This window comes from Lepidochelys kempii, chromosome 6 (assembly GCF_965140265.1).
Source record: "Lepidochelys kempii isolate rLepKem1 chromosome 6, rLepKem1.hap2, whole genome shotgun sequence".
Classification (NCBI taxonomy): domain Eukaryota; kingdom Metazoa; phylum Chordata; order Testudines; family Cheloniidae; genus Lepidochelys; species Lepidochelys kempii.
The window spans coordinates 27,022,823-27,167,001 of NC_133261.1; the positions used below are offsets into that span (position 1 = coordinate 27,022,823).

The window sequence follows — 144,179 nt, forward strand, 5'->3', positions numbered from 1 at the left end:
TTAGTCCACATAATACTGCTCCTATACAAGACAACTGAAATTAATTTTTCAATCTAGATTGAAACACTGTATCAAACACAGTAATATCTGAATATACATCACAGCCACTGCATTTGCGTCACCCAGTAACCAAACACACACAGAAGGACGCTGGAGGTCTGGAACTCTGCTGCCTTGGAAAACATAGGCAGAGACAGCAGGTTGCAGCTGGTTTACATTTAATAGGACAAGATGTGAGTGATGATTCCCTGTGCAAGAAACAAACAAGTCCATTTTGCCACATTGCCCCAGGCTCTGAGGGCTGCATTCAAATGCAGAGCTCCGGTACGAAACTGCAGAAAAACCTGAGTGTCTCTGGATTAAGTTTAGAAGTGTGTGCAACAAGAGTGATGTAGTGGTGGGAGTCTGCTATAGACCACCGGACCAGGGGGATGAGGTGGATGAGGCTTTCTTCCGGCAGCTCACGGAAGCTACTAGATCGCATGCCCTGATTCTCATGGGTGACTTTAATTTTCCTGATATCTGCTGGGAGAGCAATACAGCGGTGCATAGACAATCCAGGAAGTTTTTGGAAAGCGTAGGGGACAATTTCCTGGCGCAAGTGCTAGAGGAGCCAACTAGGGGGGGTGCTTTTCTTGACCTGCTGCTCACAAACCGGGTAGAATTAGTGGGGGAAGCAAAAGTGGATGGGAATCTGGGAGGCAGTGACCATGAGTTGGTTGAGTTCAGGATCCTGACGCAGGGAACAAAGGTAAGCAGCAGGATACGGACCCTGGACTTCAGGAAAGCAGACTTCGACTCCCTCAGGGAACGGATGGCCAGGATCCCCTGGGGGACTAACTTGAAGGGGAAAGGAGTCCAGGAGAGCTGGCTGTATTTCAAGGAATCCCTGTTGAGGTTACAGGGACAAACCATCCCGATGAGTCGAAAGAATAGTAAATATGGCAGGCGACCAACTTGGCTTAATGGTGAAATCCTAGCGGATCTTAAACATAAAAAAGAAGCTTACAAGAAGTGGAAGGTTGGACATATGACCAGGGAAGAGTATAAAAATATTGCTCGGGCATGTAGGAATGTTATCAGGAGGGCCAAATCGCACCTGGAGCTGCAGCTAGCCAGAGATGTCAAGAGTAACAAGAAGGGTTTCTTCAGGTATGTTGGCAACAAGAAGAAAGCCAAGGAATGTGTGGGCCCCTTACTGAATGAGGGAGGCAACCTAGTGACAGAGGATGTGGAAAAAGCTAATGTACTCAATGCTTTTTTTGCCTCTGTTTTCACTAACAAGGTCAGCTCCCAGACTGCTGCGCTGGGCATCACAAAATGCGGAAGAGATGGCCAGCCCTCTGTGGAGATAGAGGCGGTTAGGGACTATTTAGAAAAGCTGGACGTGCACAAGTCCATGGGGCCGGACGAGTTGCATCCGAGAGTGCTGAAGGAATTGGCGGCTGTGATTGCAGAGCCACTGGCCATTATCTTTGAAAACTCGTGGCGAACCGGGGAAGTCCCGGATGACTGGAAAAAGGCTAATGTAGTGCCAATCTTTAAAAAAGGGAAGAAGGAAGATCCTGGGAACTACAGGCCAGTCAGCCTCACCTCAGTCCCTGGAAAAATCATGGAGCAGGTCCTCAAAGAATCAATCCTGAAGCACTTGCATGAGAGGAAAGTGATCAGGAACAGCCAGCATGGATTCACCAAGGGAAGGTCATGCCTGACTAATCTAATCGCCTTTTATGATGAGATTACTGGTTCTGTGGATGAAGGGAAAGCAGTGGATGTATTGTTTCTTGACTTTAGCAAAGCTTTTGACACGGTCTCCCATAGTATTCTTGTCAGCAAGTTAAGGAAGTATGGGCTGGATGAATGCACTATAAGGTGGGTAGAAAGCTGGCTAAATTGTCGGGCTCAACGGGTAGTGATCAATGGCTCCATGTCTAGTTGGCAGCCGGTATCAAGTGGAGTGCCCCAGGGGTCGGTCCTGGGGCCGGTTTTATTCAATATCTTCATAAATGATCTGGAGGATGGTGTGGATTGCACTCTCAGCAAATTTGCGGATGATACTAAACTGGGAGGAGTGGTAGATACGCTGGAGGGGAGGGATAGGATACAGAAGGACCTAGACCAATTGGAAGATTGGGCCAAAAGGAATCTGATGAGGTTCAATAAGGATAAGTGCAGGGTCCTGCACTTAGGACGGAAGAACCCAATGCACAGCTACAGACTAGGGACCGAATGGCTAGGCAGCAGTTCTGCAGAAAAGGACCTAGGGGTGACAGTGGACGAGAAGCTGGATATGAGTCAGCAGTGTGCCCTTGTTGCCAAGAAGGCCAATGGCATTTTGGGATGTATAAGTAGGGGCATAGCGAGCAGATCGAGGGACGTGATCGTTCCCCTCTATTCGACATTGGTGAGGCCTCATCTGGAGTACTGTGTCCAGTTTTGGGCCCCACACTTCAAGAAGGATGTGGATAAATTGGAGAGAGTCCAGCGAAGGGCAACAAAAATGATTAGGGGACTGGAACACATGAGTTATGAGGAGAGGCTGAGGGAGCTGGGATTGTTTAGCCTGCAGAAGAGAAGAATGAGGGGGGATTTGATAGCTGCTTTCAACTACCTGAAAGGGGGTTCCAAAGAGGATGGCTCTAGACTGTTCTCAATGGTAGCAGATGACAGAACGAGGAGTAATGGTCTCAAGTTGCAGTGGGGGAGGTTTAGATTGGATATTAGGAAAAACTTTTTCACTAAGAGGGTGGTGAAACACTGGAATGCGTTACCTAGGGAGGTGGTAGAATCTCCTTCCTTAGAGGTTTTTAAGGTCAGGCTTGACAAAGCCCTGGCTGGGATGATTTAACTGGGAATTGGTCCTGCTTCGAGCAGGGGGTTGGACTAGATGACCTTCTGGGGTCCCTTCCAACCCTGATATTCTATGATTCTATGAAATGCCTGTAAGGCTGGACCTAAAGCAGGTGTTTTTCTTCAAGCCCCAGCTCCTGGAACCAGGAGAATCTCAACGTCCATTTAAATTAAAAGTAGGCGTCTCAGGCCCTGGCGGTTGCACAGCAAAGCGGCAAGGACCCCCCCCCCCCGGCTCAGTGTAGTCCATAGGCTCAGAAACCAGGGAGCCAAGGCGATTTTTAAGGCAACCTCGCGAGGTTTGGGGGTAGGGCTGACGGCTGATGTTTTTTGAAGGCTGGGGGCTGCCACCCAGGAACAGGGGTTGAAAAGCCCTGCTGTGGCTGGGGGCCAGGCACCCCTGTGGGATCCCACCTCGCCTACGTCCCTGGGGCTGGCTTGGGCCACGCGCCCCCTTCCCCAGCCCAGCCCAGCCCGACGGGCGCCCCTGGCGCGGAACGCTCGCGTGCCGCGAGGCCTCCCGGGCTGCAGGGGGCGATAGCGCCGCCTCCGCCTGCAGTGAGCCGGCCGGGGAGACTCTCCTGCGCCGGGCCCCGCTCGCCGCAGCGGCCCGGACGGACACTGGGCGCGGCCGCTGGGGGCCGCAGGGGGGAGGGGAACGCTGCGCGCGCGCGCGGCGGGGCCATGGCCAGCGGAAAGGTTCTGTGAGTAGCCGGCCCCGCCCCCCTCCGCCCGTTCACCCACGCGCGAAGGGTCCCGAGCCTGCCGCGTCAGGGCATCACCCGCCCCCCCTCCCACCGCGCGCGCTCGCCGCGAGCCCGGCCCCTGGCGCCTCGCGGCTCCCCTCCCGGCTAGGCCGTGTCGGCGGGGTAGGGAGGCCGCCTCCGCTCTGGGGGTAACCGTGCCGCCCCCGAGCCGCCTCCCCGCCCAGATTTCGCACAGCTCCCCCCCCCCCCCCAGGCCGAGCCCCCGCGCCTCCAGGGCAGCGCCGGAGCCCCGCAGGGCGGGCCCTACCCGTGTCTGGCTACCGCCGCGGGAGGGGAAGGGGGGGGGTTAGTCCAAGCCCTGGACCCCCCCTCCCCCAGCAACAGCGGCTCAGTTCCCTCCTCTCAGGGGCACTTCGGTCTTGTTCCCTGGATTTCTCCCTGGAGCTCTCCGTATTTTTGTGTCCTTCCCTCCCCTCGTTTCCCCCCCCCTTCTTCCCTCAGGCTGGTGCTGCCCCACTAACGCTGCCTCCTTCTGCGATTCCCGCCTGCCGTCCCTTCCCTTTTGCTGTCTCCTTCCTAAGCGGCCTACGAGCTTCTGGCTCGCAGGTTTGGTCCCTTCCCCTGTTGCAAGGACCTCTCCCAAACGATGCTGTGTACTGCTTTGGATGGTAGAGAAGAGTTGAATCCTGACACTCGTTTAAAGCCGTGTGTCTGGGCTTTAGAAATATCCTCATATGGTGCTGGTTAAGGGTTGCCGCCAAGCGCATGATTTATTCTTTATACATGCTGCTGCCTGTTTGTTTTTTTTAAACTAAAGTGCAAAAACATGTCTGTCTGGCAAAGGAATAAGCCAGTTTAAAATAAAATAGTGCTGTGGCTGAGGTTTATGTTCTTTGCTGTGTGTACAGTATGTGATTTCACTCGGGGAGTAAAACCATTAAAACCAAGATTTTTATAATACCACGAGTGTTTTATGAGTAACTTTGATGTTTTTCCCCCCCTTTAGCTACCCCCTGTACCAGCTGGGAAACCCCCAGCTGCGGATTTTCCGACCTAACTTCTTCATGACGCTGGTGAGGCCTGGTGTGCCACAGCCAGAAGACACTGTACAGTTCCGTGTCTCTATGCAGTAAGTGCAAGCAGAGAAACAGTAGATGAAAGGGTCATCTGCTTCTCAGTTTGAAAGCCTTCAGGGATAGCAATCTAAATAATGAGAAGAACAATATCTCTGGAAATGCAGTTAACTAGGCTTGAGGTCAGATTTTGTTGTTGTTAGTTACAGTAGACTTAGGTTGTAATTAGAATTTGTTAAATCTCCCATGTTGTGAAACTTCATGCCCACTGTTTGAGCAGATAAGTCCATTGCCTGGATGCCATGTGCAGTGAATGTTGCACGCATTGTTGCAAGCATGCTCCTTGAACTAGAAATAATATCTACAATATTGATAACATCTTTCATTGTGAAGCATCCAAAAGCCATTTGCCAACCAAAATGCATACTGTTATTGGAATTGTTTCACCAAATGCAGGCATCTCTGGAGTGAAACATAGCAACACTACATTGCAGTTTCAGACAGAATGTGTAGAATACCATATCTAACTGAAACTCAAGGGGAATTTTAGGTAGGACCTTTAAGCGAACACTCCTGCACCTATTTAAAGGACATAAGATCTTTAGTTATCACAAGTGTTCAGGAGCTGAGTTTTACATCTCACCCAAAATATGCCACGTCCAACAACAGTGTCTCTTTACAACATGCTTGGTAATAGTTCTGTACTGATTTGGAGGCAAGAAGTGACACCTGTTTAGTTATTGACAGTTTTCTCCACCATGTAGGTAATCTCGGAGTTCTCTCCTGCAAAGATTTAACTCACTTTGACCTTGCTTAGCATATGTGATCTGACAGGATCACAGCCTAAGGTGGCATGGCTGCAGATCCTGAAGCTTTTAACATATAGTGGTTGTGTAGTCCTGCATATGAATCCACTTGGCAAGTGATAGTTCTGTCTGCCAAGCCAAGGTTTTATACCCTAATTTTTTTTATATTTTCAAATTAAGAGTCCAACTTGATGTCTTTCCACAACTACTTCCCCTCACTCTAGAGAAAAACACACACTTCAAAAGATTCACTGTATGCACCACTACTTTTGGACCTCTGTTAGGCTGCTGCAGAACCTGTCTTGGATGACTGTACAGATAAAGAGGATCCTAAAGAATCTGTTCCTTTGATTTCAAGACATAATCCCTTTAATTGACACAAGGTCACAGGATCTTGTTCAGTGGGTTGCTAGCCAGCCAGTAGCTTTTTGGTGCCAATAGCTGTTGACCAGCAAGGAGAACAGAACTGTATTTGTTACATAACCCTGTCTTCACAATACTGATTGTCTGCCCATTGATACTTTGATATACCGAAACACTCTGTAGGAAAGGAATGTTGATTAGTGGTCAGAACAAGAGTTGGGAGTCTGGTTGAATGCACTATAAGGTGGGTAGAAAGTTGGCTAGATTGTCGGGCTCAACGGGTAGTGATCAATGGCTCCATGTCTAGTTGGCAGCCGGTGTCAAGTGGAGTGCCCCAGGGGTCGGTCCTGGGGCCGGTTTTGTTCAATATCTTCATAAATGATCTGGAGGATGGTACTAAACTGGGAGGAGTGGTAGATACGCTGGAGGGCAGGGATAGGATACAGAGGGACCTAGACAAATTGGAGGATTGGGCCAAAAGAAATCTGATGAGGTTCAATAAGGATAAGTGCAGGGTCCTGCACTTAGGACGGAAGAACCCAATGTACAACTACAGACTAGGGACCGAATGTCTAGGCAGCAGTTCTGCGGAAAAGGACCTAGGGGTGACAGTGGACGAGAAGCTGGATATGAGTCAACAGTGTGCCCTTGTTGCCAAGAAGGCCAATGGCATTTTGGGATGTATAAGTAGGGGCATAGTGAGGAGATCGAGGGACGTGATTGTCCCCCTCTATTCGACATTGGTGAGGCCTCATCTGGAGTACTGTGTCCAGTTTTGGGCCCCACACTACAAGAAGGATGTGGATAAATTGGAAAGAGTCCAGCGAAGGGCAACAAAAATGATTAGGGGTCTGGAACACATGACTTACGAGGAGAGGCTGAGGGAACTGGGATTGTTTAGTCTGCAGAAGAGAAGAATGAGGGGGGATTTGATAGCTGCTTTCAACTACCTGAGAGGTGGTTCCAGAGAGGATGGTTCTAGACTATCCTCAGTGGTAGAAGAGGACTGGACAAGGAGTAATGGTCTGAAGTTGCAGTGGGGGAGGTTTAGGTTGGATATTAGGAAAAACTTCTTCACTAGGAGGGTGGTGAAACACTGGAATGCGTTGCCTAGGGAGGTGGTGGAATCTCCTTCCTTAGAAGTTTTTAAGGTCAGGCTTGACAAAGCCCTGGCTGGGATGATTTAATTGGGGATTGGTCCTGCTTTTGAGCAGGGGGTTGGACTAGATGACCTCCTGGGGTCCCTTCCAACCCTGATATTCTATGATGCTATGGTGTTTAGGATTCTAGTCCCACCTTTTCCACTGATTTATTGTGACCCTGGACAAGTCACTAAAGCTCTTTTTGCCTCAGTTTTGACAACTATAATTTGGATTTAATCCTTGCCTTCCATACTGGGGTGTTGTGCGGCTTAACACTTTTAAAACACTTGAAGTTTATTTGAGGAAAGCTGCTATAGAAGAGCACCTGTTAGGTATATAATGATTTTTGACAGTGCGTCCCACTTAAAAATAAACATTTTTGGAGCAACAAGATTTCACTGGAAATCTATACAAATGGACAATAATAGTGACAGGCTTTGAGAGCAATAACTGTAAAATACTGCCTAAGGAATAGAGAAGCTGATTGTTGTATATAGTCGGCTTTGGGCACTGTGTCACAGTTGAGGTAACTTATATCAGGGACAACACTAGGCTCTGAGGCCGTAGCTTCTTAAGCATAAGCTTTCCCTAGCGCCTCTTTCATGTGTTAAGAAGACTCTCCATTTGTCCAAGGGAAGGGGCTTGGGAGAATGCATTGGTTGTAATGAGACCCTTCCTAGAGGCAGGGTGTTGCTCTGATATCCCACAGGGTGCAACCAGAACCACTGTGTCCCCTTCACTCTCCAGCCCAGAGTGCTTCTTACACTGCTTTGCTACTGAAAAACAGCCTCTCCAAGCTCTGCTCACACAGCCATTAACATGTAAAGGCACGCCCAACAAAGTTACAAGAACGCTCTATTAGCCACTCATGAACTATATAGAGGGTGACACCTGCAAATTCCCCAGCCTTGCACCCCAGAAAGGTGCATCTTGCACTGTCCAGCACACTACTGCACAGAGCAAGCTCATCAATAATTTGTCATTTTATCAAAGAAAATGATTATGCCTGTGCTTTTGTGAACCTGAGTGGAGATTCCCCAACCACTTTCAACGAAAGCACACTGGTTTAGATAAGACAATAAAACAAGTTTATTAATTATAGAAAGATAGATTTTAAGTCATTGTAAGCAGTTACATGGGGTACTGTGTGTCACATTGCTCATCCATTTGTTTTCAGTAACCCTTTTGTTCACCAGTCTGTCTGGACACAGCAAAGTCTACAAGTTTGTAGAGGATCCTACAGAGATTAGAGACTTCTACAAAGATAACAAAAGAGTTGTCCACTGGGGTAGAGAGAGTGAGCCCATCCACCCTCTTTGAATACAACTGGCGTTTGAGTTTTTTACTGTTAAGACTACATTGGATTAGATAGTTATTATTGCTGTGGCCTATGGTTGCTTATAGCACCATTGTGAACTATGTTGTTTGTATATTTGTGGCAGTCAAATTATCTTGGCCGAATGAACTTGTTGATATATTTGCTCTAAAGCATTGATAAGCCTATACATATTTTTTTTCTGTTTTGAATTTAGTTTAAACATTTATACTTTTCTTCTCTCCTCTCCAAAATATTTCGTCTTTGCACAGGATGACGAGAGTGGATGTTAAGAATTACCTTGAAAAAATATATAACGTGCCAGTGTCTGTTGTGAGGACCAGAATACAGTATGGTGAGTACAGAAGCTAAACTTCTTTTTGGGATGTTTAAAAAGTTTTTGTTTTTAATAAAGCTCCTCTTCAGCCTACACCTGTGTTTTTTAATCCCCAAGTGTTGATTCTCCAGTAAGGTATTTTGAGAGGGTGGTGTGGTGAAATTTCTCTCCCCCCTGCCACCGCATAGATCCCATCACTGTGGTGTAGAGATCTTCCTCTCCAATGTTGAAGATCGGCTGTGTCTTTATGGTCATCCAGTCCTGGGCTTTCCTAAACTCCTTTATTTGTGAACTTCAACTGGTCCCAGAGGAGACTGTCCTATTCTAGGGAAAGTAGAATTTGGTCTTCATATTTGTTCAATTCAGGACCTTTTCTTTTGTTCCTGAGCCAGAGGACCCCCTTTCCTTGGGATAAGGTAAAATAAGTATCTCTGTTTGCTCAGTCCTTACCTTCTACTATTATATTTCACATCACATAACCTTCACACAATTTGGCAAGATCAGCAACCTCTGTTTGGTAGGGACCCAAGATTGAAATAGCAGGAGGGATTCTGTTGGCTATAGGTTCTGTTAGACTTCTGAGGATAGCCCAGGACTGGAATAGCAGGAACTTGCAGGTGAAAAGTGAGATGCGATTACAGCTATATGATGGGGAAAGCTTGCACAGCACCTGCATACAACCTTCATGCGTCTGGTTTGTACTGTTGGATCCTCATTTTGCTGAGCATAAAATCTATCCCCTCTGAAGTTAGACACCTGCCAACCCCAACCTTCATTCTTATATAAAATTAGTTAAAACAAACAAAGTATTAAGAAATAGTTAAGGCCGAAAGTAGTTGAGTTTACCTAACAACCAGACACTATAATTGTCATGGTTGTGTCCTGGTCCCTAGACCCAAAAATCCATAATAGTCTGCTCTGATTAATGCCTGGATCTGACCTGGTGCCAAACAGCCCTTGGATTAGGGTACATAAAGGTGTCATAAAGCCTTTGCATCTGATGCCCCCTCCCTGGAGCTTTTATAATCATAGCTGGAATGCATTGGAAGAGTGATGCAGAGTAAGGGGCAGGATTTTTAACTGTCATCAGCTTCATTTTCAAGCAGTAAGTAAGTGAAATGTAACTTGTTCTGACTGACAGGTCAAATTGTGTTGGGTTGCTGGATGTTTTTCTTAGTCTGCATCTCGCATCTAGAGAAAAGGAACTGGTTGGATGTGTGTGTGAAGGCCAGCAGTGGGGAGGACATTTTAAAAAAAAAGTTTATATGAGAAACCTGAGGAGGAAGAGACAGGAGGGAAGTTAAAAATTCCTAGAGAAAACATGAAGAAATGTTTCTAAAATTCCTGAAAATAGATATGTATTTGTATGTGTAGGGGAGAAAAGTAGAGAGTAAATTAAAGGGAGAGCAAATGTTGTATTTTCAAATTTTTATTTTATAAATAACTTTATACTGACTTTATGCACATTTACTTCCAAACAACTTCTAAAAATATTCATGCCCAATTTGACAACCTCTCCACCCCAACTCCCCATAAATCCTAGCCTGGCTGGTGGAGATGGTGGTTGTGTGTGTATGTTGGGAGGAAGTGGAAGATAGACGAGCAGGCAGTGGGAAAGTGTCATTAGTTGGGGAGCTATAATGAAGCACAGCCACTATATTTTAGAAAATTAAAAATTGCTAAACTTTTTGGATTTTGTAATTTCTTTAAAAGCAGAAACAGTAAATTGCACTTGTGCACTAGCGCTACAGAGTGCCTACTTTAGATGGGGAGCTCCATGGAGCAGGGACACTGATCTTGTAGCCACTTAATAAATGAGTATTTTCTTCCTTGGGAGTACTGGTTCCCCATAGCTGTTGAAAGAGGAAAGATGAGCTAGTGGCTAGGATACTAGCGGAGATCTGGGTTCAATTTCCTGCTCCACCACAGGCTTCCTGTGTGACCTTCAGCAAGTGCGCCTCGGTTCCCAGTCTAAAATCGGGATAATAGTACCTACCAAAGGATAAATATGTTTTAATCATTGTGATGTGCCCAGATTCTATGGTAATAGTATAAATATGTAAGATAGAATTCTTCCTCACAAATGAATCAAAACTCAAATCAGACCTTTCTGTTGGGGGAGCCTGTGACTCTGGGAAAGTAAAAGTGAGTTTCTCTTCACTTGAACAGGTGCAAACAACAAAAGGAACCACAAGAACCAGAAAGTGAAGAAGCCAGATTACAAGGTTGCGTACGTGCAGCTGGTGAGTAAACATGTATGTGTGTTTGAAGTGAGGGTAGGGTCTGTTAATCAGCATAATTAGAAATAATGCTCAGTGAATTGTCCATTGTACTGTATATTTATGCAACTTCAGCCTTTCTTGTACTAATGGTGTCATTCCCTGCTACTTCTGCCACCCTTGAGACCTCATGATGAGGTTGTCTGAATGAAAAGAGTTTAGTTCAGAAACACCCAAACAAACCATTAGTTTTTAAATCCCTTTTTGTTTGAGGCCTGAATCTAAGGTCCAGGCCGGTAGCATTGAGTATCAATGTGTCAGTGAGTTTCATGCTGATCCTGTACTCTGCATGTTGAAAGGTTCACCATTTATGTGGCTGATTGCTGAAATGTCTACTAAGTTAAAGAATAAAGGTGGGGGTATTTTAATAAAACTCTTTGGATGTTGGAATGGTTGGAAGAGTTTAAGGCACTGCCCTTGGAGGGCTTTCAGTCATGTCTAACAAGTATGCTTTGTGGCTAAACTGGGTTATAAAATCTTGGTGTCCCAGTGGAGATGGAGCCCAGTATTTTGTATAACTGTGGTAGTTTTTTTGTTTTGTTTTTTTAACAACCCAAGCATATTATAGTTCAAATCCCTTCCTGGAATAACCTCTCTGATCTAAAACTTACACTCACAAAAACTACCTTAAAAGAACATTATTAAAATTGCCAAATCAAGCATTAGAAACTTAGGAAATGCCAGAATTACTATTGCCCATACAACTGTAATCCTACTCCCTTGTGCATCCATCCTGTGCATTGAATGAAGCAAGTGTTTTGTGGGAAAAATAGTATATGATCATGTAATTAAAGACTGGATCGTAATCTATGTGCACAGAAAACTGAATTAAGGTTGCATAGTCAACCATAAATCTGGCATTTCCTAATGTTCTGGTGCTTGACTTTGCAACCTTAAATGTTCTTTTAATGGTTTTTATATGTAATTTATTCATTTTTTTTAAAAAAGACCAAGATAAAAATAAATTCCGTTATGTACAACTGTGTAACAGCCCTCCTGGGGAGTGTATAGAGTTGACCCCCCGCTAGCTTACATGGAGGCAAAAACTCCAGGTCCTTGTCTCCACTAGGATTTTACAACGTGCAATAGCTATTGATGTAAAAACACACCTATTATTTTCAGTGAAGACATAGTTTGAGATACAGAGGAGATTTACTCTGAGAGAGGGTAGGCAGTGTTACTATATTGTCTATGCTTCTCAGGGCTTCCAGTGTGAGGAAGCGTCTCTAAGCCACAGTCAAGACTTAAAAGGAGCCTTGCGGGTGGAGGGGATTTAGGGGTGCATGGTTTCCTTGCATTTCCTGGCCAGGCTCCACTTTCTGGCCAATGCAGTCCCCTAAGAGAGACTTGGCAGCCACATTCTCTGCTTTTAGGAAGGATCAGCCAGATTGTAAACAGGCATAGATCTTCCGAAGATGTCTACACTGTAATTAGAAACAAAATTCTCCAGTGTTGTGGAATAGATTGCAGACTCAGAGCAGTATTGTGTGTGCTTACCTCAGGCCAAGCATCTGTACCTGGAGCAATCACAGACATCACATCTGTGAGGGGCAAGCGTTTAACAATGCCATACTTTATTATTCCATGATATGAGACAGCTTTGATGATTTATTTGCTCTTCACTGTGCTAGGCGCTGTACAAATGGAGCCCAGATGCATAGTTAGAGCTCCTGGACGCTCCTACGGTAGTACAAGTAAAGTACTAACACGAGGCACTACAAAGTGATGCAGTGAATCTTGAGCCAGGATATCATGTGTGTGTTCTGTTTCCCCTCACCTCTAGGTTTCCAGGCTCTTCCTGCCCTCTCCTATTTCTTTTGTGTGTGCTCTGCCTCCAGGCCCCCAGTACTCTTTACTTTCATGTCTTCCGCATGTATTTCTCCTCTTTGTGTCTTTCTTTTTTCTTTTTTAAATACTAATTCTGGTCTGTCTCTCGCTCTGCTCCCAGTTTTGTGTAAGTGTTGATTTTACAGCAGTGGACTAGAGTTCATGCCCCCACTGTCAATTCTGAAACTTGGTTTGTCTGCATTAGGCCCCATGGAGCCCATGGTTAAAATAGAACTCTACTCATAGTGTCGAAAAACCTCTGCTAAGCACTTCAAAATCCCTTTTTGATTAGAATCATGCTGCATCTGTAATAACTCCAACTAAGGTCAAACTAGTCAGTGTTTTTTGCTTCCCCATCATTTTTACCAGCTGTGTTTTCTGTAGTCCGGTTTCAAGTTAAAATGGTGTAAGAGTTAAGAAAATTGAAGAGGTCAGGAGTGTTTTGTGTTGGCCTTCTTATCAACCACTAGGTGGAAGCATTACTCTTCCTAGTGTGACTTCCTTCGCTAGCAAGTCTCTGGTTACCTGGATGAAATCAGATTCATTTTAAAGAGACTAGTCATGCTGGTCTACTTCGGAGAACAACAGCTTCCATAGCACCTGCACATACTAATGTACTGAAAGTGTTTTGAAGATGAACGGTACGTTATTAAGAATCATATACAGTATACCTGTTCAGTCTCTTTTAAATTCTATTTCTTGGGGATTTGGAATGGTTTTCTTTTTCCTCAGGCTCTAACTTGCCAAATAAATTGTCAGTCCAGTTGTTACTATTCTTCCATTAAAAATGACCTTAAATCGTCAAAGCTGTGGTCAAAAATGTCTCGAGTCACTCTAGAGCCTTGTTTCTTCTCTTCCCACCTTCCGGGGGGAAGGCTTTATGTTACAGATTCATAGTCCTTAGTATGGAATGCTGCTGCCTTTTAAGCTGTTTTATTTTTCATAAAAGCCAAGTTATTTATCTTTGCAAAGAAGCTGCTGCAAATGTGGTTTAGCTTTTTTCTCTGCTTTAATGAAAAACGAACTGGTAAATGCTAGCTCTGATGAAGGTATGGATGCCATAAAAAGTCAGTCAGAGACTTTATGGCCATGTCAACATTGGGGAAACTTTAAAAAAAAATATTCTTACCAGTGTTATCACTAGTTCTGCTGAGCAAGTGGAGCAGAAGTGTAGACAAGGCTCTGAAATCCAGATCTGTTTTTACCTCCATTTTAATTATACCTGCTTAGAGAAAGTCTAATGGAAATGGTAGTAAAAAGAAGAGCAGTCTTGTCTACATTGGGCTAGTACCTGTTCAGCTGTACAAGGGATGGCACCAGTGGGAATTTTTTTGTAAATATTCCTACATATATCTTGGCCTCAGTGCCTTACAAGTACGTGTTTAGCAGTTCACATGTCACTTTAAAAATGCTCCCATCCAAAGATGACAGCAGTTTGTAGGGTTTCTCACTGTATTTGAGGAATATTGGAGAAAGTAAGATTCCCCATATGCTGCTATGTTACAGAAAGGATTTTAAAGTTAAGTCTCCTATTCTGCTTGGCCCTACTCTTTATTTTAATACCAGATATTATTATAAGACACAAGGACAGTCATTCAAATATATTAGGTTATAAAACTGAGCTGCCTTTGCTGCTGGCCCACGTCCCACACTGTAGGAGTCCAGCATATTTTAGATGATGACATTATAAACATCACTCTATCCTAATTCTGAAGGACAGTAGTAAGCGTCTTAATTATCCAAATAATCAAAAGAGCTTTCAGCTGTTGGCAAACTCAACATTTGTTGCATTATTCCTATAGAACAGTTTCTGTGCTGCCCTTCCATTTCTAAATTTGTGAAATAAATGGAAGGTCAGAGCAAGTATAACTAGCTTGTGCTGGACAAGCCTATTAGCTGGATATTTCCGGCATGAGGCTCAGTGGTGAAAAGGTTAACAATGTTAACACTTAACTTTAAAGGCCTAATTATGATCACTTAGCAGCCCATTAAGCTGAATGGAGGCAATTTGTACCTCTTGGTGTGATATTTCTCTCTGAAGACAACCTTTATTTCCACCCTGAAAATGATCTTCCTAACCAGAAGAGCTAGAAATGTAAACTAAAAATAGACTTAGCACTTATTATAGCATTTTAATCTTCAAAGGTTTTAGCAACATTTCATGAATTAATCCTTACAATAGCCATTATGTAAATGAATTTTATACTAGGGTAAACTGAAACAGAAGGATTAGATTTGGGGAATTAATTTCTTCCTTTTTTTATGTAAACAATGGACCATGCACCTCTCTTGCATATAAATTTATAATTTGTAGAAAACAATTACATCTGTGAGAAGACCCATATCCTTGCAATACCTAGATTTTTAGCACCGACATGTTTTACTATCCCAACAACAATAAAATATATTTATAAAGCCCCCTTCATTCAGTGATCTCAAAGCACTTTTTAGACACAAAATCTCACCGCACCCTTGTGAGCTGGGCATTATCTTCAATATACAAAAGGAGCAGTTTGGAGCCCTGTGTGGTTAAGTGGTTTACAGAAGGTCACACAGCAAACCATTGTGAGTACTAGGAACAGAATGCCAGAAACATGCCTTCCAGTTGCATGTTGTAACAGTCAGCATTCCATCACGTGGGAACTTAGAGGTGAAGTTGTGGCCCTATTGAAGTCAATGGTGATTTTGCTTTTGATGGGTCAGGATTTCCCTTATGAATCTTTTTATCATATGGCTGCCAATTGTTTACTCTATTAGTTTAAAAAATGATCAACTTGTATATTTTATTTACAAACAATACACCTAATGCCTTCGGTATACTGAATTTAAATATGTCTGAATGTACGCTTTGCCCTTTACATAAACTGATGCCTCCTGATAAATTTTAAGTTTTGAAAAAGTCCAGAAATAGGCTTTTGAAAATTAGCTACCGAGCATGCACAATAGCTATTTTTCATGCAGCTTTCATCACTCTAGAGTCTCACAGTGTGGTATTACAGCATAGTATTGTTAGGATTTATAAACCTTCACTTGCAGGGTGTAATGTCTTGGCTGTTGGAAATCATGTCTGGCTGCCAGCCAAAATCAGAATTTCTTTACAAAACAAGAGCTGGAAAGAGCCAACTTATCTACCCTGATTTTATTTATTAAAAAGCTCCAGATACAGATAGACTTAATCTGCTCAATATTTTACTTTCACCAGCCTTGAAATGGGAACTCTGAGCACTTTGATAAAAGGATGAAAGGTTTGTCTGGTTCCACTGTAGCCTCTGTGCATAACTCTGTATTCTCTTTTTGTAATGCTTAGTGAATCACAATGGATATCACTAACATGCTGCAGGGACTATTTTCCTTCATTCTCCAATAATGGAAGCATATTGGTATTGGAAACATACCAAAATGGCTGTGCTACATCAGGAGATCACTCCTTTCCACATTATTATCAGTAAAACTCGTGCTTAGGTCCTGCCTACATGTTGGCTTGAATTGTTTTCAGATCAATTCTGCTGAAATGGTTTAATCCCCAGTGTGAATGAGGCTTTAGGGCTGACCTGGTCTGTGTCAGGGGATTTCGTTACAACATGTTTGTCCCTTGTTTTTGTTAAAGCATATTAATATTGTGCAGCGTAGATAGGATCTTAGCCACATGCCTGAAGTCTACTAAAGTCTCGGACAGCCATGGGCTGTAAGAGTGCTCACAGCTGGTCAAGTCTGTGTATTTTCTAAGGGAATGGTGTAGCTACTTTCATGGTACTTACAGCAAAGGAGCTTCAATACTCCATGGTTTCAGCACTGTTTAGGAGTACTAATGAGACCCAATTCTATACTATGAGATGGAGCTGTGCTTTAATTGTTGTAGGACAGCTGCGCTGTACCCAGTCTCCTGTTTGTTTTTGTAGTGTAGATAGCCTCTTAGGAACCCCAGGAAGTGTATGCTACAGAAACAACCCGGGAATCTCATTGCACTAGTTGAACTTGTGGTAGGTTCAAGCATGGATAAGCTCAACTGGGGCAAATTTGCAACTTCCTTGTCTACGTTTGTGGTTTAGATCAGCTCTCACTTGTAAATTGCCATGCAGTGTATAAGGCTAAATAAAAAAAAATAATACAAGGACAGCTGTGTCAAGTGATATGATTACTGTTCTCCTCAGACCCAGTTACATCACATTTTCAGTTCTAAAATGAAATGTAGATGGGAACACAACAGTGTTCTGGAAGCAGAGTTGAGCCTTGATGCCAGCCTGGTATGATATGTGATTAAGCTCCCATCTAGAGCTGTGTTGTAACTGGATCTCTGATGTGGTTGTGTTTGTAGTGTAGATGGGCCTTTACCCATCTTTTTACAAATGCACTCGAATTTGCAAAACCAATTTCAGTTTATAGACTGGCAATAAATGCATATAAAAACCCTGAGAAATGTGCATTTATTTGTCAAATAGTTTTAAAACAGCCCCAGTGTTATTTTTATAACAGCTCTCTCTCTGCCATATTATTGTGTGTGTGTGTTTAATTATGCAGCGTTTCATACTGAAGTGAATGGACAGGGCTTGCATTGTTGATTTAAAGAGGTTGCGATTGGTACAAACAATACTCAGAAACAGAGATAATGTCAATGGGATAGAACGTTATCACAGAATAATGGTTTCCTGCTGTTAGATAAAAGCTAGAGGCCAAGTGATGTTTATTTTCCATCCAAGCGGGAAACATTGATCCTGTGACGGTGATATACTACAACAGCTTGTCTGTTAGGCGGAATGATTGATATAGGTTTAATCACTTTATCTCATGAACGTTGTTGGTATATTACAGTTTTTTTCCACTGTACTGTTGTTTAACATTCTATTCTTTGTTTCAACTGGTGAGAGACCCCTGCCATCCACTATCCTGTACGACCTCCCATTGTGACTATTGCTGAAACTGAACTGTAGCACTTCTTGCCATGATAGCTAGACATATTAAGTATAACATTTATATTATAAATTAACCAGCCATAAACACAGACCATTACCTAAGTGCTAAACAAAATAAATGGTCTTTACATGGTTCACTGAAGTTGGGACTTTGGCAGAACTGCTCCCTGCCAGTAGCCTTGATCTTATCTTAGGAGCTAATACAAACACCTCTTAGTTGATGCACTGTGGTATAATATAAGAGATGGATCTCAGATAGTCATCTCCTGAGCATTCATGCCTTGAAGATAGTTGCCAACACCTGGATTTGCACATAGAAGAGAATAGGAAACCAGTGCAGAGTATGCGCTGTTGGTGTGTGTAGGGCCCTGTCCGGCTTGGGAGATGGGAAGTAGCATTCTTCACCAGCTGAAGCTTCTGGGGAGGTCTTCAGATGTAGCTGTAAGTATGTACATCACAGCTACTTCAGAGAGAAGTTGGAATGTGTATCTTACCATTTGTTCTCTCTCTTTAGGGTCAGGGACAAACCTTTCAGTTCCCAAACTTATTTCCAGAGAAAGAAGAAACCCCAGAACCTGGCTCTGTTGAAGACATCCAGAAGCAATTTATGGAGAACGAGAGACAGAGGCAGACAGCTGACCCCAGGCGAGGAGGAGTCACCGACTGGTTTGGACTTTGATGGAACAAGGCAGCTGCCTTTCTTTATGCCTTTCTGATGGATTTTAATCAGCAGAACCTGCGTCTTTCTCTCCCTATGACATAGGGTTTATTTCGAGCAGCCTATCTGTGCATAACTGTGACAAAACGGCACAAAAGAGAAATAAAAATAAAAAGACAGCATTTCAGATCTTTCTTATAAAGGCTCTGGACCTCATAAATACAGACTCACTGGCAGTTCTCGTTGGCTGGATGAGTGTGTCACCCATCCCCTCCCACTTAGAGCCCTGCAACTTGACCTAAATCAACGGAACCTAACTACAAGGGTCAGGTTTGAGGCAGGTCAGAAAACAACCCAACCCTCTTGGGGTCAGGTCAGGTCGTCTCTGATGACCTTCTCCCGCCTGTGAGGTTGGTGTGGCAGCTGCTTTATGCCCCACTGCTGGTGGCTGTTGCCATCTCACTGCACTCTGTACGTGCTGCAGAGAGAGTGTGCTGATGAGGGGCAGTGCCTCTCTCTCCGCCATAGTGCAGTGGTGGCTGGCAGGAACGGGGCATGCAGCCACTACTGTGCCAACCCCATGGGCAGGAGGCAGGGGCAGCAGTGATTCAAGTTTGGGGTGAAAGATTCAGGGTTAGGTTGGAAAATGACTAAACCCTCTCAGGCTCGGGTCGGGTGGGCTTGGGTCCAGTTCAGGTATAGGTCGGGCTTAAATTTAAAGGCCTAAGCAGACCTCTACTCCCACTCTCCTTACCCACTGCCTCCTGCAGGTCATTTGAGTACCAGTATCAGAAATGTCACTGTCCAATGTTAATTGTAGTGTGCATTGAATAGATTGTATAAAGAATGAGCTGGGTGGATGTTATACTGATGGGGCAATATAACATGGACTGGCTGCTCTAGCTAACCAGTGGATTGGTTACATGGGCTTCAGAGCACCAGTTTCCATCCTTGTAAAGTAGACTAATGCTTTGATCACAGGATACTATGCTGTAGTTACTTCCAGTGACTTTTTCTGCTTGGGGATGTAGCTGTGATCTAATTTCAGTACACCTTAATGTTTAATACATTCTGGTGTTGTGGGGCTTTTAATGTTGGAGAAGGAGGCTACACAAGATGGATACACATCTATATACACATTTATATAGTCCACAAAGGTTTTCAGGAACTAGTGAATATGATTCTCCCTGAATGCTGATACATGACATAAGTAGTTGATTCTTAGGACAAGTGCACACTGGAAACTTCTGCTGGCATAACAATGTCAGATAGGAGGAGGATTTTTTTTATGAGATAGCTATTCTGGCACAAGCCCTAGGGAAGGTGTGGTTACACTGACATAAAATGCTTTTGCCAACATAGTTTATTTTCGCTCACAGATCCGGTGTAAACTATGCTGGCACAAAGCACTTTCTTGCTGCTATAGCTGCATCTATGATAAGAGGGTCTGCCAGCTGTTATACCAGCAAAGTGCTTCTAGTATAGGGCCGCTGTGTTCAGATTCTTCCATTGTCTTGTGTTCATGCCTTTTCTCTTTGCTATGGTGAGGACGTATCCTTTCCTTCTCTCCTCTTCGCCAGGTAATGTGCTCTGCTTGTATGTCAAAAGGGAGGCTGCTTTTCAGCAGCTAGAGTAACTGTACTACTGAGGCCTTTGGAAAGGAAGCTGTGCCGCCCTCAGCACTCTCTCGTTTCTCTCGGTTGGCCACTAGACATACAAATCTCCTCCTTTCCATCATGTGAGAGATCAAACTTTCAGCTCAAGTTTCTCCTGCTGTTGAGTTCTGCCACTTGAAGCTCTTGGCTGTGCAATGAATGAACTCCCTCCTTCAACACCCTTCTCCCTCTACCCAGGCACTCTCCTTTGACTGTCTCTGTGCAGACTGGACAGCTAGCAAGATGTTTACAAGGAGACAGCTGTTCACCAGAGAAGCCATCCAAATAAGATTTTATGCACTCCGTCCTGTTCATTAGCTGCCTGTCCCCTGCATGACAGTCTGATTCCTGTGGTTGGTTCCTTACAACACCAGTGAATACCCCACCCCCTCCTTGTACAACATCCAAGAAAGAGATTTAGAGTGCATCATGATCTGCCAGCCGATGCTTAAACAGAGAGATGCTCTTGGAGGGGGGAAACGAGAAGGGAGATGTACTTGTGGCACCTTAGAGACTAACCAATTTATTTATTGGTTACTCTCTAAGGTGCCACAAGTACTCCTTTTTGCGAATACAGACTAACACGGCTGTTACTCTGAGAAGGGAGGTGTTATCATGGAATTGCTAACAGAGCTACTGTAGTAGACGTGGAAAAATACTAGGTCCATCTGAATTAGTTTTTATGGCCAGCATATGTGACAAACCCAGCAGTGCCGAAGATCTCTAATGACACCTGAAACCTTGTGTAAGTCAGGAGATGGCCTACAATTTTAGAATAGAGTGGCTGAATTTCCAGACCAGTTTGGTTTAAAGGGGCTATGCTCAGACTAGCATAACCCCAGTCTTAGACTGTAAGCACTTGTGTGAGGGACTGTCTTTTATTGTGTGTTTGTACAGCTCCCAGCACAATGTGGACCCGATCCTGTTGGGGGTATCCAGTTGCTACTGCAGCATGAATGCTAAATAATACATGTGGAAGCCAGCTGGTGTACTGAGCTAGGGATCTGCCGATCTGCCTCCTCCTGTACCATGGGTTTGGGAGAGCTGGAGCGGAGCCACCCCCATGCTGCCAGCTGGCTTTGGGGAAGCCGGCTGGTGTTCTTTACTACCTCTTTCCTCGTCACTGGTCAACCAGCATTAACCAAAGAGCCGAGCAGCTCTTCACTGTGAAGAGTATAGTATAGTCATAGGAAGGTATGACTCAGCTTCGGTTAACTGGGGTTGTTCTTTGTCTATAAGAGCTAGACATAATAGCAACAGGTACCTGGCTTAGCCATGATACTCTAACCTTCAGCCTTTCTGCCCTGCCCAATTCCTAGTTCTCCGAGTAGGTCAGGGCAGGATAGGCCCGCAATGCAAGTTAGAGTAGCCTGAGGATGGCTTGCCTGAGGATGACTTGCACCAGCAGTAACAGCCCAGGATGACGATAGTATGCTGCAGTCCAGAGCATACCCGATGCTGGGGGATTTGCTGTGGTGGCCCCTTGCCACCCAGGGGTTCCCCTGTGTAAGAAGACTCCCTATCTGGCTGTTTAAGCCAACTTTTTGCCCCTTTTGCACTGCAGGGCTGGCACAAATGGGAAGGAATAGGGGCCAGGATCTGGTGCTATGAGTCTGTATAAAATTGGCCCTTGCACATTGTGGCAGATACCCAGCAGCTAAACCCCACAAAGGAGAATTTTCCAATCCGAGTGAAGATAAAGTTAATAAAATACTGAGTGAAAATCTCACAGAAATGTTATTTTACAGATTAGAAAATAGATTCAGACCTGCCCGGGGTGCATAGCACGTTGGTGGCAGAACTGGGAATAGAACTGAGAACTATCTGACTCTTGGTCCCATGTTGAGGTCACAAACCATGCTTGCCTCAGTGCACCCCAATGTCCCATAGTATGCCAAATGGTCAGCAATGGTTTCTGGGAGGTCAGATACTGCCCTGTTGCTGGGAGGTCGACAGCTGTCTCTGATAGGCCAGAAGGGCAGCAGCTGTACCTGAGAGGGCCAGTACTGATTGTAGAAGTAAATAATTTCTCCATGGAGTGAACTGATTACTTGATAGAAGAGGTGCCTGAAAAAGGCAACATCATAACATTCTGGTATGACGCACAGAGCCATACTTGGCACAGAGAGCTCTGCAGCTGCTGGCCTCCCTGACACATAGCGGAGATGCAGAATGGTTCCTTTCCCCTCTTGTCATGTACAGACCCCAGAATGGCGTAACATGTTGGAATGCAGAGTGAATGTGCGAGGGATGGGGCATGTCAATTCAATTGAGTGAGGGATTCTGTTTAGTTGCTGAGAGAGATGATCAGCTTCTTGTGAAAATACAAATGCAAACAATAGATCACCTTCCCGTTGCCATTTATTTTACCCTGAATTACAAACCACCACAACCTGTAAAATAACTTCCTTAGTCATACAGCTTTAAAATAGCTTTGTACTATTACTCTCCTGCTTGCTCAAAAGCTTTGTGTGAAAAGCTAATGAGTGGTTGGCCCTTGGGTGAGACAGGATTACACAGTTCTCACTTGAAATGAAAAAGCACAGCCTAGAGTAACCATTTTGGCACGCTTAGAACAGAGAGACAATTGAAATATCCCACACAGTTCAGCCTTTGGTTCACATTCCATTGTCCTGTGCTGCCTTTTTAACTTATCAAGCTATATAGTAAGGGAGATGCATTGAGGGAAAAGGCTGAGCAAAATAATGGTGTAAGAATAAAAGTAAATATTACTTTGCATTGCTGTGGTCTGTCCCATCAAAGCATTTTACAATTAATTAAGCTTTGCAAAACCCCTATGGCACAGGCCAGTATTATCCCTGCTTTACAGCTGAGGAAGCCAAGTCATTGAGGGAATGTCTACGCTGCAGCAGGAAGCATGCCTCTCATACTGGGTAGACACATGTGCTACCTGTGCTCAAGCTAGCGCACTAAAAATACCAGCGTGGATGTTGTGGCACAGGTGGCAGCTTGGGCTAGGACCTGGGCTTGTTCTTGGATGGGTAGCTCATGTTGCCACCTGGGCCACAATGTCCACACTGCTGTTTTTAGCATGCTAGCTCAAACAGAGCTAGTGCGTTCCTGTCTACTGGGCTGGGAAGCTTGCTCCCAGCTGCAGTGTAGACATACCCAGAGGGGTTTAGTGACTTGCTTATGCAATAGGTGGCATAACTGGGCACAGAACTCAGAGCTTCTGGTTCTCAGGCCCGTGACCATTAGTCTGTGCTCCCAGTGGCAGAAAAGATGTGTGGAACTATCTGTCCCTGAGATCTGGGTAACACCAATATTTTTGAATGAATGAAACTGAGGAAAATGTTTGCTTATATTCATCCAGGATGATTGTTGCGGGAGCTTTGCCATTGTCTGGGAGCCACATGATCTGCAGAGGGTTTTTTCCCCCAGTCGTTTCCGAAGATGTAGCTATTGAGGAGAAAGTTGTTTTACAGACTGGAATTTCTCTATTGCTTTTTCAGCTGGGGCAGAGGAAATAACCTCCAGTGGGTAGTAAGGGCTGGTACAACAGGTCTGCTTTGTAAGTGAAAAAGGGCAGCGTCTATAGACATACCATGGTATTGCTTTAGGGTGTGGGAGCTAAAAAAACTAAGGTCCTGACCATCCTGCCTTCTCCTGAAACAGTTTTCAAAGACTGACCATAAACCATTTAAAAATAGTTGGCTGAAAATGGTTTTGCCCCATCTACATTAGCTGACACTCCCATATTTATAGAGTTTAAGCCCTGAAGGGACTATTATGATTATCTAATCTGCCCTCCTGTGTAATATGCCATAGTTTTCATCTAGTAAGTCCTACATGGAACCCAAAAACTTGTGGTGGAATGTATCTGGATCAAGCAAACTGGATCAAACTTCCCTAAATAGGCAGTGCTTGAGCAACTGGAAATTAAGTAAGTGGAGTAGTACTGTCTTACTCACTTTTGACTTGATCTTAAAGAGGCTTAGGGTTAGAAAATTGAGCACTGATATTCATTATCAAGGGTTGGTAAAGAGGAAGGATAATTTTATTAAAAAAATTTTCTTTAAATCCAAAGGTTTTAGAGTAAACAGTGAGACACCCTGACTAACTGGGGCATTCCCTGTAGAATGATTTATGTCTATTTAGACAGCATACAGCTCCTTGTGTATATTATAGCTTATCAAAATGAGTGCTGCTACATTGAAGACTGTTACGAACACACCCATCTTCTAGAGTTTACAAGGTATCCTATAATAATTCAATGCATTGCCTGAGAATTCGGTGCACTAGGTCTTGGCCCAAAAGCAATTGTTTTCATTACAAAACACGACTCTGGTTACCAATCACTGCTCCTCCTTTTCTGCCTTTAGCTGTTCTTAAATCCTAAGAGTTCAAAACAATCACTAGTTATTTAGGGCAGCGTTTTCAAAAGCCATTTTTGAGGCACTAAGTCTCACTGAAAGTCAATGAATTACATGAATGATCCAAAGTCTGGAAAACCTGCCTTCTTACAGTGAGAGACTAAGGCCACGTCTACACTATAACATTAAGTTGACCTAACTTTTGTCAGCATACAGCCGCCATAGTAATTTCATCACTTGTGCATGTCTACACTTTGCTTCTCGTATCAGTGGTGCGTGTCCTTACCAGGAGCACTTGCATTGATTGTATTATCAGTGTGGGGCATTGTGGGACGGCTCCTGAAAGTCAGTAACAGTTGACACTGACACTGTGGACCAAACTATGTCGATCTTGACTCTATGCAGCTCGCAGAGGTGGAGTTATTAAGTCGGTGTAGGGGGGCAGTTACGTTGGCGGGAGGGAAATTTAAGCGTAGACACGTCCATAGTTAGGTCGATGTCAGCTGCCTTGCGTCAACCTTACTCTGTAGTGTAGACCAGATCAAAAGATGCTCAATCTATTTAATTCATCAAAGAGAAAGTTAAGAGGTGTTTTGATCACAGTCTGTATGTACCTATGTGGGGAGAAGGTTTCTGATAGCAGAGGGTTCTTTCATCTAGCAGAGACATAGTAAGAGCCAATGGCTGGAAGTTGAAGCTCGACAAATTCAGACTAGAAGTAACCTGTGTAGAGTAGGCAAGTATTATTCCCACTTTACAGCTAAGGGATTCTGACAAGGAGGGGGACAGATGCATTTCAGACCTGTGATCCTGTGCCTATATGTTAGAGTTGGGATAAATGACCTATTTGGTCATATAGTTGATCTCCACAAGTTGGGAGGGACTGCTTCTGCCTATGCTCAGGCACATGTACACATGGCAAGCCCAGTGAGGGGTGTGTCCCAACAGCTGCGGAAGACTGGTCATCATACCCAGTGACTCTAAACATCCTGTTTATCCCTGCAACAGGGAACAGTTGATGGAAAGATAAATACCAACAAATTCTGCGAGGAACAACATTCCCCCTCACTCCAAATTGGGCAAACAACCCTGAAAACAAGGCAAAATAAACATGTTGATGGAGACATAAGTATTTACACATAGTGCCTGTACTTAGGGAGGGGAGAGCATGTGTATGCATGCACCCATGTGGTGGTTGCAGAAGGGGTGATTGCAGTATATTCAGACTGCCAAAAAGCTTTTCATAGAATATCAGGGTGTGAAGGGACCTCAGGAGATCATCTAGTCCAACCCCCCGCTCAAAGCAGGACCAATCCCCAATTTTTGCCCCAGATCCGTAAATAGCCCCCTCAAGGATTGAACTCACAACCCTGGGTTTAGCAGGCCAATGCTCAAACCACTGAGCTATCTCTCTCCCCCCCCCCTTGCAGGGTCACCCTCAGGGCATGGCTCTTTTTTATTGAAAAATAAAACAGCCTGAAAAACCCCCGAATTGGCAGTGAGATCTTTTTGCTTTCCCCTCCGTTTGTTTGTTGTTCATTTGTCGCTACACAGGAGGTCTGTTTACTTTGTTAGAGAGAATGAGGGACTCAGGAGACACTGCTTTGCATGCGAAGCTTTTATGGAAGGGGCTAGGAGAAGAGGAAGTTAGCAACTTTCCAGTTCCTTTGAAACAGAGCTAAAAGATTCTGGGGGCTCTTTCTTCTGCTTGTTTGCTAAATATATATTGAGCCTGAGTCTGGTCTGTTTATGCAGACAGAACTGCCATTGACTTCATGGACTGGCCTGGGCCCACTGTCATTGCTCATGGATGCAATTTTCTATAAAGCTGGTGTGAAAAGCTTAAGAATTGTGTAGACTAGAAGCTGAGTTAAAGAACAGCTGCATCAGATTGCAGTCTTTTCCTGCTTGTGCGATCTTCCTGGTTTGCTTTCAACCCCCCCGTGTGCAGGCTAGTAACATCCCCTCCGCCCCCCCCCCCCAACACTGGCCCTGAAGCTACAGGTGAATTCATCTTTCCCTTCACTGATCAGCTCTTCACCAAAAGAAGCTAAATTCAGCATGTTCCATTGATTAAATGTTAAACCATCTTGTTGGACCTTCCTTTCGTCTCTTCTTGTGTGAGTGTTGTTGTAGCTGTGTTGGTCCCAGGATATTAGAGAGACAAGATGGATGAGGTAATATATTTTATCAGACCAACAGAAGTCCAATAAAAGATATTAACTCGCCCAACTTGTCTTCCTTTCTTCTGGCACCCAAAGAATTAGAATACAAGGACATAAGAATGGCCACACTGGGTCATACCAATCGTCCATCTAGCCCAGTATCCTGTCTTCCAACAGTGGTCAATGACAGATGCTTCAAAGGGAATGAACAGAACAGAGTAATTATCAAGTGATCCGTTCCGTTTCCAGATCCAGCATCTGGCAGTCAGAGGCTTAGGGATACCCAGAGCATGGGATTGCATCTCTGACCATCATAATAATAACTGATAGACCCATCCTTCATGAACTTATCTAGTTCTTTTTTGAACCCAGTTATAGTTTTGGCCTTCACAACATCCCCTGGCAATGAATTTCACACGTTGACTGTGTTGTGTGAAGAAGTACTTCCTTTGCTTGTTTTAAACCTGCAGCCTATTCATTTCGTTGGGTGCCCCCCTTCCCCCCCCCCCGGTTCTTGTGTTATGCTAAGGGGTAAATAACTCTTCCTCCACACGATTCATGATTTGATAGACCTCTATCATATCCCCACTTAGTCGTCTGTTTTCCAAGCGGAAGAGTCCCAGTGTTTTTAATCTCTCCTCAAATGGAAGCTGTTCTGTACCCTTAATCGTTTTTGTTGCCCTTCTCTGTACCTTTCCCATTTCTAATACAGTTTTTTTGTTTTCGTTTTTTTTGTGTTTTTTTGGAGGTGGGGTGACCAGAACTGAATTCTGAAGGTGGGTTTGGGGAGCAGATAAAATAGGCTAGGGGTAGGGATAATTTTTTTAGGTTAACAAATGGAGGTATCCCAAAAGGTGAACTCTTCAATTTGGCTGGCTTTATTTTGGGTCTAACATGGCTATACACATAATGCCTGTGGCTAACCACAGCAAGCTGGACATCAAAGGATTGGTTAACAAGTAGCCAGACAGTGAAGGAGAATGGCTACATAGGAACAACTGTGCAATTCAGCTGTAATAGGTCCCCGTTTTATGCTTCAAAGTGATGAACTGACCTGCCAGGTGCAGTTTCTCCATTTTCTGTGATTTTACAGCTTTCTACTAGGGGTGACGGAGAGTGGATGGACAGCCAGATCAGCCACAATCAGTGACCCTCTTTCCCTCCCTCCCCTCGCTCCCATTAGTTACGTACAGGTACATTCTTTGGTACAGTTATCTTCAGTGGTTTGTGGAAGACAGGAAAGTCTTAGAACTAAGGAGGGAGTTAGCTTCCTTTGCCTCCAGATTCCTTATTTTAACCAAAAGGAGAATAATACAGAAATATCATAATGCTACAGTATGCGTGTCGGGTGCACCCTCACTTGGGATCCTCAGTGCATCTCAAAAAGAAAATAGCAGAATTAGAGGGCGTGCGGAGACGTGCAATGAGAATGATTATGTACACGAAACATTTCTCATCGGAAGACTGGGATGGTTTGCCTTAGAAAGGCGATGAACAAGAGGAGGTTGTTCTTGTTTCTAATACAAGTATCCAGGGCCATTCAATGCAATTTAAAAAATGGCAAATTCAAAACTGTTAAAAGGAAATTAGTACTCTTTCATGCGATGCACAATTAGTCTTTGGAACTCATTGCCACAAGAAAATCTTGAGGCTAAGCGCTTAGCATGGTTCAAAAAAGGATGAGACAGTTGTATGGATCACAAGAATAATTAGAGTGATAATGGTAGATATTAAAACAACAAGAGTTCTGGGAGCAATATAAATCCTCATGCATCAGGTCATGAGCCAATCTCTAGCTATCAGGGTTTAGGAGGGAACTTTCTCTGGGTGCAGGTTATCCCCTCACTGCTGAGTGCAGGGTTTCTTGCACCTTCCTCTGAATCCGCTGGTACTGGCCACTGTTTAATGACAGGATACTGCTTAGATGGACCCCTGGTCTGAGCTAGTAGGCAATTCTGATGTTCCTAGTAGGGTATTAGAAGAGTGATCTTTCTAGTAATAATGACATCATTTCTAATAATTTGTTCCCAAACCCTTCAAGATTGGATACAAGCTTCTACATTCTGCCAGGTTATATGTTGTAAATATCATAACTTACATTGAAAGAAAGGATTCAGGAGAGCTGAATTAAATTTCCAGCTCTGCCACAGACTTCCTGTGTGACCTTGGACAAGTCACTTAATCTCTTTCTTTGTCTCAGTTCACCATCTGGTACATGGGGATAGCAATCCTTCCTTGCACCTACACTTTGCCCGCTTGACCTATTTAAATTGTAAGATTTTGGGGGCAGGGACAGCCTTTTGTACAGCGCCTAGCCCATTGTGGCCACCATCTAGGTTGGGGTTTTGATATACTATTGTAATACAATAATCATAATAATGGTGCACTGAGGATGAAGTCCTGTGTTCTTGGTCCTTGCTTCACCATTCTTTAAGATCAGTACTATATCCTGAACATCTTATCCATGGCAACATGCAGGTCAGCACTGGACTTCTCCGTAAAATAGCTGATCATTTTTCCTTTGTATTTTCTACTGCTTTTAATAGCAATAAACAACCTCTACATGGAGCATTTCTTGGCAGTTAATGACCAGCCGGGTGAAGGGCCCTTGTCTTGATTTCAGGCCTGTGGTGCAGATAGTGCAATAGGTCCCCAACTCCTCCAGCCGCTCATTAGCTGCCAGGAAATGCCTGAGACAGAGCTCATTAGTACATAAGTAATTCAAGGTTAACCAGCGCTAACTGACTAACTCCAACTGCTTAATGCCATTCTAGTAAGGGGCATATACTCCCACTCGCCTACGGTCATTTGTTTTCTGTTTAGATAGATGCTCTGTTTTTCTTGGCTTGCCAAGGGAAGTTATGAAGCGTTTTGCACTAGACTCGGACTCCAGCAGTTCTGCTATCAAAGAGATGTGATTTCTCTCTGTACTCAGAGTGGTACGCTAGAACACTGGTTAATGTATTTCCCTCACCCATCCAAGCACATATATCAAAGACAGCTCTTCCACGGCTGATGAAAAGCAGCCCAGGTCATCCAAAGGTGGTTTATGGCAACTAAGGCTATGTCTACACTACCGCGATTAAGTCGACCTATGCTACCCAACTCCAGCTACGTGAATAACCGTAGGTCGAGTTACATACCGTAGATCGAGTTACCACGGGGTCTACACTGTGGGGGGTCAATGGGAGAAAATCTCCTGTCGACTTACCTTACTCTTCTCGTTGGGGGTAGAGTACAGGGGTCGATTGGAGAGCGATCTGCAGTCGATTTGATAGGTCTTCATTAGATCTGCTAAATTGACTGCCAGTGGATGGATCTCAGAGCATTGATGCCAGCTGTAGTGTAGACCTGCCCACAATTGAAGCCACATTTGGAATTTTAACAGAACAGTGCCTTTGAATGTTTGCGGCCGCTTCACCCCAAATCACTACTGCAATCAAAAAATCATGAGCCAGGTCCCAGAAATCATGAGCTGGACTTAAAGATGAGATTTAATAAATACATAAATAAATAAAACGTGGGTTCTTTTTAATTTGCCTTCTGGTGTTTGAGCTTTTAGGGTTCACATTTTCAAACTTTTCTCTGCAACCAGAAGACCAAGAAACTTACTTTAAAAAAAAAAAAAAAAGGTAAGCTGAGATACTGATGAACTGAGGCTTTGAGGAAAAACACCAGATATCATCAGATTCTCAATAGGATCATGAGCGTTAGTAGCAGTGGGCCTCCTTTTGATCAGACTGCTCTTGAGAAGAGCTTTTCTGTGGGTCGGTAAAGCTGTCCGAAGTGGTGGCAGCTGGTAAGGATGGGTTATGTTGCTTCTCCTCTCTGGTTAATTCCCCATCTCCTTTCTCTTCTTGAACAATCAACCGCCAACAGCAAAATCCTTTGTGGCAGCAGTTTCCTTTCTTTTCTTCCATCTTTCCAGCAGCACAATGGAGAAAGCAGCAGGGTGGAGGTGGGGAGAAGGGAAGGGTTTCCAGTCCTGTTAGTACAGTGGCACCAAAGGGTACTGTCTGGGGAGGCCGAGGCTGTTTGCTCTAAGAGAGCTCGTTTCTCTATTGAAAGTATAGAGCAAGGCTGAGACCAGAGCCTGCTCACCGGCTGCCTTCTCAGGCCTCCTTGTGGTTGAAGAAAATTTGCCCCAAAGAGTTTGAGCAGCAGCCTCAGTGCAGAGCCACGCCCCAAACTCAGGAGCAGCAGCAGAGGCCCAAGCTGGGGAAGCTGAGGCAGAGGGAGTGAGGAGTGGGCCAGCCTGAGACTGCCAGAGAGCAGTAGGTAGGCTGATCTGTCAGAGGGGAAAGTGGGGGGGCAGAGCTTGTGGTCCAGGGAGGAGAATGGAGGGAGGAAAGGGGCAGCAGGCAGGGGAGCCTGTGACCTAACAAAGGAATGAGAGAGAGAGAGAGAGTCTGCTAGCTCACTTGGAGAGGAGCAGTGGGGATACAGCCGAGGAGATAATGGGTAGAAAGGTCACAGAATTTTTTAATGCGGGGGGAGAGAACAGCTCCAAATTCTGTGGATGGCTGAGTGATTTTATCTGGAAGGCCAGACATGATCTTGTGTCTGTGGGCTGTGTGTGTATCTAATCACCAGCCCTCCCATTTATTTTGCACACCACTTGTTAGAGGTCAGGATGTTTGAAGGTAATCTTAACCCCGCTACAATAAAGCAGAGGGGGATCTTCTGAAGGATCTCAGAAGGCAGGCACTGCATTCCCACACATGAGTGCACCCCAAAGCAGCAGCCATACAACACAGGGAAATGGCCTGTTTTACATTTGTATTTCATTCATCTCCCATATGGGATCATTTTCCCTTTTCTTTATTTTTTTTAATAGTGCTTTTCCTAGTCATAATAATCAAGTTGTTTTTTTGTTTTGTTTTGTTTTTTACACAGCTGGCTTTGATTGGTTTCAGTTCTGTAGATGCTACTTGCAACTAAGGCAAGGAGCAAAGGTTCTTTTAGTTTTGTGTGCGAGGCAGACGGGTGGTTTTTTTCAGAGAGGGGGCAGGCAAAGTTGACCTGGCCAGCAAACTCTTCGTTAAAGCCTCAGATCAGCCTTTTGTGTATCTGGGCTTGTTGGTCAAATTGTGGCTCGTGGGACAAATTCTCGTCCAAGTATCATGCCTGGAAAAAATAATACACCAGTGATTTTGCATGCTCCCCCACTTCCCCTTAGTTTATAGACATTGATTTTCAAAAGATATAAACAAGGGAAACAGTCTGACTACCTGTAGGCACCCTGTGTGCCCAGACTGTGGAAGCAGATGGCAAGAGTGCATCTGTGTTGTGGAATTGCAGAGATAATATGCAAGAGTAGAGGATGAATCAAATCTCTGTTTCTATATTTGTAACACTGGCATTAGTCCTCAAGAAGCAGCAATCCCAGGCAGTCACCTCTCTGCCATCAAACTGCATACTCTACATAATATAGCCACAGGATGATGCATAATTTACCTGTGGAACTCACTGTTACGAGCAACTGTTCAGGCCAAAATGTGCATATGAATAAAAACATCCACAGTTACACTAGCAGGGATTAAAAAAAAAAAAGTAAGGGAAACTAAGTGCCATGCTTCAGGGCATAAATCAAACATTAACTGCATGGGGATAGGAAGAAAATTCCCAGAAGGCCATGTAATTTTTCACTGTGGGGTTTCTTGTATGTTCCTCTGAAACAGCTGGTTCTAGTCACTGTCCAAACTGGGCTGATCTGCTCTGGCTAGTCTGACGTTCCAAGAATTATCCGGCAGGAAGAGACACAGTTATTGTGCAAGGCTGAAAGAAAGTAAATGTTTACAGGGACAATGCACAGTTCAGCTTGTTACATGTTCCTGTGCAATGAAAGAACAGAAATAAAAGCGTAATTAAAACAGGTCCCAAGTCTCAATGTGTATCTTGGCTTTCTGCTTAGCCTTGTTGGAAGGCTGCCTCTGCCTTTCTCAGACCCCAGGCTGAACAGGGACCACTGGGCCATTAGATCCAAGTCAATCTCTTTCCAATTTTTCAAATCACATTGTCTTTCTGAGAACTGCAAAATGCTTCCAGCAAACAGGTTTATAGCTTGTAATAGATTCAGATGCTTAACGTGGCCTCTGGCCTAGAGGCAAGAGCAGTGAGAATTTCACAGTCTCATCAGGAAAATCTTTATGTCATTTCCTAGCATTTCATTGGTAGGTGAATGATGGTTCGTTTGATTTTAAGGAGGAAAAGTGATTTTTTTAAAGGTGTCTTCCATGAATGGCATTGATTTGTTGTTGTAGCTGCAGTTAGACCCTAGAATGATAGGCACCTTTCAAATAACTGCAGGCTCTGTTGTCATAGCCCTTACTTGGCTGCACAGGGGGTTAAAAACAAGTAAAACTTCCTTGCTCTGCTGCTCAGATTGCAACTCTGGCCATAGTGGGGGAGAGCAGGGACCCCTAGCCAGGAAGAATAGCTGATGGCAAAGGGGTGGGTGCACAGGAGTGAATTAACATATCCCACCCCATGAGTAAGGGGAAGTAGGGAGAGAATTGTGACTCACAGAGTGGTGTTTGACGCACAGTGCCTCCTGGGGATACTCCTGGGTCTGTGTGCTTTGCTCAGGGCTGTGTTTACAGTTGCAACCTGGCCCTAACAGAGAGAACAAACATGTCACGTCAGGGAGCCTTGCTCTTGGCAAGGATGAGGCATCTTAAGGAATTGCTAGCCCACACAGCAAGCAGTTGTAGTTTGTAATCAGGAGGACCTCAATATGGCATCTAACCTCTGTGATTTCTAACCCACATTCCAGAGGCCTTGGCTCATCACTGACTCACAGAAAATAGCATCAGCAATTGAATCACCAACACCACTTCTCTAGTGGCCTCTCATTCGGGTACAGATGGTGTTTGTTTGTTTTATTATTTATTTTGATTTAAATAATAACTAAAAAAGATGCCTATTCAATAATCTACATGCCCTGACACACCCTTAATAATATAAGAAAATCCCAGGAGCATGAAAGTGATCAGTTCGACAGGAAGAGAGCAAGGCAGCCTTTTACAGCAACTCTTTTCCTCCCTTTCGTCACCATAGGAAGCATTCCCTCAGCCTTCTCCAAAAACCCAATCCACCAGATTTGATCTGTTGCTTAGCTTGTAAGGGCTAACAGGCGCTTGGCACAAAGTTGGTATGGCTTCAGGAGAGCAGGTGATGATTGTTTTTAAAGCATGATAACCCCCACCTCTCGTCTTTTATAGCTGAGTTGTCTGAAGCAGTGAGCGTGTTATGGAGAAGCAGTAGCTTTTCAATAGCTCACATTGAAAATTTCTTCCATATTGAAGTTCCCACTAACCTGGGCTTGGAAAAATTTGGTTTGGTTGGGCATTTCCTAGATTTACACTGAAGGCAAGTGACCATGCTTCTGCAAAGTCTGAAGAAAATGTGTCAATGTGTTTTAAGTCACAGGTCATTAAAAATGACTGTGATTTGAAAATTTGACATTTGCTTCATGTTTGTTTTCCTCTAGCTCAAAAACCCAAATGATTATTACCCCTTCAAACTTTTCAAGTAGTTAAATCTCCTTTATTACTTGTGTGCTGGCTGTAGTTGAAGAAAATATGATGTAACTAAGCAAATTATTAACAATTTTTGTTGTGGGTCATGTTGGGGTCCAGTCCAGCTTCCACCGAACTACAATAAATAGTAGTTCTGGGCCTGATCCTATTCTCATTGATGTCAGTGGGAAGGCTTTTTCTTTTATTTGCTGATAACTTCAGTGGGAGCTGGGTAGGGCAGTACATGTATGTGTGAGGATATTTCTCTAGCTGGGAGCTGACAGCTCCCATTGCTAGAGAGCGATCTCCCTTTTAATCTTTCTCAGGTAGTAGGGAGGGACCTGTGTTTGTGGAGCAACAAGAGCCAGGGTTCTAGTCCCGGGTCAAGTAGGTGTTGTTTTATTATGGAAAAATCATAGCCTTGCTCTAAAGTTGCAACCATGATCCTCATGATTTTGATTGACTTGTAAATTCTTATGCTTTCAAAATTCTTGGAGCTAATTCTCATTGACAATTAGAACATTCCCTGAAAAATGCTGATGCAATGAAGTACGTACTACGAGAGATTAAAAGATTTATTCAGTTGTTCCTTTTTAAAACTTTTGCAAGTGTCTAACATTTTATGTCCCTCTAACTGCCAACAAAATCATATTACACCACACAGTTTGCAACATTAGGCACATTTGGACACTGGCTCACGCAAGAGGGAGTTTTCACTAGCCAGAATTGTAAAAATAGCATAGAAATTGCCATGCTTTGAAAACTAGACCCAGTTCAGTGAAACAGTTGGATGTACTAACAGTTACTTTAGAAGGCCTGAAGCGCAGCTAGGCACAAAACCTTAATCTCTGAGGAGGTGGGAGACCCATGTCCTAGTCATTAGGCCACAGCACCTTTTGTACCTGTTGGTTCAAATTCCTCTATTTAGTTAGGCCATGTGTAAAAAGGGAATAATAATGTGTAACCACCGCTGTAAAGTGCTTTGAGGGCAGCGCATGGGAATGCATTATGTAAGTGGCGGTTACTAAGGAACAATGAGGCTCAAAAGTTTGATCATCATGGGTTACAGATTGGCTACAGAGTTAATAGAACTGGACTCTAGTCCTGCATCTGATACTTAATTTGCCATGATACTTTAGCACTTTTTGCCAACATTTGTTGGTTCACAGATTTTTAAGTTTAGAAGGAGCCAGAAGATCATCTTCTCTGATCCCCAGTATAACACAGGCTGTAGAATTTCATCCAGTTACTCCTGTAGTGACCCCAATAATTTACATTAGGAGTGAAGGTATGCTGTGCTGAAGATACTCAAGTTACTAAGCCATATTGTGAATGTGTGTATCTTGTCTGTTGTGCGCTGAATGAGGCTGGGTGCCACTGGAACCGTTATTAGCTTGGTTAGTGCCACAAACTCTTTAAATTTAATATGCTGGTGACCAACATATCCTGTTCCTTTAGAAAAACAAAATAAAACCTATGGGCGAGATTCTCAGCTGTGTAAATTGGTGTCATTCCTTTGTCGTCAATGGAAATTTGTTGATTTACAGTAGCTGAGAATCTGGCCCCATTTTTTTAAAAAAAAGGGAGCAGGGGATGGGAAAGGTTTCAGTAGCAATAGAAAAAAACCCCCACTACATCTTTTTGCAAGAAAGGAGGGATTCTGGTTTCCCATTATTAGAATGTATTACAGTGCCTTCCTCTTGAGAGAAACCTCCTCAAGATACCTAGATATAGCACATAATTCACCAGCATTAGAACATGAACTCGTATACCACCTACCCATGTCTTCCTGCTCGAGCCTATTCTAGCAACAAAAGAAAAATGCTAAGCCATTGCTATATAACCATTCAGTACTGTGGGGTAATCCAGCCACATTAAATTCAGGCAAACCAATGGTGCAGAAGCAATTGATAGAAAAGGGTGATGTTAGCCTTGTCGCATCCAATCTACATGGGGATACTTTTAAGTCATTGCAGCAATAATTTGGCTGCAGTTTTGGCCACACCTATAAATTAACTATAAAAATTGGCAGTGCCAGACATTTATTAGCCAATCAGTTTGGCCCCCGTGCAGTACCAGCTCTGGAGTCAACTAACTTTAATTTATTAAAAATTAAAAAAAAAATGGCCAGCATACCAGACCCACTGCATCAATATATGCCTATTGACCTTCCACTGGAAAAAGTATGGAGAACCCTTCAAAATAAATTGAAGCAGGATTCAAGGATCCCAGGGACAGTGGAACAAAATTGAGCATGATACAGAAAAAGCATTAATTGGGATCTCCTCTTTAACTAATTCACCAGGAGATTATTTTTTTGCATGACTTGGACCTTTACATTCCAAGTAGGCATTAGATAAACATCTGGGTATTGGAAATCTGGAGGATTCCTTAGCTCTCTGTCATATCTAATGAACCTGTTTAAAAAAAAAAAAAAGTGCACTTTTGATCCTACCAAATTGTTTATATTGGTGTCCACCAACCAAAAGCTTACTTTTAATGATTCATGGGAATATTGGTTCTGATGGGCCTTGTTGGCAGTGAAACATCGAATCGTACAGCACCAGAAATCACCTACATCTCCCAGCATACAGAACTGGATGTGAGTAACATGGGAGCTCTGGGAAGAATACAAGCAAAAGAAGGGAAGAGCTCTTCAATTTTGACGATAGTTGGGGCCAGATCCTCTGCCTGTAGTTAGTGTCAACGGAGCGCTGCTGATTTACACCGGCTGAGGAGCTGGCTTGATGTCTTTATTTTTAGAGTTGGCTGGTTGACCAAACTGTGGAGTGGCAATACATATCGGACGCTTTATCTGTGGATCTGGTGTAACAGTGCTAAAAACAGTTCAAGACTGATGTCATCATTGCATGTGGACAACTTTCTTGTTCTTCATGGTATTTCTTATTTCTGACCTGCTTTGTCTACAATATCATCTTTCTCTTTTTTCCTATGGCTTGTCTGATGTTTCTCTGGCTCTTTTTCTCCACCTGCTCTTACAATGCAAAAGGAATGTACAAATGTCAAACATTTGTAAAGTCTGATGAACTTGGTTGTCTTTTTTCTTACTTCACTGTAAACTCTATAGTGCTCTTTGTTTTCCTTTGTACAATAAAAATATTTAATTGGAAAAGAAATCTTATAAAAAACCTCGTCAGCCTAAAAACATGCATTCCCTTGATTTCTGGTTCTTATAAAGTCGTGTACATGCAGCCAGGGCATAAATGATGATGTATCTCTTTTGAAGAGGCAGATAAGATGGAAAACGGAGGAGTTTAGTTTCCCTCTGATGCACGTACAGAGAGGAGCTCAAGGTTACCAGTGATGTCATTCTTGTGTCTATGACCTACGGTTCCAGCTATTTTCTTTATTTTTAAGTAGACATACCATTTCATAATCTCAATAAAACAAGCTAGGGAGTGTGTTATGGAGTGATTACTTCATCTTTCTGTTGGCTGCAGTTACTGGAGTGTTGGCCATGTGCGTTAGATCACTCCAGTACAACTAGATTCATAACTATTGTATACAAAAACAGGTGTAATGACCCCCTAGACTGTTGGGCTGTAGGGACTGAAACTGGGACCTCCAGTTTGGCTCCAGATCCAAAAGCATGAGTCTACAAAGCTTGAGCTAAAAGACTAGCTATGTTAACTTGAAGGCAGTATCAGATTTATAAACGTCTTTATATGGTCCAGCTATTGTGGGGGAAAGAGGGGAGCGAGGCAGGGCAAAGAATCACTTGGCCATTGAGTTACATATACCCTTTAGCTAGGGAAGCTTGCCCTAAACATCAGAGGTTCACAGCAGTTTGAATCACCACTTCTAACAATACCTCTAGATGGGTTCCACAAGTGGGTTCTGAACTTCTGACCTCTGAGTCAGAGCACATGGGCTTCTACTGTTGAGCGACAGGGTATATTCTCACAAACCTTGTTATATGGTTCATCTGCAACAGAGGTAGTATGGGTTGAGATGACAAAGACACACTCTGGCCAGTGTGTTGTTGCACAAAAATGAATGCATCTGATGAAGTGAGCTGTTGCTCACGAAAGCTTATGCTCAAATAAATTGGTTAGTCTCTAAGGTGCCACAAGTACTCCTTTTCTGTTTGCGAATACAGACTAACACAGCTGCTACTCTGAAAAGAGTGACCTGTGGTTCCAACATCACATTCCATCTGATCCTATACGTTTTAGCATTTTGCTTGTGCTTCAGAATATACCACCCTTTTTTGAGTTACTTCAGAAAACACAGCACAATTTGCTGGAGATATAGAACATCACCCAACCCTGCTGTTATGGAAATCTAGCTCTTACCTTTTTGGCTTTTGCAAAAGAACACAGCCCAAAGCATCCCCAGTAACTTCCCAAGATGTCTAAGAAAATCAAATGACAGTAGTTTGCTGATGGTGGCTTTCTTTATTCCACTGAGAATATTATCACTGTCCATTTTCAAATGATGATAAAGGCCAGTGTTGTTACATAGTAGGTACCAGGATATCCTATGATGTGCGAAAACATCATGCCTTGTGCATGTCTTTCAAAGGAAGGAATCAATTGGATCTCATTTCAGTTTGTTATGGAAGAGGAACAGAAGTGTTTCTGAAGATTCAGAGATTGAGAAGGGCTGTATATTTGCAGCAGCAAGTACACCAAGTTCATTGAATCTGGAGATATATTGCCAACCAAATTACTTGGTACTGAAGCATGGCTTACTGGTCTGTGATTCTCAGATCACACCTGCCATCTTCTTTAAAAAAAAAACAGGTACAATCTCTGCTACCTTCCATCCCTCTTGTAAAGTAGCTGATTTTAGTGAGGTTGTTTATTTTTGTTAGCAGCTCAGCCACTTCATTTTTAAGCTCCTTCAGAGCTCATGGACGTAGACGATCTCGCTCTGGTGTCTTGTTGCTCTTTTTAGTTATCAGTTTGTTTCAGCACCTTTTCTTTGGACAACTCGATCCCTGACAGTACTTCATCCTTATTATGTGAAAACAAAAAGTATGGATCTCCCTAGCATCTTCTGTGGTGGATAATGCAAAGAAATTATTTAGACTCTCAGCATTGTCCTTATCTTGGTAGTCTAGCAGAATTGCCTGGTTCTTTTGCAGGCTTCTATGCTTCTGCTATACTTGCAGAATTTCTCAGTATTTGTTTTTATTGCTGTTTGTTCTTCAAAATCCCCGTTAGCCTTCCTACTTTCCTCCTTTCATATTTCCTGTCATAGTTTATATTCCTTTGTATTGGCTTTGGTAAGGCTGGATTTCCGATCTGAAAGACACCTCTTTATCTCAAAACAGAAAAAGCCTCTTCAACCTTTCCATTAGCCATACTGATTTACTTCTTGACTTCCTACCTCTCTTTTTGTTTAGGGTTAAGCATTCTTTTTGTGACCATCTTGGTATGGAGGCTTCCAACACATACCATAAATCTAAGAATTTATTTATTTTTTACTTTAAGCCCTTTATGACTTACTTCCTCAATGTTCTGAAATCCCCCTTTCTTAAACTTTGTGTCAACATGCTATTTTTTGGTCTCTTCCCTTTCTTAAGGATGTTGAACGTAATCATGGTGGCACAGATTGCATTAAGCTTGCATGCTATTTTGCCTTTAAAGAAGGGGTGCAACCTCTTTGTTATGTATGAAAAATAGTTTATCTTCCCCAAATTTACAGCACTTACTCTTTGAGTATAGAATAAATTTTCAGAGGTTTTCTAAATAAATCCGTTAATTTGTTTGAAAATGAAAATTAATTAAAAACTGTAGTTTTTAATAATTAAATTTATTTATAGTTAGACTTGCAGGGAGTAGCCATGATGGGAAAAATATGAAAATAATCTTCAAAAATCACTTTACTTTAATACAGGGCTGCAAATGCTAAAATGTCTTAATCCTACAGTTATTGCACAGCAGCACTGCAAGACAAAGTTAATGTTGTTTGGCCTTAACTGTGCAGTTCCATACCTAACCATTTTTGGATTTTTTTGAAGTTTAACCTTAACTCTGAATTTCCTGGGTATATAATGCTTAGGTTTATGATCATGACAACATCCATGTGATGTTTTTGACTTTTAAATAACTGTTATGTAGCCTCAACCTTAACACGATTTTTTTAAATGATTACAAAATTTCACACGTGAACACTGAACAAAAACCCCAGAGAGAATGCCCCCGTGAGATATTTCGAATGATGTGAAAATATGTGGGATCAACCTAAAATAAAATGAATTGTTTCCGCTTTTAAGGGCAGATTCACCAAAGCAGCGGAAAGGCTGTCCAGTTAAGCTGGGTTTACGGAGGCTTTGCGTCACTAAACTACACAAAACACCCAAACTGCTGGTGAATCTGCCCCTAAATGTGCAATTGACTTATTGGTTTAGAGGGCTGTTAGTGAGACTGGTGCTATGTGATGCTTGAGGAAGAGCCCAGTGCTTGAGTCCCAGTGTCTCTGTGCTTTAAGGGCTTTCCCAATGCCCCTGCCTGAGGTCCCGCAGCAGTATTGCATCAACGCACAGTCGAGCCAAAGCAGCAGTGGCACGGGGAGCCTTTAAAGCATGGATAGGCACACTCGCCTGTAGCAATGGAATCCTTTAAAAACAAGTGCAACAGGGTAGTCGGCTCCTTAAATGGGCCCAATGCGCCTGTTCCAGTCCAGGTGTGCCCTAGTTGGGTGTAATGAGGCGGGTGGGGGCTCCTGAGGGAGTTATAAATGAGGGACAGCCAAAAGGGAGTGCGGAACCCAGAGTCCAGAGCTGAGGAGTCTTAAGAAGTAGAGAGTTCAGAGGAAGAGCAGAGCTGGGCTGAGAGCTTCAGGGAGGGGAGCAGTGAGAGTTCTCTGGTTAACCACTGGAGCCAGATCAGCCTTGTGACAGCAGAAGGCAGGTGGGGGATCACCTACAAACTTCCCCAGGCCGGAGAGGGTTGAAGGCTGAAAGCAGCAGAGAGAGATGTTGGCTGTCTGTCTGAGCTCCTTCATAATTAAGGTTGAATTGAGTTTTGAAATGAAAGCACGGATTCAACCTCTGGTAATTATGAAAAATACAATGTATCCTACCCAAAATTACAGCAACCCTGTGAGTATCAAATTATTATTGTTATGTGAGAATTTATGAGTACATTTATGTATTAGTTTTGGAATTAAAATTAATGGGAATGTTAACATTTTTTGCATCCCGTGTTGACTTTTTTTGTTTTTTTGTGTGTGGCCCCTAATGATCTCAGTAACCGAATGATGTAGACGCTTGAAGCTTCCTTTGTAGTTAAAACTCACTGAAATCTTATGCATGAACATAGACTACATTTGAATAATTATTTTTTAGAATTAATGGTATTTTTTCCCATTATTCTTCATAACTAAACTTTCTTCTTCAGCAGAAACCAACTTTGCCCTTTAGTGACACCATGCAAAAAACATAGTTTTCATTATGGCATGTTAGTTGTTGTGGACCCAGATTAGACGGAACTGATTGTTAAAGATATATTAGATTTTTCCCTCCCTCTCCCTGCCCCGCCCCACCCCACCCCACCTCTAGGCATCAGTGGTGGGCAGAGTTAAGGTTATTTGAGTGCCTGAACTATGCACTTCCATATCTTAACGTTTTTGTATTTCTTTTAAGTTGAATCTTAAACCCTGAATTTCATGAGTTTATAACTCTTGGATTTGGGATAATTACAACAGTGCTATAATGTATTTTACCCAGATTACTGATATGCACTCTTAACCTTAACTCCATTTTAATGTGTTATTTTTTTTGTGTGGCTATTATATTGTGGTAACTAGTACTTAATGGCTTAACTGTAGTTATTTTGTGAACCAACTTATGTGAGATACTGAGGACAAAGTCGAGAGTAGCCTCCTCTCTTATACTCTGCAACTAGCTGTTCCAAGAAGCAATTGTTTAGAGATGCAGTTTCTTGATATCTTGAACCTTGCTCTGTTGTACCATTTGACCACTTTCTTATTCATAGCTCATTGAATTCAGTGATAAGACTCCCATTGACTGCAATGGGCTTTGGTTAAGTACCTATATGAAGGTAGCATTTTCATTTTGATTGCAGCTTTGGAAACTCCCTCCACTGAAAATAATGAAAAAAGGGAAGGGAGAGTCTTTATTTCCTAGGGCAGGCTCAACTGCTAATAACTCTTCATCTGACCCTCGTTCTAGGCTGAAGTTTGTGTGTAAAGACGTTGTGACCAACAGGGGGTGACTTCTGTTGGAACCTGGGAACACAAGTTAGTCTGTTCTATCCTCTACATTTCCCATGCAAAAATCCCCATTGTACACTTGAGTGTTGTACACACTATGGTGTGGTAGACAACATAAACTCCATGAAAACTATTTAGGGCTGTTTAATCAGTGAATATTTGTGGGCTTGATCCTAGAGCCGACCATACTGAAAAGTGAACTGTCAAGCTGGAGGGAGGTTACTAGAGGAGTTGCTCAGAGATCTTATTTAACATTTTTATTACTGACTTTGGCACAAAGAGTGGGAGTGTGTTAATAATATTTGCGGCTGACACAAAGTTAGGAGGTATTGCCAATACGTAGGAGGACCGGATTATCAAACAAGAAGATCTGGATGACCTTGTAAACTGGAGTAATAGAAATGGGATGAAATTTAATAGTGCAAAGTGCAAGGTCATGCATTTAGGGACTAACAACAAGAATTTTTGCTATAAACTGGGGATGTATTAGTTGGAAGTGACAGAGGAGGAGAAAGACCTCTGTGTATTGGTTGATCACAGGATGACTATGAGCCACCAATGTGAATCGGCTGTGAAAAAGGTTAATGCAGTCCTAGGATGCATCAGGTGAGGTATTTTCAGTGGACAGGAAAGTGTTAGTACCATTATACAAGGCACTGGAGAGACCTCATCTGGAATACTGTGTGCAATTCTTAAACATGGGAGGTGAGAAAGATGAATTCAAACTGGAACAGGTTCAGAGAAAGGCTACTAGGATGATCCAAGGAATGGAAAACCTACCTTATAAGAGGAGACTCAAAGAACTTGACTTGTTTAGCCTAACCAAAAGAAGGCTAAGGGGAGATATGATTGCTCTCTATAAATACCTCAGAGGGATAAATACCAGGGAGAGAGAGGAGTTATTTAAGTTAAGTGCCAATATAGATACAAGAACAAATGGATATAAACTGGCTTGAAATTAGGTGAAAGTTTCTAACCATCAGAGGAGTGAAGTTCTGTAACAGTCTTCCAAGGGGAGCAGTGGAAGCGAAAAATCTAACTGGCTTCAAGACTGGGCTTGGTAAGTTTATGGAGGGGATGGTATGATGGGAGTCGGACTGCCTACAATGGCATGTAGGCGATCTGTGACTGCTAGTAGCAAATATTTCCAATTGCTGGTGATGAGACACTAGATGGGGAGGGCTGTGAGTTAATACAGAGAATTCTTCCCCAGGTGTCTGCCTGGTGGGTCTTGCCCACATGCTCAGAGTCTAACTAACTAATTGTCATATTTTTGGTTGGGAAGGAATTCCCCTCCGGGTCAGCTTGGCAGAGACCCTGGTTTTTTTCCCCCTTCCTCTGCAGCATGGGGCATGGGTCATTTGCAGGTTTAAACTAATGCGTATGGCAGATTCTCTGTAACTCAAAGTCTTTATCATGATTTGAGGACTTCAGTAACTCAGCAAGAGGTTATGGGTCTATTACAGGAGTCGGGTTGTGGGGGGTCATGGGGGAGAGGGGGCTGAGGTTCTGTGGCCTGCAATGTGCAGGAGGTCAGACTAGATGATCATGATGGTCCTTTCTGACCTTAAAGTCTATGAATCTATTTGAACTAAGGCCCCTTTACACCATTGTGGCAGTGTAAAGGGGCTTTACGGTGAGTAGCCTTTGCCAGACTTGTGCAAAGGGGCCTTAATGTAAATGAAAATCAGGCTCTTGTCTTTTTTAAAATTCATTGTTTATTGTTATTTGTTGGTATTGTTGCACCTAGGATCCCCAGTCAGGGACCAGGACCCCATTGTGCTAGGTAATGTACAAACAGAACAAAAAGAGAGAGCCTGCCCCAAAGATACGTGTAAATGTAGGGTTCAATTGTAAACCCTAATGAAGAGTGTTTCCATCTGTTATTTCCCTGTCTTACTGCATCTCTTTCTTGCATTTACTCTTTTTAAAAAATTTATAATATTTTTTGTGATCTAGAGGGTTTTTCTTCTTAGAAGACAGCTTCCAGGATATACACTTTCCTAGACAAACAAAACTCTGCTTCAGATTAACACACGCATGAGAGAAAGAAAATTCTACTGAAGGAAAAAGCATACTTGGCTAGGTTCCCCTCCGCATTTTGAGATGTACAGTATTTTGTTATTCTTAGATGGTCTGTTATTGTCTTCCCCTTTTGCGCAATATTCCAGCAACCACGTGTGTGAGTTGCTTGTGCTGTATATTGAACTATATGCTAGTAGTCTGGCAGCATGATCTAGCGCAGGGGCGGGCAAACTTTTTGGCCTGAGGGCCACATCGGGTTTCGGAAATTGTATGGAGGGCCGGTTACGGGAGGCTGTGCCCCCGCACCGTATCTGCCCCCTGACGGCCCCCCCCGGGACTCCTACTCCATCCAACCCCCGTCCCCCGTTCCCTGACAGCCCCCCCCAGGACCCTGGCCCCATCCAGCCCCACCCCTGCTCCCTGTCCCCTGACCGCTCCCGGAACCCTTGCCCCTGACTGCCCCCCACCGCCCCATCCAACCCCCGCCCCTTCCTGACTGCCCTTCCGGGACCCCTGCCCCCATTCAACTCCCCCATACTCCGCCCTCTGACCGCCCCGACCCCATCCACACCCCTGCCCCCTGACCACCACCCCGAACTCCCCTGCTCTCTATCCAACCCCCTCTGCGCCCTGCCCCCTTACCGCGCAGCACAGAGCACCAGTAGCTGGCCGTGCTAAAGCAGTGCCACCCAGAGCGTTGCCCAGCAGCCCTGGTGTAGTGTCGTACATTCCTCTCAGTACCTGCTACCACTAGCACATTCCTATGTGGAGCAGTTTAATACACTACACCGGCAGCATGGTGCGCTGAGGCTGCGGGGGAAGGGGAACAGCGGGGGAGGGGCAGGGGGCGAGCCTCCCGGGCCTGGAGCTCAGGGACCAGGCAGGAGGGTCCAGCGGGCCGGATGTGGCCTGCGGGCCATAGTTTGCCCACCTCTGATCTAGCGGATAGCAGCAGCATGAGCACCAGGAGATCGGAGTTCTGTTCCAGGCTCTACCACTGACCTGCTGTGTGACCTTGAGCAAGTCACTTCATATCTGTTTAGACCAGTGGTCTCCAAAGTGGGGAGCACAAGACCATCCCAGGGGGTGCACGGCTCTGTCTTTGGCAGCGCACTGGCGGCCGCTCAGCTCTCCCCGCTCTGTCTTTGGCGACGTGCCGGCGGCAGCTCAGCTCTCCCCGCTCTGTCTTCGGCGACGTGCCGGCGGCAGCTCAGCTCTCCCCGCTCTGTCTTCGGCAGCGCGCCGGCGGCAGCTCAGCTCTCCCCGCTCTGTCTTCGGCGACGTGCCGGCGGCAGCTCTTCTTCTTCTTCTTCTTTTTTGCTTCCCTAGAGCTGGCCCTGGGCGTACACAATCCAAAAAGTTTGGAGACCCCTGGTTTAGACTATAAGCACTTTGGGGCAAGGACTGTACAGTCCTTAACACAATGGGTCCCTGGTCTTGACTGTGGCTTCTAGATGCTACTGTAATAGAAATAATAACATGGGAGAATATAAAGTTCTATAGATCAACTTTATTTACATTCATAATAATACTTCTCTTCGTACCTAGTTTTTGGTCTTCAGAATGTCGATCAGACGAGCTACTTCAGTAACGTAGCAGTCCCTATGTTAAAATAACGGGCCATGTCCTCAGCTCGTATAAAATCAGCTAATGCTCTATGGAAGCCAAGGGACGTTCACCGACTTACACTAAGGGCATGGTTACACTTGCAGATGTAGAGCACTGTGAGTTAAACCCGCTTTCATAGAGCGCATTAGGGAAAGCGCTGCAGTCTGTCCACACTGACAGCTGCAAGCACACTGGCGTGGCCACATTTGAGGCACTTGCAGAGGCATTGGGAGTGGTGCATTGTGGGCAGCTATCCCACAGAGCACCTCTTCCCAATCTGGCACTGTGGTTGTGGGAAGGGGGCGGGGGGTGCGGGACATTCTGGATCCCGTCCCAACGCCCTGTGATGCACTGATTCACATCCCAGCATTCCCTTTGCTTACGTCCACATTTGGTTCCATCTTTCAACGATTTTTGTACTGCATGCTCTGTCTTCCCTGTCAGTCTGCGGGAATGGAGCCCGAACTGCTGAGGAATATGCTGACAAGTCTCGCCAGCGCGTCACGTTTGGCAGTCGAATTATTCCTTAAGATCCAAAGTGACAGTGAGGACTCCGACGATGATATCGACTCGAGTAACGCAAACAGCACGAGTTTGCTTGTGGCATTCATGGGCATGCTCGCCAGCGTGGAACGCCGCTTTTGGGTTCGGGAAACAAGCACTCAGTGGTGGGATCACAACGTCATGCAAGTCTGGGATGAGAGCAGTGGCTGCAGAACTTTCGGATGAGGAAAGCCACTTTCATGGGACTGTGTGAGGAGCTCGTCCCCACCCTGCGGTGCAAGACACGAGATTGAGAGCTGCCCTGACTGTGGAGAAGCAGGTGGCTATTGCAATCTGGAAGCTGGCAACTCCAGACAGCTACCGATCGGTCGCTAACCAGTTTGGAGTGGGGAAGTCGACCGTTGGAATCGTGTTGATGCTCAGAAGAACCGTGACTCTGGGTAACATGCATGACATTGTGGCTGGCTTTGCACAAATGGGTTTCCCTAACTGCGGAGGGGTGATAGATGGGATGCATATTCCAATTCTGGCACCATTCCATCTAGCCTCCGAGTACGTTAATCAGAAGGGCTATTTCTCTATGGTTTTCCAGGTGCTTGTGGATCACCGTGGGCATTTCACTGACATTAACGCAGGCTGGCCCGGAAAGGTGCATGATGCACGCATCTTTCATAACTCTAGCCTATTCAGGAAGCTGCAAGCTGGGACTTTTTTTCCCAGACCAGAAGATCACCATAGGGGAAGTCAAAATGCCCACTGTGAGCCTTGGAGATCCCGCTTACTCTTTGATGCTGTGGCTCATGAAACCCTACACAGGAAGCCTTGACAGCAGCAAGGAGCGGTTCAACAACAGGCTGAGCCAGTGCAGAATGACTGTGGAGTGTGCTTTTGGCTGTTTAAAGGGTCACTGGCATTCTCTGTATGGGAAGCTGGGCCTGGCCAATAACAGCATCCCTGCGGTTATATCCACGTGCTGTACCCTCCATAACATTTGTGAAGGGAAAGGTGAAAGAGTCACCCAGGCATGGAACTCGGAGGTTCAACACTGGAGGCTGAATTTGAACAGCAAGAGAGCAGGGCTATTAGAGGGGCCCAGTGTGGGTGTTGGAGGCAGCGGGTGGCGGTAAGAACCCAGATGTTGGGGAAAGTGGTTTGGAGGTGACATGGTGGCACAAAGATGGAAAGAGTTTTGGGACAAGGGCTGCAGGAGGGGACGGGCACAGTAGTGCTCTGCCTGCATGGCTATGAGCGCCTGGATCGAGTCTGCTTGGCGCTCCATGATGCTTATCAGCTGCTCTGTGCTTTGGTGCCGGCGATCCGCATTCTGCTGGCAGACCCTCCTTTCACTCTCCCACCACTCCTCTGCGCTTTTTTATTTTCATTAGTTGAATGCTACATGACTTCATGCAGCGTGTCCTCTTTGCTTCTACGTGGCCTCTTCCTGATTCTTTGCAGCCTCTCGGCCGTTGATAACACGGAGGGCTGAGATCTCAAGATTGCATCTGTAAAGGCAAAATGCAACACTTAACAGAGGCAGCATTGTTCACACCAGACAGAGCAATGATTCCCCCGTACTCAAGGGCAAGCACAGTCTACCCAATAGCATAATTTGCCTGTCCCAAAGCGAGCGCACATAACCCACGGGAGCCCCAAAATGGTGAGTAAGCACAGGGTCAAGCCTGACTGATTGTTTCACAGCTGTGCTGGCCTCTGGGTTTCTGTGCTTTGGGGAGAGCCAACAGCAGCAGGCCACTGTACTGAACACTGTCCCCACATTTTCCACAGGAGTTCGTCCTGGAAGATATCTCGCTGCTGAGGGTGACCAGGGAAACAAGGGAGGGTCTTCTACTGCAATGCGGCTTCCGCCCTGGCCCATATGCAGCTTGCCTGTGTGCAGCAATGGTCTCCCTGCCCCTTATGGCACAGTGGCACAGACACGTTAGCCTGACTGGGACGAGGACCACAGTGGCTCTCCCAAAAAACCTGCGCAAGCGCATTGCCCAAGTTCTGGCTGAGACCTTTGAAGAGATCACTGAGGCCGATTACCGTGATGTGAGAGAGCACATCAATGCCCTGTTCCTCATCCAGGCATGCATGCTGCCCCAACCCTCCTCGCCCCAAGAGCCCGCACCGAATAACTTCCTTCCCAAAATAGAAGCCGCTTACCGGGAACCTCCTCTGGTGTTTGTCCTTCCCCAAGCACCGGTTGCCGCGACTGGCTACCTTCCTCCTGGCTTGAGCACAGCTCCTGGCTGCATGCATCTAGGGATGCCGTGGTGTCTTCCTCCGCTGGAGCACCTTCGCTCCTGCTTTGCTGCTGCTTCTCCTCCGCCTGCACTAGCCTCTGAGGTGTCCATGGTGGTACTCGGCATGGAGGTGGGGTCGCCCCCAAGTATCGCGTCCAGCTCTTTGTAGAAATGGCAGGTCGCGGGGGCAGCACCGGAACGGCGGTTTGCCTCGCGGGCTTTGCGGTAGGCATTCCGCAGCTCCTTCACTTTAACCCTGCACTGCAGTGCGTCCCGGTCATGGCCCCTTTCCAGCATGGCCCTTGATATCTTCCTGAAGGTATCGTAATTCCTGCGGCTGGAGCGCAGCTGGGACCGGACAGCTTCCTCCCGCCAAACACTGATGAGGACCAGCACCTCGCCATTGCTCCATACTGGGCATTGCCTGGCGCGTGGAGGCCTGGAAAGATTCTCTGAGAGCACTCCAAGCTTGGCTGAGCAAACAGGAAGGGGATTTTCAAAATTCCCAGAGAATTTAAAGGGCGGGTCTGACGGTTGGTCACCTGAGGGCGGGCAGTAGAGTTCAAAGTGATGACCAGAGTGGCTAGAACAGGCATTGTGGGACACTTCCGGAGGCCGATCAGAGCGCAGTAACAGACCAGGGCGTCCACACTGGTGCCGCAGCGCTCCAGCGGGGGTACATCAAACACTGTTCCACTCACCGAGGTGGAGTACCAGCAGTGCTGTAGCCACAGAGTCAGAGCGCTCTACGTGCCTTGCCAGTGTGGACGGGTAGTGAGCTAGGGCGCCCGGGGCTCCTTTAGTGCGTTGTAACTCGCAAGCATAGCCAAGCCCTAAGTGAGCATGTGATTAAATATTTACACATTCGATAAATCAGCAGCAGCAGATTTTTCATAGCGCTGGTTAAAATGTCACCTTTACATCCCTTATCAGATCATCATTGAAGTATAGGGCTGGAAGGGACCTCAGGAGGTCCTTAGTCCAGCATCCTGTGCTGAGGCAGGATCAAGTAAACCTAGACCATCCCTGGCAGGTGTTTGACCAACCTGTTCTTAAAAAGCTCCAAAGATGGGGATTCCACAAACTCCTTTTGCAGCCTGTTTAAGAACTAATAGGTATATAGCTTTCCCTAATATCTAACTTAAATCTACTTTGCTGCAGAGTAAGCCCACTAATTCTTGTTCTACCATCCGTGGACATGGAGAACAATTGGTCATCATCCTCTTTATAACAGCCCTTAACATATTGGAAGAAGACTATTATCATGAGCCCCCTTAGTCTTCTTTTCTCAAGACTACACATGCCCAGGTTCTTTTGTAACTTTTCCCCCTAGGTCCTTTTATCATTTTTGTTGGTCTCCTCTCTTCTCTCTCAAATTTGTCCACATCTTTCTTAAAGTGTAGCACCCAGAATTGAATCCAGTGCTCTAGCTGAGGCATCCTCAGTGCCAAGTAGAATGGGACAGTTACCTCCCGTGTCTTACAACATTCCTGTTAATGCACCCCAGACTGATGTTAGCCTTTTTTGCAGCTGCATCATTGTAATCCTAAGCACTCCTGTAGTCACATCTTACACACTACTGCAATGATATTTATCCAAAATATGCCTTGTAAGAAATAATTTAAAAACAAAAAGCACACTGGTCAATAATATCATTGTAAGATGCATGTGTTAACCTTATACGTGAAGTTATGAATTCCCTCTGTATAATGTTGCTAGAATAGGTTCAAGAAGATAGCCTAGCCTAGTTAGAGGTGAGAAACAGGTCTGTCCTGGACAAAGGAATATGGTTTATGTTAATTTACATATTAGCTGTAAACAAAGCTATCAAGCAACCTAGCAGAGCTTGAGCCTGAATTCAAGAGACAGAGAATTAACATGGCTCCTGTGCCTTGGAGAGACACTGGAGACTGAATCCTCAGGAGGCCTTCCTAACTTTGAGAACAAAGACCATATCTATCTGCTGCAGCGTGTCTGGTGAAGACGCTCTCTCCCGTCGGCATAATCCCCCCTCTCTCCCCCAGTGCGGCAGAATCTATGCTTCTCCCGCCAACATAGTGTGTACGTCTGTGTAACTTATGTCGCTCAGGGGGATGGTTCCCTCTTTTTGTAGAATTCCTTTGGGATGTTCAGGTAGTTAAGGAACTCCTGATGGAGCCATATTGGCCTCTTACTTTTCTTCGTATCTTTCATTTGCATTAGAAAAATTGGCAGATGTGCATTCAGTATGTCTCCTTGAGACACTGCCAGCTCTCCTGAACTCCTTTATCCTTTAGATTTTCTTCTCATGGGATCTTAGTTCTGAGTTAAACCCTTTTAAAAGTTATTATGCATCTGGCTCAATGATAAATATGCATGGTGATTAACAGACAAATAAGAGACCAGGAGTCAAATTCTTCACTACCTTATGCCTTGTGTGGTCACTTACACCAGTGTAAAGTAAGTGCAAAATGTGTGTAACACGCTACAAATCAGAATGTTAGCACTTTGCATTAGTGTAAAATACTACTCAAGGTGCAAGATGACAATGAATTGGACACCTCGGGCCAGATCCTTAATTGGTATAAATCTGAATTCAGTGGAGATACACTGACTTACACCAGCTGAGGATTTGGCTCCTGGCTTCAATTTAAGGGCCTGATTTTCTGCAGAGTTATGTTGATGGGTGTACTGACTCCTGTTTGGAGTCCCATTGGCTACTGGTGAGTCAATGCAAGCATGCCACAATAGTGGTAAAAGTTCTCACTCCGAAGAAGTCTTTCCCCACTGACTGCTGCCCAACTCTATATTTGCAAAGATCTCACTGGCCCTTCCCAGCCTCCTCTTCCTTGTTCAATCAGCCCCAAAAGAACTGGAGCAATTAGCAGATCACATTGACTAGTCAAGAAGGAAAATCTGTTATTTTTAAATCCAGTAAGTGCAAGAAAAAACAGCATGAGGTCTTCAGGTATTAGATCATTTCTATAGACCTACTTAAATGCATGGTGTTCTTCTAGTGAATGAGTGAAGACATCAATGCAATTGTGGTACAAGGTAACCACAGGTCCCTGCTTTCAGGGAATAAATAGTGGGAGGGTGTGTTTGCATATACAAGTTGTACTGATTTAAATCTACTGGATAAAGTGAAACAACCCCGTAGCGTGGATGCAGTTGTACCAGTATAACTTATTCTTGTCCAAGCATGAGAATAAGCTATTCTGGTATAAGGCATCTTTATACTGGTGTAATTGCATCCACATTGTAGATTATACTGGTGTAACTATATTAGTAAAAAAGAAAAACATTCTCCTAACTAACGTAGTTCTACAGGTACAATTGTCAAGTACAGACCAGGCCTCACTTAGGGTTTGTTGGTACACAAATTTGCACCAAGGTTTTTAAAATTGATTTAGTTAAACCACTGCAAATGACTATGTGGACACTTTAAAATCATTATAAACCTCATTTACATATAATCAATTAGGACTAGATTTAAACTAAACTGAAATCAGAGAGTCTATACATGGTTTTGCACTAGTTTAACTCAATCAGTTTAAAAGCTGATTTAAGTTAAATCAGTCCAACTTCTATGTGTTGACAAGGCCTGAGATCCAGTTGGAAAACAGGGGAGAATTGTTAATGTAAAAAAAAATTTGTTTGGAGGAAATTTCAAAGGTTTCTCATTAGCTGTGGTCTGACTGTTTATCTTTTCAGGAGATGACACTTCTCCTGCTGGGAATTCAAAAGGAGGAGAACTGGATTCTCTTTGGGGTGTGTGTGTGTGTGTGTGTGTGAGAGAGAGAGAGAGAGTTAAAAGAACAGCTGCAGTTTATTTGTCAGAGACATGAGGTTTTGCTTTCCTCACAGATGAGGAATACCAGATGGATCTTATAGTGGAGTTCTCCTGTTAAATGAGGACAGAGTAATCTAGTCAGGGGAGGTGACCGGTCTAGGTACGCCTGGAATGCTGGTGGAAGAGCCCTCTGCATGGAGGCTGCACAACTCCATCTGCTTTTATTTATTTATTCCTTTCATATTCAGTTTTTGTTGTTGTTGTCTTTGTCTGGACGGCCCTCTAGGCGTTTTGAGCATGGGCGGTGCCCCTTCCTCTTCATGCTGAGATGATTCTCTCCCTCCAACTGGGAGTGTAGAATGCTCCTTCTTGCACTTTGCGTATTGCAGCCTGCAGTGTTGAGTAACACCAGGGGTTGGTATGTCACCCATTCCCCAGGACACCAGCCACTGACACCCATTGAGTCTGGGGAGGGAGCCAAGTCCCAGACTCACATCCTGCTTGGCACTGCAATTTGGTGCTACCACACCTTCAGTATGGCTCCAGTTTGCTGCTGGATTTGTTTGTTTGCATTTTATCTTTATTTGCCTACCCCAAAGAAGACAAGTCACTTGAGGAAGCTGTTGAGTTTCTCCTGCTCCATTGTCACTGATTTGCTTGGGACTCTTTCCATTAACTTCAGTGGGAGTTGGATCTAGATCTCAGACCATTAAGACCATAGTCAGTACACTCCCAGTAACTATCTGCAGCAATCTACTCAATGCAGTACAGGGACAATGGGGAAGGATTGTGGTGTGGTAAGTGTGATACAGGCAGGCCAGGTGCCACCTCATGCCAAGGCCCCAAGGTCTCACTGAACGCTGACAAATGCATAGCGGGAAACCCGGGTGGCTCAACCTATGTGTTAGCTTTGTTAAGTTGATAAGAATGTGTTTAGTGTTTAGACTTGATAAAATGTTTGTAGGATGCTGCATGTATTGATCTCACTTATAACATCTGTAGCCCATGGTCTAAAATTATACTGTTTGCATGGTAAACCTCTGTAATTGTGTAACTCACCAAACAGGAAAGAAGCATTGATTTGTGTAAAATGCTTGTCCTGCACACAAGAAGGCCCACTGAAACCCAATGAGCCATTGTGAAACATCAAAGGACCAAGACTTTGTAGATTGCCCCCCACCCCCAATGAAGAGGTGATGGGCACTGACGCTTTGGGGGAAGGGAATAAAAATGCCTGACCCAAAGGAACTGCTGCTTGGAATTTGGAGAGGCCAATATTTCTAAGCATAAGCAAGGGATCCCCAAGGTGCTTAGTTTGGGTGAGCCCTAAAGGGCGTATAAAGCTTGTATATAGAGCAGCTGCTATCATGTTTCGGAATCTAAGACTATAACTTATTTGTGTGTGTATGTTTACCTGCTTTAACCTTGTAAATAACTCTCATTTCTTTTTCCTAGTTAATAAACCTTTAGTTAGTGTGTTACAAGAGTGGCTACAAGTGTTGTCTTTGGTGAGAGATCTAAGGTACAATTGACCTGGGGTAAGTAACTGGTCCTTTGAGACTGGGAATAATTTGAATATTGTTGTGATTTTTGCTGTAAGGGACCATCTATCACAAAGTCAGGTTTGCCTGGGTGCAAGATAGACTGGAGTACTGAAGGGGACTGTCTGTGACTCCGTGTTAAGACTGCTGTAGTGCTTGAGGAGTTCACACTTGGTACTTGGTTGATGAAATCTAATAATAGAACACACAACCAGTTTGGGGTTTGTGTCCTGGTTTATAACAGTTTCCCCTGAGGTTAGCACCCACATTCATGAGCCACTCTAGACAGCTTCACAGTAAGATCACAAATCCAAGAGCCAGAAAACCTGTGTTTGATTCCCAGCTATAACACAGCCTTGTTCTGTGACCTTGCGCTAGTCATGTAATCCCTCAGTGTCTCCCACATTGCCAGACAAAACACTAACATTGAGGTTTTCTGAAGTGGCTGGTGATTTGTCTGGATGCCTCAATATTTGGGTGCCCGACTTGAGACACCTGAAAGGGGCCAGGTTTCAAGAGAGTGGGTGCCCATCACTTTCTGAAAAACAGGCCCCTTTAAGGTGTCTCAGGTTGGGCACACGAAATCACTAGTCACTTCGAAAAGCTTGGCCTGGGTGTGTGTTCTTATGTGCATACACTGAACAAAACCCCATATTGTGAAGATAGACAGGAAGACAATTCGGGGGGTGGGGTGGGCAGGGGAGGCAATAGACCAGGTCCCAGTATCCACCGAATCCAGCCCCATTGCTGAGAGACAGAGAGGAGGACACAATAAAGAGTTTCAAATTGATTTTCACATGTGGCTTACCTTCAGTGGTGTGAGCTCATTAGGTGTCACAGTGGATGTAGGCATGTCACCCAGTAAGCAATTTAGAAACGGACCTTCATTTTTATGGAGTCTGCTGGCTTTTTGACAAGTGTCTGCAATGCTGAGATTGTGGGCTTCTCTGTGAACTGGAATGTTTAGCACAACTGTGGCATGGCCACCTGCCCACAGACCTGTAGTACAGATTTACTAGAGAGCCTAATCCTGCAAATCCTGTCAGGCACAGTGCTTGCATAGTGCTCAGTTAGGCTACTCAGGTAGTGTGACCCTAAGAACCTCTCAGTGTTCACTGGCAGTGGGCCCACTATACAGTGGCTCATATCAGGCCTGACACAGTCACTATCCCCAACACCCTGTTGTCATAACATGTATCAAAAAGGTGTTTGTGTAAGGTGTCAGATGTAAAGTGGTGACAACCTGCTTCTGAAAATTCATTGCCTGATTGTCTGGGTTGTGTATAAAGAATTATGTATTTGTGCTGGAAAAATATGGGCTTTAAATGTGTCTTGGAGGCAGTCCAGAAATCAAACCTGCCCTAGACACAGGAATGTGGATTCCCCTGTCTGACTGGCTTGATTACAGGCAATGACAGTGAAAGTCCATTTACATATACATTAAACAATCAAGCTAATAAGTGGGAGGAGGAAACGGTTTAGTAAGCACACCGGGGGACAGAGTCTGCACTCCCAGGGAGGCTTCCTGGAAGCATAGACAAAGGACTTCGGGTAATATAAGGAGAGCAACAACACATTTTAGTTCTCCTTTACTTCAGAGACAAAAGAGGCCAGAGTTTTTGGAATCTGTGAAAGGTGGATCCTTCAGCCAGGTAGGTTGAAGTCTCTGGAAACTGACTATAGGTAGGGCCCTACCAAAGTTTCGGCCATGGAAAACATGTAATGGATCGTGAAATCTGGTCTTTTGTGTGTTTTTACTCTATACAGATTTTATGGAGGAGGCAAGCATTTCTTAAATTGGGGGTCTTGATCCAAAAGGAATTTGCGGGGGAGGGAAGGGGGTGTCAAAAGGTTAGTTTAGGAGCGTCGTGGTATTGCCATCCTTACTTCTGCGCTGCCTTCAGAGCTGGGTGGTCGGAGAGCAGTGGCTGTTGGCCTGGCGCCCAGCTCTGAAGGCAGCGCCCTGCCAGCAGGAGTGCAGAAGTAAGGGTGGCAATACCAGACCATAGTATGCCACCCTTACTTCTGCGCTGCTGCATTCAGAGCTGCATGGTCAGAGAGTGGTAGCCGGTGACTGAGGGCCCAGTTCTGCAGGCAGCAGCTCAGAAGTAAGGGTGGCAATACCATACCAGGCCATCCTTACTTCTGTGCTGCTGCTGGCGGTGGCTCTGCCTTCAGAGCTGGGCTCCCGGCCTGCATCTGCCGCTCTCCAGCTGCCCAGCTCTGAAGGCAGTGCCACCATCAGCAGGAGTGCAGAAGTAAGGGTAGAAGTACTGCAATCCCCCCTACAATAACCTTGTGATCTCCCCTCCCCCCCTCTCACCTGCACACACAACTCCTTTTTGGGTCAGGATCCCTACAATTACAACACTGTGAAATTTCAGATTTAAATAGCTGAAATCATGAAATTTATTATTTTTAAAATCCTATGACCATGAAATTGACCAAAATGGACCATGAATTTGATAGGGCCCTAACTATAGGTGAGAAATCACCTGAGAGCAAGATTATAATCTGTTAAACTTTAGACACTAGAAAGCATGTTTTATTTTGTTTTCTTTGTAACCATATCAGTCTCCTTTTCTCTTGCTTAGTATCACTTAAATCTCTGTTCTTTATTAATAAACTTATTCTTGGTTTAGTACAAAACCATCTCAGTACTGTATATTAATGTGAAGTGTGATTTCAGCTAACCTGACAAGCTAGTGGGTACAGTGTCTCTTTGGAGGCAGTGAATTTGATAATTTCTGAGAGTGTCACAGTGAGATCTTAAAGTGCTACCCTATACACCGTTTCTCTTATCAGTGATGAGGAGTCAGTCTAAGGATGAGGATGCATGCACACACAGCCAGAAGCATAATTGATCCATGTAGCAGACCCTGTGTCTAATCAAGGTCCCACATACCCACTCCTGTCACAGTGCACAGATAATGTCTTCCACTGGTATTTTTGCTGATCAACAGATGTCTATGTTGTCAGCAGTTGTTCCATGAAAAGTGGCCATAGTTTGTCACCCTCCCTGTTGCGCGTGTCCTCTTTTGGTGCCACCCAGAGACACCTCTCAGACATGGAGTATATTCTGATGAACACGTGATTCCATGTTTTGTTTTGGGGTGAAATTCTTCCTTGCACTGGATACTGAAAATTTGGTTGGAATACACATTCTTGGCTTCATAATGGCGACCACCATATTTGCTTTTGTTTGCAGTATTGCAAAGGACTTTCATCACTGTTATCCAAAATTAGCAGTTCACTCAATACAGTGTGTCTATCTTGTCAGGCAGATAATAGACTTGTTCTGGAGACGGAGCAAAAGAGTTGCAGCCTGTTTCATAACCACCAGATCCGATTGTTGAGCTTTAAAGTAATCTGATTAACTCAGTAATTTGAAGTATTTTGGTGCAGTCTTTTTGTTGGTCTTTTCTATTGCTCTTAGGGATGGAAATCTTGCGCAAACCCATCTCTTGTTTGGCAAACAATTTATGCATAAACTGTCTCCTTCCAGCAGCTCAGTTGTGAGGCATCATCTGAGACCAGCCTGGGTACCATATTGCTGTTGAATCATGGATCTCACGTGGTGGGAAGATAGTAATGCTCACATCACAGCATCTTGGAGAAGAATGTTGACAGATGGTCTTTCCTATCACACCTTTATTCTGGCTTCAACACTGTTGTCTTTGTCACGCCAACCTTTGAGTCGACAGATGTATTTGTGGGATGGTTTGGCTGATGGTGTCCGTCTGTATGTTGAGAGCATATGTGTGGTTTTAGCACATTTGTTTTTATTCTTTAGTTGTTATTTGTATTACTGTGACACCAAAGAGCCCTGCTCATGGACCAAGATCCCACTGTGCGAGGCACTGTACAAATGCAGACTAACGACTAAAAAGGTGGCCCCTGTTGCAAGAAGCTTTCAATTTAAGTCCAAGATGAGAGACAACAGGTGGATACACATAACTGGGGGAGTCCAAGGAAACAATGAGACAATATTGCTCAGCATGATGGGCTGTAATCCCAGATCATGGATAAGGAGGTAGCTTTGTGAATGTTTGCAGGGAGCACCTCCCAAGCATGTGGGGCAGCATGGGAGGAAGCACTGAGGTGTTTATATGAAAATGTAAGAAGTGGGCAATGGAGGCTGGCATTGTGGGCCAGTCATGGGGGAGTGTCGACAGCTCAACAGAGAATGAGAGATGAATAGGGATGGTGGGTGGGGAGTAGGCCATGAAGGGCCTTGAAAGTGAAGACAAGCAGCTTACGTGTGATGTGACTGAGAAGGGAGAACCCATGGAGGGATACAAAGCGACAGCTAGTCCATGATGTCCACGTCATCATTTACCCTTTTGCAGATGTCCATGTGAATTCTTTGCTTGATGACGGACCTTACAGCTGGGCTGCACGGTCATTCTTCAGGTGACATAGTGCACATGGATGAAGATGGATATTCCTCAGTGCTGCACGGCACAGATGCTTGCATAGCTCTTTCTTTGGTTCTATGTATTCTGCGCTACCTGGGGCTATTCCTGTTTTCCATGGCTGTGATTTTTCTGAAAGGCCTGGCTGGGGTTCCTGGGCAGATTTTCATGTGAATGAAATACTGGCTTAAAAGTGACAGTATAAGTCCATTTACAAGCAGCAATGCAGTGTATAAAGGTGTGTGCACCGGGTCAGGAGAAGGGGCCCTATTACAGTGTGGAACACAGAATATAAATGGTACAATGGCAGCCCCTTATTACAGTGTGGAACTGTGGAACTCAATAACTAATAGTGGAGTAAAAAGCCTCTCTGTAGCACAGTGTATATAAATGGTGGAGGAGTGAGTCTCTCTTACAGTCTGGAATGCAGTGCATAAACAGTGGACCACAGATTTAGTGGCGAGCCCCTATGAACTGTTTAGTGGAAAGTGCTTATAACTGGTAGACACTTGGGGTCAGGGTAAGGCCCCTATTCCAATCAGGCATGCAATGTATGCGTGAAGGGAAGGTTCAGCCTGATATTTTAGATTTAGGTGCTGAAGGGAGAGCACCCAGTGTGCTGTATGGAATCGGGGTGCCCTTTGGAGAAAACCCTCTCTGCATTTCTAAAGCTGGGTGCTACACAGATTGGAATCACCCTCCTGGCTTTTGCAAAGCTGGGTGCTTTGCAGCAATCACCTTACTGGAATGTTATAAAGCTGGGTGCTACATCAATTGGAGATTTTGCTGTATTTTGGAGACACCCCCACCCCCACCCCCACCCCCCATTCGTGAAACATGTTGAGGGTGGGGTTAATGAGGAGTTGTTCTTTTGCATTCTCTTTCTTCAGGCCCTCAAATTTCCCTCCCTCCTCTGTTATCTGGATCAAGATACATGGAATTGCAGATCTTCTTAAACAGGAGGCATTTCTTAATCAAAACAACAACTACCAACAAACAAAAAGAAAAGGAGTACTTGTGGCACCTTAGAGACTAACAAATTTATTTGAGCTTAAGCTTTTGTGAGCTACAGCTCACTTCATCGGATGCATTCAGTGGAAAATACAGTGGGGAGATTTATATACATAGAGAACATGAAACAATGGGTGTTACCATACACACTGTAACCAGAGTGATCACTTAAGGTGAGCTATTACCAGCAGGAGAGCGGGGCGGGGGGGGGGGGGGAACCTTTTGTAGTGATAATCAAGGTGGGCCATTTCCAGCAGTTGACAAGAACATCTGAGGAACAGTGTGTGTGGGGGAAATAAACATGGGGAAATAGTTTTACTTTGTGTAATGACCCATCCACGCCCAGTCTCAATTCAATTCTATTCAAGCCTAAGTTAATTGTATCCAGTTTGCAAATTAATTCCAATTCAGCAGTCTCTCCTTGGAGTCTGTTTTTGAAGTTTTTTTTTTTTGAAGAATTGCCACTTTTAGGTCTGTAGTCGAGTGACCAGAGAGATTGAAGTGTTCTCCAACTGGTTTTTGAATGTTATAATTCTTGACATCTGATTTGTGTCCATTTATTCTTTTACATAGAGGCTGTCCAGTTTGACCAATGTACATGGCAGAGGGGCATTGCTGGCACATGATGGCATACATCACATTGGTAGATGTGCAGGTGAACGAGCCTCTGATAGTGTGGCTGATGTGATTAGGCCCTATGTATTTTCCACTGAATGCATCCGATGAAGTGAGCTGTAGCTCACGAAAGCTTATGCTCAAATAAATTTGTTAGTCTCTAAGGTGCCACAAGTCCTCCTTTTCTTTTTGCGAATACAGACTAACACGGCTGTTACTCTGAAACCTACCAACAAACAGACTTCCACTCAGCTCGGGTTCCAGCTCTAACTGTGTTGTTTACCAGAGACCATACCCTGTCTGGAACTCTATACAGCACACAGACATCTAATGCCTGAATAATGTAAAGCAGGTAGATATATAATTGTAGACTATAAACCAGGGTATTATAAGAACAGGGCCATGTGGGAAACAAACTATCTCTTTAACAGTGCAGGGGCTTCTTCTTCCTTCTCCCCTTCCCCTCCCCGCTTTATTCTCTATCCATCTCCAAGGCCCCAAACTATTTGATGAGGCTTGTCAGTGACCTTTGGCTCTGCTCTCCCACTAGACCACCACTGCCTCTACTGCTACCACCTGCAAAATGGCACCCGCTGGATGGTGCATTGGCCTTTTATGGGGTTGAGATCTTTCAAATGATTCTTGCAAAGTGTTCAGCCATTTTGATACCTATCCCTGCTCCTTTGCTGCCCGTTTGGGATCTTGCCTGGATCCAAAACCAATATGGAGGGGCCATATTCAGCATTCAAAACTCGGCAGTTCTCAGAGCCAGAGTTTTGGGTTGGGCCTCTCTCTAAATTTTATATACATAAACAGGAATAACTTCCTTGTAAGGACCCTCTCGAGCAGGTAATATTCCTGGCCATTGAAAGACAGATTTAATCATAATGGATCTCAGAGCCAAATAAAGCCGATAAGTATTTATGAAGGGATTAGAAAACAGCTCATTCCCCTGACTCACTTTGCTCTGGGAATCCCCATCATGTCAACTTTTTAATCCTGGCTTTGTTTTCCTCTTCTTCCCCACTCTCTTGAAGAGCCCTTTTGTCTCTAATTGCAACTATAAATAAATCACCATCACCAGAAGGAGTATTTTTCCAAGTCTACAACTCTACTGTCCAAGCCCATGAGTTTCCAGGAATTCACTTCATCTATTCAGAAGTGGGGACAAAGAAGTGAAAACTGTATTCAGTCTTTTTCCGTACCAGCTCCTGTCTCTGATCAATAACCTCCCTAATAGTGTTTCAGTCCTAGATCCAGACTACTCTGCTAGCTATAGCAGAGGTGAGCACATTGGCACTGCCTTTGTTGGTCTCGATAGGTGGTTTAAAAAACCTTCCTGTATCAAAACCAAGCTTCCTTGTAAGCATTTTCTAAAATCCAGGCATCTTTTTTTGATGCTTATATACTCAGCCAGCAAAAAATTGGGCAAGAGGGAGAGACCTGCAATTTTAAATCCCACTAAGGCAAACACTTTCCCCAAGACTGCCTGCATGTGAGCGCCCAGCACCCTCCTAACTTTGTAGTCTGTCATTTATGCGGGAAGAATTCAAAGCAAGACTCATAGGCAACACATCCCACTGATATTTTTAGACACATTCCTGTTACAGTGCATGTTGTCTGTCTGTCTGTCTATCTATCAGTGTAGTATTAGAGTGTCTCTCAATCTGTAATGTATTTATCCTCACCACACTCCTGTGAGGTAGGGAAGTGTTATCCCCATTTCACAGATGGGAACTGAGGCACAGCAAGATTGAATGACTTGGCCAAGCCACACAGAAAATCTGTAGCAGAGCCACACAGGACTTGAACCTATGTCTCCTCATTTCCTGGGAAGTACTCCAACACCTGGACTATCTTTTCTGTCTAGGAAGGTCATGTGACACTGGGTCACTACAGGAGTCAGCTGGCCTTGATTCACGTAATGACATTTTTCTCTGGAGAATTATACCTTCCTTAACAGTTCAAGAAGGTGTGTTTTTTTTTTTCCCTGTTAATGGCACAAGGCACAGTACTGGAGAAATTAAAGGCCTAGCAGATAGAGCACAAGAGTGGGCTGAGGAGAGCTTGGTTCTATTCTGCTGCATGACCTTCGATAAGTTGCTTCTTTTTGCCTCAAATCCCCCATCTGTCAAATGATGATAATGATACACATGCCTGGTCCACACACAGATTGAAGATTGTGTACCAGGATACCTGTATCAGTCAGGGGTGTGAATTCTTTGCTTCAGTCTTCATGGCTGAGATTCCCAAACCTGAGCCATCTTTTGTAGGTGACAAATCTGAGGAATTGTCACAGATTGAAGTGTCACTAGAGGAGGTTTTGGAATTAATTGAGAAACTTAACAGTAACAAGTCACCAGGACCAGATGGCATTCACCCAAGAATTCTGAAAGAACTCAAATGTGAAATTGCAGAACTATTAACTATGGTTTGGAACCTGTCCTTTAAATCAGCTACTGTACCCAATGACTGGAAGATAGCTAATGTAACGCAAATATTTAAGAAGGGCTCTAGAGGTGATCCTGGCAATTACAGACTGGTAAGTCTAACGTCAGTGCCGGGCAAATTAGTTGAAACAATAGTAAAGAATAAAATTGTCAGACACATAGAAGAACATAAATTGTTGCGCAGAAGTCAACATGGTTTGTGTAAAGGGAGATCATGTCTTACTAATCTATTAGAGTTCTTTGAGGGGGTCAACAAACATGTGGACAAGGCGGATCCAGTGGACATAGTGTACTTAGATTTCCAGAAAGCCTTTGACAAGATCTCTCACCAAAGGCTCTTATGTAAATTAAGTTGTCATGGGATAAGAGGGAAGATCCTTTCATGGATTGAGAACTAGTTAAAAGACAGGGAACAAAGGGTAGGAATAAATGGTAAATTTTCAGAATGGAGAGTGGTAACTAGTGGTGTTCCCCAAGGGTCAGTCCTAGGACCAATCCTATTCAACTTACTCATAAATGATCTGGAGACAGGGGTAAACAGTGAGGTGGCAAAGTTTGCGTATGATACTAAACTGCTCAAGATAGTTAAGACCAAAGGAGACTGTGACGAACTTGAAAAAGATCTCACAAAACTAAGTGATTGGGCAACAAAATGGCAAATGAAATTTAATGTGGATAAATGTAAAGTAATGCATATTGGAAAAAATAACCCCAACTATATATATTGTGACGGGGCAAGGCCAGATGGCTATAGAAAAGTAGTGGGAGATAGAAATATTAGCTCCAGGCTAAACAAATCCCTGGTACAGGGTTAAGTGAAATGGAAGCTGCTCCAGGTCAATTAAGACACCTGGGGCCAATTAAGAACTTTCCAGAAGGCAGGGAGAATGCTAGGTTGATTGGGACACCTGAAGCCAATCAGGGGCTGGCTGAAACTAGTTAAAAGCCTCCCAGTCAGTCAGGTGGGTGTGCATGTCAGGAGCTGTGAAAGGAAGTTGTGCTGTTGGAGAGGCTGAGTAGAACACACCATATCAGGCACAAGGAAGGAGGCCCTGAGGTAAGGGTGAAGTGGAGCTTGAGGAAGTGAGGGCTGCTGTGGGGGAAGTAGCCCAGGGAATTGTACGTGTCATGTTTCTAAAAGGTCAGCTACCATAGCTGATACTATTAGGGTCCCTGGGCTGGTGCCTGGAGTAGAGGGTGGGCCTGGGCTCCCCCCCCCTTTCCCCCTGATTAATCACTGAGACTGGGAGACAACAGAGACTGTGCAAGGAAGGATAACTTCTCCTCACCTCCCTCGCTGGCTTATGATGAAAATGGCTCAGTAGACTGACCCTTGTCTCTAGAGAGAGAAGGGTTATGGGGAAGGTCACAGTGAGCCTCTGAGGCTAGCAAAATTCTCTAGGAAACGCGGGACCCACAGAGGCAAGGACAGAGCTTTGTCACAATATATAATATGATGGGGGCTAATTTAGCTACAACAAATCAGGAGAAAGATCTTGGAGTCATTGTGGATAGTTCTCTGAAGACGTTCACACAGTGTGCAGCGGCAGTCAAAAAAGCAAATGGGATGTTAGGAATCATTAAAAAAGGGATAGAGAATAAGACAGAGAATATCTTATTGCCCTTATATAAATCCATGGTATTCCCACATCTTGAATACTGCATACAGATATGGTCCCCTCATCTCAAAAAAGATACACTGGTGTTGGAAAAGGTCCAGAAAAGGGCAACTAAAATGATTAGGGGTTTGGAATGGGTCCCATATGAGGAGAGATTAAAGAGGCTAGGACTTTTTAGCTTGGAAAAGAGGAGACTAAGGGGGGATATGATAGAGGTGTATCAAATCATGAGTGGTGTGGAGAAAGTGAATAAGGAAAAGTTATTTACTTGTTCCTGTAATATAAGAACTAGGGGCCACCAAATGAAATTAATGAGCAGCAGGTTTAAAACAAATAAAAGGAAGTTCTTCTTCACTCAGCGCACAGTCAACCTGTGGAACTCCTTGCCTGAGGAGGTTGTGAAGGCTAGGATGATAACAGGGTTTAAAAGAGAACTGGATAAATTCACGGAGGTTAAGTCCAATAATGGCTATTAGCCAGGATGGGTAAGGAATGGTGTCCCTAGCCTCTGTTGTCAGAGGGTGGAGATGGATGGCAGGAGAGACATCACTTGATCATTACCTGTTAGGTTCACTCCCTCTGGGGCACCTGGCATTGGCCACTGTCGGTAGACAGGATACTATGCTGGATGGACCTTTGGTCTGACCCAGTATGGCCGTTCTTATGTTCTGAGAGTGGATGCAGTTATACCACTTATAAAGGTGTTGTACAGGAAAGGGAATAAGCTATATAGCACCTTTATACTGGTGTAACTGCATTTGCACTGTATTGCTTTAACTATGTTGATATAACAAGTCCCTTTTTATATATAGTCAAGGCCTTATTTGCTTTGATAAAGGGCTTTGAGATCTGTGGATGAAAAGTGCCATTTAGGTGTCAAGTATTATTATTTGTTTCCCTAATTGTCAAGGGCCCATGTGTTATAGTGATGAATATCCACAAGAATAACTATCTCGTTCTTCAAAGATAATTAAAAACAATTAAATGGGATCTTTGATTCTCAATCATAGTGAGAATTTCTGTAAGTGCTCTACATTTTTCCAAAGTGCTCTACGAACAGGAACTAATTTAACCGCTTATTCAACATTAATGTAAGGCCTTTGTCACAGCTTCAATTTTCATTGCTGCCTAGGAGTTTTCCATTAATGGCAATCCCTAAGGTAGCTTTGAATTTGAATCTCAGCCTAAGATTTTATCTGCTTCCTATTTCATCCTCTTCACCTTAAGTCTTGGGGGGTGGGGGAGTCCTAATCCTGTTGAAGTCAATGAGGATTTTGCCACGGATTTTAACTAGGGCAGGATTTCACAGCTGATTCTCTCTTTTGTAACATCATAATTATTGTCTTTGCAGGCAAGAGCCGGTGCAGGGACATGGCCTGGTTAAAGGTCGGTAGAGGGGAATCAGGAGCACCTGCATTCTAATTCTGACTTGCTGTAGGGCTCAGGCAAGTCATGACATTTCACTAAGTCTTGGTTTCCATGCCTGTAATATAGGGCTAGCTGTAGTTACAATACTACTCAACCTTAATGCACTTTGAAGATGTAAATTGTTATGGGTAATTAATTCGGGCGCCACAAACACAGGGTTAGGATGTCTAGTTAGGAATAAGAAATGGGGCAGATGAACGCTTATGAAACAAAAATATTATTAACGATATGGCTGATGTTTTTGAACTGTATAGAGTCTTCTGTACACTGTCTCTCAGATCACGCATGCATTCCCTGAACAGCAGGTGGACGGCAAAGACAGTCCAGTTTCTATGTGTTCATATTTCCTTTATATAGTAGAAAGCTTTCCATTACTGACCCACATTCCTCTATCAACCCAAACTCTCGATGTGTATATTGTATTAATCCTATCTTTTTGTAACTAATCTGTGTGATACAGGCAACAGACACAAATAGGGTATAAAACATACTCAGGGAACTGGGACTAAAACCCTTACCCTTCAACCAGAAAAACATATGTAGCTACCACCAGAACTAATGGAGGACTCTCCAATGTTTTCAGTAGCAGGTCTCTCTCTTATTGTGTCTCTGGGCTTACCACAAGAGGGTGACATGGTTCACTCATTGTTATACACATAACTAGCACATGAGATGTGTCCGCTGTCATCTCTCATGTCTCATTTAGTGCCAAATCCTGAGAAACATCGAGCACCTATTTCCAGCTCCCATTGAATTCAGTGGAATATGCCCTTGCTCAGCGCCACCCAGGGTTGGTTCTATATTTTAAATTTAAGTCAGGGGCCTATTATATGTAGTTGTTTGTAAAGTGCCTTGCAGATCTGTGGGTCTTTAGTCTCATCCAACAAAGGATTTTGTCTGGGTCAGTTCTTAGAGTAAATTATATGGGAAGAAGGCTGCTGCAGTGTTTGTTGCAGAAGCAAATATACATGATAAAACAGATTATTATTGCAATTTAAAAAAAAAGTAAAAAGATTTTGCTAGGAAAAAATAAAGTTGATTGGAAAATGGAAATTATTTCCCATATTTTTTTTTGACCAGCTCTCAGAAAGGTCTTGTGCTTAAGGTGTTGACCTTGGACTAGAGGACTTGGGTTTCATTTCCAGCTCTGCCACAAACTTTTCCTGTGTGACCTTGAGTTAATTGTTAAGTCTCTCCTTGCCTCTGTTCCCCATCTATAAAGCAAGGACACTTCCTTGTAGGGAAATGCCCCACACTTTGGGAAATGCTATGTTAATGACTGCAAGGTGCTTGGATGCTGTGGTGATGCTCGGGCCATGTAAGTACCGAGGCAGGTAGGAAGCATCCTTGGGAATGAAGAATAAGGAAAAAGAAGTGCTAACCATATGTGACTTGTAAGAAGGAAAGATTTTCCGGAGCTCCTTGTCCCTCCATCCCCAGTGTTCCATGAAGCATCAGTAGCTCGTTGAAAGCAAAAGAACAGTGACCCAATGCAGAGTCAGTTGTTTTCTGAATTAGTCTCCATTTGCAGCAATTATCATCTTTCCTTTCTATCCAAATATTTCCCTCAGCCTGAGGCCCTGGCTAGTTTTAGGCAGCTCTGGCTGCACAGGGCAGAGCTCCTTTCTATATGAGAAATATATAGATGAAGTTCGGGCGCCTCTAATTCAGATTTCACTGTTAACCTCATTAAAACATTCCCTTTATTTATTTTAATTTTAGTTTCCCCTCCCTACCCTCCTTTTTCTAAACAACCACTTGTATTATTCTTTTAATTGCCTTTAGATTTCCCTTGTGTAACTTTTCTGGAGTCCGCATAGCCATCGGCAGAGTACACAGCACTCGGAGACTTCTACATGGTCTGTGGGCTCACTATTGACTCAAGTGCATGCTGTGAATGACTCAAAGGTCCATGGGTGGGAGAATGAAAGGGGAGGGGGAGAGAGAAAGAGGGAGACAAAAACATGTTGCTGTTATTGTGTGTCAGTGGTGCATCTTCTCTCAATGGCAAAGAAGAAAACAACAGAGAGAATGAGAAGGAAATAAACAAACCAGGGTGTCCCGCCAGGGTTGGGGGGCAGTTGCGTCCTCCTCATGGCTCCGTGAGCATGGGCCATAACACAGCATTGCACAGGCATGACTTCATCTGTTTCCATAAGATTTCTTTCTCCCTCTCCCTTTCTTTGGCCTGTAATTGAGAAACGTATGAGCTCACCTCCTAGGAGCGGGAAATGAGAACCGCAAGAGGAAACGAGCTGGAAAGTATACATCGGATTGGGGAAAAAAAACCATAGATTCGGTGGGGGAGGAGATGTATTGAAAAGAGAAGCGACGCCATGTGCTTTGCTGCATCCCTCACAGCTCCAGGGTCACGGCATCTTCAGGGATAATGCACGTGAATAGGTGACACTGGAATCTTGGCAACTCGGCTCTGAACCCTGCCTAACAGGGGAAACAGTCTTGGTCAGGTGATAGTTGGAGTGCGGTTCTTGAAGAAGTAGTGTGGATGACACATCAGCTCAAAAATCTCAGCAGGTGTCAAGTGGTGCCAGCTGAGGCTCTGGTCTGGATTTTCTTCTCTTCCTTTCCCTGCCACCCTGGTCAAACTATTCTGAAAAAATGTAGGTATCAGCCTCCCTCTTTCTATTTCGTGGTGCCTAGAGGCCATGGTCCCATTGTGCTAAGCACAGTACAGACATTTAACAAAGGGACAGTCCCTGCCCCATGGAGTTTACAATCTAAATACAAGACTGTAGACAACAGGTGGATACAATAAATGGATGGGGAACTTCAAGGAATCACTGAGGCGATGCTGGGCCATGTGATAGGCAGGGGTCACTGCGTACCAGGTACACAACCTTTGTCAAGGTTTCTGTAGGAGGATGATTGTCTGAGTATCCAGCATCCTCAAACCCCGATCATTGTCCCCCTGGGCATGAGCAGTGTGTGAAATCATCCTCTGCCTCCCATCTGTGTCTCTACCTCTCTCCCTATTCTCTTCTTTTCCTTTCCCTTCTTTTCAGTCCCTTATATCTTTTCCTTTTCCTGGCTGTCTTTTCTCTATCTTTATTTAAATTGAACACTAACTGATGGGGACTAGAAAGAAACTTCCCCTGTGGACAAGTTACTTTATAGTTGGCCACTTGCAGCTTCCTGAGAAGTAGTTGGCATTGGTCGATTTTGGAGACCTGATGATGGACTAGATCTGATCTGGTCTGGTCAAGTATAGAAATTCCTATGCTTCTCTTTTCTACATCTCCTTTCATTCTCTTCCAGTTCTTCACCTCTTTCAACTCTTGTTCCCTTCTCTCTTTCCCTGTCCCAAGCCTTTCTCCAATCTCCCCCTATTGTTTGTACTTATTTGGAGAGAACAGGACAGGTCTAACTTTGGTCTTAGATCAGATTTGGACCAAACGGCCTCTTCCTCAGCTGGTATGAATCAGTGTAGCTCCATTGAAGTCAACAATTTACTCTAGCCGACGATGTGGCCCATAATGTTCCAGTCCAACCCAAATCTGAATTACTCAAACAAGGCACCATAGAAAGAAAGAAAAGAGGAAAGCAAAATGCAAATTAAAACTGGCTTTCAACAAATGTCTCCAGAAGCCCTGGAGATTTCTGGATACAGGTGTACAGTGATGTAGCTCAGAAAGCAGAGAGCGCAGCCAGGGAGTGGGATGAATCTTGTTAGTTGATTGATTTATATTTGCAAAGTGTTTATATAAATTCTAAGAGTTGTTATTGTTACCTGGAGGAGTATGAGGTTTTTCTGAACTTCACAAATTAGTTTCTGGATTTATAAGTTTCAAAAAACTGGTTTGAATTAATGAACACCCCCACTCTTCATCATTTAGAACCTGATGTCCTTGTAATTTAAATTAATCTTTCCCTCCCCTCCAGGGTGAGCCAATTTTTTATTTTTAGAAACGATCTTCTAGCTAAAGGGAAGCCTGTGCTATGAATTAGGGCTAGAAATGCCACATTGGCACAAGGGGATGCCCCGTATATGTTATACTGTATTTATTTTTCCACTGGATTTTTTTCGCCTCTCCTCTTCTCTGCACCTTTTTTTCTACACTTTTTCCTACATGAAACACTAATCCAGTGACATTCAAACCCACAGTGTTTGAGTGGCCTCTAAATTAGGCAAAACAAGTTTGCCCAACCCTAGTGCAAACTGGGCTCATTTTCTAATTCATACACACTCCATTCATTGGTAGTCTGTTAGTCCTAATACAATATACTTCTGTCCTGGGCCCATCTCCTCATTGCTCTGGTGCCCCCTCTCATCCCCTACCTTAACCTCTTACACTCCTCTGACTCTTTCCCCTCATAACACAAACATGCTCTTGTCTCTTCCAGCTCAGCAACAGAAAACATCCTTGACTCCAGTTGCCTGTCCAGCTGCCACCCCCATATCCTTTTAATCTCTAAGCTCAGTGAATGTGCTGCTTACAAATGCTATCTGGTGTTCCTCTCTTCCAAGTCCATGCCAGACCATCTCCAACCTGGCTTCTGCCCCCTGCTCTCCACTGAAACTGCTCTCACCAAAGTCTCTAATGACCTCCTCAAATCTGAGAACCAGGACTACTTCTGCAAGTAATTGTCCCTATGGGTACTCCACTTCAGGTGTGTGCACACCCCTATGCCTCTGACTGGAGATTTTTGGTAGCAGTGTCCACATAGTCCACGTCTTCACGCTGTGTGTCCTCATGCTCTGATCTGAGGGCATGCCATCCCTCCAGTTCCTTCTCAACCATCTGAGGCCTGAGACGGAGTGCAGCTGTGTGGGCTTATGCTCTCCTCTGGCACTGAAGCACTGCAATACCAACAATACCATCAAGATCAGCTCCCCTCTTTGGACTTGAAGATTTCCATTCAGGGTTCCACCACCTACCCATTCAGACCCCCTCCCCCCCAGCCTTTTCTGAAAGAGGGTCATCAGGAAACAGGCACTTGCAAGTCCCTCAACAGCCTTCTGGGTACCACCTACTTGGGCAGGGAAGCCCTATCAATAAATAATGCCTTGCTAGAGCCAACCAGAAGAGCATGGCAAATGCCAGACACTGTTCCTCCCACTTGCAAATGGGTGGACAAGAAATATTTTGCACCCTCGAAAGGCACACAATACCTATTCCCCTGTCCTGTCCCAAATTCTTTCATGGTTGATGCTCTGAATGAAAGAAACAAACAGCATCATTCCTGGTCCACACCACACCAAAAAGAAATGTAAGTGCACAAAAGTTATTCCTTGGTCTCTTTACAATTCAGGGTAGCAAATTACCAAGCCCTGGTTGCTAAGTATGACTACACAAACTACAAGAAAGTCACTCATTTTGTTGAATATCTCCCACAAGAACAAAGACCAGTTCTAGGTACTCATCACTGAAGGACAACTAGGGGCCAAGGCCCCATCACAGGCAACTTTGGATGTGGCAGACACAGCCTCTTGGTCTATGACAACAACCATAGTAATGTGCCGCGTATCCTGCTTACAGTCCTCTGGAGTCCATAGAGAGATCCAGAACATAGTGGAGGATCTTCTATATGAGGGTCCCAAGCTATTCAGCAACACCATGGATGAATCCCTCCATTCCTTAAAGGGCTCCAGAGCAATTCTTCAGTCTTTGAGAATTTACACTTCTGCAACCAAAAGAAGATATAGCAGATCTTACAGCCCAAAGATCCAGCCTGGTCCGGTTTCTAACATATCACAGGGCTATAGAGCCACCTGGGAAAAGACCTAGATTCAAAGGAAAAGACCATTGATCTCCAAAGCTATAGTCATCCAGCCATCAACCTCTACAAAGCAGCCATTTTGGTTACTGGTCAATAGCTACAAGTCATTCTGTCATCTGGATCTTATGCTGCATCACCCTTCTATTTCCTACCTCTCCACCTTATGGGGATTGTCTTTCCCATTTCAAGCATTCATGGTAATGAATCACATAGAGCAGATGGGTGCTAGCAAGCATCACATCAGGATATGCCATTCACTTCAGCTCCATCCCTCCCCACTACTCTTCAGGGACCCATCTCATGAAGGTCTCCTAAGATAGGAAATAACTGGGTGTAGTAGAGCCAGCTTCCCCTCCCTATATGGGAAAAGGCGTCTGCTCCAGAGCCTTCCTGGTACCCAAGAAAAAAAGGGAGGTGGAGACTGATTTTGGACCTCAGCACACTTAACATATTCATCCAGACTCTTATGTTCAGGATGGCAACCTTAGCAGCAATTATATCATCTCTAGATCCAGGGGGTTGATTTATGACCCTCGATCTCTAGGATGCATACTTTTACATAGCACTGTGTCCAGCTCACAAGCACTTCCTGAGGTTCATGGTTGGTCACAAATATTATCAATAGTGGATACTTCCATTCAGCCTCTTGACTGTCTCAAGATGCTCCACAAAGGTCCTTTCAGTGGTGGCTGCCCAGCTGAGACAGCAGTGGCAGTCTTTCCCTGCCTACACAACTGGCTCCTGCTGTATACCTATCCTCCTATGCCACTGCTTCTCAAAGGACTGAAAAAGATGAAAAAAAGACAAATCCAAAATCAACCTACGCAAGAGGGGTCTGATTCCGAGACTTGATTTGCCTGCCACTTTGGCCACCTCTTCACCTGCCACTGACAACAAACTTGCTGGTTCAAGGGAAACTTTCCAGGAAAAATAGTTACCCCAATCTACCCACACTATATCTCAAGGCCTGGCTCTTGGATGACTCTCGGGCATAGGAAGGGATTGTTCATTTTCAAGTGCAGAACATAGGGATGAACAGGAAACCATCAGTGAGGAAGACTTACCTTCATAAATGAATGTGATTCTTCCACTGGTGCTCCCAGCGTGATTGTTTCCCTCTAAGCTTCACATAATACAGATTTTAAATTACCCATTAAATTTAAAGACTGTGGGTTTGTTGCTAAGTTCCTTTGAAGTCCATTTTGCAGCTGGTAGCTCTGGCACATCCATCCTACCCCAGGTTTTATCAGGGCAAAGTGACTCTTTGCCTCTATCTTTGTTTTCTCTCCCAGATCTCCTGTGATTTCTCCATGACATTCTATTACCCATATTCTACCCTAATCACACAACTCTTGGGAAGAAGCTAGTCTCCACACTCTGGATGTTGGAGGGACTAGCGTTCTACCTAGAAAGAATTTGACCATTCAAAACCTCTTCTAAGTTTTTCATCTCCTTCATAGGATGAGTGGAACCTCTATTTGTATCCCACGACTTTCCAAAGGGAAGTTGGGATGCTTTTTGTCCTCTCTAGAATGCACCCTCCCACTAAGGTGACTGCTCATTCCACTAGGGCCCACCTCTCTGAGTTGGCTCATGAATCTCCCCATCAAAGACAGCTGTAAAGCTGCCGCCTGGTTATCTGTTCACTGCTTTTCCCAGCACTATGCCACAGTGCAGGTCCGATGCAGCTTTTGAGACAGCTGTTCTCCAAACTGTACTAGACAGGACTCCTCATCACCCGACCCCTTAGTCTGGGCACTGCTTGGGAGTCACCTGAAGTCGAGCACCCATAAGGACAATTACTCAAAGAAGGATTGCTGATTACTTGGTACAGCAAGGTGAGTTCTTCAAAATATTTTGTCCTCATGGGTGCTCCACTATCTGGCTTCCTTCCCCTCTGCTTCGGAATGCCAGCATTAAGCCATATTTCACAAAGGAGAAGGAACTGGAGTGGCAGCAGTTCCACACTGAGGGTGTACAGAGCACAGGTGACGATCACATGGACACTGCTACCAAAAACCTCTGATCAAAGATGCACTGTCATGCATGCACCAGTAGTGTAGCACCTATAGGGTCAAAATATCTCAAAGAACTCAAGTTGCTGCCAAATCCTCAGCTGGTGTAAGTCAATGTAGCTCCATTGACTTCAATGCCAGTTTACCCTAGCTCAGGATATGGTCCCAGTGTGAAGAAGGAGGCTTGCATCAGAATTTGTTTGCTTGGCATTGTGACGGGGTGTGATGGGGTGGCATTGTGACTGGGCCAGTGGGTGCTGACCAATCACTGTGGACCCAGGAGACCATGACCCCTCACTCCTGCTGTGCATTCTCCAGCTGAAGGGACAGATAAAAAGGCAGTCCAGCTCAGTCAGGGCTGGTAGAGGAAGAGGAAGGGCATGTGCTACAGGCTTCCGCTGAGGAACTGTCAACTCTCCAGTCTGTAGGGACTGTGGACCCAGATTATGGTGCGGACAACTAATTGACCATGGAGACCTACTGGGATGCCAAGCTGCTGACAGCTGAGAAGATGCTCGAGATGGGCTTTTTGGTAGGAAATGATTCAGGGGATGTGTTAGCAGCTGATGTCTGGACCCTTTATAGGGAGTTTACTGGCTCCGTAGGGCCCTTGGTTGGAACCTGGTGGAGTAGGGTGGGCCCGCGTTCCCCTACTCTCTCCCCCCCTGCACTTGCCACTCGTTGTGGCTACCAGGGGCTCCTGCCATAGACAGAGTGTTTGCTCTGCCCTGTCCATAGGACCAGAGCCCCAAACTGAGTGCTCTGCTCCTCCTTAGGGACTACAGACTGATTGTTACTCTGCCCTGCCCATAGGGTCAGAGTCCCTCCCGCCCATTGCTACTGCCTGCCCCAGCCAGGAGGCTCAGGGGCCCTAGACTGAGTGTTTGCCTTGCTCTGCCCTGCCCGAGGGGTTACAGACTGCTTGGTTGCTCTGCCACTTCAGGGGTCCTGAGATACCCCAGTTGTGGTTGTTTGACCCAACAGAGAATCCCAACAACTGTGTGACGAGGTGGCTGAACCCCGCACTGGGCAAACAGGTGGCCCCGTTCGTCACGCCGAGCCCCTGTGACAGGCATTTTGGTTGGCTTTCCTTTTTATGACTTGTTTCTTACTGCCCTAACCACCACCCCATCCTGTTCACAACCCTGTCCATCTTGTCCTTGCAACTTGGTCACAAACACATGGCTTTTCAGACGAGCACTCCCTTTGCCTGTAAAAGGCGGGCTGTTTCTCCTCCCAACACACCTGCCTCTGTCCACTTCTTCCACCTCAATATTTTTTCCCTTTGGCTGGTTGCGTGCAAGTAGCTCTGCTTTCCTGCTGAGGTCAAGGAATTTCCATGTCGCACGCGGCGAGAGGGTTTCCCCGACATCTCTGCTTCAACCCAGGCACTGGTTCATTTAGAAACAGCTCGACTGCTCTTGGAAATGGGCCTGGGTGAAATAATATTATCTTTTCAAGGGCAGAAAAAAATGTTCTTTTATACAGTCGCGCACACACTCTTAAAAGAATTCCACAAAGCTCAGTCTGTTTCTCTCCTCCCACCTCCCAAAACACTGGAGAAATTCATCCATGGAGTCTGACGGCACTAGAGTATACAGCATTTACTGTGCTCCTTGGGATGCTGGCTGCAGTTGCCTTCCCTAAACAACACATGATTCTGTTGCTGTATCGTGTTGTAACTTGTGAGTATTGTAGTTTGGTAGTGCAGCTTGTATGCTGGGAGAGACACAGGGAAAGGAGTGCAGATGGGGTTTGGAGTAGGAGGCAAGTGGAGAGGAGTTGCCTTTCCTGGATGATTAATAAGCACAAAGAGGCAAGAAATCACTGCCAGTTTTACCCAACATGAGGATTTGGCCCTTGTTACTCCTCTTGCCCAGCAGCTGTTTGGGGGAAAGTCATCAAGGTTGATGTTCTGAAGGGACATAAGCTCATATTCAAAGGGAGCACACATTGGGACCTTTGCTTTGTGCCCTGTGGGGTCCCTCGTCTCACCAATGGTGAAAATGCTCTAGATGCACTCACTGATGGCACACGCACAGCTGTGGTGCTCTGAACATGCCTAGTGGGGAATGCACTTGTGAATATTTGCACAAAGATCTGTACAGAGACCCACCTATGCCATACAAATGTCCATTCACAGACACAAACTGAAACACACACACATGCACAAACAACCCCTAAGCACCTTTGACAGGACAGAACTGCACATACCGGTCCACAAACACACCTATTGCCATGCTCACAGACATATCCACTGTACAGTTTTGCCTTATGTTTGCCTTAATGTTTTCTGTGTATTCACAGTATCTGAACTTCTCTTTTTCCTTTGTATAGAAAATACCTAAGGAAATCGGTGAATATTTCAGGAGTGTCACTTAATTACAAAAACAACAAGGAGTCCAGCGGCACCTTAAAGACTAACAGATTTATTTGAGCATAAGCTTTCGTGGGTAAAAACCTCACTTCTTCAGATGCATCTGAAGTTTTTACCCACGAAAGCTTATGCTCAAATAAATCTGTTAGTCTTTAAGGTGCCACTGGACTCCTTGTTGTTTTTGTGGATACACACTAACACGGCTATCCCCTGATACTTGACTTAATTACAAAGAAACTGTAACCTTTTCTAAAGATGCCTACTATGCATTAAAATATTTTCTGTATTGTTGTCTGCCCCATTCAAAGTAATATTTTGGTTGCTTTTTTGCTGGGCTTTGTGCACTGAACAGATGTTTTCATTGAGCAGTCTGCAATGACGCCTGGATCTTTTTCCTGAGTGGTTACAGCTCATTTAAAAACCATCAGTGTATTACCTAAGCAATCCCTTGATGTCATGATTAGAAGAACCCAGATGGCTATAGTTCTTAATTCTGTTGCCTGTCTGTGTCTTGTTATTTTTATTATGTTTAACATTTACTCACGTAGTGGGCCAATTTTTCAAAGTGAGGTGGGTATATATATATATATTTGCATGTGCCTAATTTCCACACTCAAGTGCTTCTATCTGTGTGCAAAACTCAGGTCTTTGTACTTATCTGTCCATGTTCTTGTGCAAATACCTGACTTAAATTCACACACCAGTTATCTGAGGATGAGGCACATGCAAATATATGCATGCATTTGCACAGACCTGACTTTGAGAACTCAGACCACTGACATAAGGGGGAACTGCACATCTTTTTACAAAAGAGCAGTTTGTTTCAAGTGCCCCATAAACCGTGCCAAACGGCATTCAGTACAATGTGATTCTAAGTTTCAAGCTAGATTTTTGCCATGAAAATCTTACACCCACAATTGTGTGGCTATATTGAAGTACCAGGAAAAAGCATGAATGCACTACAGGTGGAAAACTGTGGGCACAATTAATTGTAGACATAATACTCTGACCACAAAACTGGATGACTGCTTTGAAAGCCAGGCCCATATATGCATATAATGATTCTTGTTTCTCATACCTACAAGGTCATAAAAACATAAGAACGGCCATACTGGCTCAGACCAAAGGTCCATCCAGCCCAGTATCCTGTCCGCCGACAGTGGCTAGTGCCAGGTGCCCCAGAGGGAGTGAACCTAACAGGTAAATGATCAAGTGATCTCTCTCCTGCCATCCATCTCCACCCTCTGACAAACAGAGGCTAGGGACACCATTCCTTACCCATCCTGGCTAATAGCCATTATTGGACTTAACTTCCATGAATTTATCTAGTTCTCTTTTAAACCCTGGTCAACCCCACCCAGATCACTGGCCACTCTTGGGAAGTAGTGTCCCAGTACTGGTAATGTTACAGCAATGACAAAACCCTGCTGGGACTGGGTAAATGTCATTTTAGTTCTCTCTGTTTCCATTGCATGGTTTTGAAAACTTTAAAAATATGGTGAGATACCCTTTGAGATATGAAATAATATAAATCATGTACAAAATCAAACAGCATACTAAAACTGGCCATATGTGTGACCTGGGAGCAACTGGCTCCAGCAAGGTTTTGTAGTTAATGAGCTGTCATCTGCAGAGGGACATGCCTGGGTATTATACTGCAGTGGCAGTAGTGATTTGGGCTTCATCCTGCTCCACTGAAGACAGTTGGAGCAGGATAAAGCTCCTTGTTAGGGATGGGCACCCTGAGACCTACGGAAGAAAACAAAGAGATACGGCTCCTTTAAGGGAGATAATACTATGAAACGGTGTGACTGTCTATGGATTGAACAGTTATCTTTAACAGTTTACCTTTAAAAGTTATGGGATGGCAGCAGCCATCTTAAATCTGTGTCTTGGAGGCCAGGTGCCATAAATGCTCTGCTGCTGGGGAAAAAGCCACAGGAAGATTGGACTGTGCAAACAGAAAAGCCAAAGAGAAACGAAAGTATGTCCAGTTTCCTAGTGCTAGGAGGATGAAACAAGTCTGACTGAGCCATGTGTATTTCCAAAGATGCCACCACCATGTAGTAAAAGTCAGAAGTTCTTTGGAGAGAAAAGAAGCTTTCAAACATAGAGGAGGAGCTACACCCTGAGAGAGTAAGTTAAGATTGCCAGTAACTATGTGCAAGGAAATCCAACTGAGGTGCAGCCGGACAGAATCTGAGAGCAAAGGGAGATTACTGGCCATGGCTGAGTGCTTATGGGACACCACTAACGTTACTAGGTCAGATCTTCACCTGGTGTCAATTCACCTGGCTCCACTGAAATGCTATGTAAGTGACATTCTAGAGCTGGACAAGAACAAGAGCAGATGTCTCCTGATTCTGCCTTGCAGACTGGAGGAGAAATGTGATTTTTTTGCAGCACTCCATAGAATATCACGGCCACAAAACTGATGTGTGTTGTCTTCACAAGTTACTAGTAAAGGCCAAGGCCACCGTGGGTACCCCAGTTCCTGAAAATAAGAGTCCGCCAAGTTCCTTTCAGAGGCTACTGAACTCATATGGACTGATAGCTCATCTGGCTGCATTAATTAATCTCTTCACTATCTTCTAGGTCAAACCCAAAGGAGTGTGGCCAGTCCTTTGAACTGAAGTCCATGGGAGCTATCGTCCATTGACACCAGCTGAGGATCTGGCCCATTGATCTTAGAAGAAAGAGCACAACAATAGCAGCTGTAACAGGATTTATGGGGCACATGGAACGGAACACTGAACGCTTTGTAGACACAAGTGTCATATGTGGAGCAATGGATTATAACCCCTCCCCTGAGCATAATGGGACTAGACAGACCGGGAACCAAAACATATGAAAAGATTGTGCAAGTGTTGCAGCCACAGTATGTTCCAACACTGCTGGTGGTGATGGAGAGATTTCTGTTTTGTAATAGAAACCAAAACAAGTGGGAAATGCTTTCACAGTGTGTTTGATGCTGGCAGACACCCTTTGTGTCAAGCTGGTCTTCAGTCCTTGTAGTGAGGATACACAGAAGTGACTATTGTCTGAGCCAGATCTCACAGGCCAAAAGGCTGTGGAAATTGCAGCCCAGGGAATCCCTAGTGCTGAGTATTCATCCAAAAAGGTACAAGATTCCAAGGGAAATGTCAGGTATTCTGGGATTTTACTGATGTGGCAAGACAGAACATCAAGAATAGTGTGCTCGTGTAAAGATCAGATGGGCGTGCAATATACTATCGAGGAACCAACTGATTGTCCCTGTATGCAGAATAAAAGTGGCCACAGGAAAGGCCAATACTGGCAAAAAACCAAACAAACCAGCAATAAAGTGTGGCAAGAAGACACTGGACGATCCCTCTGGACAGGAAGAAAACAGAACAAGTCAGCAGAAATTACATTGCACATCTCTACTATAACATTAGCTAATTTTTACTAACCTATCGAAACACATCTTGAGTCACTGCCAAGGAGAAGTGAAATCAACAAGGAGTGGGAGCAGATAGAAGACAGACAGATCTTTTAAAAGCAGCACTAGCTCATATCTATGCTGCAAGGGCTGAATGAGTTTCACTGCTGAAAGAGGACCAGTGTCATACACAGCAAACATATGATGAAAGACATGTCTTGCATGCTAGAGTTATGATTAGCAGTGTTTGGCCCTTTAGATGCTAAGATGGTTCATTGGTTGAATTAGCAGAAAATGCAAGAATTTCAGATCCAGAACATGTGAATGAAGCATTCAGATCTCTTCCATTCTCAAGTCTTTTCTGTTGTTGGAATAAACAGATAATCCTGAATCAGCTTCCTTTTCCATATCACTAACTGATTGCGCTGGGACATCTGTTTCACATGCAGCATGATGCGATGAATTTTCCAGTTCCACTGTTCCAAAACCCATACTTATTTCAAGATGAATTAGAAGACCTCCTCATCATTTTAAATTGTAACACAGACTAGCAAGGCCCTTGCTTTATAGAATAATAATCCCTGGGCAAAGCCAGAACTGGAGGATAGTTTTTTAGTTAATAATAGTCATGTTAATTGAACATTCCTTCGGGGAAGGTGGGGAGACGTTGCATCATAGTATTCATTGTGACTACCCATCAAATCTGTGAATCATAGAATATCAGTGCTGGAAGGGAATATCAGAAGATCATCTAGTCCAACCCCCTGCTCAAAGCAGGACCAATCCCCAATTTTTTTTGCCCCAGGTCCGTAAATGGCCCCCTCAAGAACTGAGCTCACAACCCTGGGTTTAGCAGGTCAATGCTCAAACCACTGAGCTATTCCTCCCCGCAATGATTAGTCTCCCTTAAAATTACCCAGTGGCAGCAACCATCTTCAGTTTACATCACAGTAGAAAGGCAACACAATAGTCTGCCACCTACCTACAGACAGTTGGTATGATTTATCTTTATGAGAATCTCTTTGTTCCCAAGCTAACTGAACTCTCCCTGAGCCACACACCTTTGTCTGTCGACCATTTGGAAAGAGAGGTTTGCCATAGAACTGTGTGTACGCTTAGCAAATGAGAACTTACAGATACAATACCACAGGGAACAGTGTGAACCATAAATTCATCAAAGCCAGAGCCTCTATAACCTAGTGCTGCGCTAAACAATGTGGAAGAAATGTTGTTCAATCTGTGCCTTTGTGAGCTGTTATGTTCCCAGCTAGCCCACTCCTACAGTGTGCTCAGCGTGCTGACTCTCCAGGAGCTCTCTCCATTTTGGAACCGGCCACCTGTCTCCTGCCAGGCCCCAGAGAGGAACAAGACTGGCTGACAAATACCATATGTTATAGGCTGGCCAAAGGAAGCCTAACTATTTTGTTCAGCATGTCTGTTTAACTGGGTCACTGTAACAAGGCTGTTTTTACAGCTAGCACATCTGAATATGGTTGAACTTTTCTGTCTATATGTGTACTGTGGAGATCAGACACCCTTATTTTTTGCCCTAGAAATGTAATATTCTGCCCTCCCCAACGGCAGTGATGGAAGTGTGTGTGTGTGTGGGGGGGAGTGAATAGCAATTTTAACACCACTGAAGCACACCACCAACAAAAAGTGATGAGAAACCCCAAGGTTAAAACCATCCATTGTGCAAAGTACTTTCAGTTCTTTGTGAATGTGATGAGACTGTTTATACTGATCAGAAAAAAAAACCCCAAAAACATTTGATAGTGCGTTCAAACTGAGGGTGCCCAGAACTCTGGGTAATGAATATTTACACACAGATTATGTCTATCTAAAACGTCATCAAAACTAGAGTTGGGCTAAAGGCAGAAAGTAGCTAGATGTGGATCCTTGTTAACAACAGCACAAATCCAGAGTAACTCCATTTAGGTCAGTGTAGCAGAGATCAGAATCTGAGCTTACATCCAGGTCTGGCCTTTTCAAAGGTTCAGCACTTCTGTGTTCTTAGCAGCATGCCCCAGTGGGGAAAAACTTAGGGGACCGGCATTCTATTCCCAGGCCTGCCATAGACCTGCTGAGTCTTTTTGAGAAAGTCACTTCACCTTCTTCTCCCTCTGTTTCCCCTGCTGCTATTTATCTGTCTTATCTCTTTAGAGTATAAACTGGTTGGGGCAGGGACTATATTCTAATATATGTGTGACACTCAGCCAGTGAGGGTTAAACACCAGCAGGCTAATTGACCCAAGATCAACCTTTAAAAACATCTTCGAGAAATATTGACATTATAAGCAGGGCCATTTCTTGTAGATAGTTATCAAAGCCATGTAAGTGGACTAAATCCTTTGAAATGCAAACCTATATTGTCAGAGAAATTAGTAAATACTATTGTATTTGTCCGTGTTTACCTGTATCTGTAAGGCGTTGAGCAATGTGATCTAGTTAGCATGTAGATGCTATACTTCGGTTCCTGTCTGTAATATTTCATTGCTATATTCTATTGATTCAGAAATCAAAAGCGGATATTAGCAATTAGATGAAACTTGGGTGTAATGGTATCATTGTCTTTATTTCTCTTTGAAGTTTGTAGTAAACTACTTGTGAACCTTTGAATGGTAAATTGCTTTATGCTAATCAATGCAACTAATTACCTGTGTATACATAGGAAATAGGAATTGACTTCAAAGCAACCATGTATATTACCTATTCTTCATCCAAGGAATGCTGGCTGTGCTATTGGCTAGCAAGAGGCTATATAACCTGCCAGAGAGCTATAAAAGAACTTTGGGACCTGATCCTTTTTTCATTTCAGATCTGCTTAAGTTTGGTCAGGGGACGTTTAAGTCGCAAGACTGAGGTCTCCCGCTCCAGTCTGAATGAGCCTGCCATTTCTCATGGAAGAATTTAAACAGACGCTGCACATGGACTGCCTATGCAATTATAATTTATGGGACTGATTCTGGAAGAACTTTCTACAAATCGGCAGCTCACCATCTCTACTTACGAAACTAACCTAAGAACCTTACTCATATCTGTATGTATAACTATCTTTAGTCACAATACTCTCTCTCTTTTCTTTTTAAATAAATCTTAGATTAGTTAATAAGAATTGGCTGTAAGCGTGTATTTGGGTAAGCTCTGGAACATTCATTGACTTGGTGGATAATGTGTCTGATTGCTTGGGATTGGTCGAACTTCATATATGTTTTAAGTAAGCCTCATCATATTTGACTTGACTGTCTGGGTGGAAGCCCAGGGCTGGCTTGCTTTAAGGGAGCTCTGTTTTCAGCTCCTGGGTAACCAGTTAGGTATGATAGAAGCTGTTTTGTTGCTGGGTTGGTGAATCTAAGTATTGGAATAAACCACCAGTTTTGGGGGATTGTCTGCCCCATTCTTTGCAGTTTACCCTGATTGAGCAATCTCAGTGAGGCCCTTCCAGGCACCACAGTCACAGTATGTTTGCACAGTGAGGACCCCATCTAAGTGGGAACCTTTAGGCACTACCATAATACATGTAGTAATAATAATAATAATGAATAACTTTGGTTCAGCCCATCAGACAGAGGGGCCAGCTGCAAAATTTAGATTGGGATCAAAACTTCCCCCCAAATTAACTCTGAGCATACATACAGCCTCCCAAGCATTCTGGGCGAACTTTGGCAGTGATGTAAACCATGATGTGTTGTACGTTTCATGTCGGTTAGAACAACAGTTTAAATGGGAACTTGCACCAATTTGGGATTCAGCAGGTGAATTTGGCATTCAAAACCCATGTAACTTCACCACCATGAAAGCAGAAGAGGGGAGATGAAACAAGAAAAGCATCTACATGCAGAGTGTAAGATCAAGCTTATACCTTTACTCCCCTTCTCCCTTACTTACCTTACACCCTCCTGTTAGTTGCTTTACCCGCTGTGCCTCCTATTCTGCCCACTTGATGTTTAAAGTATTCATTTTTGCACACTCCCTGAACATCACATTAATGCAAGTTATACCACTCGACCACCTAGGCTACAGTTCTGAAAGTTTTACACTCTATACAGGCCACATTCTGCCCTCAGCTGTACTGTGTAGAACCACAACAAATCAATGGGGTTTCATGGGTTTAACTGAGGACCGAATTTGGCACTGTGCGTAACTCATACTACTGAATTTGGCCCACACTCACTCCTGTACATGCACTCACTGATACACTCATGTGTTCACATAGCCACACATTTGCACCCTCTCCTTCAGCTACTTGCTCTGTTACCCACACATGCGCATTCAGCTTTATATATCCATCCTTCCACCTACACCCCCAAACACATTCTCCTTAACATAAGCACATGCTCATACACAGACACTCACGCATATATACCTCTTATCTGTCCATTGGAAGTTTTTCGGTATCTGCTATCATCCTGTATCCAAGTAGTGTGCATTAGACAGGCACATGTGTCTAATCATATATACACATACCTTCTCTGACAAACACCCGCTCATGTACACACTGCTCCTTTACCTATACATAGATGGACACATATACACATATATACTCCTGCTGGCATCTACTTACTCATTTACTCATGTACATCCCACCCACTTTCCCTCTCTCTCACTTTCTTTCTGAGAGAACCAGTCATTCACACTACAGTTGGGACCATGCTGCAAAATTCAAGATCCAGGTTCAAATCTTCTCCCTCACATCCACCCATCCTATCAAATGTGGGGGAGTTTGAAGCCAGGGTTTTGGTACAGGCCCATCTGTCCCACGCATACGTATGTAAACTCATGCGCACACACACACATTAAAATTAATGAAGACCAGACACAAGTGTGTGCTCACTCCATTTTGCAGTTGGTTCTGGCTTGTTGCCTTCTTGTCCTCCATACCTCAATACAGCTAATAACAACCAGAGGCTGCCTCCACAAACTGGGTAAAACCCACCTCAGCTGTGACGTCTCTGCATCCACAAAGGATTTCTTAGGGATTTGGAGTCTAACCATCATGCCCAGCTTTCAGCTGTGGAGTTTCAGGTTCTGGTTTCATCTCTCACCGGCATCGGAAGGGATGAACTCAACACAAGAACTCAGGCTCAATTAGCCAGCCTTGGATTTTTAAGAGAGAAGGGATGAATTTGATGTATTTTAGCGCTTTTAATCAGAAGTGACTGATAGCAATCGCTCAACCCATGGATGGTGCAGACAGGCGCTGTGAGATCTTCCTCACCACAGCTCTGCCACCTGCTAACTCCCTTGCTGTTCCAGTTTCTTCACACATCCCAGCTAATGCATCTTAGTCCTTAGCTGTATTAGCTCTGTGTATGCACCAGGATTGTGATCCATTGAACTGCTTCTATTCCAGTACTAATACAGCTTCCTTGCTGCATACACACACACACAGGTCTGCTCTGCTTGTGAAATTCCTTTTCCTAGTAGAGGAGTCCCCATCTCTGCTTGCCTCAGGCTCTTGGTAGATTGTTCTGGGGGTTCCCCAGGCATCTTAACATACGTGTGGGTTGGGGGAGGAGGGAGCGCTTTAAGGGGGAGCAATTGAACTGGTTGAAGCTTATGGCAGGTTCATTGTATGTGGGAGGATGTTACAGGTTGCAAAATTGGTGTAGTTGATTTACACAGTGAGAGAGCCTTAAAAATAGGTTTTATTCTTTAAAAAAAAAAATCTTTCTAATCTGTCAGTTGTGGTGTGTAACAACCCACAGGTTTCACGCGTTTCAGTCCCTTGTCCCAACTCGGTGGTTTGTGTCACACGTTGGCAGGTTGGGAGGGGTGTCCTCAAGTGAAAGGTGCCATATCAGGGGGAGGTATTATCCTGTGTTAGGAGCGGCTGGGATGGTGACCTTGCAATGGGCTGAGGTCACTGTTCCTTGCCCTGTGACAACGATCTATACAAGGCCTTATACAAGCTGATCTGGTGTGTGTAATGGGCCATGCAGTTGTTTTAACTTCCTCCTCGGTCATCTCCTCCTTGAGCCTCAGGGCTCTACAAACTGGGCAGCTCTATGGCTGCTGTGGTGATGGGTGGGATTTATGCAAAAAAACCCAACCTTAATTTTCAACACAGAGCTCTCTCTCTCCTTCTCACCCCCCTGCCCCTTCAAACATACCTGTGGGTAGAGGTATTGGAACAGCCTATTTGACGGCTATAACACTTTCCACTCTGATCCATTGACTTTTATTTCATATTTTCCTTGGATTAGCACCTCTGAGACTGGCTAAGCTGCCTGTTACTTGAATACTTTGAGCCAGTGTTTCACCCCTTTGGCTTTACCTGATTTCCTCTGTAGAGGGCAGCAAAGAGATGTGTCTGTAGATACAGTTGCTAGCATGAACTATGTTTCTCTCCTTTGTCAGGCCTTCTTACTCGTTAGCACTACACAAAAGAGTGTCGCCCAGTGGTATTTTGGAGCAGTGTTAGGCGCGATCGCTGTTCTCTAGTACTATACTAGAAAGAATTTTAGCCATTGTGACTGCAGAAGTAGGATAACAAGTCTGTTGTAGGTTTCAGAGTAACAGCCGTGTTAGTCTGTATTTGCAAAAAGAAAAGGAGTACTTGTGGCACCTTAGAGACTAACCAGTTAATTTGAGCATAAGCTTTCGTGAGCTACAGCTCACAAGATCAGTTTTTTTTTCTTATCTGCGAGGGGCTGAAAAAAGGGAGGTTTTAAAAGAACTCCAGAGCTGACCTGAGGGCTAATCTCCTTCACACTTAACATAATTGCTGCCCAAACCCATTGTCATAACAGCAATTGAGAGGGATGGCTACTTGCCCAGCAGTTCATCATTACCAGCCTCCTGGTTTTGTCGTCTCAGTAGTGGGTAATCCAGAACGGAGAACGAATCTCCTTGGAATTCACTATTATTGCAATTCAGTTCCACTGTTTCTCTTCTGGATTGCCTGGAATGGAGCCCCTAACTAACCTTAGCTAATATAAATGGGATCTGGCACAAAATCATCAACAATACAGTTAAAATTTACAAAGAAAGGATGAATATTCCCAAGGGCCTGGATGGCAGAAGGAGACAGATAGGGCCTCAGTAAGGTGGAACTTCCCCAAACAAAATTTTAGGATCTGAAATGCAAAAACCTGTTATCATGTACTCAAGGCCTTGTTATCGAAACCATTCTGATTCTGTGCATTGCCCACTGCCTAGTGTGGACTTATAAAACTGTTCCTTCTTGAGGTTCCCCCAAAACAAAAAAATAGAGGGATCAATAAGAGGACTAACTACCCTACTGCAAACAGACTTAAATAGGAATGTGCTCCAAGGTCGCAGCATAGGAAGATATATGGAAAAAGTAGCACCATTCCTGGTTGGTTTGTCCCCTCTCTTTTAGAGGGGGTGTAGCTTGGTCCACAGAGAAGCAAAGTCATACAACAACCTATTTTAAAAATCTACTGGGAAGATATAAACAGAGCAGGCAGCTGGGGAAGAGAGTTATCAACTGCTATTCATACTGTATGAATCAGCTCTCACAATTTTATCGCAAATCACATGATTTTATTTAAGACCCAGCTCCTCTATTCATGTGATTATGTGACAGGTTTCAGAGTAGCAGCCATGTTAGTCTGTATTCGCAAAAAGAAAAGGAGGACTTGTGGCACCTTAGAGACTAACCAATTTATTTGAGCATAAGCTTTCATGAGCTACAGCTCACTTCATCTGTGAGCTGTAGCTCACAAAAGCTTATGCTCAAATAAATTGGTTAGTCTCTAAGGTGCCACAAGTCCTCCTTTTCTTTTTGTGATTATGTGAGACTATTTATATATTTATTACTTTAAAATAAGTTTCTTACCCTCTTGATTGTGGAGAAAAGTTTGAAAATGGGAACCCTAAGGGGTCAAAATCCAGAGGGAAAATAAAAAGAACCTCCAAGTTTTTGTTCATAAACCTCATGATTTTTAAGCCAATCTCATGAATTTTAGGGTTTAACCCATGATTTTGGAATACTTAGGGTTTGCAGTCTTGGTGCTTTCCATCCTGAAAGATTGCAGAGTATTTTACCATGTGTGTGGTGGTGGTGGTGGGGGATGCTACCAGGCACTGTTCATACACATAGTAAGGTACAATACTTATTTCGTAGAGCTCATGATCTAAACAGTCACAACAAAGACTGGGGCAAAGGGTGTATTTTTATCCCCATGGTGTCTCAGTTTCCCATCTTTAGAGAGAGACTAAGTGACTTGCCCTGGGTCACATTGAAGTCTGTGGCAGAGCTGGGAATTGAAGCCAAGGTTAGCAAACTGATATACAAACTATGAAAGATTCACTTTGTGCTTCAATAACATGCAGCTGCCTCTGGGGTGGAAGTGGGTGAATGTTTAACAACCCACAGCAACACCTCATTTTGAGACAGGAAGGGAAGAAAAATACTGGGTGCAGCACAGAGGGTGAGAATGGCACATATGCATCCAGAAAAACATTCAACACAAAACCAAACACATATACTCTTTCTTCTTCTTCTTGTTTTGCTTTAGAAACAATATGGAAACAACCTTCTAATATCCCAGGGCTTTTGTTTATCCAGATTTTTATTGGGGGGAAAAAAAGGCAGAGGAGAAAAAGAAATGAGAGAAAAACAAGCCTCCCTTCCAACCAGAGAGTCATGCGTTTTGACTCAATCTAATTATACAAATGATATTTTTATAACCTCTGTGAAGCCTGCCCACTTTCTTTGTGTCTCTCTCCATTGTTTACTTTAGAGCAGTCGGGAAGCCAAGTCTAAGTGACTTCGAAGGAAAACACACTGGACCTTGGACTATGCTACATGCTCTTACTTTTTGGCTTGTAAATGGGACTGTTTCCTTGGTTTCATACCCCCCACACCTCCATACCAGTTGTCATTCTAACACATTCTGCCCAGCCCTGGGCCATGCTGGCAGCTTCCCAGGAGCCCTTAATGTGCACAAAGTGGAGTAGAACACAACCCTTCAGGGCTAGATCCTCAGCTAGTGTAAACTGCCATCATTCCATCGAGGTTCTGCCCCTGTTTTCCATCCGAAGCTGTGGCCCACTGAGCCTGCAGATCCCAGCAGGCGGTTCTGTTCTGTTCCAGCCCAAGTGGTGTTCGTTACCCGCTGAGACTTGTGTTCTCTGCACAGAGCACCTCTATATTAAGGAGGAGGACAGTCAAGGCACTCTGGCACTCTGCTCTCCCCATGCACAAGCTGCTTTGTGCCTTAAGACTGTTGTCCACCCTCAGAATGGGGATTAGGCTTTAAAAGACAAGTCCAAAGACAAGCCCAGTCCGTGGCACCATAAGTGTATTTGCAAGTCGGCAACGAGGAAGATGGAATTTGAGAGGAATCTCTTGGCCCATAAAAATGAGACATTTCATGGCCTTGGTGGCAAAAGGGAGATCAATACTGTTCTGCTGTTAAGTATCCTAGGCATGAGAAATAGGGATTTTAAAAAGACATTCCTGATGCTTAATGATTTCCACATTGCCATTTTGATAGCAGGTCCATGTGGATTCTCACTGCAGGTATGGTGTGCATTTGGGAGTGGAGGATCAGGGTCATGCTCTTTGACCTTGACTGTTGTCTAGTCTGTGGGGAAAACAGGTGACTTTTATCCTTTGCAAAAAGAAAAGGAGTACTTGTGGCACCTTAGAGACTAACCAATTTATTTGAGCATGAGCTTTCGTGAGCTACAGCTCACTTCATCGGATGTGAAGTGCTCATGCTCAAATAAATTGGTTAGTCTCTAAGGTGCCACAAGTCCTCCTTTTCTTTTTGCGAATACAGACTAACACGGCTGTTACTCTGAAACCTTTTATCCTTTGGGATCCTTAGCTGGCAGCAGCTCTGTTTAGCCACAGGAGGGCAGTGTCACTCTACAGAAACACTGTTGGGGAATCATCCACCTGGCGGTGTAGGTGGGGCATCAGAGGGGAGACATTCATAAATATGGGTAACCAGCCCCACTCTCTTTGTGCCACCATTTGTTTGGCAGCACTGAGAGAGAGACATAGGGATACAGGTGACCCCAGGGTCAGACAGGGGTGGAAGGAGAGGCTGACTGAATATTAACCCATCTGCCTGTTAAGGTCTTAGCTGCTCCTGATTCAAGAGAGGTGACCTCGTGATCTCAGCCCAGCTGCAGAAGGAGACGTCTTGCCCAGGGAAATTGCCATGGGAACAGAGAACCTGATTCATGTTTTCCATGTTGTATTTGTTACGACTCTATTTCTCTTGAGTTTAAGACCCTACTCCTCTGCATAAGGACATGGGCACTCTCACACTAGGACACAGCAATGGTCTTCTCTTCTGGTATAGAGCGCCCCGCCCCGTAACACACACACACTATAAGCTGCACCTCATACGTTAAAGGAAGGGGAAGCTGGTCAAGTTACCTTGCCAGTTACACAACCTTTGAGAGGAGAATTCTTTCTGAGCGCTGCCTGGCAATCAGCGTATGCTTCAGCACATGACCACGGCTCGCCCTGCTAGTTTTTATCCTAGCAAATGTAGATTATCAGCCTGGTTTTCCAGCCTAGTTGTCACCTGGCTGGCTTCCATTTTTGTTCCTGAAATTCCAACCATTGGAGATGGGCTTTCCAATCTACTGCCCTATGTTCTTCTTCGTTTAAAACCCCAGTCCTTTCTGAATCTTCTTACAATATTTCGCCTCAACAATATCTTAAAGCCGTGAGCTCCACAGTTTAACCTCTGGGGGCCGAGTCCTGAGGGCCATACTCACTGTTTACTCAGCCAAACTTCTGCTCCCTTTAGAGGAGCAGCGTGGTCAGCGGATAGGCAATGGAGTGGAACTCAAGACACCTGCATTCTATTCCCAACCCTGCTACTGACCTGCTGCGAGTCGTGTCATCATTCTGTGCCTCGGTTTCCCCTCCTGCCCTTTGCCTATTTAGACTATAAGATCTTTGGGGCACAAACAAGCTCACTATGTGTATATACTGTGCCTAGCACAATGGGGCCCTGATTTTGCTTAGGCCCTCTAAACGCTAGTGTAACGTAAATAATAATTGGGAATTGCAGATGCTCATTCCCTCTCAAGATTTGGCCATGTTGAAAGCTATACCTTTTCTAGTTTATTCCCTTGCAAATACAGCTGCGCATCTTACTCCCTGTCTTTGGACCGCTACTGCACGCTGAGAAAAGTTCACTGAGTTGGCCCCAGCCCTGCAGAGATACTTCTTTCTGAAAGCCTCTAGCTCATGCAGTATTCTGCCGTGTGTAAATGGTTTAAATTGCTCCTTCAACTGTGCATTACAATGTATTACGCTGTGGTTGTCCCCTCTCTCCTTCCTCTTCCTCTTCGCAGAGGCAATCAGAATATCCACAGAGTAATGGTGAGTAAACATGACCCTGGCCTCCCCCTAGGAGGTTTTCAGACCAAGTGTAATGTGTCTGAACTCTTCTGTTAGCAACACTTGAACGCCTGGGTGTATATAGTGGGATGTGATTCATATGCCAGAGGTTGCAGTCAGTGGCCGATGGTCTCACTCCACGGCTGGTTGAGGAGAGAGTAAGCTGATGCTATTGTGAAATAACAATTTGGACAGGAAGTGATCACGGGATAACTGAAGGGTGTAGCAGCGACATGGGAGCAAAGGAAGGATGAATTCTGGCAGCCTTTCAGAGCAGGCTGAGAGGCAAAGGGAAATGGAGAGGAAAAGGTAAGCTAGGCTGAAAGGTGAGGCCAAGATTTCTAGACTTAGGAGCGAATTGAAGGTGTCCAGTTAAAGGAGGAGACAGCCCGGTCAGAGATGTGGAACACAGAGGACTCTTCTCCCCGTGGAAGTCCTTGAGGAATTCAGGAAAGGGAATCTGTAGTGTAGTCAGGAGGTGACTGATTCAAGACAGGAAGGGAGTGGGGAGGGGTGAAGGCATGCATCAAGGCAGAGAGAGGGCCAATTCAGGCCCAGTGTAAGTGGATGAAACTCCACTGCTTATAGCTAGAGCTTATACCACCAGAAACATCTGGGTCAGATCCTCAGCTGCTGTAAATTGGTGTAATGCCATTGACTTCAGTGGAGCCACACTGAATTACACCAGTGGAGAATCTGGCCCTCTGCTTGGCTTCCTGCTGCCTCCGTCCTGACCACTTGAGGGGGCCTGCAGCAGTCTCCAGTTGAACTTGCGGGGGGTGGGGCAGAGCTTTCCCTGGCAAATGAGAAAAACACTGTATCTTCATCCTGCTTCATCTTCCCAGGATTTCCGACTGAAAAGGCCCTGACTGATTCCATCTGGCAGGCCGACCGTGCTTCAAAGACTGCAAATCCCGGGACTTTTTAACTTACAAACAAAAACATGCATAACAAAAAAATAAAAAAAAATATATAAAAAAAAGATAGTTCTCCCTGGGGAGAGTAACTCCAGTCTATGAGAAATCAAAAACAAGGCTCAGCTCTTGCGTCCACTGACTCCAGTATGTTTTCTGTTCCTTTTAAAACTAAACCAATGCTACGGCCTCCTCTGCTTGACACCTACCATCTGTGTCAGCTCCGATTCCCCAGCCTCTCGGTGTGCGTACATGGGGAGAGGCTGAGAGGATTTGAGGACTTCAATAGCTCAGACATAGATGAGAGGTTTTTCGCAGGAGTGGGTGGGTGAGATTCTGTGGCCTGCGTTGTGCAGGAGGTCAGACTAGATGATCATAATGGTCTCTTCTGACCTTAATATCTATGAATCTATCAATCTATGAAAGGGAAAAGCCGAAGAGGAAGGAGAGGACTGGCAATGACCTGCCATTGGTTACCACTTCTTCTGACACAAAGACGAACGTTCGAGGCCTGGCACACTGAAATTCTTGTACCGGGGTGGGCAAAATGAAGCATGACTCATGCATGAGCAGACCACTAGCGCCAAGAGTCACACTCAGCACCCCCCGAGTTTCTGCGGGCACTGCGAGCCACATCCAACTGTGCTCATCTAAGGAGCCATGCTCTCAGCTGACCCGGAATAGATTCTTAGACACTCAGTGCACCTACGGTGCGGATAGAGGTGGAATTCCCTTCTGCTCTTCCTCCATTTTGAGCCCTGGAGCAAGCTAGAGCAGGCTGTTCTACACTACGCCTGATTACCACTGGCCCATCTGGAGCCCTGCGCATTCAGACCACACCTCCAGCCTCTCCCTTTGCACTGAGAAGTCAGGCTAGCCCAGAGCTGGCTAGGCTGGCTTTTGCCCAGCTCTGGGTTTTCAGATGCATGGGGAATCCTCACTGAACCACCCTTCCATTCCCCATGCACTGTGAGAGTGGCGCAAAGGGGCCAGGATCTTGCCCTCTATGTTGTAAAAGCCACTCGGCTAGATCTAGGATGTAAGATCCCAGTCTCTCCGGCAGGGTGCACGCTCACATGCAGGGCTTGAGTCACTCCTCATTCTGCCTGGACACTCTGTCCCCTTTTTACCGCCCCTCAGGATGGCATCTATGGCAGAATTTAGCCATTCCATACAGTGCCCAACAGCACCACTCAATACATATTAGTCATAGAATCACAAAAGATTAGGGTTGAAAGAGACCTCAGGAGGTCATCTAGTCCAACCCCCTGCTCAAAGCAGGACCAACCCCAACTAAATCATCCCAGCCAGGGCTTTGTCAAGTCAGGCCTTAAAAACCTCTAAGGATGGAGATTCCACCATCTCTCTTGGTAACCCATTCCAGTGCTTCACCACCCTCCTAGTGAAATAGTTTTTCCTAATATCCAATCTAGGCCTCCCACACTGCAATTTGAGACCATTGCTCCTTGTTCTGTCATCTGCCACCACTAAGAACAGCAGAGCTCCATCCTCTTTGTAATCCCCCTTCCAGTAGCTGAAGGCTGCTATCAAATTCCCCTTTAATAAGGACTATAGCTGTGGCAAATTTTCACATCTTTCAACCATTTGAGCTATCATCATTACTCCCATAACTGCATTGGTCATTGGGGCACCATCACTGATGAGCAATCCACCAATTGTCTACACCCCTGACGATTGTGTGTCAGTGCTGAGTCTCCACGAAGTCCATTCCTGTCTACTCTTTTATGTTGTCAATCCATCTCTTCTTCCGTCTACCTCTTTTTCTCTTCCCCTGGAGGATGATCTTGGATAGGCCAGATGATCTTGTTACATGGCCATACCACTTCAGCTTGCACTTCATGGTCATCAGGAGTCTTCATATGACCCAGCGCATCAGGTGATGATGTTGTGGACCTTTTCATTAGTGACGTGGTCGAAATAGGAGATGCCCAGGATTTTACGGAAGCATCTCCTCTCTACTACCTGTATTTTCCGTTCAAGTTCTGCCGTAAGGGTCCATGTCCATGGAGATGACCAATGCAGGCCTGTGAAACAGGAGGTTGTGAACTGAAACTGGCTATCAACTGTGAGCTGTAGCTCACGAAAGCTTATGCTCAGATAAATTTGTTAGTCTCTAAGGTGCCACAAGTCCTCCTTTTCTTTTTGCGAATATAGACTAACACAGCTGCTACTCTGAAACCTGTAATTACAGTGAGTGCCACCAAACCCCAGGTAACTAACACTTTGCACTTCTCTTACCCTTCCACAAGGAGCTTAACCTTTCATCAACACAGCCGCACGACATCCTGGTGATGTAGGTATTCTTGTCATAGAAGGGTAAACTGAGGCACAGCGAGATTAAGGATAGGGCTGTGACCTCCCCCCCTTACTCAGGTTGACTAGTACCTTCTGGCATGAGTAACCTCACTGAAGTCAATGGAACTGCTTGTGGAGTAAGGTACTACTTGCTGGGAGTAAGGATATCACAATCTGATCCTGAGTGACTTTCACAGAGCAAGTCAATGGCAAAGCCAGGACTGTAACTCAGGAGTCCTGACTCTCAATCCCCGGCTCTAACTGCTAGACTAGATTATCTTGCTCCGTAACACAAATGACTTCAATACCTATGTGAGCAACAGTGAGAACAATGAATACTAAGCCTTGAGCCACTTCTTTGCCATGCCCTTCCCATGCTGCACGTGATTCAAATTTCATGTCCCATGTACATGCCTCTCTGGCCCAGGCGCAACCTGTACCACCTCTCCCTGGTGTCTGAAGAATCACTGTGGAATCCAGGATTCCAATTCCCCTTAAACAGACCTGACCCCAGATCCGTCACTGACGTCGCAGAGACATCACAGAGACGCCAAGTTGTCGAATGCTTTCAGCAGGGCACCCTGGGGGAATTGCCTCAATTGTTTTCCAGTAGGTAAAATCCCTTCTGTACGTCAGTGAGCAAACTATGCAGAAAAAATTTTGCCATGACTCAGAGCAGCTCTCCAACGCTGTGGGATGGGAAGCGGGGGATAGGAGGAGGGGTGTTGGTACATCCTATGTACCACTAAGCCACAGGCATGAGTTTTTGGAGCTGACATTGCCAGGAGCACAGTGGATCCTTTATGAGTGCTTTCTAAAGCGGGAGGGCTTGCAATAAAAAATAAAGTATCTGAGATATTATTGTCAACGGCCACATCTTCCAAGATGAGGTGAACAGTGCAGAGTACCTGGAGAACGTAGGCAGTACCTGCTAAACACCCAGCCGCGGTGCTGGGGGAAGACTGTTCACATAACCGGTTTATTCCTTTTAGCAGGATTCCTTACCGATGATTAAGTGATCATCCTGGGTCTGCCAAGCCTACGGGTTTTCCCCACAGACTACCAGCTTTTTGGCCCCTGCTACAGGGAAATCCCAAGAATCTACACATCAGATCCTCGGCCCCAGGTAAGTCCCCTCTATGCTGCTGCAGTGAAGCAAAGGGCTTTTAAAGCTGGTTTCACACAGCAGCCCCGGCTCCCCCTATCATAAAGCAATTCTCAGCTTCTGCTTGAAGGTAGCTTTAAGTTCCCTGTAATAAAGAACTCCGTGACAGGTACAGGGAAAGTTACTCCATGCCACTGTGAAGTAGGGGTGGTGTGGTGCCAGAAGGGGGTGGGGCTAGACCACACTGGGTTCCAGCAGCCCTGGCTGGCCTAGCAGCTCCTAGGTGCTCAGCACATTCTGAAAATCAGGGCCTTCTAAAGGTACCCCAAAATTATTAGTCACTTGGGATAATGTTGGCTATACAGCTATAAAAATGCTTCCTACATTTTGATAGCCTCTTTCATCCCAGGTACTTCATAGACTGCATATATATTTTAACCATCTACTTTTTTTTATCCAGTGATTGCTCACAACTGAAATGCATCCATCTCTGGGGTAGAATATGGCAGTCGTTCCTCATGTGCATGTCACAAAGTGGAGTGTGGGAGGTGAAGAATCGCTGCAGATACAGGAGGAATTTGAAGTAGATCAAAATATCCCATATTGCTCTCCAGGGCCTGATTCTCTCCCGCCTTGCCCCTAGGGCTGTGATTCACACCTGAAACTCCACCAGATCAGAATGGCAACATATTATACTCAATTTGCATAAATGATGATACAGGGTTTGTCTACCCTGGGAGCTGGAGGTGTAATTTCCAGCTGGAGCAGACATACCCAGGCTAGCTCTGATGGAGCTAGCATGTTAAAAATAGTGCAGCTGGGTTGGCATAAACACCAGGAAGGGCTAGGCACCCAACATACCTACCTATCCATACATACTCAGGTGGGCCCCTCAGCTACCCTCTATTTTTAGCGCAGTAGCTCGATCAGTGTTTGCATAGTAGGTATGTCTCCTTGATCTGGGGGTGATGCCCCCACCTCAAAGGATAGACTCACCCATAGTGTAAGGCAGCGGATAATCCAGGCCTCTGATCTTATGGGCCTGTTTCACCTCTCACTTGCACGTCTCTAAATCAGGAGCAGCTCCATTGCCCAGAAGAAGTAGACACACTTACAGAAGGCAGGGCTTAATTTGACAGAGCCCATTAAAGATGGTTGTAGGGGTGGCATTTTCATCACTGGGGGCTGAATTAGATTTCACACATATATATGTCCTGCAGTAATCTAGCATGCCTAGGAAATGGGATTCCTCCCCCCCCCCCCCAATGCAAACCATAAGTGTCATGTACCCTCTTGCTAGCATTATTGTTGTTTGTTTGAATAGATGTCTTGCCGAGTCACTTGCCCTGACCTTTAGCCATGGAGGAGCTAAAATCGAACAAAATACTGTAGTAAAGTGATATCAAGTGGGAAATGCAAGACAGCCAAGGAATCCACAGTTAAGGCTGAAACTCTCATCTTACTCCTAACACATCAGGGTAAGTTAAGGACAGGGATGCAACAGTAATACTGACTTTCTTTGATTTTTGTGGTTTAAGACAGGCCTTCAATGTTACTTGAACATATTTGGAACGGATTTAATTTCCTTTGATTTATTGTCTTTTATTTTTACCCAGTAATAAACGAAGCTCCTTTTTCTCTCCATGTCCTAAGGCACACATACCCTCTGCATCTCTGCAGGGCACAAAGGAAGAAGTGGCTGGGAGCCGTTTTAAATACTTGAAAAATATATTAGTATTGATCTGACAACCTGTCTCAAAATTTCATGTGGATTGGGTCAGAAACTGGAGCCTGCAGAATGTTAACATCAGGGAGGTGTGAATCCTGCAGAGTAGAAAGATTAGTTGAAAACCATTTCAGTTCGGAAAGTAGTTTTCCATGAATATTTTCCCCTTATAATTTAGACCAAATTCATTAGTGCCCCCCCCGCCCCCAAGGGTCAGTCATTTAAAAAACAAACAAACAAAAACTAGCATATTTTCCAAACGGAAAAGAAGACAGAGCTATTTACTAGGAATGGAAAAGCTGCTCTAAATCCACATTGACATAGTGGGTGCCCTGTATATTACAGATGGAACTGGTAGCACCGCTTACAGTTCATGTTGCCTGACACTTCCCATTATAAGCGTAGAACTTTGCCAAACTTTAACCATTTGTGCTGAAATTTTCCATGCTGGGTGTCTGCCTCATTTTGAATTTTTTGGGGAAGATTCCTCAAAAACAATGGCTCAGCCATAGCCCAGACCAAGATTAGGGAAAAATGCATTGTTTTATCCATGTTAAAAATTCTTGTAGCCCCTTCATTGAGAAGCTCTAGCACCTCCATGTTTTGAAGCAGAGGCTTGACATTTGGTTGGAGTGTGTGTGGGGGGGGGGTGTCACTCTGATATCAGGAATGAGCCTTTTGCTGTTCCTGTGAAAAACTACGCACATCTGGTCAAGTTATAAGTATTCAAAAATCTGTTTGTATATACTTAGTAAAGACTTGTTAGAGGTTGGCAGGTAGATTCTCCAAAAAAGTCCACCTGCACTCCCCATGCTCCATCCCCTCACAACTCCTTGGTGCTGACTGCACTGAGCATATTTGTGATGGGGCTGGCTCCCTATACTGGCCCAGAGGGGGTTGAATTAGGCCAGGTGGGCCCACTCAGCCAATGAAGCAGATAACAGGGGAGAGATTTAGGTTAGGAGGGGGCTGGTAATTGCAAGCAAGCTCACCTGTGAGGAAACAGGCAGGGCTTATGTGAAGCAGAGACTAGCAACTGAAAGAGGGCTGCAAGGTGAAGAGTGACAGTCGCTTTCCCTGAGGGAAGAAGGGATAGGAATCCCTCAGGCCCCAGTGGACTCCAGGAGAGAGGGGTCTGACTAGAATGGGTGAAAGTAAGTTAGGAAGAAGTCCAAGGGTGAGAGCAGTAAGGTTAGAGAAGCTGCACACCTTGACTGCTTGGAAAAGGGCCCTGGACTGGAACCTGAGTTCCAGAGTGGTACGGCTTGGGACAGTGAACTAGAAGACTGCCTGGGGGGTCACTGCAGGAATGGCAGGGTTAGGGTGGTGGGTGTGATGACTGATGCCACTTGAGCAGAAAGGCTTTGAATGACTCAACCTTGAAAGGGGAAACCACTTAGTGATTTGGCGTGAGGGCTGTATCGCGAAAGAGGATGCTACAGCTCCTGGAGTGAGAGAGAGTGATGAAGTGCAACTGCAGGAAGGGGCATCTGCCTGGCAGTGCTAATCACCAGAAGGGGGCGCTGTTGAGTAGAGCACCCTGTCACAATGCTCCATCCTGGAGCTGTCGGGGTTTAGCAGTACTTTCCCTGCAACGGGTACTCACAGCAGCTGTAGGACAGAAACTGTGACTGGAGAGACTGTCTGTCTCTCCTGTATTCTGATTGCCCAGGAACCCTACTGGACATGGAGGGGAGACAGCCAGACTCAAATGCAGAAGACAAGAGCTGGACCTGGTGGGGGATGCAGCAGAGGGGAAGACTAGAGTGGGGATTGGAGAGCCCGGAGGAAGCTGAGGAAGACTGGGAGCCAGTGCGGGAGGCAAAAGACAGGAAGAGGAGCTGGGCTGATGGGACTGGAAAATGAAGGGGAGGGAATTGGAGATGACTGGGACTGGCAGGGTAAAGAGCCTGGGCAGCATTAGAGTGGGATGAGGAGCCTGGGGAGAGAGACTAGAACTTGGATGGGAAGCCCGGAGTTGGCAACTGTCTTTCCCAGTCTCATGCTAAGTGGGTTAAAATATCAAGCAAAATGTGTACACTTGCCAGTAGTTAACATAAAGATATGTAATAAAATAGGTTTGGGGAGGAAGCGGGAATAATCTGAACTGCATAGATAGATGATAGGCTATTCATCATATATCTCTACTGGGACCCATCTTCTCCATCCTGCCAATCAGTCAATTTGTCTGAAAGATAATCTACCATATACTCAGCTAGTATAAATCAGTTTAGCACCACTGAAATCAATGGAGTATCATCAGTTTACATCAGCTCAGGATCTGGCCTATGGTCTTCTAGTTCATCCACAAGTTATTCATCTCAATAATGATCACTAAGGCCCAAGGTTCAGCTTAACTTTAAACATGTGCTTAAGTGCTTTGATGAACCGGGGGCGGGGGGCCTTAGATAGCAGGAAAACCAGTTGCTTCCATGGCAGGAGTTTCTGCATGGGACTTCTAGGGCCTCTTTCTGGAGGAGGGCTGACTTGATGATCCTAGTGGTCCTTCTGGACTCAATATCTATGACTCGATCTTTCTTTCACTTCTCCCTGTATTGCATTTCAAACCCAGGCCTATTTCACATGTACTTCTTGGACAACATCCCCCTTCTATGCTCTTTCTGTTCCATGACCCTTCTGGCAGATCTTCTGTCCTCATTACTCACACTGACACATTTTGTAACATACAGAGCTAACCTTCAAAATCCAGCTTTTGAATTTTCCTGAAATCTGTACAAGAAAATACACCCCCCACCCACATTTAAAAAAAAATACTTGTTTCAGGTCCCAGTGGGTGAAAACCCCAGGATGGGAAAGTGAAGATAAACATAGCAGAGCTTTTCAGAATTTTTTATTTGAAGTTCCAGCTCGTGCTGCTCTCCAGTTTTGCCATCGTAAAAGAAAATCCAAAGCCCCTACATTGCAATAGCAAGGCAGGCAGTGTATGTATACTTTAAACCCCAAGAGGGCTGAAAATTCCGACTCCGAGTTCCCAGTGTCAGAAGTGTAGTACAATAAACCATTGTGTTTTGTTTAAAATATGGCAGCTCAACTTGTCCTGTGTTTCGACAGAGGGTTTTGCAATGGTGGTGAAGAGAGACAGGTGAAAGGTTTAGTTGTTTCCTGAACCCTCTCCCATTTCCCTCTGACACTTCTGGAGTCAAATCCATTCACTTCTAAATGTTGCAATGTTTGTGTTTCGATTAAAACCTCATCAGTTTTAAAAATCCTCTCCAATCCATTCAGGCAAGTGTTTTTTAAAAGGAGGTTTAGACCATATGGTTTGACATCCAATATATGGATGATGGAACTGCACAGGAGAGTGCAAGGAGAAAATCAGGTATTGTCTGGCAGCTCTAAAATGGATTATGACTTCTTTTGGATTACGGCTTTTAAAGGAACAGTGTTAAATACCTTTTTGCAGGGACATTGTCAGCTAATGGAATAAACAATTTTGACAAACCAATAGTCTGACTTGGCTCTGCTGTTCTCTACGGAGTTTCATTATGGGTTTATTTAAATATTTGGATGACGTCTGGATAGTGGGAAAAAATGTTTATGAATCTAGAAAGTACCACAAACATTCACACAAGTTGGTTTTGTCCAAAAAAGTGAACTAAAAGTGACTTCTTGGCTATTCATCATTATTTACTGTCTTGTTTTAAAGCTTTCAGTCATCCAGTCAAAGAGCAGAAACAGTATCATGTGACAAATCACACATGACGAATAGCAAACAGTCGAAGTGAACAGCTTGCAAACGATTTGTCCAGACATTTCAGTAAAGTCCTTTGAATATGGAGACAGCCTTTAAGGGAATTAGGCACCAAAATGCCATGGAATTTCTAACTTCCCTGACTCCCACAGATGCCTTTGAAAATCCTCATCAGAAATTACAGATCCATCTGGAGAAATCAGGATTGGTTTGCGAACAATTGGCAAGGAGAATAAAGAGAGTTAAATTCCCAATAAATATTATTTATAGTGACTAAACCACCCACCTCTGCTTTTAATAGACAAATCATTTACTGTCCACTGATTGTGATGCCCTTTCAGGAGTTTTGGGGAAAAAAATCTTGTCCTGTTTTGTTTGATAAAACTTAACATTTTTTTTTCTTGTGTCCTTAACAGGGGTTGTTCCAGTCTCCGTTTCTTCCAGTATTTTTTTAATCCCAATAAGACCAGTGGTCTGACCTGAGATTTGAGCATTGTTCTAGGGTCATGAACATTCTGAAATAATCGAAGCTAGACAAAGAGATGTTCAGATCTCCACGTACGTCACCCCTGCGAGGACAAGTGTGATGGGGTACCTCCCCCACACAGCTGGTGAAAGGATTAATGTGAGTCTGAGATGCCAATTAACCCACCTGGTTGTGGGTGAGCCAGCTCTAATTAATGATGGCACCTAGCTGGGGAGGGGCTGGATGGTGCTATAAACAGAGGAAGTTTGGCCACTGCATGGAGAAGCTCTGCAGTCATAGTTCAGGTAGTGAAGAGCATGTCAGGGAATAAGAAGACTCTTGTAGGGTGAGGAGAAAGCCTAGGGAAATGCTTGATAGGAAGAAGTCCAGAGAGGTTGCGGCAAGGATCCTGGTGCAGTGAATCTTGACTGCTTTTCGTATGGTCCCTAGACTAGCATGATAGCATGTAGCCCTTGAAAAGAGGGTGTGGACTACTGAAAGCCCTGAGAAAAGGATGTCTGGCCCACTGTGTCTGAGAGTGGATGTGAATAGTAGTTGAAGCAGGAGTTAGTAGCCAGAATCTGAGTCCAGGATCAGAGCTGGATTACCTGGAGTGACACAGGCTGTTGCCACTAATGCAACAGTAGGCAAATGCTTTAAGCACCTGCCAAACTACTGCTGCTGGGCTGCTGACTCTTCAGACAGGGTAGCCAATTAGGCAGCTTTCTATAGGCCAGCTGTGCTCGTTAGGTTGCCTGGAAACTGGCTCTGCTACAGGCCTGAAGTCCTCATGCACTGAGTTCAGAAGTGAAGGTGGCAGACCAGATAGAGACTTGTTCTTGCAGGACTCCATGCTATGCCTGAAGGGGTGGGAGTAAATGTGACCCAGTGGAAGGTCTGAGTCACAGGAAGAGACAGATTGCTGCAGGGCTGGAAGAGGAGAGGCTGCTATGTCATGCCCAGCTGCAGGGAAGCCCAGTGGTCAGCTAACTCTTTTTATAGCAAATCACAGTCTTTCTGCTCCATTTGGTGATATTAACTTGTACTCCCTTTTGCTGATGGGAGGAGCGGTGTGCAATGCGGTGCTTAGGATTTTCAAATGTGTGTCGCTCCTGTAGTGAAAGTCAATAGGAATCAGTCCTTTGGGCCCCGTTGCAAATCCAGCCTTAAATAAACACTGGTTACTGGCATCTTTTAGCTTTAGGAGGATGGAGTAACGAGGTTTTAAATTTAGATATTTAGGTCCTGATTCTGGGCTGTCAGAGCTGTACTCTTTGCAGGAGGGAGGTCAAAGGTAATTTTATGCCCCCTTTACCTGCCCCTAAGACCTTGGGTCTGGCTGCTGGACTAGCTCAGTCTCCAAAATAAATTGGAGCAGGCTGCTCTAATTTACTGCTGGCTACCTATAGCTCCGAGGGACTATTCTAGCCATTGGGGATCATAGGCGCAGAGAGCGAGCGCCTCTTTCCGCTGTATGTGACCTCCTGCATTAGGTGCTAGGACGGGACGTAGCTTAAAAGTCACTACAGTGGTACTATGCCATTTAGTAAGATTCTCCACAAGACAGTTAAGATGACCTCTTGGCTCCTTTGTGCTACTGGAGTGGTGCAAAGTAGCTATAGCAGAGCCTGGGGTCTTGGCTTTTGAATGCAGACAGCAGAGCTCAATAGAAGCAAACACTTTTTGAGGCACTGTTTGATCACATTTGGGGCCTAAAATATTCAGTGGTGTCGTCTTCACTTTGAGTAAAGTACCTTGAGCACAATGGGCCAGATTCTGCTCTAAACCAAGTGTAAATCTGAAGTGACTACACTCACTTCAGGGGAGCTACTCCAGATTACCTGGTATAAAGAGGCCAGATTCTGCTCTCCTGGGGTCATATTAATCAGTGGTACACTTGGCTTCACCACTGTAAGTTAGGCATTGCCAGTGCCAGGAGGATGCACCTTGCATGCACTGATCATTTGTGACCCATCGTTGATTGTGGCTGCTGAAAATAGTGTGGTAAATGCGAGTGCAGGTGCATGTACTGGCTTTGATCATGATGTAGTGGTGTAAATACACACAGAGCATTTGAATTAAATCACCGTTACCTCTTTGTAGACTTTTGCTAGTGCTCGGGAGCAAGCGACGTCGTGAGCCCCTGTCTTCCCCCTCCTTCCGAAGGCTGGGACCTGACCGGTTCTATTGTCTGCAGCTGCCCTTTAAGAAAAGCTTATCGAATTTATTAGCGAGGCATCCAGTGAACATTGTTGCCAGCTCCCACAACTTCATTATGAATCTCACAGTATTTGGTGGTTTTCCCAAAGCCCCAGCTCTGAGTTATGTGACTTTTTTTTTTTTAAGTGAACTTGTAGCCCTCAAGAATGCAGAGAAAAGCTTGAAAGCATGAACCCTAAAGGCTCAAAAAACCATAAGGCTAAGAAAAAACCTTTTTCGGCTTAAAAATCATGAGATTTAAAAAAAAATTCAGGATGTTTTTTGGAGCTTGTCTCATGATTGTGGATGCTTGGTATGAACAGTACTTCTATAGCAATTATTCTAAAACCCAGGGGAAGTAGGTCCTTTCTACTGGCAATTAAAAAAAGAATTTGGTAGCGGGGATATAATTCTCAATTACATTTAATGGGAAGGTTCAAAAGATGCCTAGGAAGAGGATAGTTTTCTATTAAATCCTGCAGTGTGTGCCATAAGGGACTCTCTGCTGTGGTCTTGTTAAAGTACTGGTGTCCCTTGTTTTTCACCCTTTCTTGTAAAGAGCCAACCACCACCTTCCGTTTGGGCATCCAGTAGGCTTTAAAAACCAGAACAAAGAAAACAAACAAGCTAAGAGATGAAAGGCAGGGAAGGCCCCATCTTTCCATGTTTCCCTGTGTGTGCAGGCAGCGGGGGGGCTGAAGGGGGAAAAAGCCCTTTCCATAGTGCTGCAATGCTTGTCCCACAGGAAGCAAGGCAGTTTGCAGGACAGAGGGCTTTGTTCAGGTCAGAGCAGCTAAACTGTCTCTCTCCTTGTTTAGAAGCAGGGGGTGGGCATAGAAGGAGCAAAGGATTGGAGGGAAATAGCCTGTATGTGGGGTCTCTTTCCTTCTCTGTGCCTTGCTGCCCAGATTCTCCAAATGCACCTGGTCCCTCTACCTCCATCCCTGCTCCTTTGTCTCACAACAGCCCCCACACTGTTTCTGATTCTGGCTAGAATATGCAGTGGTGGTTACAGCCCGGGCCTGGATTCCTAGATCCAATTTTGCAGCCCCACAGCTAGAGCAGGAAGAGTGAGAATGAGGGTTATCTATTCTAGTTCAGGGACATGAACACTTTTTTGGGAGGAGCTCCAGTCTGGATTCTCTCTTCTATGGTTTCCTGCAGCGTTCTGCCCCACCACAATGCTGGGAGGATCTGGTAGGGCATGTTTAGGACCCTCTCTCATCTGATGGCTCTCAACTGAGCAAGCAGAAGCAGCTCCCCATAAAAATCTGATCTTTAATTTTCTAGCACCCACACAGCTGAGATGATCTTCTGACCTTCCGTCTTGTTTCTAGGCTGCAAGACCCACTAATGTGCAGAGAGAAAAACCAATATAGCCTTATGCTGGCACTGCCATCCAGGCTCCTATACCTATCCATTATCTCAGATCAGATGGGGATAGGAGCACTGACCCTGCCAGGCTTTCCCCACTATCCACCACTCGCTGTGCAGATTGCTCACACATGATGTCTAATGGCATTTGCTCATTCGGTCCCTTCAACCTGCCTTCATGACTGCTCTCCTTGTTCACGAGCCTTCCCATGTTATTGATCTATTATAGGCCACTCTCTGCCCATCAGACTTACCACCACTCATCCTGAATTGTACCAGATCTGTATCTAGTGTAACCTGTGCTTGCGGGTGCTGCCGAATGCCTCTTTTAATCACACCCTCCCTGCGTGTCTGGCTGTAAAATCTCAGAATGACTGTAAGGATGGGAAAGACTAGGAGATCCTTTTGGTATTCTCAAGGTTTTTACAATCTCATAGGGGCATACACTGTGGCAAGGAGATCTGTGTGGGAGGCAGAGAGCTGGATCTACCTTGGGGTTCCCAAAAGCATTGGATCCAGCCAGCTGGGTACTTATTTAAACCAAACCTGTGACTCTTTGAGTTCACCTGTTGCTATTTATCCTGAAGAGGCCAGGATGGAATTATTTCCTTGCATCTCACTTCAACCCCTTTGTAATTCTCAGTGTAATAGGTACTATTTCCTGCCAGCTTCTTACAGCTGTGATATATTAGGTGTTGAATAGCATTCAGCCTGTTTAAAACTCAGCAGTCAAGGCAATGTCATGTGTCATCACTCTGTTATGCTTGTTTCACGTCAGCGTGGCACTGTTGGTTGTCATGTAGAGTTACACTGGCATGAAATGGGTGTAATGGAAGGCAGCTCAGGCCCAAGGGGGTGTCGAATACTGGAGTTCATCTAGAATGTTTGCAGAGTAGAAGGTGGCTGGACCATGCAGTTGCATCCGAGGGTAGCCTTGCAAATCTACCCTTTCCGAGTACCTCCCACGCCGCCATCGAAACCCTGGAAGAGTAAGGTTCTCCCACAGCAGCATGAAATTCATCTCCAGCAGCCGAGAAAACAATCTGTCTTGTTTACAGACTAGCAAGGGATTTGTGCATGCACGTGTCTGACTAAACGCTGGCTAATGTATCGGTTTGACTGCTCGGTGGGTCTGGTTTTGTACAAGATGTTTTTCAGACTTGATTTCTGCTTTTTATTAGAACAAACTGGCAGTGAAAGAGATGGGGATGATGTGTTACTAGGGTGAGGGAGGAAAGAGCTGGTGGTAATTCCTTCTTTAATGAAAACCAGCTTCTATGTAAAGAGAACAGGCCCTGATAAACCTTTCGGCTTCCTGCAGAGGATTTTGCTGGACCCCCCTCCTTGGATCAAACACCTGGTTTTGCTGAGACCATGTTTTAAAACTTTTTGTTTCCAGGTAACTAGCTTCATTCTTCACAATAGGGAGCAACACTAAAGAAAATGACAGGTTTCAGAGTAGCAGCCCTGTTAGTCTGTATCCGCAAAAAGAAAAGGAGTACTTGTGGCACCTTAGAGACTAACCAATTTATTTGAGCATAAGCTCTCGTGAGCTGTAGCTCTCGTGAGCTTACGCTCAAATAAATTTGTTAGTCTTTAAGGTGCCACAAGTACTCCTTTTCTTTTCGCTACAGAAAATGTAATCAGCCACACTTTGCTAGCCTATCCTCCAAGGGAGATAGGGAAGGGTTTGTTATTTTAGTATTTATTGGTGCACTTTTCTGCTTGTGAAGTTTCAGAGAGTAGCGAGGCAGGAATCGTTGGACACTTGCCATGCAAGCTTTTGCCACCATGTGCCACCATTGACCTCAATCATACACGGATTCATAGTTGGGAGGGGGGTGGATTATGGCCAGAAGCAGCCATTATAGTCTTCTAGTCTCAGCTGTGCAACACAGACCACATGCTAGCCCAAACTTTCCTAGGTGCCTCTGGAGCAACTCTGCCCAGCTATGTCGAATGTAAGGCTTTTGGGGGTCTAAGCTGAAATCACCAACTCCTTTCATGTGGGACCCCAGGCTGGATGGCATGTACGCTGTGCAGCACCTATGTAAAGGGAGACTTAGTCTACAGCACAAAGCCCTGGAACTGGAAGATGTCAGCCCCGTATGTTAGTGAGGGGAGGGGGGTCTGAGATAAATCAAAGGACAGGAGACACTCGGTGAAGTAGTCTGACAAATAGCTGGTGCAGAAAGGCGAATTCTTACAGCATGGCCTTTCCCAGCAGGTGCCTGCTTTCTCCCCCACCACCCCATCTCTCTGTTCTTTCTTTTTTCCCCCTCTCTCTTCCCATGTTGAGGGAGCCTGGTGCTCCAATTCCTGAGAGAGGAATCAGTGCTGTATTTGTGCCTCTCCTCTCTTCTGCAGGCTCAGACCTGCACTAGTGGTAACCAGAGCAGGTGGGGGTGGAGGTGTACAGAGGGGGGAAGAATCAGAAAATGTCCAGGAGGCATTAAGTGGAGATGAGCAGCAACAGAAAGGCATGTTCTGGGGGAGCGATGGGGGAAGCCTTTTCATTTTAACTAACCAAACACTGCAGGATTGGTTGGAAAAAGCAGGGGGACAGCCCCAGGGAAGGAAAACATTGGGGGTGGGGAGACAGGCCTGTCTCTCTCGGTTCCCCATCCCCCAGTGGTTGCACCTATGTTTGAAGCACAATGGGGCTGTTGGGGAGCCTGGAGTAAGAGTCAGGAGTGGGGCTCTAGGCTCCATTGCTGGGAGAGCCAAGTGGGTGTGTGCCTTTTCCATGCCAGGAAGCGGAGAGCATAGGAAATGGGGCTCTGAGGAGGAACGTTCTGGAGGCCTGAGAGCTGCTGGGTAGTGGGAAAGGGAAGATGTCTACCAGAGGACAGTGCTTAGTCCCATTCCAGCTGGACATCTCGTTCTATTATTTACTTCAGTGGAAAATCAGGGCTCATAGTGCAAACAAGAGTAGCACAAATGGGAACAGCATGTTCCCTGGAGAGAGAGTTAGCCAGACCTGACAACTGCCCAAGAGGCATCGCAGGGACACAGCATCTGCAGGGCTACGAGCCAGTCGGGTAATGGCTGAGTGGAGAGAGGGGATGGCAAGCAGGGAAGAGACTGTGTGGTTCAGTGGATAGGTCCTGGGTGTAGGCTTCAGGAGCTCTGGATTCTACCCCTGGCTGTTCCGCTACCATGCTGCATGTCTATGGGCAAAACACTTCAGTCCTGTTTCCAGGGTTGAATTGTAAACTCTTTGGAGGCAAGCACTGTCTCTTGTGTTCACACAGTGCCTGGCACAATGGAGCTGTAGCTGGCCAGAATGGCCTCGAGGCACTACTGTAATATTTTTATATTAAAAGGAGACTGGCAGTGAAAAGAGAAAGTGGGAGGAAAGGAAAGGAGCGAAGGAAAAGGGAAAAGAGTGCCAGGGATTTCAGTGGAAGATTTGATTTGCCTTGACTTGAAGATAATGAGTGAACGTCCACCAGCCGGCATTGGTGGTGCTGAAGGTCTGTGGCCCTAAAGTTCTCAGGCTCTTTCTGCACTTGAAATAGCTTTTAAATCAAGTTACTGCCAAACAGCATCACAGTTAGCTTCTGCAGCTGGCATGGCTATATCATCTGGGGTGACAGCCGATGCCATGTGTCTGAAAGCCCAGATCAGAGCTTTGTTGTCCCCTGTAAGTACATACAGACCCATGCTCCCCAGGAGAGCTTACAATCCAAATAGACAAGGCAGACAAAGAGAGAAGTATCATCATCCCCATTTTATAGAAACACCGAGATTAAGTGATTTGCCTGAAAAGTTTGTGGCAGAGTTGGGAATAGAACCTAGACTTTTCTTTCTGAGTTCTAGGTCCGTGCTCTAACCACCCACGTGTTCTTCCTGAAATCTGAGCTTGGCTTCTCCCCACAGTGAGTTTTGCCTTTATGAGCCAGGCGTGTTGGGCAGCATGCAAGCAAGCATGTATAGTGCATCGAAGAGGATGGAGTTCCAAGCTCAGCAAGGGACCTTAGGCCTAGTCTACTCTATCTGGTCTTTAGTTTCATAGCTACGTCTGCTAGGAGTGCCGGGAAGACAGGCCTGGCTGTAATCTCACTTATGCTGTGGTGAATCTGGAATAGCTCCATTAAAGATAATGGCATGGCACCCAGCATCAGCCTGGTGACAGAGAGAATCAGGAGGACTTTTGTGGTCGTCTGCCAGCATGATGACTGGCCCTTGCACAGTCTTCCACAGATGTTAACGATCCTCAAATGACTCTTTTCTGGTAGGAGGGGAAACTGGGATAGAAAGGTAAAGGAATTGGTCCACGGCCACTCTCTGCCCCATCCTTCAGACCACACTGCCCTTCTTCCCAGGACTGTCTTCCTTCACTTCTCTCCAGTGGAGACTCTTCCTCTCCCCTTCGCCTCCAAGCCTGGGAGAGGGAATGGATGTAGCAAGGAGGGAGCTCTACAGGCTTGGTGATCGGGGAGGGGAACTGTATCCCACAGGGGCCTGCATACAGGTGTGCGGGGCATGTTGATGCGTGCACCGGTCCTCCCATGTCTTGAGGACAGTGCACATAATGGAGGAGATGAGGTAATGTGATAAATAAGCATGGGGTTGGTTGTCTCCCAGGGTAAAATGTGACTCTGCTGTGGGGGAGCATGCAGGGAAGGAATGTAAAGGGAAGATGCCCCTATGAGGGAGACTGCCCAGAGCAGCTACTCTCCAAAAAACCACTGTTTTGGAAGGGATATAGGCCCTGATCCAGCAAAGCACTTAAAGACCTGCTCAACTTCAAGCATGTGAGTGGCGCCCATTGACTTCAATTATATTATTTATATGCTTAAAATTAAGCATGTGCTTAAGCGCTTTGTGGGATTAGGGCCATAAACTAGCTACTAACTGAGAGATCCTACCCCCAGTAAAGATATTTTCCCCCTAATTCTCACAACTGCCCACGGCAGTGCTTTTTGTACCTTCTTCTGAAAGAGCTGGTCACTCGCTGAGATGGGATACTAGATGGACCATTGGTCTTATCTGGTACGGTAATTCATACGTTCTTTGCCTTGTAAACATCCCATAGCGCACAGCCGGGTGGCATACACCACCTCATATGTATCTTGTTAACTATGAAATATGAATATCATTATGTTAAGAGCTAGCAAACCAATTGGGTTTCTCCAGCCCTCACCAAGGATCAGCCAGTGCTACCAGGACTTGGCATTCTCCTTGACAGTTGTATGGAAAAAACCCATCTATAATATAGATATCTATCTGTATACAAGCAAATGTTCTGAAATGGAGGCGGGGCCCCTGTCAGGATTATTATAGCCGCTGAAGTTTTAAGTATATTGCGGCAAAAGCTAAAATATCAGCTGGGATCTCAGCCCGAGTTTGGCCATGAACAGGACGCCTCAGAAGTGTTCAGGAAATGAACAGGGGCCCAGTCGAGTGAAGCCAAGGCTTCTGTGGCTGCTCCATCCCACCCAGAGCTCTGTCAGAGAGAGAAAACCCTGCTAGGAAACTTAGAGCTGCAGAGGAAACAAGTATTATCGCCCCCACTCTGTCCTAGGAGCAGCTAGACAGCCAAACATCCAACAGCAATTCATCAGGGATTAGAGATCTTGTTATATAGGGCAGTACGGGACTCAGTAGGGATTTCAAAATATTCTATATTATTGGTGTTGACCAGCATGACACAGTCTGAATATCAGGCCAGATCCTCAGCTGGCGTAAATTGGCTTATTGGTCTCTTTGATAGAGCCATGCTCGTATATACCTCCAGAGAACCCGACCCATTGCCTGTAGCATCCCGAGTGACTTAGTTGGGGAAAGAGCACCTGGGTGCAGGTCATACAGGAACAGGGTAGTGAAGGGAATTGCATTAGGTATAGCTTATCCAGACACCATGTGATGATTTCTGTGAGTAGCTTTTCTTACAACAGGGAGCAATCTACTATGTCTGAAGTGGATTGTCATAGAGGAGTAGTGGACTTGGGTTCAGGCAATGATCACATGCCTGTCATAGGCATAGCCCGTTTATGTGCAAGAGAGTGGAGCAGAGGGACTGTAAAAGAAAAAAGAAAATGGCTTAATTCTGGCCCCTGCCCTACACACCCCCGCACGTTCCTTGCCCGTCCCCCCAGCAATGTTTTCAGTAAATAGGGTGCTGGTGCAAACTGCAGATATAACAGTGCTGGAGTGTGAAGTCCCCTTTAACGATGGCACATAAGGAGTAGCAATGTGAGTTTCTCTGCATTGTGGGAAGGGAGAGGGGAGTCCAGTCTCTTTTCTTCATTCTTGACCTCTGGGCTCAGATGGGCAACGGTGGTGCCAGCTGGATGGCATTGATTTTCTACAACTGCCCTGGGTTTGTTGGGGTAAACTCATCTAAAATCCGTCTTTCCTGGAGACAGAGGCTGCACCAGGGATTGAACATAGCTCCCCACTTGCTCCTTATGGAAAGAAGGAGAGTTGATGCACCCATTCTCTGTAATCTGTGCTAGCTGTGACTGTCCCTTATAGGTGACAGTGTTCATATATGAACCCCTTCATAGCCTCAGTACTTGAGCTTCTCACTCTCTGCCCCTTGCCCAGTAGCTATAACTGCCCAGGTTGGTTCAGACACCAGGCTTTAGGGCTAGCCAGGATCAGGTGGGGGAACTCTTTCCTTGAGGAGGTCCCTTGATAGCTACCCTTACAATACAATGTAAGTCCACTCTTATCAAACACACACGTGGCCCTGTCTGGGCTGACTGGTAATTGGATTGCGATCTACTCGTTTCACATGTGGACTGCCCAAACATCTGTCAGATGCCAGTGGCTCTCAATCAGCTGCCACCCTGTAGCAGAGTCAGACCAACCAGCCAAAATCCCTCTATCCCATCACAATTCCTTGAACCATCTAGTGGCTCTTCTTCCCAGGTTCTACAGAAATATTTCAAAGACAGCCTTTAGTTTGAGTTGCTTTGAGTTGAAGTGCTTGCGATGTTGGGATTGAAAACAGAAGCCTTAATGAACGTGCTGAAGGTGGAAGCTATGTAGCATGGCCTTGTAACTCCTGCCTTTGAATACCGCAAACTGAAATACGAGGGTTGCTTGGAGAATATAAACCCTGCATGGTCTGATTAGCGGCTGGAATAGTACGAGGGTAACCCCAGTGGGCAGGAGGGTGACTCATTTCTCCAGAAAGGACAACACTGTTTATTAACCGCTGTCCCTTTGAAGGGAAAAATGGAGAAAACATCCCATAGCCAAAGTTATGATGAACCATCTAATTGTTCTGCTGGTATGTTTGCTTAAGGGTTTTCCTTTGCTCTGTGTACACTAAGAAATAGTTTCTCTCTTGCAGTCGTTGCACCCAGATGATAGTCATTAGCAACACCACCAACAGAGCAGTTGTGCACTCCTAGTCCCAAGTCTTTTTATCCCTGTTTGTTTCTTCAGTACTGGGGAGGGAATGACCTAGAGACCGAAGCCCTCCCCTTGTTCACAAAGCAAGTGACGTACAAGCTGCAGCAGTTCCATCTCTGCATTGCCATGCCAATAGTGGCTCAACCTTCAACTTGGAAGGAGCCTCGACCTTTCAACTCCAGGATTGAGTAGTTCCATGGAGATATCCATCAGTCCTGAGACTGTGAGTTTGCTGATAAGAGGGACAGTTAATGCAAAGTGTGATGCTGGCCAAACTTGTCTGCTGGGAGAAGTACTGAAATCACGGGCTCATTAGGTCACCAAATAGCCATCAGATGGAATTGGCTTTCAGGAGCTAATGATCTGTTGTAGATATGAACCCAGGTTCCATCTCTCTCTTCTGCACTGATGTCCAGAGCCATCTGCTTATACTTATTTCTGTTGCTAATGCTTTATAGGTCTTTTATCCCTTTTCCAGTACTTCTATTATTACTATAAATTATTATTTGTATTTTTGTAGCAAAGCTCAACCCCCTACTAGTAGGTGCTGTACAAATACATAGCAAGAGACAGTCCCTGATTCCAAGAGCTTACAGTCTAAATAGATGGTTAATAAAAAGTGGGAGGGGAAACTGAGGCACAAAGAGGTGAAGTGACTTTCCCAAGTTGTACAATCTTAAAATATATACTAGTAGAAATGCTTTTTGTTTTTTCCACCTCAGTGTTGTTATGCAGGCAGGCTCTAACGGTGTGTTTTTGTACACAGTGCAAAAACAATAAAATATAATCCACAGCAGTGACTCTCAGAGTCTGGATCAGGCTGCAGAAGTAAAAACAGCAGCATAGACCCTGGAGCTGAGGCTGGAGCCCGGGCTCTGAAACTCTCAGAGGGAGTTCAAGCCCAAATATCTACACAACCATTTTTAGCCCCACGACTCGAGCCCTGCGAGCCCAGGCAATTGATCTGGGCTCCAAGACGTGCTGCTAGAGTGTTTTTTGTAGAGTAGACATGTCCCCTTAGTGTGAGAGAACTATCTAATACAGCTAAGGTTGCTATCATCTCAGAGTTGACACGCTTGACAAATGATGGACTTGGAGGAGCAACTGTCAGCATTTTCAAACTCATTCGTGGTTTTTTAAAAACTGGTAAATCTGAAGGAAGCTGGTGATTCAGTAGGAGTCACTCTTGCTTTTGAGTTAGTGTGAACCAATGTCCCATCACAGTCTTTCAGGAGGTCACATCTTTTAGATGAAATAGCAAACAAAGATCCTGGCCATGAGGGGTGGTTAAAGTTTCCAGGACATTCAGGTAAGAGTAGGGTTTAAATCCCAATGTATTGATCAGATACCATTTGGATCTTTATGTTCTGCTCACATAAAAGCCACCATTTCAGCTGGATACAGTATTCTTCACGTCCTGCCCTAAACTTGTGGGTACTGTTCCTGTACACATTCAAACAATGGGGGTGTTTGCCCAGAGGAGGCTGCTCTTCACTTAGGGACAAAGAGACCCCTATATATAACCTTCAAGTAGATGACACTGAAATTGGGGATGGCTGAATTAATTGGCGGTTGATGATGTTGAGCCTCTCAGACTAATTTTTGAGTTCAAAATGGTTCACAAAACTAGATGGAGCTCATGGATTTTATACAGTACCAGCATGAGCTTGAGCTGTGAACTTCAGATCTGGATCCAAAGTTTGAGACATCGGGTCTGATCAGTTTGGATCTGTCTTGGAGAGACGTACCAGGCACATGAAATCTTTATTAAAATAGAAAAAATGGATTAAGCCCTGCCTCTTAAATCAGCCAGTAAACCCTGGACAAATGATTTTGAGTACCAATTTATTCTTACTAACACTACTGTTCACACGCATTTACAAAACTTATCATGTAGGATTTTCAAAAGCACTCCTCATTGGTTTAACTCTGCTCCCATTGAAGTCAATGGGAGTTTCATTATCCACTTCAATAGGACTAGAATTAGGCCAGTGCTAAGCACTTTAAAAAATCCACCCTTTCTATACAGTGTAATTAGAGCAAAGCTACTTCTCTACAATTTGTAACTAACATGTAGTTAACACAACGGATTTTGTTGTTAGCACATCTATCTCAGTTAGAGGGAGTGAGTGGGTAGAATATAGTTTTGGCTAATGTTTTACATTAATGCTTTTTCTTGCCTGTTTCCCTTCCCCTACCCCCTCTATCCGAATGTCACCTGACTCAATTGCAGCTAAATCTGAAATTTGGCTGTATCTGCTCTGCATGTCATTAAGGCACACACTAAAACAAGTTCTCCACAAAGACTATTACTTAGTGCTATTTGTCCTGAAGTAGCATCCAGAGGTCCCAGTTAGTGAATCAGGGTCCCATTACACTGAGCACTGTACACTCACGCAATGAGAAAATGACCCTTGCCCCCAATGTTTTACAGTCCAAATATATAATGAGACAACAAGCGGATACCACAAACGGTTGGGCTGAGCCCAAAGTAACAATGAAGTGATTAAGATTAGTATTGTAAGCAGCGGCCTTGACACACCAGCTGCGTAGTCACTGGGAACTTACATCGGCATAGCTACGGGTCTCAGGAGCGTGAAAAGTCCAGCCCCCTGAGATACGGGGCTATGCTGACCTAACCTCTCATGTACGCAGTGCTAGACTGACAGAAGAATCATCTGTCGATTTTTAGCTACTGCGTCTTGGGCAGGTGGATTACCTGTGCCAATAGGATAACCACTCCTACGGGTGTAGGTAGTGTCTATACTGAACCGCTCCAGCCACACCACTGCAGCTGTGCTGCTGTAGAAGCTTCAGTGTAGACATACCCTTGAGCGGTTTTTTTCAAGTGCTTTGTAGGAATCACAGCAGAGGTGGAGGAGCAGAAATGTTGTCGACTGAATTTATTCAGTGCCAAAATTACCCAATTTAGTCGGTATTCAAATTTGCTGCCGCTCCGCTCTCATCCGAAGGTGTAACGATAGTGTCGTGATGAGGTATTCCAAGTGGAGTGCAAGCTCAGCCACACTGAAATGGTAGTCTTAATACTGATCTCAGAGGGTCTGAGCCAATGAGAATCTTGCTTTTGACTTGCATAGGCTTTGGATCAGTCCAAGGATGTTCAAGTGGGTTCAGATTTAGGAAAAACAAGTTTGCCAATCCCTACTGTAATTTGAATATGTGCATCTGCTGCATCTATCTAACATATGCTGTATGTTACAGGGAACTGATCAGAGTATGGCCAACATATTCACAGCATATCTAATATTGGCAGTTTTTTCAAGTCCACTTTGTAACCTTTTCTTTCCTGCTGGTGCAAACACTGGGGCTTTCTTTTCACTAGGAGATTGTCTGTCCATTTGTCTTGTGGATCCTTTTATTGTCTTTATATCTGACTGGCTGGTCCTACAGATTGAACAGCTTTCTCCCCCTCCAGGAGGTCACTCCAGAACAGGCTGGATGAATGTTAGTGGAGCAGGACGCATGCACTGCAGCTGCTCCATAGAGGATGTTAAAGCTGTCAGTTTGGCACTTCTCATCAGCATGAAATTCATTTAAACGAACATGATGATGGTGGGGACCAAGGGCTTAAAAAGTGCCTAGTGAAGGTGGCATGTTTAATTATGTGAGATTTGTTTGTGGTTCTGATGTGTGTAACATCCAGGCTTCACGCACTACATTTGTGTGACTGGATGGCCAGGTGGGATCTTGGAACACTTGCTTCAGCCTGCAGATGGTTAGATTCATGCTGGCTTTGGATTCTTTCCCACTAGTGAGCTCAAATGATCACAAAAATCTTTCCAGTAGGCTCACACCTTTAAGACCAATGTTGCTCTGACAACTGCCTTGGTTGGGACTAAACCTAGGACCTGTGCAACTAAAAACCACTTCTGTTAGTTTGAAGATAGCAATAGACTCATTCATCCTCTTTGTAGTTCAGCAACTAGATGGGGGACAAAGACACAACTGGCCATTGTGACAGAGGCTCAAGCTGTCCTCCAACATCATTTGTGTCTGTGAATATGGTGGTGCGCTTGCATGTGAACTTATCTTTATGAATTGTGCATGATTGTGTGCATAAGGCTCGGTGTGAATGCATGTCTGTGTAACTACACGTGTGTGTTTTTAATGTAAGTGTACACTTGCTGCATGTGCTTTTGTGCTTGCTGTGTACCCATCTCTAGGTTGCATGTGCATGTTTGTGTCCCTGTGTATGTGCATAGGAGTACAATGGGCAGAGGGAAAAGCCTTACAGCAGTGTCACATCCATGTGAGGAAAAACTTGAGCTCCTTTTCCAGCTGAACATTTCAGACAGCCAAACTCAGAGTGGGGGATCCTGGTACTGGTGCCAAACTTGTGGTTTTCTCTAAATCATTTTGCAGGGCCTCTCTTTTCTGGCTATAAAATCTTCACTTGAAATGCAATTACCCTAATGTAGAGAAGAGAATAGGCCCCAACTTCACAATATCAGGAGAGGAACAGGGAAATCTTCCCCATGCCCCCTCTTTATTTCGAACAATGGCACATTATATATCACTAGAGCAATAGACTAAAGGGGAGAGATTTGGGCCAGATCCTCATCTAGTGTAAATCTGTGTAGCTCCACTGACATCAACAGAGCTATGCCAATAGAACACCAGCTAGCCCATAAGTGTCTGTATAAGGAGAGAGAAATCTGAGCTAGCATGGGCCACATCTGCTGGTGTCAATGGAGCTATTCTGATTTACACCAGCCGAGGATCTGGACCTCTGTGCATCAAATTAATTGGAACACGTTAGCCAACAGCTTTCTATTGAATACTTTGCTGGAAATGGAAATGTCTCCTTTCCTTTGGTTAAACTTTCTTTCCCTTCCTTCATTTCACACTTTATCTTCTCACTTTTGTAGATCTTTGCATATCACTCTCTCTGCTTCCAGCATCTGGTGTTCCTTCTATCCTTCTCTCTCCTCCTCTATCCCCTTCATTCCTTGTGCCCTGTTCTAACCTGTCCCCCCCAAGCTCTCCACTCACCCCAATGTATGTGCCAGTGCACTAGGATGAGCTGAATAGCACTCCTGGATAGATGATTTTATTTATGGATTATTTATGAAAAGAGAATAGTAACCCTCAACTGCTGTGCTGATTCTGAGCCACGACATCATGCACGGTTATCCTTTGTAATTACAGTTACCACCATCCTCCTTCCCTCTTGTTTGTTTGTACTAGCTGGTGGTGTCTTGGCTTACCATTTCATTTAAGTCCTTACGGCAGGTGCTGTTTGTTCTGTGCCTGGCCTGGGGGGCTCCCGTCCCTGATTGGGGGAGCTTTGGGTGCTACTGAACAATAAACATCGACCTGCTCCTCATCCAGTCACACCAATGCATCCATTCAGCTGCGGTGGAGACAGGGATGGGACTCAAGGCTGGCTGCAGGGTGTGAGGAATCTTGGGAGTTGGAGAGGGATGCTAGTCTTCATTTCAGGAGCCTGGTGTTGTGCCCTTTCCTTTTCCCAGCAGAAGGCTGAGGGTGGGTGGGTGTTGGTGAAGGTGGGGGCTGGCTTCTTCATTCCCTTCATTTAGGGGAGTCAGGAGCTGGGGATGATTGTCTTCATCTTCCCTGTGAGCAGGGGAATTCCTTTTCCGTTTAGCCTGGCTAGATGATGGCAAGAGAGAGAAGTGAACGGTGGTGCATGTGAGCAACAGTCAGCAGGTCGCTCCTCCTGAGTCTTCACTGCACCTCTGAGTATATTTGCTGCTCCACACTCGGCAGCCTTCAATGCGAGGGAGGAAAGATTGGCAGTAGAGTGCATTCGGCCAAGTGTTCATGGGGGCAGGTCAGTTCTGAAGCCCAGGTAAACATATAGCCTACCCTACTATTTCCTGGTTGCCCTCAATGACTGTGGACAGGTGTCCACTTCTGTAGAGGAGTAACTGACTGGTAGAGAAGCCCATACTCCTAGGGGTTGTCCCTCCAGGACGGGGCTGAGCCACTTTGGTTGGGACTCTGAGGTCGCCAGCAGTGCTATTGTTCTCTTTGTACTTATTCTACAAATAAGAAGCTGGCTCTGGCCTCCTGGAATGTCCATTTGGTACCATTCACCAGCACTAAATTCATATTTGGGCAGTGGGGAGCGGGGGAATATAGATGGAGTGCTCAGCTTGCTTTCATAGGGCCAGGAGGGCAGCACCGGTAGGAGACATCTCTTTGCAATGAATTATTGAACACCCACTTCCTGCAGCATGTCTTTTGCATACAATTATCCTGCAAACCACAACTCTAGTCATTATCCCCCCACCCCCTCCTGTTTCATGTTGTATATGTTCAGTTCAGAGAAGCTGGTCAAAGAAACCCTTAAAGCCAGGCACCCTAATGCTATTGCTCTAAGGAGTACTTAGATTTCAAATAGAATTCCTCTCAGTTAGATCCAGGCAGAGACACTAGAAATCTGACTGCGCTTGTCTACATCTACCCTTTGAAAATGAGGAAGTGTAATTCGCCAGTGGTGCATCTCAGGGGAGTGGAGTGATACAGTGGAGTGTAGCCGGGTCTCGGGGTTTCAGCTTCTTTCCTCTAACCCCAATCTGTGCATGGGCACAGCAGTAAAAATGGTGGGGCCTTCCCAGTGCTCAGGCTACATCCAGCAGAACCCATTGTGAATTACTGTTTCTGAATTGCCTGGTGTACCCTTGTGAATTGCTGCCTTACACAGGAAAGCAGGAAAGCTTTAAGCACATGTTTTAGGTCCCTCCCTATTTAGGGCAGCACTTAAAACATGGACTTGACTTTAAATATGTGCTGAATTCCCCAGGTCTGAACAACATGGAGGTAACAGGGCAGAACAGAGAAAGAACCGAGTGACATTAGAAGCCCCACTAATATCTATGCACTCTGTCCCAGACAGGGAGAAGACCATTCCATGCCTGTCTGTGTTCACTGAATCCTTTAGCTGTCTTCTTGGACTGCAATTTAGTGTCGTCTGCCCACCAGAAAGTGGACTGACACCACTGATTCATTTCACATAGGCCTTCAAATAGCATCAGTTATGTTAACATTGTTGGGTCACTATTGGTATCTCAGGGATTTGAATGCATAACCTGGGGAGAAAAGTCTCTGTATTCTGCTGCCAATCCTATGAGCTATAGAGATCTCTACAATCTGTTGCTCAAAAGGTAGAGATATTTCTCGCTTTATCTTTGGGTTTTGTACTGCTACTCATTGCATTGTATCTGAACATCTTCAGTCTCAAATAGTTTGGAAGTACTAAAGTCCTAGTAGATTTCATGGTGTCACTACTTCAAGTAGTGGAAAGCTCTGCTTGGAGTGGGGAGGTGGTGCTTGATGTTAATGTCATTCTGGTTTTAGTGGAACAGCTTTACTTGAAGGTTAAAGGGAGTACGTCTGTTCTTAATGTAACCGTGGTATGTGTGATGCCAATTAAAGGGTTAAACACCTTTCAGAAGTTGCTAGGTAACTTCTGATCTCTGGACCATTAACACAGCAATTAGAATTGTTCTGAATAATCTGAGGTCCCACTTCTCTCTCTTGTTTCACTGGCTGAGTGTGTCAGTCAGTCACTCTCTGTTTCTGATTTGCATATCTCTGGGCTGCCACCAACATTTTCAAACATGGTGCCTGAAAATGAAGTACCTACTCCTATTTTTAGACCCCTACATCAGTTTCAGAAGTTCACTGGAAGATGTGGGTGTGACTGGATCCCCACAGGGTGCAGCCTGGAACTATGGAACTGTTGTGAACCCTTAACTCTCTCCAGCCTGAGCTGTGTCTCACAATGCCTTGCTAGTGACCAGCAGCAAACTCCTCCAGGAGCTGTGATCACTCAGCACAACAGCATGTGGAGACCCACACCCAGTTATATTGCATGAATGCTCCCAGAGCCACACGTGAATCACACAGAGAAAGGCACCAGAGCCAAATCCTCCCAGCACTGTACCCCAGGAATATACCATTGTGCATGGCTCAAGATGGGCAGTGCAGATTTATTAATTGGTTCACCACTTCAACAATGGAAAGTGGACATACACCAGCCTTTGGAAAACCTGAGCAGATTTGCCCCACACTTCATACAATCTCATGGTAAAGATAAACAATTAAACAAATGTATTGACTATAAAAGGTAGATTTTAGGTGATATTAAGTGGCAGGCAAAAGGTCAGTTAGTTACCAAAAGAAATAAAATGTAAGCATGCAGTCTAAACTCGCAACCCTATTAGACTGGGCAACATCTTGATTAAGCGGTTTTTCTCACTCCGATGGATATTGCAGTCCTTAATATTCAGGTTTGGTCCAGGTTAAAGGAACAATCTCCTCTGTTGGAGTCTTGTCTTCTTCTCAGTATCTTAGTTGCTTGCAGTGTAGGTGGGGGAAGGAGAAGGGCCCAGTATGTGTCCACTCTGTCTGTTTTATACCCTCAGTCCATGTGCTTGGAAAACACAAATCCAGGCATGTCTGGGTGGGCTTTGCGGAGTCTCTAGGCAAGGCTGAGCAATTCCCCTGGTGTGGCCTCATGCAGGTGAGTTATTGCATCGTAGCTCCCTTGCTGAACAATGGCTGTTGATGGGTTGATTGATACTCCCCCCAGGTATTGGCTACTTTTCTTTCTGTTGCCTCTGGGGAGCTAATTTCTGCTGATTCCCCAATTTACAGCATGTTTTAGTGAACACCGTACAAAACAATTCTCATAACTTCATATGCATTAATGATATACACATATGGATAGAGAAATGACTTTCAGCAGATCATGACCTTTCCCCTGATACTTTACAAGGCATGCTTTATACGTAAGATCTCGATCATATAAAAATGAGGAATATGGGGGTTCCAGGATGCTCCCCCAAGATATAGAATGTCACAATGGGCACTCGGGATCTCTGATTAGGTCCACCCCATTCAGGGCAGCACTTAAGCATGGGCTTAACTTTAAGCATGTGCTAAATTCCCATGGTCTGAACTATGGAACAGGTACAATTCTTGGCAGACTCAGATCCCTTAATATGGATTTAGATGCCTAACGTTAGGCACCCAAATTTGAAAATCAGTCTATTATTCCTAGCAAAACAGAAACATCACCTTTACGACCTAATATGGGGCACATGGTAGAGTGCCACAGGCATTGAGCAGATGGAGAAAGATCTAAGCATTATCTCTCCTAGGAAATTGTTCTCATAACTAGACTCAAAATAATACATTTCTTTGTTACTTTGAGTCATCTGATTTCTTTTTTGTTTGACCTGATTTTAAAAAAATGTTGAGTCTAGAGTCCATCTGTGCGTGGGAGAGGGGTGGGTGGGAGGCAAGTTCGTCAAATCCCTTGTAGCTTGAGTCACTTTTGAGCACAGACAAAATTTCTCTTTCAGCTCTTTTTTTGGAAACCGCCAACTCCGAGGAGATGGACCTCAAGTCATCTTATTTTTGTTTTTAGTTCGCTTTTGGGGTTTGGAGGTTTCATAATGATCAGAGGCTTCAGAGTTCAAAATGCAGGTCTGAGCCATGGCATCAAACTTGTCGATGGTGGGCCAGATTCTCCTCTGACTTAAACCAATTTCACAACTGTATCACTCTACTAACTTCCATAGAGTTACTACCAATTTACACCAGTGTGAAGGGAGAATCGGGCTCACTCTGTGCCAGATTGTGAACCCCTTCCTTAATCAGGTGAGCACTTACTTAAACTGAAGTCACTGGGTCTAGTCATGTGAATAACTACCCGTGAATGGTGGTAAGTGGTGTAAATTGGGCCCTATGTATTTTTGATTCTATGGAGTCTGGGGGCTGGAACCCCAGGTGTGGGTTTGTTCAGACTATTTCCTCTATAGGAGTAAAATTGCTTCTCTGTGGATCTCGACTATATTCTCCTCTCCCTGCAAGTGTGGAACTCTATCTTCTGAATGATATTCTGCTTTCCTCTCATGTGAATCTTAAAAGCAAATTTTGCTATTGACATTACACATCGGCCTCTATAAACCAGAATCCTCCTTTGCATTGCTGATCTGAAGGCAAAGGAAGAATACACCCTGCCAAGAGACACTAAAAACCATCGTGCCAAGTTTTGACTATTTCTTCTCACTCATGGAAGCATACAGTATGGACAGACGGGGGAAGGGGGGTAGAGATGTATCTCATAAAACATGCCTTCTCTTTGGCTTAGATTATAATAACAGTGTCTGAGTCACCACACGGTACATCGATGCAAAGCAACTGCCTGCAGGAAAACCAAAGCCATGCATTTTTCTGCAAAATGAGGAAGAGAAAAACACCCCGTTTATTTTCATTCTTTTGGCTAGTCTAACTTGCTTCTATTTCTCATTAACCTTTAGAAAATAAAGCTAGCTTTCCTGAGGGAAAATAACACTTTGTCTCCTTACCCCAATCGTGGCTAACCTTCAACATCCAAATTTGGCTGGAGACCTACATTATGTGGCTTCTTAGTCTACTGTTATGAGCCTTGCTTCCGGCCGGAAAGAACCTGGGTTCAAATCCCACGGAGGCTGTGAAAATTATAGCATACGTGAGGCCTGATCCAAAGACCATCAAGGTCAACAGAAAGATGTCTGGGCCATGAATTAGCCTTTTTGTGATGAATGTAGTGTAAGGACTTGAACAGAAATAAGGTCTGATGTATTTGTCATTTCTAAGACACAAAGGGGGGTGGGGGCAAAATGAGTCCTCCACAAAAAGCTTGTCTGTACCCCATAGGTAGTAGGGTCTGCTGTAGTTGCTAGCTAAGTTCCATGGGAAATGGTGTTTATCAGTGAAGAGGGATTCTAAAGGATGGGTTCTTTTCCTTCTCCGATAACAGTAGAAGTATTTGTTCTGAGCTTGTGCTGTGGGGTCTGAGCCTCAGCTGCTGTAAATCAGCTCAGCTCCATAGAAGTCAATGGATTTGTGAAGTCAGTAGAGCTATGCTAATTTACACCAGCTGAGCATCTGGCCCTAAATTTGAAAAAAAAAGTTTTTAATGAAGTGTAACATAAGAACTGGTCAGTTCCTCCAATTTAATCTGTCTCAATTTACGCTAAGGGTAGCCCGAGAACAAATAAAAGAAATACAATTTCAGATAGGGCCAGTGGAGGCCTAATAGATTAAGCTGGGGCTTGGGGGAGGGGGCAGGAGAAGTGGGTTGTATACCCTGAGCCGGATACTTGACTGGTGTAAATTGGCATCGCTCTATTGACTTGGACCTGGCCTGATATATCTGTCTGTAGGTATTCTGGGAAACTACCTTTCAGTTAAGGTAGTTTGGCTTAACATTCACTGCTTTATGGTTCTCTGGCCTACCAGTACTAACTCATTGCTTTGTAAAACAATGCGGGCTACTTCTGAGTAGTATATGAAAGGTGCTATCTAACACCAAATTGTGTTCCATCATTTAGGGCTGGATGCTCAGCTGAGCTTAAGCAGCACAACTCCATTGAAACCAATGGAGATATGCTGATTTACACCAGCTGACGATCGGATGCTTGGGGAAATTCATCCCCATTCCGAGGGCTTGCCCAAGGCCCTATGCAAGATTCAAGTTGCACTTAAAGCCCTCTTCACACTTCATCCTAATTGGATCTATGGTTGAGTCACCTCTTTAAGGGAAGTAAAAGGTTGCCTTTGGGATTCTAGTGGTATGTTTCCCATATTACGCTATTGCTGTGACCATTGAGTAAGTACCATGCTTTGTTCAGAGCTGTATCCAAGAAGCCATTTTCAATGCATTCATTAACTTTATTGAACCTACAAACATATGAACAATACAACAGATGCTGTTTGTGTTAGTTGCCACTAGATGGCAATCTTTATATATGCTAGCTTTATACAGGGTTTGATACCCGTGCTGCATTTTATATAAAACTCTTATTCTCCATCAAGGGACCAGCGTGCCCTTGCAGTTTGGAAAATGAATGTAGGCATAACATTGCGAATACAATGATCTGTAATTACTGTCAGACTAGGTTAACATTTTAAGGGGATTTAGCTTCCTGGGTGGTATTCCCCTAGGGTCTGCCCCACACCAAGCTCTAACCCCTTGAATTGAAATTATGAGCTCAACATTTGATGGCACCTGCTTTGGTGGGCTCCACTGGGTTGGTTCCTCCTCAGTGGGGTTAAGAAATGGACAGGGACAGACTAAGGCATAGGTACAATGAACCTGCACCTAAGGATCCAGCTTTCAACAACATAGTCTGGTCCGAATCTAAGCTTGGATAGGCCTCCCTGTGAAATAGGCAAAAATCGTCCTCCTCGTCTTACAAAGGGGTAACCAAAGTGTAATCAATAATAAGTCCATGGTAGAACCTTAGGGTGATACCTAATCTTCTAGACCAGTGCTACTCAAAGTGGTGGACCGCGGACCGGTGCCGGTCCACGAGCCATTGGCTGCCAGTCTGCGTGCACATTGGGGAAAAAAAATTGCCAGTCCCCCACATCAGGTAGCTTGAGAAGCACTGCTCTAGACCACAGTTCCACCCAGATGCTTAGGCCTACACATTCAGACAGGTTGATATATTGGGTGTCCAACATGAGACACCACAGATTGAAATCACTTGTTGCCCTACATCTAGTGCAGTCATTTAGAGCAGTGCAAAATAAACAGGAAATGATACTGGTTTCATCAGGCAGGGTTTTATATATGCCCATTTTGCACTGGTGTCAATGGCCATGAGGAACAATGGAAAGCCATGCCACATCCACTAGGTCAACTCAACCTGAACCAAACCTTTATGGAGATTTTGAAAAGTTTGGGTAACTTTTTATGAAGTGTATCATTTGCCATAATTGTCACTGATCTTACCATTGCCTGGCTCCAGCCAGGTCTATATATCGAAGTTCTAAAACATAGTACAGAACAGCTGATCTTGCAATCTACCTTCCTTTCCAAAAGTGGTAGTGGTATCCAGTGCACGGGCTGGCAGTCAGGAGACATGGGTTCTAAGTCTGGCTCTGCCACTGATTTGCATTGTGAGCTTGGGCAAGTCACTTTCCCTCACTTTGACTCAGTTTCACCTCCCTCTCTGTCTTCTCGATTCTGACAGGGGAGGGCTGTCTGTTACTGTGTGTGCGTGTGCAGCTAGATGCTTCTGAAGTACAAATAAATAACATTAATAAGTTTCAACACCCAAAATGCAGGGTTTTTAACTGAACATAAGAGAACCACCAAACTTTCTGAGGTTCAGCCCAATATAATTCTGTGGCTAAATCCCTTGCAAGTCTGAAAGTTTAGCAGTGCTCTTTCCTCAGCGTTCACAGCCGTAGTTTAGATTTGCTTTATGTGGGTGAGAAGGGGGTGGGGTTTGGGGGGAGCAGTTGTTGGAGGATTTTAAAGAACACATCAACCTCCACGATATATGATTCATGCTGGTGTGAAACCTAACAGACTGCTGGAAGGGTGACCAAAAGCACAGAATAGCCTGGTCCTTTTAAGGAACACTCCCTGTTATAAACCTTCCAAATTAATTTCCTGCGAAGTCCACCTACAGATATCCATAAAGAATGGCTTATTAGTCCTAGGAAGGATGGATGATCCAGAATTTTACCTCCTCCCCCTCCCCCCATGCTGGGATGACTCAGTCTTCTCCACTGAGCTTCAGGTCAATCTGACCTGGAAAGATCCTATTTAGCAAGACCTATTCTGGGAGGTGAAAATTGAGTTGCAGCCAGCTTGAGGTCCAGTCCCCACTGGGGGCTCAGATTATTGAACATAGGTTTGGCTGGCCAATGGGGATAGGGCCAAACCATCATCTAGTCTCGGTCCCATGGGGTGGGCAGAAAAAAACATTTTTAAAAGCGATAGAGTGCCACTTGTATGTGACACTAACACAGTTTGGTTTCATGTATGTTGGTGGGCTGAAACACGTGAAAAACTGGTTTAATCGGGAACTCTCTTCAAGTGGAGTTTGAGCACTGTTTCCAAAGTCTGTTGAAAGGCCAGTGTACAAGAAACCGAAATTACACCATCTGAGACGGGATCAGAAACTGGGTTTGAACCCAACTCTCCACTGTGGTTTCTTGTTTGTTTCCGTGGACACCAAGGAGACTAGTCTGTGGCTATGTCTACACTATAAACCAGGGGTGTGATTCCCCCGCACACGTACTAGCTTGTAATGTAGATGTAGCCACGTTGACTGCTGTTTCCAGACCCCATGCCTTCCTTTCATAGTTCCTGCGAGAGGTAAACAACTGAGCTTTGCCAATTCAATTAAAAACACACATATACACATTACATAATGAAAGAAGAATGTGGCCCCCTGAAGCCTAGCCCTGTAATCTAATCTGCTGGCTGGTGGACCCCCAAAGATGATGCTCAAATCCTTTGCTGGAGGTCTCATCCCTCCTCTCTCTCTCTCTCTCTCTCCACACACACTCTTCTCTGTTTTTCTTTCCTTCTTGGCTTTCTCTAGCTGTATTGTTTTAAGTTGGCGGCTGGGCTGTCTGCCAGTTTAAATTTCATCTGCTGCTCTCCTCCTCCTCTTCTCCCCACCTCCTCCCCCCCCCCCCCCCCCACACACACACCCTGCACCATCCCCAGAAGTGATACTGTTTACTTTCTCCGCTGCTTTCTCAATGTCTTTGTACACACTGCAAGGGATATAATCACCAGCTGTGGAGAGCTTTCTGAAACTTTAACTTATTCCTCAATGCCCCAGGGCTGGTGATCAGAAATCATAAAAAAAAAATAATAATAAAACAATGCTGTCTTTAAAGAAAAAAATGCATTTTTCACATGTTGGTCTGGAACTTGAACAATAATGCCTGTTTCCCCCTCATCTGCAATTTTGAGGCTTTTTTGGTTTTGGTGTTTAGTTTTATTTACTTCTTGAAGATGAGGAGGAAGAGTTCAATGTGGAAGTATCAGATTCTGAAGGGTGCGTTGTCTCCTCAGACAAAGCTTTAGCAACAATGTGGAGATGAAAGATTAGAGGATAAAAGTGTTTGCCAGAATTTCTTCTTCTCCTTCTTTTCTTTTTTTTTGTCTCTCCCTTTTAGGGTGGAGGTGAAAGAGAGGTCAAACTGTGCCCATTGACCTTTGCCCTCTGACCTCAGTGAACTGAAGGAAAGCCTTTGAAGTAGTGAAGTGCCCACGAAAAAAAGAAAACCAAACAAGTTGCTGGCTTTTCCCTTTTTCCATATGAACTGGCAGCTGCTTAATGGAAGGTGACACTGCTATGGTGGGCTGGATGGGGGACCCCATGCATTGTTCCCCCCCACCCTTTCCTCAGCATGGAGTTAATTGGCATTGCAAAAAGCCCACCCACTCAAAGAGAGGGGTGGGAGAATGGAGGAGGCATATGAGAAAACAATCTTCATCCCCCATGAGTGTCGCTCACTATGGCACTTCGTTTCTATATCTTCCCCACCTCTCACCCACTCCCCCTGTGTGGGAGCCTCCAATAAACATCTCATTTTTTAAATGAGAGAGTCCCCACACACAGGGAGTGGATGAGAGGTGGGAGGTGGAGATGGGGAAGATTTAGGCTTATGATAGCTAGAGCTGGAAAAGACCTGCTTAGATCAATGAGCCCTTTCCCCTGAAGAATTGAGAGGACGTGGCAGCTGTTACACGCGTTGCTGCTGTCACATGCATGACCCCTGCTGGCAGTTTGGGAAAAGACAGCTTTTTTATTGAAGACACCCATCCTTCTCTTAACCTCCCTATTATAACATGCTCCATGGTACAAAGATCTAGGACTGTGACTCTTAAAGCGCACAATAGACCTTATCATTCTTAGAAATATAGGCAAAAGGACTTGGCAAAATACACACCCTTCTCACAATATTTTGCCCATCTCTAGAACTGAACCCAAACCAAATTTTGTCATGTTTGAAATTATTATTGAATATATAGTGTGGTAGCCTCAACCTGAGCATGGCCTCATTGTGCTAGGTGCTGTACAAACATTTAATAAGAGACAGTTATCTTCAACTGTAACAAATCTATGGGAGGGCTGGGTAACAGTCATAGAGACTCGTTTTTGCATAGTTTGTCTATGTGCATGGCCGTAGCATAGCTATGTGCAATTTGTAGGTACTGAAGTTATTTAGTTTGCTTGCTTGTGGGTAGATTTTGAGGTGATAGATAAATAATCATGTTAATGGCAGTATTCTCAGCTCCCCTCTTGCCTAGTCCGTATCAGCTGGTTCCGTAGACATCAAAGTAGGAATCTTGTGACGGGATTTGGTGGAGACAATAGTGGGTATTCCACACATGTAAGGTGAAGACATTAGGTGAGTTTTCTCCCCCCTCCCTGCCAACATACTCAACACACTATCTGCCCCTCAGGGGAAAGGAAGCAGGGTAAGCCCCAGCATTACCCCACACTAATCTTTTTTGCTATCTTCTTACGGGAGGAGGGAGTCTTTGCAGTTAGCTATGCCTCTCCAGGTTTCTTAGGGGCCAGTGACAAATGTTTCCCATCTGAAGTCCATCGTTGCTGGTGACACACAGGGGTGCTGGTAAGAGACTGGTCTTTATTTCCTAGCCTCAGTCAATTGACATAAATCAGGGTAATGGATGTTTAATATCCCTTGCATGGGGCCAGTCTCCTTTAACTCCAGTAGTGACTGTTACATTTCAGCAATAATGAAATGCAAATAAAACATAATGTCAACTAAATATGACAACCAGTCATGAATACTGTCAATTAATAGGCACACTAATAAGAACATGTAGGGATGAGGGCGGGGGCAGACAATCAGAACCTCCTGCCTCTTATTGGGCATTGGTCAATAGCTACTAACTGTGAACCTCATTGTTTTTCTACTCACGCAGTCTCTTTGTATTCTCCAAACAATACCTTCTGCAATGGCTTGTTTGGCTGCTGAATTGGGTCTGCCACCTGGAGCCTATGTTTGCTGCATCTGATGTTTACCATTGTCACTGACTGTGTGTGGGTTACTTCTGCCAGCGCCCAAGCACTGTCTGTAGTATTCTGGATGTCCTCCAGAAACAGAGACAATGTTATCCTTGGTTATAGGTAGATGTCTTCTGTTCTTCATGTAGGTGGCTGATTATGATACTATATAAGCTTAGTGCTATTACTCTGGCAGGTGGCTAGTCACTTTCTGTTTGGAATCTAAAATTCTCTCTTTCTGACGCATCGTTTAAGTTTTATGCTAATTCTAATTTGACTCCACCTAGTAATCCTGATGTGGTGTACTGGATATATCAAATGAAATTGCTGCAATGAGCCACTTGTGAGCTTACCTGCCGTTAACTCATCTGGAATACAGTAGCTAACAAACTGTGATTTACAGTGCTGTACCTTGCTACCTGATGTATTTTGCAATAGCTCAGTTTAGAAAACGAGCAAACAAACTCAAACCTGAGCATTAATCCCTTAATAAGGGGCAAGCATTCCCATTTAATTCAAATAGATTTGCACCTGCCTTGAACTGAGAGCAATCAAGAATTGCATGTGGGTTCTGCAATCTGTTTCCTGTGTTTAATAGTTTTCACACTTGGGTACCTTGAGTGAAATCCTGGCCCTAGTGAAGTCCCAGGAGCCAGGAGGTCACTCATCATCTCCAGCGGAGGGATCTGTAAATGTGCCAAATAGAACTTCTCAGGCTCTGTTCTTACACATCTCAATGCACACGTAGGCACTGTGGGTTATATTTAGCATTTCTGACCTCATGATAATATGACACAATGTCAATTGTACAGAACCGTATTCTGTGTGGCCGTTTCATCTCTGTAGCCCCAATACGTTTTCATGCTTGCAGATTATTGGGCTTTTTTTCTGATGGCCATCTATCTAGAATGTAATACCAATGAATAATTATAGTATTTTATAACAGTAGCACCTAGAAGCCCCTGTACCTCCAAAACTGAAAATGCCCTTGTTGTTAGAAGCCTAGACATGACCTCTGATTTATTTGATGGCTTTATTTAAATCATTTGGATCGATATACATATGTAACTTGTTTTTTCCCCCATTGACCATACCATTAATCTCGTCTGTAGAGAACATCTAATTTTACCATCACGTCCAGTTAGCGTTTGCTTTCTCTCTCAGTGCTCAAGGGACTTCATGTGGTGGATGTATTTTTGGTGGCAGATGGGGTTCTAAAGCAATATGATCTGTTATATCCTTAATGCATTCTACCCCTTTACACACACATGATCAAATTCCTTTAGAGTACCGTTTGCAGCCTGCTCAGTAGACAGCTTATGCACTCACTTGATCATTATCATTTGCACTTTGGACCAAACACACATGAGAACTTCCTATTCCACTATTTCCAAGTCTGCTGAGTCTACAGGTAAAACCAGGGTAGCTTTGCCTTATAGGCTCATTTTGTGCCAGCTGAACGAAACAAGCTTAGTTTTCAATTTTAACATTGGATGGTCTTACTGTGGTTACATTGCACTCATATCCAAGCTCTTCTTTGAATATTCACTTTTGTTTGTTTATTCTTCGTTTCTCAGACTGGCCTGTTGTAGAACCTTGTTTCTTAAATTTATTGAGACCCAACAAAGAATGCCATGCCTGTCTCCTGATCATAATCAGAGCCTTGTCATCCATCTGCAAGTTGATTAATAAATTTTTCTTTTGTATTTCTTTGCAGTTTGTACAGTGAGCAACATACTTGTGCTCATTATTTTAATGAATGCACAACCCAGCATCCCCTGTGGAGTGCACCTTTGTGTTGTGTTATGATTAGAGCTGGGAAGTTATTTTTGGCTAAAAAATCCAATTTCAAGTCATCACAAATTGTGCAAATTTGGGTTGAATCTGACAAATTGTTTCAGATGAAAAAATAGGAATTTTTGTAGACGTTTTCGAAACAAAACTTTTTGACTTTTTGTTTAAAAAAAAGTAGCTATACTTAACTAACTTCACCCTCTCTCCCAAAAAAGGGTTAAAAAAAATCTGAAAAGGAAATGTTTTGTTCAACCTGAAACTAAGTGTTATCGATTTTTTTGCTTCAGTGAGAAAAAAGCAAAAAACTGTCATTTCACAGTGACCCCAAATTAGCCATTTACCAGATTTTTTTGGTACAGCCACTGAACCAAAGAATCCCTTATTTGCTCAGCTCTAATTACAAATGTCTCCACAGTGAGTGCAAGAGGATTTGGTCTTTGCTGTATGTTTACTCATGTCTTCTGACTTTGTGCCTTTGGTCTGCATTTTTAAGTTGCTGCACTTAGGTTCTTTCATTGCTTGCTGATATTTTCATTTGGGAAGCACAGTTCTTACTAGCCCTGCAAATAGACACTGTTCATTGTAGTGTCAAGTCCATTCCTGTAGTCCCTTTCCTTTGACCTGGTTCTTGGTTATACTGCAAATAACTGGGTCTCTAATTCGCTCATGTGTTGAGTGTTCAGATTCATCTGACCTAAGCAGTGGGGCCATATGGGTAGAGCACTGGAGTGGGACTCTGGGAACCTGCATTCTATTTCTAGCTCGGCCGCTGGCCTGTTGTGTGACATAGGGAAGTCATGTCACCTCTCCTTGCCTCAATTTCCTCATTTGCAAATGGGAATAACAATAATCACCTTCTCTGAGAAGTGTTTTGAGATCTACTGATGAATAGCGCTCTATAAGAGCGATTGTCATTTATTTATTAACTTGACTGGTAGGTCTGTGACATAAGGATCGATAGTCTCACCTGCTAGCTGTTTCCTTGTAAAGAAAATGTGCTTTCCCCAAATGACATTCTTGCCTGGATCAAAGTACTTTTGAATTACTTTGTCTAGCAGTCTGTAGTCCCCCCCGCCCCACCCTTGTGTTCCCATTGGAATGTACTATAGATTTCCAATGGCTTAATGCCTGGCACATGCAGCAGTGCAGAGGACTTTACCCTCCATTTCTTTTCAATACCACTTGCTTTCAGAAAAAAATTTGGAAGCACAGCAAGCCTCCCCATTCAGTTCTCTGCCAGGCAGAGGGATTCAGGTGGTTTTGTTGTCTTCATTTTTGTCAGCATTTAGTTTACCATGCAGCGAACATACGACAAACAGGAGTGATATGAAAAATTGGCCCTGATATCTTCCCCCCAGTCACATGCCATTTAACGGGGTTATAAAAGTTAAAACCCCTGTCAGCTAACAGAAGTCAGTACCTACTGGCTCCAATGGATGCTGTTACAGCGTTCTCTCGCTGAGCTGTATGGGGCTTTTAGAGAGCTGCGGACAAGACCTTTGCCACAAAAGCTTCGTCAGGGAGCTGATAGATGAGTCTGTGCCCAACCCTATCCCATCTGCATCCTCTCTGCTTTTGTCTTTGGTACCCACAGATTCCTTTGCTAGATCCCTGGGCTCTAGATCCACAGATGGTGAGCTACGTAGCAAAAACTCCCAACCCATCTGAATAAGCCCTGTTCCAATCTGCCCAGTCAATCAGAACATCCCATCTGGTTGTGGCAGACTTGACACCAAGACACGATTGTGTGACATTTGTTTCACAACATGGTTAAACGGGCATCTCTGTAGTGCTCATCGCAGCCTTTTAGTGTCTGTGTCACAGGGTTGTCAGCGTCAAGTGCCAGGCAGGAGAGTTTGTGATCTGGGAGCTCTTTCTCAGTGCACATGAAGAAGGAGAGAGTCACTGGTTCCCCTAGCTAATGAACATCCATCCATCCATCCTTATATGCTATCCACATTGTATTTGCAGGCTGGCCTCACCACACTGCCTCACTGATATAGTAAATGTTACTACATCACAGGGCACTTCCTTACCCCCAAACTCTGCAGATGGAACCCAAAGCCAGAATATGGGTTCTATCCAGTCCTAGGCTTTTTGCTGTGTGGATTAGCCTGAAATCACTGACATTCTCCAGCTCTGGGGAAGCTGAGTTATTAAGGAGCAGGTTTCTTCTTTCTTTTCTATTAAAAATTATTTAGCATGAAAAGAAGTTTGGTGGTGGACATTCTCCGTACACATTTATCATCCCAGTAAAAGGCAGCTTGTGTTTCAGCATGTAACACTGGAATTATTGTGTGCACGCTAATGCACCAGAGAGAGGAGGGCGCCCAAGGGGAAGAGAGAAAGGAAACATTTTTTTTTAAAAGTCTGCTACATTGTTTTCAATCCTGTTACATTTACAGAAAGGGTTTGGGATCAGTCCAGAGTCTATCAGATCACAGTGTGGTCAGTTTGTTCCTTTCTGAAGTTAGGTTTTTATTTTAGGGACTACTGAAGGGAGCTTTACTGTACACATAGATAACATTGGGAGACAAAACTATGATGCCAGTGCTGTAACACTGTGATATGCCACTCGTTCATCTATCGGGAACTGTGCTTAAGCTCCCTTTCTAGGCATGGTCTCAAGTAGGGTGAGGGCCAGGACGCATTGTTACAGGGACATACACACACACACTCCAACCAGCTATCAAGGATTATTCCTGGAGTGTGTAGGGACAAGCTCTAACATGCCTTCAGAATAATGCTGACTATTTAAAGCTTCTGAGGGCTGGGAGATCATATGGCAGAGGGCCGGGTGTGTGAAAACTGGGCACTTTCTGATGCTGTGAATGTGCTACAAAGGAAGGTGGGGAATGTGTGTGTGTGTGTTGGGGGGTCAAGTTGACCGAACAGAGAGGATCGTTATAATAATACTTAGCATTTAGATAGTGCTTTACATGTTCAAAGCACTGCATGCACGTTGACTGAAGAGTTTTAGGCATCGGTGCAGGAGGGACTGGAATTCACTGCATGATCATCAGAGGAGATTTTCATATTGGCCGATCTTTCCAGTGGACTACACAAGTGACCCATAGAACCGGGAACACCTCTCCTCCCCACCCACCCCCAGCCATTTCCCTGCAGCACAGAGCACTGGAAATAGAGTGCAAGTTGCTGACATGGTGGCACATGTTCTACCAAAATAGGATGAGCCATCATGCTTTGGTGGCGGCAGAATGGGCATCCTTGCCTGGTGCACCAAGTGCCGGAGGACTGCAGAAGCAAAATGAGCAGGGCTGTGGTAAGTAGAGGGATAGCCAGGGGAAACGTGGCTGGGCTGCATCTTCCCTCTTGCCCTAATCAAGCTGCAGCAGCATGTCTATGCAATTCGCAGCTGCCCTAGGCACCTCTATTGCCCTGGTATTGCCCTGGGACAGCGCATGTATGGTGAAGGGTGAGAATTAGGTGTGCCATTGCCAGCGGCTGTGAGCCCCAAAGGCCCTGGTTGGGGCAATGTGGATGTGAACCAGAGACAGAGGGTCACAGACAATGAGAGCTCATCTCACAGAGGCCCCGGCATGACCGAGCAAGAGTTACAGGAAGCCTGGATGCCTCTGTCATCAAGTACCAGCTTCCAGTGGAGAAGCATGAACTAAGATCAACATCAGGTGCTCAGCTATAACAGGGATGGGTGCTGTCAGTAAATAGGCTGATAGATCTATAGGGTCCTGCCCTGCACAGTAATAACAGGTGCTGTATCGGTGGGCATCCTTCGTAGCCGAGTTCCTCTCCCCCACAGACTGGGGAATTGGCTCTGGCAACTCTCAGCTCTCAATGGTCTGGTAGCGCTCTGTGCGGCCTGCATTCTCTTATGTCTTTGCAGCAGTTTCTTTCACAGATGCCTGGCCCTGAATGGCCTTTTGAGGACAGAATTCTGGGTTGCCTGAGCACCACCTATCTGTGCACTGTTCAGGGATACACTGTGGTGTACTCTGTGTGCCTCCTTTTCTGAATCTTTTTTTAAAAAAATGATTAAGGAAAGTCTGACAGCCAATCAGATTTCACCAGTCTCCTGTCTTCATGGTCCCACTTTCTCCAGAGAGGTGGCCCCCAATCTTACCCAGCTCCTGAGAGAGAGAGAGAGAGAGAGAGAGAGAGAGAGAGCTTTGAATTTTCTCCTCCTTCCATAGAGTTTGCTCCCATTCCTGACGCTATGCCAGCTGTGGAGGTGACACAGCTATTTGTGGGTTGCTCCTTCTTTGCAGTGACATCATCTTAGCCCTCTCTTGAGGACACAAATCAAATCAAACTGTGACATCTGCAGCAAAGGAGACTTAGGTTATACATTAGGAAAAACTTTCTAACTGGAAAGCTAGTTAAGCACTAGAATAGTCTTCCAAGGGAGGCTGTGGAATCCCCGTCATTGGAGATTTTAAAGAACAGGTCAGACAAACACCTGTCAGGGTGGTCTAGGTTTACTTGGTCTGGCTGTGGGACAGGGGAATGGATTAGATGCCATCTCAAGGTCCCTTCCAATCCTACATTTCTATGATTGTGATCTTTGCTGGCATGACAAGCTGTGCTAGGACAGGAATTTCTAGGCTCTGTCCGGTGGTGGTTACAATACACCAAGTATGTGCCTGGGATACGGCTTCATGCTGCATCTAGGTCTTTCTTCCCCTGTGTCTGTCAAATTTTATTGATGTGTCATCATTCCTTCCTGGTTCCAGGCCGGGCGGCTGCCTAGCCCACTGCTGTCTACGTTGCCTCTTTTTGTCATCCTGGAGTTATGTTCATTCTCCTCTTCCCCTTGCTTTTAGATAGAGAGTCCTGTCCTGGTTCCTGGCAGCTTGAGGGAATCTCTGTTGCACTCCTTGGTATTTTGGAGGGTGGGAAAGAAAATCTCTCTTGGTTTCAATCCCTCTTGTGTGACAACCGTTCCTCTCTGTGCTTAGTGCCTCCCATTTTCTATTTCTAGTCTGTGATTGCTGTTTCTATATATGGGGAGGGTCTGCATACGTCTTGTGTGTTTTACTGTGGTAAGGAAATTTGCTGCTATAGCAGTAACCAGATATCTGAGGGGCATTCCCCTCCTCCCCCTTACCCTGAATGCTCCCATGTCAATATCTATCTATATAATATGGAAATCTCACAAAAATGCCTTTCTCTTGCAAGCAAACTTGGCCCAGGATGCAAATGTCAACCCAGAGAATCAAAGTGACACACTCTACACACACATATGTAAAGACTATTTTCCACGCAGCACGATCAGCTTGTTGGAAATCCATGTTATGTAACCGTTGGTCGTGAATCACTGGGATTACTGCTTGGAGTTGGCTGAGGAAGGCTCAGGCTGTGAAACTGATTCATGTAATCATCTATAATGACACTAATATAGAACATATTAATAATGGGAGGCGACGTGTTCTTTCCATTTGCTTTGCCTTAATTAGTCCACCAGGCATCCTACCATTTTGCTCATTATTTTGGCAGCCTTATTTATTATCTGCTGCTTCTGTGGGGGAAATGGATTTGAGTCCACCATGCAACGGAGGTGCTAATGTAACTGGCTAGGGTCAATCAAAGTCTGGGTGAGGGTTTTCCAAGCCTCCCAGTTCTTCTCTCTCTCTACCTCCATCTTCTGTGTCTCTCTCTTTCTCTTCTTTGTTCCTTCCTTTTTCTATTCCTATTTCCTCTTCCTCAATCCCTATTTGTGCTTCTCTTTCCCTCTTGTCTCATCCTCCCTCCATGTTCCCTATCCCTCTCTTAGCTTTGCTTCACTTCTCCCTCTTAGTCAGTCCTTCCCGTTTCTCCTGCAGAGACACTAGTCTTTCTGGACCAGTTTCTTCTTGGGCCAGCCAAACTTCTTTGCTCTTTTCCTGTAAATGCTTAGGTATTGTGTAATGAAACAGTGTTAATTTATTAGCATTTTTTCAGGGACAGGTCAGTGTATTCTTCTTACATTTGCATCTTCTGGGAAGTTTTCTATCGTGTTTTATTGGTGTTTCCTCCTGCCAATAGCTTGCTTCAGAGGGCTGCCCAATCTTACTATGAATTATTTGGTACGAGTCAAAAAAAATTCATCTTTTTTAAAGAGTCATTCCTGAGGTATGCACTTAAGGTCCAATCCTGCTCCCATTGGAGCCAATGGAAAAATTCTCACTGACTTCATTAGGAGCAGGATTGGGCCCCAGGCCTGAGTCCATACCTAATTACTCCTCCCTATCCACATTCTATCTGGAGTGAAGCTTGACACCACGGATGGCTGGTTAGATTAGACATCTGTGTGCGTTTCCCATGAGGTGTTACTGGAAATAGAGCTCACACCTCTCATGCTCACAGCATTGAAAAGTGGTTCAGAAGACAGTTCCCCACTTCCCTTTCAGTAATTTAGTGAAGCCTTTCAGGGGTGCTTCCCCGCATTGAGCTCAAGGTGAGTTCCTCACTGGAATTCACTAGGTTGACTTCCTGCCACCAGGCTGGTCAAATGGCCTTTAGAAGATGAGCCCTGTGTCTATACAGCCAATCGCAAGTGTTCCAAAATCATGAGTCAGGCCTCAATAAATACATAATTGGCTTTAAAACTATCAGACTATTCTTCAAAATAGTATATTAGGGACACTTTTCACCTGCCTTCTGGTTTTTGAGCCTTTCAGGTGCATTTTTTTTTTTTGTAAAGGAAAGATGAGATTCACATGTAAACATGTTTCCTGCAGCTGGAGGTTTAAGTAAAACACTAAATATCATGATGCTGGTAATAAAATGATGAAAATTGGCAGCACTTTGGCAGGAACCTTCTGCTAACAGGATCCCTTCCATACCACATTCAGCGTGTGAGATGTCAACTTGGAAGGGTCTAATACTGCCCTGATTTACACCCCAATCTCTCCCACTTTGAGTGGAACCAGATTCCATGGATGGAAGTTGGGGCAGACTCTGGCCCTTCATGTATAAATCAATAAAAATCTCAACAGGTGGTTCAAAACACTTACCACAAAGTGACTGCTTTCTATTAAATCCTATAGGTCTGATATTGAAGCATGAGGCACCTCCAGTCCTACATATAGTTGTTTATTGAAAGTAAATGCCTCATGTAATGCCAAATACATCAAACTACATTGGGAGGGGGTGTTAAGGAAGGTTGGATCAGAACAACTCATGTCCATATGTTCACAGAGTCATAGATTTTAAAGCCAGAAGGGACCACCATGATCCTCTAGTCTGACCTCCTGCATATTGTAGGCCACAGAACCTCGCCCACCCACTCCTGTACTAGACTCCTAATCTCTGGCTGAGTTACTGCTGTCCTCAAATCATGATTTAAAGACTTCAAGTTACAGAAAATCTGCCATATACACCAGTTTAAACCTGCAACACCATACCCCGTGCTTCAAAGGAAGGTGAAAATCCCCCAGGCTGTGACCCGTCTCTCTACAATGGACTAATCCAAAGGGTCATGCTAGAACTAGTTATAAGCACGTTTTGCAGAAAAATTTGAAAAAGGTTTGTTTTCTCAACAAGTTTTAAATAAAATCGTGACATTTTCCAATTTTAAAACAAAAACCAAAACAAACCAGCAAAAACTGTGGGAAACCCCCCCCCCCATTTTTTCAGTTTTCAGAACTAAATATAAAATGTATTTTGGTTTGGCGTTTTCAGGGGTTTTTTTGGGGGGGGGAGGAGTTTCTCCCCTTCTTTCCCTTTCCCCCCTTCCCTCCTTTTTTCCATTTTGCCAGAGAAAAAAGTGAGTGGGAGGAAAAGGGGAGGGAGAACCCCAATAACTGAAAAACTGAAATCTGAAAAAAGTGTATTTTCAGTTTCTGTTAATTTTTTTGAAAACTTGGAAACGTAGAAACAGAAATGAATTTTTTCAGTGGACAATTTGTATTTGAAAAAGGCTGTTCTCTAAAAACGAAAGTTTGAACAAAAAGTTTTGATGAATTCTATTCCTGTCTGAGCACTTCCTCACCCAGGGTAGGTGGAGGCAGTTTCAAAAGCTGGTTCTGGATCCAAATTTTGGCCCCATTCCTTCTCTAAAATGTAAATATAGATACACACACACACTAGCACAAACATGGCCATAGGAAGCTGTTTGGGATGTTCCTCTTCCTCTGCCTCCATAGGATATATTTGAACTTAAATGAGTAACTGGAAGTGTGACTAAGACCTCTGTCTGGAAAGCAGCTTGTCTCTCAGGGTTATTCTAGCGTCCCTCTCCACCACAAATAGTTAGCTACATACAGTACACCACATTTCTTCAGAAGGAATTTTTTTGGAAGAACTTAACCTGGTTTTCCAGGAATCTCCTTTCTCTTTGGCTTGGAAGAAAAGTCTAAGTAATGCCCTTCCCCTCCTCAGCCTTACAGCTCATTACAGGGGTCCCTGATGAAAGGTTAGTCCAGTGATTCAGCATTCAAGTACCAAAGAAAACAAAGAGTTTGCTTTATGACTAGGACACTCTGAGGCAATAGGGCCTCTTTGATATAGTGGCTGGTCCTGGAGTTTCCTTACTATCACTCTGATTTAGACATGGAGAACTAAACTTGCTTTTTATGGGCCTGGCCTAATGGTCTAGTGCCACATTGGGCTACCATGCAGGAGATCTAAGTTCAGGATCTGAGCTTATCTTTCTGGAGGGAGCATGCAAGGCCAGTGTACAAATATGTGCATGACTGAGCAGATCAGCTGATCCTGACAGGCCCTGTACTCTTGTGGTCCCAAATAATTGCTTTTTCTCCCAGCAGTGCCCTTTGATCTCTACCAGTTCATGGCCTCCCAGAGAGCAGTTTAGGAGCTCCCATGTTTTGACAGATCCATGCCATGTTTATGAAATAATCATTATCTTACTATATCGAGTTCCACACCTTTCATCCACACAAATCCGAAAGCACTTCAGAAACATTGCTAACAGACTGTATTGAACTATAGACTGTATAAATCACTCCCTAGCCCCACTGAAATACAGCTACCTCGGGGGGACGATGTGGCTACTCTTAACAATGCACACATTTTTTCCCAGTTTTGTTACATTGTTTGGGTTTTCAGTTGACAAAAACAAAAAACAGTTTACAACAGAGGTGGAATTTTTTTTCACAAACATTTCTGTTTTGTTGAAAAGCCATTTTCCGCCAAACAGAAGTTTTGATGGCAAATTTTCAACCTGCTCTTAGACTCTCAAGCATGCAAACAATCACTACTTTCCTCCAGTTAAAATTTCTTGGGAACAATGTTCCCTTCCTCTCAGTCCAGTGTAGGGCAACAAAAATGATTAAGGGGCTGGGACACATGACTTATGAGGAGAGGCTGCAGTAACTGGGGTTATTTAGTCTGCAGAAGAGAAGAGTGAGGCGGGATTTGATAGCAGCCTTCAACTACCTGAAGGGGGGTTCCAAAGAGGATGGAGCTCGGCTGTTCTCAGTGTTAGCAGATGACAGAACAAGAATCAAGTTGCAGTGGGGGAGGTCTAGGTTGCATATTAGGAAACACTGCTTCAGTAGGAGGGTGGTGAAGCACTGGAATGGGTTACCTAGGGAGGTGGTGGAATCTCCATCCTTAGAGGCTTTTAAGGCCTGGCTTGACAAAGCCCTGGCTGGGATGATTTAGTTGGGGTTGGTCCTGCTTGGAGCAGGGGGTTGGACTAGAAGATGACCTCCTGAGGTCTCTTCCAACCCTAATATTCTATTATTCTAGTCTATGATTCTCACATTGGTAGTTGAAAAATAGTGAAACATTTCTGACGATGAAAAAAATCCACGAAAAATATTTAAATTTCAACGCCAAGTTTTGGTGGGGGTGGTGACACAGCTTTGCTGAAAATGACAAGGGTGACGTGGGCAGTTCATCCCACAGAATGGATATGGATTCCGTCTGATCCTTATGGAAAAATCCTTATAGAATCAAATAGAAAATGATTGTTTTCAATGGTTGTTTTGAACCATGCCATGGAACTGAATAAATTGAGTTTTAGATCACTCATGTAGATATTTACAGGATGGTTCAAAAAAAATATATATATATAAACCTTCAGAAAGCATCTCATTCACCATTAAATTTTGGCTAGTTTTTATTCACCCTTGCTGGTTTCTTCCCAATGAGATTTTTATTACAGAACTTTTCCATAATGGGAGAGCCCAAGTAGGAGTCTTGGAGCCATAGTTTTTGGAGGCAGTTCTTTGTTCCAGTCTTGAGAAATTCGTTTCCAGATGTGGACCATGCTGGCCTTTTCTCTTGGCCAGGAATGAAAGCAGGGAATTAAAATGATGAATGAAATAATGAAAATAATAAAATAGTAATGGCCAAAAATCTTTGTTCACCATGACTGACTCAGCTGAGAGCAGCAGCAAGAAAGCCTGCTGTGAGTCTGGTCTAATGTCAACAGCAGGCACTACCATGGGGATGCAATGAGATATTTTTGGTGGAGGTGAGGAGGGGAATGCATGAAGTAAAGTTACTAAAGAGCTGCTTTTGGAAAGGAGGCTTAGATCCAGATTCTCTCCTATGGTGTGGCCTCTGTGCGCCGCTCTGGAAAGACAACCCATCTCCCCAGCTGAGGATTCTTCCATCATGGGAGAATCCCCAGCTGGCATAGCTGGCTTCAGTGCCAATTCCCTAGAACACAGGTGCATGGAGGGGAGGGCCATAGCTAGCTGGGGTGGAATAGAGCAGCTATGAGAACTGCTCCCAGAATCAGGGAGCTGCAACCCTTGTGATCTCAGATGCATTGAGTGGAGACTGAGCAGAGAATCCAGGTTTTAATGTCTTTTCATGTCCTTTCCTCTTTTTGCCTTGTGAATTCTGGGGTTTCTGCAGGACAGGACTGAAGTGTTTTTGGCAAAGCAGCATAGACAGTAACCACAGGATCAAGGTGCAGTGATACAGTAGAGCCTACCTAGACTAGGTCCAGTTCCAGGCAGTGCCGTCATTCCCTTTCTTCTACAGGCATCTGATTCACTCAAATAGAAAAGGAAGAGGACAACAAATTTGGTATGTTACTAGATATCCATTTGGGGATCTTTGCTTAGGGGACTGGGGTGAATTCTGAGGTGATGAGCTAAGGGGGGTGGATTGTGTGTATAATTCTTCTGCACATGCTCAGGCATTTCTATATGGACTATTGACTCTACAGTAGAAAAGGTACCTTAAAAATAGTGATTTTCCACTGGACAGTCAGCCTGATTGTGGGGGGGGGGGGGGGGGGAGATGGAAAGAAGACGTTGGGGGATCTTTGCATAGCACAGCTAACACTAGATATTTCTTTTGTATCCAAAATCACTGTTTTCAAGCTGCAGACACATCTGGAAGTAACAGCAAACATGTGTAGAGAGGCTTTGGAAGAGGGGAGATAGGATTCATAGGCCAGGGAGGGTGGAATCCCTGTCCTTATAGTATAGGCTGGAAAAACCCAGAGACAAAAAGAGACAAACCAGAGAGCTAAGTCTCTAATGGGAAAATGGGAAATCTCCATTCATTCCCAACTGGAAGAGCTGGAACACTATTCTTGAGTATAATATACATGCATGAAAATACTAACACAACTTGTTTTGGTGGTTATAAGAAAATTTTCAACCCCTACTTAGATGAGATGATGAGATACAAGGCCCAAGCAGGGTGTATGGTAAATATTCAAAATAATTCTGTCTCTTTACAGCAGTGGTGGTGGCTAAGATATCTGGTGTGGCATAGGAGTCATACACTTCTATGCTACCCATAATTGGACACCTAAGGTCATGGTTTCAACTAAAGTGCAGCTCTGAGCCCCTTTCTCTGGCTGTAAATAAGGTAATAAAGATAGCTTGGTGTAATGGCCAGGATGTAGGCAGAAGAGCCAGTAATGTCCACTGGGCTAGTGTCAGTGGCAGGAGTCTAGACAGTTACCAAGGTGAGTCAGGAGACAGGTACCAAAGTCAAGCTGGGCTGGGGTCGAAGGCAGGAGCCAGGTGCAAGACGACAAAAGACAAGGTCTGTAGCATTAACAAACCAGAGTCTGCACTGTTGTTCAGACAGCTTCCTGGGCCAGCTTCCTTGTTTAAATGTTGGTGTAGACCAATCAGCTGGCCACAGAGTTCTGTCACTCTTGGGTGGCACTTCCTGCCATGCCTAGCCCTCAGTAATTGCTGGATGCTGCTTCACCTGTTCCCCAGTGGTGATGTGGAAGTATCTGTTGCCCAGTACCCTACAACCCCACGGATCCTTACCCCAAGTCAGAGAGCCCAAGAGGTATCAATCAACCTTGGCTGTCTGTACAATTTTTCTTTAATCCTTTGTGGCTGTGGATTTCCAATGGTGGAAACAAATTCCTTAATGGGCCAGATCATCAATCTTTCTACTTTTATATAGATTCTATGCTGCTGCCCATCACCGTAGCAGCTGAGTTCCTTCCACATAAAACCCATAGTGATGGCAGTGTCCCTAGTGGATTTCATGGAGTCTCTTGCCCTTCTCACTTTTCAGGGTAAAACCTATATTTTGGGTAAGGATTTTTTGTTTTAACTGTTTTAGATTTTATGTACTTGTTTGCTTGTTTAGATTGATTTGTTTCAGGAGATTTTGGGGAAATTGGTTGTGGGGTTTTGGGGTTTTTATTTTTTTGGATACAAGAGAACATCATTGTTGTTGGTGTTAGTCTTACAGCAGACAGGCTTTTTCAAAAAGGAAGGCTTTCTAGCATTTCCTAATGACCTCTAGCTCAGAGAGGACAATGAGAGGAGGTGATAAATGTAATCAAGAAAGAGAAGATCATTAGCATGTGACTTTAGAGGGTCATATTCTGCTCTCAGACACACAGTTCTGCACAATTTCCACTGATATGACTGAGTTGCATGTACTGAAGACAACATTTGTCTGTAAGTAGTTACATATAAATAGTAGGGATGTTCATTTGGGTTTGGTATCTGAGTGTTTGGGGAAACCCGAAAGAACATGAGTTTCTCAGGATGTAAATGTGTATTTTTTTTTCTTTTAACCTTACAGAGCCACAAGTGGAATCAAAATAGCAAAAGAACTGGGCTTCTCATGAGATTTCCTCCATCCGGAGACTGAAGTCCCTTGGGAAGACCAGATCTTGCATTTTTTTTTTTTACTTTCCAGATGACTCTGGAGATACTAAAAAAATGTCTGTGAAAAACATACCCAGGAATACAACTAAGCAGAAAGTAATACAAATACATACACCTAGCCCCATCTATATATGCAGGGTGAGACTTGCAAAAGCACCTACGAGAAGTTAGTGAGGGATTGGGTACTAAATCCCTCATACAGTTTTGAAAATCTTAGCCCTGATAAATAGGGATATACCTTGTCACAGTCTAGATGAACCTTCAAGGGGAATTGGGCCCTCCTCACAGTGACTGATTCATACATTTAAGGGCTAGCAAGGACCATTGTGATCATCTAGTCTGACCTCCTGTATACCACAGGCCAGAGACCTGCCCCACAATAATTTCTAGAGCAGATCTTTTAGAAAAACATCCAGTTTAGATTTAAAAATGGTCAATTATGGAGAATCTGCTGTGACCTCTGGCAAATTGTTACAAAGGTTAATTACTTTCATTGTTAAAAAATTACCCCTTATTACCAGTCTGAATTTATGTTGATTCAACTTCCAGCCATTGGAATGTGTTATGTCTTTTTCTGCTAGATAGAAGAGCCCATTATTAAATATTGGCTCCCCATGTCAGTACTTATAGACTAGCATCCAGTCACCCCCCTTAACCTTCCCTTTGTTCAGTCAAATAGATGGAGCTACTAGAGTCTATCACTGTAATTAATATTTTCTAATCCTTTAATCATTCTCGTGGTGCTTCTCTGATCCTTCTCCAATTTATCAACATCCTTCTTGAATTGTGGGCACCAGAACTGGACACAGCAGTCCAGCGGTAGTTGTACCAGTGCCAAATACAGAGGTAAAACAACCTCTCAACTCCTACTTGGAATTCTGCTGTTCGTGCATCCAAGGATCGCATTAGCTCTTTTGGCCGCAGTGTCACACCGGGAGCTCATGCTCATCTGATGACCTATGTTTTGTTCCTGAATGTATACATATACATTTATCCATATTAAAACACACAGTGTTTGCTTGCGCCTAGTTTACCAAGCGATCCAGATCGCTCTGAATCAGTGACCTATCCTCAT

At 44.5% G+C, this 144,179-nt stretch overlaps 1 protein-coding gene and 1 long non-coding RNA gene across 4 annotated transcripts; both read left to right on the forward strand.

Annotated features, from left to right (window-relative positions):
• The first annotated feature begins 3,445 nt into the window (after nt 1–3,445).
• Nucleotides 3,446–82,029, forward strand: MRPL23 (mitochondrial ribosomal protein L23). Of its 3 annotated transcripts, none has more exons than XM_073347247.1 (5): nt 3,446–3,554; nt 4,564–4,686; nt 8,529–8,611; nt 10,763–10,836; nt 81,733–82,029. In XM_073347247.1, exons 1-5 carry the CDS (start codon nt 3,535–3,537, stop codon nt 81,826–81,828), a joined length of 396 nt encoding a protein of 131 aa, XP_073203348.1. In that variant the 5' UTR covers nt 3,446–3,534; the 3' UTR covers nt 81,829–82,029. The 3 variants fall into 3 exon arrangements, with proteins under 3 accessions (XP_073203348.1, XP_073203347.1, XP_073203349.1); XM_073347246.1 differs by lacking the exon at nt 81,733–82,029 and adding an exon at nt 18,124–18,461; XM_073347248.1 differs by lacking the exons at nt 3,446–3,554; nt 81,733–82,029 and adding exons at nt 3,663–3,745; nt 18,124–18,461.
• LOC140912597 (uncharacterized) lies at nt 66,590–81,726 on the forward strand. The gene is made up of 3 exons (XR_012159322.1): nt 66,590–73,666; nt 76,597–76,711; nt 78,107–81,726. It is a non-coding gene; the product is annotated as an uncharacterized lncRNA (long non-coding RNA).
• Nucleotides 82,030–144,179: the final 62,150 nt, after the last annotated feature.

Bases quoted from the DNA above. Each gene is read 5' to 3' on its own strand.
- MRPL23 (XM_073347246.1), top strand. From the start codon at position 3,535: ATGGCCAGCGGAAAGGTTCT. The intron at 8,612-10,762 runs GTGAGTACAGAA...TCACTTGAACAG, and splicing joins GAGGACCAGAATACAGTATG to GTGCAAACAACAAAAGGAAC. The intron at 10,837-18,123 runs GTGAGTAAACAT...CTCTCTCTTTAG, and splicing joins AGGTTGCGTACGTGCAGCTG to GGTCAGGGACAAACCTTTCA.